The 121896-nt window shown below is 41.6% G+C and overlaps 2 protein-coding genes across 9 annotated transcripts; one reads left to right on the forward strand and one right to left on the reverse strand.

Annotated features, from left to right (window-relative positions):
• Positions 1-10564: 10564 nt before the first annotated feature.
• TMEM255B (transmembrane protein 255B) lies at positions 10565-75008 on the forward strand. Of its 7 annotated transcripts, XR_009962405.1 has the most exons (11): positions 10566-10669; positions 12957-13010; positions 17502-17644; positions 22251-22313; positions 39849-39938; positions 58473-58553; positions 62329-62414; positions 65406-65565; positions 70905-71051; positions 71164-71330; positions 74302-74425. XR_009962405.1 is itself a non-coding variant. In XM_062606882.1 (10 exons), exons 1-10 carry the CDS (start codon positions 10618-10620, stop codon positions 74467-74469), a joined length of 1044 nt encoding a protein of 347 aa, XP_062462866.1. In that variant the 5' UTR covers positions 10566-10617; the 3' UTR covers positions 74470-75008. The 7 variants fall into 7 exon arrangements, 6 of the variants coding, with proteins under 6 accessions (XP_062462867.1, XP_062462866.1, XP_062462869.1 ...); XM_062606882.1 differs by lacking the exon at positions 71164-71330 and having other exon boundaries at positions 74302-75008; XM_062606883.1 differs by lacking the exons at positions 12957-13010; positions 71164-71330 and having other exon boundaries at positions 10565-10669; positions 74302-75008.
• Positions 75009-79594: 4586 nt separating this feature from the next.
• GAS6 (growth arrest specific 6) lies at positions 79595-119509 on the reverse strand. Of its 2 annotated transcripts, none has more exons than XM_062607033.1 (15): positions 119092-119509; positions 118508-118674; positions 105890-105914; positions 105046-105108; positions 101118-101240; positions 99456-99575; positions 97202-97327; positions 94525-94646; positions 93673-93791; positions 93087-93276; positions 87872-88036; positions 86196-86364; positions 84398-84570; positions 83467-83695; positions 79595-80183 (listed from the first exon to the last, which is right to left on the reverse strand). In XM_062607033.1, exons 1-15 carry the CDS (start codon positions 119159-119161, stop codon positions 80032-80034), a joined length of 2013 nt encoding a protein of 670 aa, XP_062463017.1. In that variant the 5' UTR covers positions 119162-119509; the 3' UTR covers positions 79595-80031. The 2 variants fall into 2 exon arrangements, with proteins under 2 accessions (XP_062463017.1, XP_062463016.1); XM_062607032.1 differs by lacking the exon at positions 79595-80183 and adding an exon at positions 80190-81679 and having other exon boundaries at positions 119092-119239.
• Between the last annotated feature and the right edge of the window lie 2387 nt (positions 119510-121896).

Raw genomic sequence — 121896 nt, forward strand, 5'->3', positions numbered from 1 at the left:
CTTAAAACTTAAAATCTCAACATGCAACAAAGGCAGGACTGAAGGCTTTGTGCAAGTTAAAACAGAGATTCCCACCTTTATAACTGATCTCCCAACAGATAGCCCAGCTCCTAAAACTGATGTATTATTGCACATTGAAAAGCAGTTTTAAATAACAGTCGGAGAAGTCAGAAACTTATAGTTAGCTTCTCACTCTGGGTCTGGTACCTCTGGAGGGCAGATGGGTACAGAGTCATGTGAAAACTGTCAGCAGTGTTGTTTTTTAAGTATCTTTGCAAAGAAGTACCTACATCAAGTTTTCTACCATGGTGTGGTATATATCTTGTACCCTTTAGGTACTGCTTGGAGGTGGTATGTGTTCTGAATGGCCTGTCTAAATCCTTCAGGCCTTTACCATATAGCAGTTGTTCAGGCAACAGAATAATCTTTATTACTGCACTTCTATTAGTTCTTTCTCTGTATCTTAGGAAAATACAAGCTTATAAGCTTAGAGGACTCAATCCTGCACTTACTGTGTGCAAAGGGCATTTATGTGTTTTAAAGACCCTTTGAAGCTCACAGGCCAGTCTGAAGTCAGAATTTGGCTGTGGGTTTGTAAGATCTGTCTGCTTCACAGTTGGACCACAGTAGAGGTGCTGAGGGTGCCCATAGAAGCCAAAAGGATGAATTGCAGGCCAGGATATTAATCAGATGTCTTCTATGTTGCTGCATCACCATTTTCATTATCTCTTTCAATGGCTTCATTGTTAACAACAATTATTTTTTAAAAAACACTTTCAGATGTGACCTGGAAAAAAAGAAAAAAGGAAATCAAGATGTTACAGAACTGTGCTAAGAGGTATTTTCCGGTTTATCTACTGGAAGTTTCACAGAAGATGAGAAAATGCAGCTAAGCATAAAGACATGGTGTTGACATGGCACTTGTGACTTCTTTATAATAACTGGATAATATCAAGGTTGATCTTGGAAAAGGAAGGAGAGGTGAATATTAGCATAAATAAATACTCAATATTGTATTTTTGTTGGAAGTAGCCAGCACCTTTTTAAAAAATTCCTTGTAATATTTGAATAACACATTCATTGAGAAAAACACAGGCGTTTGAAGATTATGAAAAATTAGGTTTATTACAGTTTCATTTATCTTATCAACATAAATGAATGCTCAGTTTGCAGATAACTGATCACAGTCTCATAGATCCCCAAGAAAAAAGGCCAGGAATTTGTGAATCATCTGTTGCTGTTGCATCTATGTGGAACTGTGTGGATGCTGTGGTTAAATGGAGCAACCTGAAAAATAGTGCCTAGATCAGAATCTGGAAAGGAACTGTAAGAGACCTTGTGGAAGCAAACCTGTAACAACTACTTACCACCTTAGCTCTACAACTGTTCAAATGAACAGTGATGCAAGTGGACAAAATTAACGTAATATCAGATGTAAACCATCATTCATAGTCTGTGAGGCAAAAGAATGGCCTCATTTATCAAGGTGTCTGTTTACTATGAACATTGAACTCATCTCTAAATATAACTTATTTTTTCTTCTAAAAGCCTATGAAATGAAGAATGATGCTGGGCTTCATTTTCACATTTACCTCCATAGGTGTTTCAGTGAATGCTGCCTACAGAAGCTGATTTCTCCTCTCACACTACTTTTTCCCCACCATTTTTTTTGCTGTCACCGAATAAGTGCATGACAGGGAGACCATTTTCCTGCTCTCATTCTAGTTGTCTTACCTACCTGCTTTCATCTGTGCATAGGCAATGAGCATGTTTCTGGTTTTGCTATCCACGGTTGTAGCTTGTACTGTCTTCAGTGCCTGCAGTTCAGGAGCCCGAAAAACTTCTTGAGTAACTGCATTTTGTCATCTTTTTAAGTGCTTCCCTGGGCTGTCACACTTCAGATCCCCTGTACCACTGCCAGCATCAGCAGGGCTTTCTTCCAGGGTAGCAGGCAGCTCTGCATGAAGGAGAACAAGAAAGACAGAAGAGCTTTGATTTTGTCCTACTCCTGAAGCACCCTCTTCACCTCTGCACAACTCCTTGCCTCCTGCAATTTAAAGGCTCTGCCTGTGGGGGACCACAGACAGGAAAGACAGAGGTTTAGTACCAGGGATGCAATCCTTGCAAATACCAGCCTGACACATGGTTGTTTTATCCAGCCTCAACATTTATTCATGGCTTGAATCTTTTCAGCCTACAGAGATTTCTTGGGTTCTTCTGGGTGTTGTCCTTCACTGGGGAAAACACTGTGTCAAGGCACAAGAATTCTGCTGCTTAAGAGACAGCTTTGAGGTCAGGAGAAATGTCTATGACTGACAACTGATGGAAACATTAGGACAGGAGAAACCTAAAAGTGATGTGTGCTTCCTAGACTGAGCTTATTGCTAACATTAGCATCAGAATATGGTGAATTCACAGAACACTTTGTTTGGTCAATGAGGTTGGAGGGAAAAAGGACAACATGTAATGCATTCCCCTTAACCACTATGCACATGAGAGCCTCAAAGCTGAAAAACACAGGGGGGTGGAGGCTAGTAAAACACAATTTAAAATCTCAAAATCTAGTTTTCTTCTATACACTTCTTCCTTTGTGAAACACTTTGGGCTGTAGTGGCTCTGCATCTTTTGTCTTCTACTTGGATGTCTAAATCATGGCAGCAAGCCATAGTCCATCTCTTGACAGTTACACCTTCCCAGAAGGAATTTATGGTCCACCAGCTACTTTTAATGCTTTTTCCCTTATTACCAATTTGATATTTTACAAAACAAAGTGCCTGGAAGACTCTAAACTACTGCTGAAAGTGTTTTGGCCCTGAGGGTAGAGATGAATTTTAAAACCTGTCACCTTTCTTTATTTCAACCCTATATCTCCTTTTTATCTCTCCAAGCAGCCCATGTCACCACATGCACCATTAATTCTGGTACTTTCAAATCAAGTAGAAGAAATAAACCAGGCTGTAACCCTACCTTTGTGCTACCATAATGAACCAAGCTAGGAATTTGGAAGATAAAGTGCTGACATTTTAACTTTTAATTGAAGAATTTCTTCCCCACAGAGCTATCAACAGTGAATGGAGCATCATCCTCCTTTTTAAAATTAAAGACCAAGTTCCTCAGCTGTTTTTGAACCAGCATAGGCACAGCTACAAGTGGGATGGTGTAAAGGCGACCCCTTCTAGGGCTGAAAGGTGCAGCTGGCCTAAAGCAGTGGCCACTAGTGAGCTAGTGCTAGCTAGTGAGACTTGGTGGAGAGCCACCTCAACTCTGACACCACGAACTCAATTGCTGCTTGCACATCCTGCGTTCTCTACAGCTAAATGTGATTTACCCTGTTCACTGCCTTATTCTGCCAAGTAGCCAGGAATACTTATTTATCCAGCGTCACACAACATCCTGCAGGAGGACCTAGCCTTTAAGCCAGGTTTTATGGCCTTCCTTCTGTTACACCTTCAGATGTTTATGGAATCCTAAACACAAGCTTTTAAGAATTGGCAAGGTGCTTCTCTCCTGGGTGAAATAAATGTTGCAGTTGTGATATTTTCAATGGCTGTGAGCATTGTAAAACTGATGAGACACTGTACTACAGTAAGAGCCCATGGTCTTATCTCTCTTTAAACACCAGGGTGGTTCCTAAGGAATATTTTGAGAGGGAGAAAGAGACCTGCCCTATATTACTGGGACACCCCTCCATGGCTGGTGCACTGGCACCCTTGTCTCTGTTCACCTTCTTCTTCCGCTCTCTTCTTCCAGTTGAGCCACTTTACTGTACCACTCACCAACACATTTTTGATGCAGGAGAAATGACAGTGCATGTCAGAATATTATTCTAATTTCGTATTTTATTATCCAGAGTTCCTGAAGAGTACTGTAAGCTATTTAAGGAGTACATCAGTAAAACAATTAGAAGATCAGTCTGACAAATGTTGCCATAGATTACAACTCTCGAGGGGGTTCTCTGTGGAATTTGGCTGTTGACTCTCCTCAATTTCCATTAAGCTGCAAAATAGCCTGTCAAGGGAAAGGAAGAAAACCTCATGACTAAGACTTTAAAACTGAACTGAGCAAAGCTGGTCAGCATACACTGAAGAAACAACATTGCCTGGGAAGAGAGGGGTGCAAAGAGCTCCCTCCTCACTGAGACTGTTACACATTGTCCTTGACTTCAACAGTGTCTACTAGAGCAGATATGAAGGGCATCTGACTAAATTAGGCAGCAACTGATGTGAGGAAAGGTACAGGATGCCTCCCTTATTTCTGGGCTTTACAAAAAATTATAATTTGAATGGCTAGTATAATTCACTGTGCTACCAAAGGAATTTCTGAAGATGCCTTCAGTTGGGCAAAATAACCAAACTTTATGTTTACTACTTAGCAGTGTAACTGAAATTATGCCTGGTATAAAAATATCATTACCACATCTGTATTTCAGGTTGATAGCATATTTTTGAAATTCAAGCTCCATTTTCCACAGGAGTTTCCTCATGCATTCCAAAACCTGATGACCTGTTCTTGTTTGGACTAGTATAAATAACTCTGTATATACAGTTTTTCCTATGTAAAAATTGATGTAACAGTTCACAACACAAATAAGGGTTGTTTTTTTTTCGTTCAGTCACACTACTGATGTGTTATTGTTGATGCATTTCAATGCACCTTTATTAATAATCTTGCAGAGGAACACATACAGTTTATATAAACTTAGGCTCTATCAGTGTAAGAATATTTCAAAATAAAAATAAACTCTTTTTTTTACTTTAGTTTTCAGAGTTGTTTTTTTCTTTTTCTTCAATAAAAAGGCTTTCTGTTGTGCAGTCTGCATTGTAACACTAGCTAATTCCTACCAATACAAATTTCCTGACAAAGGTCAGGTATATTATTTCTGTATGTCTCAGTCGTTGACCTAGGTCTAAATGAAGAAAGTCACATTAATCTATCAAAGGAAGAGTTCAATTTTCAGTGAGTTTGTTTCTATATTGGAAGGCACTTGAAAAAGCAGACATTCTCATGCTTTACTGAGACTATGGTTACTGTTCCATGAAGTAAGGTTAAGATACAGTGACTTCATTTAGTTGTTATAGATTTATGCAAATCCTAAGCAAGTTTTATTTTTGTAATAGCACATTCACATCATGGGTTGTACATCTTCTGATATTTCATATCTTCATAGCCTGTGTTAAGGGAGACATAATAGGACTCTGAATACTTTATATCTGACATATTTATTTTTCATACCTGTCTCCAAGCTTCTGCTGAAGACTTTCATCTCTGCCTTTTGGTTACCCCTTGCATTTTGTTTTGTCTTCCTTTCTGAAATCCTTTGAAAGCAATAAATTCTTTTCTTTCACTGAATGACAAGATTTTCCTGAAGGAAACAGCATTGCCATCAGCCCAGCTAAAATAACACTTATCAGTCTTCAGTAAAGTCAAGCCCATTTCTCACAATACAGCTGGCTTGACATAGTTATCAGCTATACCACAAAAATTATCTCCAGAGCATCATACATAGGACTTATTATTATCTAACTTTATTAAGAGATAAGTAACATGATGACTTTTGATATCATGTAGCAATTGTGGGGTCTTGTAAGGGCATTGTGCATTTCCACAGATGTCTTCTCCTAAATGTACCTGACATTTAACTTGACTTTTAGCTTGCTCTTTTCAGTTTGCTTCTTGCTCCTCCTGGGGTGTCCCACTTCTTCACATGGCACACAGGTACCCATGGAGCTCCTTGTCACAACATGTTGAGACTACTTAAAGTCTGCAGAGTTAAAAAACTGACCACACAAATTAATGGGTGAAAAGCCTACTGAAGTCCATTAAAGACTTTAAACCTGACCTTAACAAATATGTACCCGTGTGCTATTAATTTCTCTTGGATGCCTCTGAGCAGTGGTATGTATCTTCTCCTGTCCCCTTTTAAGCTGGCAGACAGTGTCTTTTAAATCTTCTGCTAACAAAACCACACCACAGCTTGGAAACTGGCTGGCATCAGGAAGAAGAATTTTTGAAGTGAATTGTCCAGCAATTGTCTTTTAATAGCCAAATAGTCAGTGGCCATTAACCTCAACCTCATGACTACTCTTGTTCCTGTCACTTCCTGCATGATTTCCTTATACGGCCCAGCTGAACTAAGGCAATGTATTCCTAGGGGATTGTACCAGTAACCATGCCAATAAATACTGTTTATAAATTATGAACAAAGGAAATCTAATTACCTCATTGTCATGACCTTGCGTGACTGGGCAAGCTTGCTCAGTTCTATTAAGAATCCCAAGCTTAGGCTCAGCAATGACTGGCTTATCTTTCTGTTGGGGGTTCAAATACTGGGAGAAGAAGACCCAAACTTTCTGAGGAATACAAAAGCAGTCCAAATACTATGGTGAAGAGTTAAGAGTATGGGGGCCATATAAGCTGCTTCACACTGACAGTCTCTGTGACTGCATCTCTGAGCCTGGCTGTGAGAAACAAACCCCTGCTGAGAGCAGGTGCCATGGAGGAGGGCTGGAAAGAATGGGGTTTTTGCTTTGAATTTTACTAAAACCAAACAACCTACCTTCCCCCAAAGACAACATCACTACCACTGAAAACCCACAATGGATGCCCAAAAGAGGTTGCTGAGAAAATAACTCTTGCAAGGGAATGAAACCAATATAGCAGGACTTAGTGCCAGATCAGACCCGTCTACAGAAAGACAGTGTAAATGACAATATAATAGAAGGGGTGAAAAAAGTAACTGGGGAGTCACACCTATCAATGGTCCTGGAAGACGAAGTGCTGAGGTCCTACCATTGCCTGGTACATTGTCACTGGTGGCCTTGGGGTATAAAGTATATTAAATTTGCTTAGGACATAATGTTGGGAGAAACCGTTGAGTAACTTGGAATACATATGCTGGTAGACAGACGTAGAATTCAAAATAACTGAATATTGCTCAGCCACTGGGCATCACCCTTTAAGAAAGATGTGGCCCACGCAGAGTACGATGACACAGTGACTAGAGGGAAGCCATGGGAATATCCACTAGCCCAGAAAACACAGCCTTTGAGGAAAGACCAAAGAGATTGGTCTTGTTTAAAACAAAGAAGAAAAGATTTCAGGGACACACAGGATACAAATTTCACATGTGACCAACCTCAGCTCCAAGGCATTCACCACCATAATGGTGACCTGTAGGACAAAATACAAAACCCTTCAAAGCTGCAGTGTGCCCTAGGAAAGGAACAAGAGAGATTAAAAGGGCATCATGGAGGCCTTAAAGCCCAGTGCTGACAGGGTACTTTTCAGGTGAGAATACAAAGATTATCCTGACAAATACGACATGTTCCATGCAACACTCAAATTAGAAGAACTCTTTTAACAGTCTTGTCAGCCTAACTTAGAGTGTGGGGACTCCCGGCCACAAATCTAGCAAATGATTTAATTTTGACATATAAGCAAGGTACATGAGACAGGCATCTGAGAAGCAAAGACCTCAAAAATATTAAGAAAATTTAGATTCAAGTTACGCATCAAAATGGTGAAAAAAAAACCCTTGTGGTTTTAGAGAAAATAAAAAACATAAATATAAAATGAAGTTCTACCAGACTTACAATGCATTGAGCTAATTAACAAATATTAAATAATGCATCCTAGAACACACCTGTTCAGCAGTCTGCGTTGGCATTGTGCAAGCACTGCCTGTGATACACAGATCCCTCCTCAATGACACTGAACTGAGAAGACTCCAAAGTTACAATAAAAAAACCTCACTGTTAGTTTTTAAGTGTGTAAGCTCCACCTTAACCCGTTTCTAACATGCTAGTATGCTCCTGTTCCTGTAGTAGTAGCAATGTCTACCAGCTTTGTGATGGTTACACACTTCATAACCAGACATACACTGCTTAAACACAACACCACTGGTGATGTTGCCTCCAGGCTGGTCCCTGAGGTACACCTCAGCCTGCCTCATTCGGTATCTTGGCTTCCCTATATCAATCTCCACACCTGATGGTGATCCATACTTGCAGCTGTCTGCTCCATGTTAAGTCATTTTCTCTGAAGGACTCTATTAAATGTGTAGCATAATCCAGACAGATTTGCTTCACTGCACTGCTTTTGCTCAGGAATCACTTACCTTGTCAAAGATCTTGATAGTCTGACATGATCTAGCTTTGATGAACCACACTGTAGTTGAATCCATTTTTCATTTACCTCTAAAACTTTCCACAGTTAAATAAATGGGGCAAGGAGCTGCTGTTCCACTTACTCCCTCTGCCTTTTGAAGACAGGTTGCCTGCTCTCCGGTAATAGTGTTTTGCCTCCAACATGACTGATTCATTGAAAACTTTGCTCAGGACTTAAAAGATAGCTCCTAATTCTTTCAACATTTGGGGTGCAATTTTCCTGGGCCTGACATAAGAAACATAGTAAGTTACGCTTCCACTTCACATCTGCTAAGGTCATCCTCACTTGCTTTAGGTACTCTGCCAATACACTCATATAAATACTCCCTTTACTGAAAAATGAGGCAATGTATTCATTCAAGATTTGGAGCAGCCTCAATCTTCACCCCATCTCTGGCATTTATCTTCCTTCTTTGAATTATTATAACTTATATAGTTGAAGAATTCTACCAGTTATCCTTTTCTTTGCCACAATTGGCTTGGCTATATTTTTAACCATTCTTTCTCTCTGGTTCTGCAGTTTCTGACCCTGCAAAGTGCGGCTTTCTTTTCCCATAGGTTTACTCTGTACTTTAATATCCTCTTTCAGGTAGCTACTTATCCACTACGTCTACAGTTGTTCTTGACCTATTCTAATGTCTTTTTAGGGGATGAAAGTGCGATGCAGGTTTTTTCATTTTGGATTTAAGGTAAATCCTTGATTTTTCAACATCCAAATGCTTGAGGTTTTAGGTCCAGGCAGCCTCACCAGTCATTTTTCCATAGTTTCTTAATGCTTACCCTCTGATATCCAGGACTGTAGGACCAGATCTATTTTTTGCTCTACTGAAATCTGCAGTAAAAAACATGAGTCATACATCAAAGGTTATTTTCTATAATAAAATTATTTTTTAAAGGGCTTACAACTTCCTTTTTGTTTACTGAAAAGAATTCCAGAGCAGTTTCCCTTTGTCCTGTTATGTCTGTTTGTGGCTGCTGGTAGAAAAAAGTTATTGCCCATCACACCCAAGAATACATGCTGCACATGGTATTTGTTTTCCAAATGGTTTGAGGAACTAAAAGTCTTCCTCAGCCCTCCCTGCTATTTAGTGTTGATGGAAATCTCTATCCATAGCCATCCCTGAACCTGAGACTCTATACCAGATTTTGAGGCTTTTTTAGCGTACCTATTGATGGTCACTTTTGAATAAATGTTTTATTTGTACCATCACCTTGTCTGTATTCTCAATCTACTATGTAATTAAATTATATTAATACTTAGTAATTAATAGTACAAATACTACCTCCATTTTCATTTGTCTCTTCAACCCCTCTAGGTTAAGGATACAAAGAGAAAAAAGTGTCTTTGCGCTTGGCCTCACATCCTGGCTTACTTTGCTTCATAAACTAGAGCTGGTATCGAAGATAGTGGTCTCTTACCATTTTCTACCATCCTACCAATCTTACCATTTTCTGGGGAAATCAGCCAAAGACTGAAAAAAATATAATGAAAGTGAAACACATACACATGTATCCACTTGCAGGTTTGAGCAATAGAGAAATAAGAATGTTAAATAACAGCTGTATTTGTTGCAAGTGGGACAGCACACTGTAGTGTACACGAAGTGCTTGGCAGCCTATCAAAAACAGTGTCCACAAAAAAATGTTCTTCTGTTCTTTGTATGGGGAAGCCTGCAAAGGGAGCAGTAGGCACCAAACCAGCATAGCTGTTGGCTGTTTCTTCTTGGTTGTTCCCAGACTCTCTCAGACAGAAGTCACATATCCAGGCAGTTGGTAGCACTAGCAGCTCTAGGGTAGCAGCAAGACAAGTGGCAGGATCTGCTGTGGGAATGAAAACTGAGACAGGAGAGAGAAATAGTGAGGTTGAGAAATTGATAGACACCACACAAGAAAAACAATGGCCCTACAGAATCTCCTGAGTATTGATACTGCCTGTCATAGCCCATGCATTCCATAACCTACGTCTCTGAGATGCCCGGTTTTGTTACTAATTTTATTAATATTTCTGGTTGTGGTAGTATTTTACTTCTGATTGGTATTGATTTTTTTTTTTTTAAAAGGAGGAAGCGGAAAGCTGAAAGGAAAGCTTCATCTCCACCAGGTGACAGATTGGTCCCCTGCCACAGGTCAAGAACAGATCAAGAAGCGAAACCAAACCTGGGACACAGGTGGAACGTAAAATGAATTAAGCTATTGATCACTGGGCGATTTATGACCTGGGCTGTGCTCCTCCGGCCCCCCACCAGCCCAAAGGTCAGCCTGGAGATGATCGGACAAGCAGAACGAGCTGCTGGTCCGGCGCCACGAAGCGATCGTAGCCGCAGGCAGCGCCGCTCGCCCCGCCCCGGCCCCCGCTGAGCTCCCCCGCTGGGCGGAACCGCCGGCAGCCCTCACCCCGCGGCCAGCACCGGCCGTGGTGAGGAGCGCAGCGGCGCGGAGGTGCCCGCGGAGGATGATGGCGCCGCAGCCCGCCGCCGCGGTGTCGGGTCCGCTGGACCCTACAGGTGAGTCCCGACACCTGCCCCGCGGCAACTTCCCTGCCCCGCTGAGGGCGTGAGCACCGGGGACGCGGCGGGAGAGCGGAAGCCGGCTGCAGGGGGCCGGCGGGCGAGGCTGGAGGGGAGCAGTGGCTTCACCCGCCCCGGGCGGCGAAGCTGCCGCGGGTCCGGCTACCGGGCTGGAAAGGCGCAAGCGGGGACTCTGCCCGGGCTGTGTCCCCAGAGGGAAACACTGGGGGATTTCAGCCCGAGATTGCTGGTGCGGGTCGTGCTGTCTCTCTGACTCTCACTCACTGCGGTGTTTTCAAACACCAGTTCTCTGGAGCTGTCTGCCGCGCTTTATGAGCTGCTGTGCTGATGGTTTAACGATAGATAGTACGAATAACAGAAAAATTAATGTGAGAGATGCCCTTATGCGCTGGGTAAGAAAGGGCAGGTGCTGTGCTGGAGCAGGTGGCAGTGTGAGCAGGGTGCGGAGCTGGCTGGGGCAGGCACGGGCCGTAGCGGGGCTGTAGCCTTTCGGTGGGTTCTCATCCGGCTTGGGTTTCTTTCCTCCTGCTTGTACTAATGTAGTGGTTTGCTGCTGAAGTGGTGTGCTGGTTATATTTACAGTGTACGTCCAGGAAAATAAAGACATGCGCAAAAGAAAGGACAAGTATTTCATTTTTTCCACTGAAATTCGTTAAAGTTGAAAAATACAAAGCTTATTGATAGGAATTACTCTGTGTAGTGTTTGGAAGGATAAACACAGACTTTGCTATGTACCCAAGTATCTTAACAGCCAGTTAAGATAACGCATTAGGTCTTACCTTTTTCGCTTCCAAGTTTAAGAAAAAGAAATATTGGTGTTGAAGATGTAGCAGTGGAAGATATGCTTTTAAAATGTAATCAGCAGAAAAAGAAGAATCTGTACTCCAGCTTTAAACTAGTAATTAGCTGCTCTTTCAATTATTTATTGGTGAAACAACTGCTGCCGAAGCAATGAAGTCATAGTGGCACTCCACAGTATCACTTACTATGGCTACACTACATCATATAGCAAGGTTTGGGGAAATGTTTTTTTGTTTCCTTGTGTTTTTTTTTAATGGAGGTGAAAGAGCACAGTAGTGTTTCCTGTGGTCTTGAATGTGTAACACACTCATAGATTCTTCATCAACAAATTCATAATAAAGATAAGACATGGGCCTGATAAAACCTGTGATCTTGTGGCTTGAAACAAATGCTGTTGCATCTGGTGTAATTAGTTCAGCACTCTGGACAAGTCAGGCATTTAATCAGAAAAGGGAAAGCAGTCACCACCAGCAGGTATGAATATCTCTTTCAAGTATCTCAGTCCATCACATTTAATTTTGGGCGCAATGTAAAATTAATTAAATCTTGATGCTATAAGCCATTTTTGAAAATACTCAATGAAAACTGTAGCTGAGAGAGGTGGCACTGAAGTGAGCACTGCAGCAATTAGAAGTTATTAATTTAGCTCCAAAGATCTTCCCTTAAGTATTTTTCTCGATAGCAGCAAAGATAGTTTTTGTACTACACTCCTCTGTTTATAGTGAATTACAGCTGAAATTATCTTATATATGGTTAATGCCACTCCTTGAAACACGTTAATATTTTTAAATAATATTCATTAGGTAATAAAAATGCACTGTGCTTTCTGCTACAAAAGTTTCCTCCCTCTTCTCATATTAGGATGCTAATACACATTGGGCTGGGGCACGTATTTGAAATAAGTGTTTCCATTTAGATCACCTTAACTACATCAAAGAGGAAGGTATGAAACTGTGTGGTGCTAATATTCAGCAAATGTGATTGTGATCCCCGCAAATTGCTACATCCTGCAGCGATTCTTTCCTTGCCAAACAACATTCCACACTTTTTAACAGACTTTATGATGTCTAAAGCTGGATTTTAAAAGGAGTGGTGAAATTAGCAAAGCATAGTTGCCTTGGTCTAATTGCAGACCTTTGTTGGTTTGCTTTTATTTAAATTGCAGGCCATATGCAAGTTCTTCTCCAAGGCTGAGAGATGCTCTTTCACTCTATTCTTTCTTTCCCTTGACCCCTGGATGCATTCCATGCCATGTTTCATCATTAACTTGTTCATTCACCCTTTGCTTTGTTCAAATCAGGCCCTACCATTCATCATTAAATCCACCACTTTGCTTTTTACCAGCAGTGTGATCTGTCCCCTCCCCACAAAACCATTCATTTTCCGTAGTCTTCTTACAAATTGAATTTATCCCCCAGCTGTCGCGAACAGAGCATTGTAAATATAATTTTGTTTCCTGCAGCTGATGAGCGAGCACGAGATTTTGCTGAGTCCAGCAGAACTTGGTCTTCAGCAGGTATTTTTTTTCTTTTTTACTCTCTGGAGGGTGATCTCAGTTTCTCTCCTCATGTGCCTTTCTGTCCCAGGGAGGCAGCAGTCTGGTGTCTCCTTGTTCTGACAGTGTTCTCTTTCTTTTCTCTGGGGAAGCAGGGCTGAGTGGCTTGAGCAGGTACTTTGCCTGACAAAAGCAAAGCAGAGAGTGTTTCTGTGACTGTTCCTTTTCATGCGCAATTTAAGTCTATGCTAGGCAGAGCACAAGCCAGTGATGTGGAAGCAACATTACCTCTCTAATTTATCTCCCAATTTTTACTGTAGTGCCCGTTGCTACAGCATCCAAACTCAGTTAATACTTTACTGACCAAAACTGCTGAAGAATATTGCCAATAGAAAGTGATAACATGTTCACACCCTCTGTTGACCTCAGCCTCAAGCTAATGCTAATAAGGATATGGCAAGAAGGTTTCTTCCTACATGCTTGATTTTTGGTATGCTAGAGATAAGAATTTGAAGCTATAACTAAACTGGATCAAGGTCCAAGCTAGAAGTTTATAATGTTCATCCTGAATCATTGTTAAAGAAGTTAAAGGGCATAAATGTCAAAATTATTCAGAAGCACACTTCAGTATTGAAAAATTGGAAAGTCAATAGCCTGCATTAACTGTTGCCTGCATTACAGGAGCATCAGCCTACAGGAAGGAAATTCAGCCTAGAAATACTGACAGCAACATTTCCTCTGTTCTTAATTTAACTGCTATTCTTGTGTATGGTCAGCCTTTGGTCCAAGCCCTGTCACAGGTAGTGTCAGGGAAGAAGGTTGAGCCAGCCCCCCTGTCTGTGCTGTCGACAGGGCTCCTGAGGCAATAGTCTAGCATTGGGTTTTGGATGGGAAGTGTATTAAAAACAAATCCAAAAAGCTGCATGGCAACTGCTACAAACATCAGTAAACAAAGACTCGACATATCTTGGGAGCCAACACAACAAAAATAGCAGAAGGAAGCTAATAGTAGGAACACTTTGCAACTGTAGCCTTTTTCAGCTGATTTACAAATATTCTTTAGGCCTCACAATATACTGGTGATGTATGTACATGTAATTATACACAGTTTGATATACAGCAAAGATTTTTATTGATGTGACTAAGGAAAGTCTGACAGCTAGAGCAGAAATCAATTTAGTCCCAATTTCTAACCATCTTCTCGAGAATACGGCAATCCTTGAGAACAAGATCTTGCGTCTGCTCCAGAAGGAGCCTTTTCTATGCTCCTGCCTGTAAGTTCTCTCTCCTAAGGGTGGAGTTTATAGCTAACTACATGTAGCTATGAGTTTCCAAACTGGAGTGTGAAAAAGAAGAGATGCGGTTGGATGTTTGCCTCTGATTTGAGATGCAGGTGGTAAAACATTGCTGAATGTAAGGACTGAAGGGTATCACATATATAAGTGCCTTCTGGCATGGGTAAATTTCAAAGTCAAAATGTAGTTCAGTCAAAAAAAAAAATTACCCTATAAATAATGACGTTCTTTTCTGGTTTAGCTCACTAAATCCACATCTGATTTACTCCAATTACATACCAAGAACATGCTTTTTCTAAGATAATTTGAAGCAAACTCAGTCTGGGCAGTCAGACTCATGTCTTTCTTTTCTGCATATCATTACTAATAATCAAAACTCTGGAGGACAGGTTGCACCCTTAGTCTATCTCCATGCAATCTGGTTAACCTTTTCCAGTACGGGTGTTAATTTGAGAAAGATGTGGAGGCTTAGCTCCTCAAGCACTTTTTATAAAAACATTCAGTGGTTTCAGAAACACTTGACTGAGAATCATCTGTCCCATTGGCTTTCAGAAGGTTTGTGTTCCTACTTCCCTTTAGAGTATGCCTACACTGCAGTTACAGTTTCATAAGAGAGGATATGATCATACATACCCAAGCCACCTTTAGCCTAACCTTGATTATCATAAAACCATAGAGTCTTAGAATAATTAGAGTGGGAAGGTTCCTCAGAAAGTTGCTCAAAGCAGGGTTGGCTATGTAGTCAGACCAGATTTCTTGGGGCTTTTTTGATTGATCAAGGATGGAGACAGCACAACCTCTTTGGGCTCCCTGTTCCAATGCTCGACTGTCCTAATGTTGATTTTTAATTTTTTTTCTCCTCCTATAACCAGTCTGAAGTTCTTTGTATTTCAGTTTATGTCACTGTCTTCTGTCTTCCTGCTGTGCACTACTATGAAAAGCCTGAGTTTGTACTTCTGACAACCATCTCTGGTAGCGCAAACAAAAGCCCTGTCATCTCCAGGCTGAGCAAACCCTGTTCCTTCAGCCTCTTGTCATACAAGGAGTGCACCAGCCCTGATCTTTTCTGGGGTCCTCTGTTGAATTCGCTTTACTTAATTTCCCTCTGAACTCAGCAGTCCAGCTAGTTTTTCAATCATGTGCTTGTCCACCCATCCAGGCCATGATATCCCAACTGGTTTATGAGATGTTATGGGATACCACATTAAAAACATGACTAGATTTAAAATAAAAGACATCCATGGCTCCACAAGTCCAGTCATTTTGTCATAGCAGGGTTGATCAGACATGATTTGGCTCTAGTAAATCCATGGTGATTGTTGTCAGTCACCTTTTCCTTATGTGCCCAGAAATACCTTACAAGAGGATTTGCTCCTTAGTTTTGGTTCCAGCTTCCAAGGATCCAAAGTGAGGTTGATGGGCTTGTAATTCCCCAAAACATCATTTGGGCCTTTTTTAAAGATGGGTAGAGCATTTGCCTTTCTTCAGTTATTGGGGATTTTTGGATCTCCATGAATTTTTCAAAGATGATAGTGTGGCAAGGGCATCAGATTTTACTTTAAATTTGGTAAATATATTGAATGAATCATTTTAGGCTTTGGGAAGGGCAACTGACCTGTGGAGTTACAAGTCTGAAGTTTGCTTTCCCCTCTTGGCCATGTGAACTGGCTTCTTTGAAAGGGCTGCCTTTAATCCCATACACTTGATGAAGAATTCATTGATAATGATGATCCTCTCTGTTTCCATGTCCCCAGTGACTTTCCATGGATTAACAGGGAATTGGCAGAGGCAGACAGCTGGGGCACAGGCTAGAGGGGAGATATCTGGAAAGTCTTATGGATTATTTCTTGATCTTCAGGTGGAAGACTTTGTACATTACTTTGTACATAAGCTCAACATATGATATTTTTTCTTCAGCAAGGATGCTTGCATTTCACACTGAAAGACTGGTTGTTCTACTGGGGAGATGTCAACAAATAGAGATTTTTCTTATAAATGCATTTATTAATTGAAACGACTTGAGTTCATTTGCAAATATCACTAATTTAGCCTGCCTTTTGAACTGTAACCAAGTTACCTGACTTTAAACTCAAGTGATTCATTGCAAATGGTTTCTGCTTGCAGAAACACAATGCTGACCCACACAAGGCTGCCTTCCCCTTTCACCTATTGCTCCCTGGTGAGGGCTGTTGCCTCCAGTATTCAGTGCAGCACCACAGCCTCTGCCTCATCCTGAGATCTCCCCTCAGCTTCATGAGGCCACAAAGGGGAGAGACATTGCCCCTGTCCTCTTGTGTTCTTTCTGGAGCTCCATGCTGCCCAGTTACAGCCTGGGGTGGGATGGTATCCCATGGCCCAGCGCTCCAGAGATGATCCTGCACACTCATGCCTTGCCATTCAAAGCAAAAACACCAGAAAGGGGGACCATGGTTTGAATCATTGGGTGCCTGTTGTTAGTTAGGGTCACGTAGCATAGAATCACAGAATGTTTTTGGGTTGGAGGAGACTTTAAACCTCATCCAGTTCCAACCCCCCTGCCATGGGCAGGGACAACTTCTGCTAGACCAGGTTGCTCAAAGCCCTGTCCAGCCTGGTGTCGAATACTGCCAAGATTCACTTTTGGATATCTGAATCCAAATCCCACTGATACTGAATGTATTTCACTAAGCAGCTACTGGTTTACAAAGGTAATCCCATGTATCACTCCCTGGTCAAATTTGTTACAGCTTTGCTTCAGAGATTGGCTTGCTTACTTCAGTGAATAGGGAGATCACATTTGTTTTCATGATACTGTGATCTTGTCTAAAATACAAATTTTTATGTTCTGTCCAGGTAGAGTCACATTGGCGCTTCATGTAGGTAACCATCTAGGGCCTGCAGGATCTGACTTACGGATGTGAGCAATACTTAATTATAAATGTTGCTGAAGATAAGGTGTAATTATCATTGTCACTGACTTTCAGTTCAGCGTAATAAAAACTTTTCCTGTGCATGTACTCGATGCGTGTGCGTTAAGCTATGCTGAGCTCTATCTAACTCTGTGTTTTTTAATTCCTTCTGTGGTCTGCCAGCAATTTTCCTTAGTGGGAGAACAAAAGCGGGTTACCAACAGAAAAGATTAAAAAAGAAAATCTTTTGATATTTTATATTTATTCTGCCATGATCACAATGAAAAGCTGCTTTTTTTTTTTTTTTTTTTGTTCCCCACCTCCTACAGGACAATTTGCAAAAAGGAAGAAGACTTCGCTTTGGTTCACAGTCTCTCTGCTGGTAGTGTCTGTTTTCATACTGACCATAGGTCTGGCAGCTACTACAAGAACTGAAAACATTACTGTGGGAGGCTACTATCCAGGCATCGTTGTGAGTACAGAAACTTATTTTAGATTATTAGGTACAGAGATAACAGGTAATAATTCAGAGAAATTATTATCAGCTAGATATGGGAAGATCTGATAAAAAAAAAAAAAAACAAAACAACAACCAAACAAAAAACCTCAACCCTGAACAGTCCTGCTGCATTTCACAGGAGAGATGTGTGTCTTTGTTTTGATCTCTTTCTAGCGTGTGTGATAAGGTAGGGAGGTAAAGTCTGTTCTTTTGAAGTGCCAGAGGGGGGAAGGCTGTTAGGGGGCAGAAGGGGAGCAAGGCTGCACTGCACAGCAGTATGTTTGGTACAGGATTCCATGTGAGAACCTGTGCTTGACTTCCCACTGGTCTCTATTGGGTGTGTAAGTGACTGGACAGGAGGCATGGGATAAATTCAAACAACCTTTTAGAGGTTTACTGTTTCGATTGCAGAAAGATCCACTCTGCTCTCTTGTCCATGTGCCCAGAATTCTGCTGGGTCTATCACAGGGAAAGCTCTGTGGATGGGCATGTGGAAACTTCTCCCTGTAGCCTGCCTAACATCCTCTTGTGCAGTCTTACTGCCAGTCCTCTTGTACAAGATCCTCTTTCAAAATCCTTAGGCTTGTTTTTGCCTTGGGAGCTGGCCATTTAAACAAGTTCCTGCACTGGGCCCAAGATTTGAGTTGCGTCTACTTTGCCCTGTGGTGCTTCTATGACTTCTGGTGAGGTCTAGCCCTGTCAGACTCTTGTCAGTTCAACCCCCATGGCCCATTCTGATCTCAGAACAAGGGATTGGTCATATCCAAAAGCATGGAAACCCCTGGAGTCAAAACCCTCAACATTTTAAATACCTGGGCAGTGATGTGAAAAAGAGGGTATGAGCAGCAAATTAAGAAAGGCCCATCTGCATCATCTGGTCTCCTCAAGCTAGCCAGGAGGCAGAGGGTGCAAGGTGAAGAAAGAAATTTGTGTAGTTAGGCACCTGCTTACGTACGTGACTTCACAACTACCGAAAACGTGTTGTAAGGTACTGTTATTTTTTGTTCTCTCTGGAATGAAATGCCCAGAGAAGATGGATATGTATCTTTTAATACTGTGTATACATTTTTGCATTCCCGTTAATAACTGGTGAGTTGCAACTGTTCCTCTTGAGCAAGTCCTCTTCTATCTTAATGTCATGTTAGAACTGTTCCTCCTAAGCAAGTTCTCTTATATGTTAGTGTCATGCTGAGAATAGGTCTTTCAGAAAGATAATTTTGGAATAATGATCTATAAGGAGTCGTGTTTTAAAAATAGAACAAAAAGTAGCTCCAAGAATAAAACCTTGAAAGAATGAATTTTCCTTTCATTAAGCTAAAATAGATTAATTTGAATTAAAATCTTTTAGAAGACTGTATTACCTGCATTTGTTCCCTAGAAAGAAGTTCGATTTTTGAGCTGTTGCCTTTAATAAGCTTAATAGGTAATAAACCCACGTGCACAGACCAAGTTATTTCAGCATTTAGCTTCTTTTAGGAATAATGAAATGTCATTAATAACCAGATAGAATAGCTAGAATTTATCAGAATGCTTTGAAAACAAAACCTTTTCTTAATCATTTTCCCCCTCAAAAGATTGTGAGGGCTAAATAATTTTCGTAGAATTCAGACTGTTTTGTGCACATAAGGGGTTATTGAAGTAACTGAGAAAGGGTGATGGGTATTGTCAGTTTAAAACTTCATAAATCCACTAAATACCATAAACCTTTAGCAGGAGTTAAAGGTGCTATGCAGACCTTGCATGCTATCTTGCCAAAAGCCTTGTCAGAAGTGTCTGACCGCACTGCTGCATTCGTGCCTCATTGCATGTGGTCTCCAATGCAGCATTGGCAGATGGACCATGGGATGACCTCTCCTTTGCCAGTCAGCAGTCAGCCCCCGATGAGCTGACCCTCAAAAGGTGCTTCTCTTTTCTGGTGACAGCAGGGGGAGCTTAGGAAACCAAGATAGAGCTTATCATGCACTTTCAGATACCTGAAGCTTTGGCGAGAATGCGACACTACATATTTAACTACTGGGCTCAAAGAAAGGAAAGATTATGAGGTCAGACTGTTAATTACAGTGGAAAATAAGATCTATTTCTCATGGAATCCAGTAGCAAAATATCAGCTTCAGGGGTGGCAGGTGAGATCTAAATCACCACTGACCTTAGGTAAAGGATCTTTGTCTTAGAACCCATGCAGAATTAGGATTTACCTTGCAAAGCCCTACGTAGGTGAATAAGACTATCCACTTGCATAGATTTACTTGCATTTAGAAGCATTTGCAGAGCAGGGCTGCAGGGCTAAGTCCATAATATAATTTGGCCTTCTGCTTAGTTCCCACTGGCTTCAAGAAATTAAGTTAGGTGCCTTAATTTCTTTGCATATGTGGTCACTTGTCATTTGTTTTGGAAAAAGCATTTTTATAAATACATCTTTATAGTGCTAGGTATTATCTGCATTTATGCATCTAAAGTAATTGAACATAAAATATTTCTGTGTGTAGACGAGTTAGTGTAATGTTCCACTTTGGAAAGTGTCTATTTAGATTATTGCTTGATCATTTGTTTAGGTTTAGGAATGTCTTTGTGGAATGGACTGCAAAGCCACACAGAGCTGGAGCTTCTTCAGCCTCACTTCCTTATAAATATTGTTTATATTTTAATGTCACTTCTCTATGACTACTGCTTGTATTATTTTCATTTGCTACTTTTGTAATGCTTCAACCAGTCCAGTCCCAGTCACCATACTGATCTGGACTCCTATTCCCAACCCAAATAGCCTATTGTCTAAACAGACAAAAAAAGGAATGCATATGACTCTAAACCAATCTCAGCAATGCCATGGCTTACATTGTGATCTCTGTGGTTCTGTTTCTTCTGATTTAATTGTCATTGTTTAGAATTTTCTCATTTTTTCTTCACATAGATAATATTACTCCGTTCTGTGTCCCCTGCGTCAGCCATAAATGGGGCTTTATGGATTGCTCCCACTGGCATGAGAAATGGGGCTTAGAACCAGGTGTCATTTTGATGTAGTTATCTAAATTTACAAAGTTGCTGTCCCCTGAACAAAGTGTCCTTGTTCACAGTTCCAAGTGTCTCTTATTCAGCTGTCAGCATGAATATTCTTGCTCACTCTTTCAAAGTCTCTGCTTTTAGTCCTTGTGCCTCCCTTTCACATAAATCTTCCCAAAGCACTCAAGAGCAGCTCTCTTTCCTTACATTTGCTTTCTTGAGAGGGTGTGATGGATTCCTGTTGTGATACTGAGCGAGTAAAGTGCTTCCAGGGGATGTGCTTTCTGCTGTGAGCAGTTGTGCATAACAGCAAGGAGTTACCGGCATTGCTTAAACCCTTGGCTGGGACATGTTGTCCTTAAAAACTTAACTTGTGCTTGGAGGAAAGGCTCTGAACCATATTCAGGGATCTCATTCCAGAAAGGACCTTAGGTTCCTTAGCAGAAATGTTGTGCCCTGTCCATGGGTAGGTTGGGTGGGAGCTGAGGAAGTGAGTCTGGGAATGTCAGCCCTAGTGAAGAGCACAGCAAGGAGTGTGGCAGTGAAGTGAGGTTGATACTGCAGTGACTGCAGGGCAGCTTGTGGCCAGGCAAGTCAATGGAAAAAGCCTGTTGACACCTGTGCTCCTGGTGCAGCTGTTTCTGAGTCTGTGGCCAGTCACATCTCAGGTGTGTGGCACCAGGAAGACCCTTTTTCTCCAAGCCCACATGAGCCTAGTGGGAGTGCTGACTGCAGGAAAGTCTGACGAAAGGCTGGTCTTGTCTGTTGCCACTGTACCTCATGTTAACCATGAATCCAAGGAGTTTCTACCTCTTCCAGCTTTCATGGGCCCATCATAAGGAGGGGACTTTTTCTGCCAGCATGGTGTTGAAGCAGTACTTGCAGGAACAGCAAGGCCAGCTTACTCCAGCATCCCTTCCTTTCCTCTCTCCTGTGGCTGTTGGTGCTGCAGCTGTCCCATGCTGAAACTAACTGTACTGGTCATTTTGCCATTGTCGTGAGGACTTTTGCTGGAATATGTGATAGTGTTTAGTCATTAAAGTCAAATAAAAATAGTCCTAAGGGTTTGAACTTGGGTTACCTGCATGACAGAAGCATGTAAATTTTTTGAGGAAAACTCTTTGCCTGCAGTTGCCTAAAGCTTTGCAATTTTCCAAAATAATGATATATGGGCTAAACGTAAGTGTTCTTTTCTCTCACTTTGCTTAATTTTTAAAAAGAGCTTAAAACTATGTGACTGTGGTTAGCAGTAGACAGGTTATAGAGGCATATGTCTCTGCAGGCTTCTGTTTAGTTCACGGAATCATAGAATAGTTAAAGTCAGAAAGGACTATAAGATCCTCTAGTTCCAACCCCGCTGCCATGGGCATGACAAGTTTTGCTCTGAATTAAAGAGCTGCAGTTGTGGTCATTCCCCATTACACTATATGATTTATGTCCAGCAGTAACTTCCACCCATTCCCTTGACTCACCCAAGTTATCCCATCTGTATGATACATCAGCTCAGATATCAATGTAATGCATTTGTATCTTGACCAAATAAGCTGACCTTGTGTTTCTGTTGGTTTTGTTCTTGCCTTAGCTTGGCTTTGGATCTTTCCTAGGGATCGTTGGCATCTACCTGGTAGAGAACAGGCGACAAATAGTAAGTAACAGCCCTTTTCAGTTTCTTTTTTTTTCATTTCAGAATGTCTTGAAAAGCACAAAAAGCAGGGATTTCCCGTTGAGTTAAAACTGCTGTATCTGACTTAAAATGTTAGTTATTTGTTTCACCATTTCTGAGAAGTTTCAGAGAAGTATGAGTTGCCCAGTGACTCCATCTGTACAAGGCAAGGGATGGTCTGACTGCTGACAGAAGCAGCCTGCTCTTTTTTACTGAAGTACTCTGCTGCTGGTTTAGTGAGGTGAATCAACCAGGTAGGATTAGCTGTGTGACAGAGCTTGGCCAGGACCATGTAGCTGGGAGAAAGATGGGGAGGGAGACACAGTGCACAGGTCATGTCAGTTTGGGCAGGAACAAGCCCAACACAATCATATCAACAGTAACAGGTGATCTCTTCCTGTGCTCTTTTAAGTCAGGAACACTCCTGAAACTGTATGTGTTAAAAAGAATTAAAAACCTGAGAGCTCTGTCGGTCAAGATTCCTTGCCTAGGTCAGACATGATCTGACAATGCTGTGTAATTTGTATTTAGATTTAGCTTGGCTTTGCAAACCTCTTGGTTTTATTTATGTGAGGAAGTCAGTCTCATGATTTCCGGTATTCTTCTTCATGAATGCAGCCTTGTTCTCACTATTTGTAGGCAGAATTCTTTCATAATACCACTTTTTTTTTGCATTGCCTTTAAGTTTCAGTGATGTATTAGCAAGTATTCCCCACTTCTAGCATTTGTTTCTAGCTGGGTTTCCCAAAGAAATGATATTAAAAAAGCCATGATGTTTGTGTCTTTCTCTGTTCCCTCTTCTACTTTTTTGAATGTGTTGACCAGTGTCAGGTGAGTTCAGCAGGGAGGCAGAGTCTTCAAAGGTGTGCAGTTCCTTCCAGTTTCATGAAAAGTCATAGGTGGGTAAAGGAGAGAATTATAAATTAGTTGCCATATGGTGATAAAGGCTGCAATGTCAGCTCACCTCTCATTAAACACTAGAGAATCCAAATGGGACATGACCTGTGAGACAAAAATCTGCATCAGGCCAGGCCTCATTAATTTTGCTACTGACAAAAGAGCTTACTTGATTTTAGGAATTATTGCCTCTGATGTCTGCATCAGAGACAAGGATGAACACCAGGTTTTAAGTTGCAGACCCAGTGGTGGGCAGATGAAAATAGCTTTGTTTTCCACATTAGTCATGCTACTTTACTAACAGGCATAACATTTGAAGGTTGTTTTATCTTTCAGCTTTCCTCTACTCAGCTTTAGTTTACTATCACTTCTGTCCTTAGCAGAAAGTAAAATGACTGAAAAACACATAAGGTGGGTAAGCAGTGGTTAAGCTGTGTAATACTCAATATTTTGTGTCATTTACACAAGGACTGTGGAGAAATATGTGCCTGGTATGTTTGGTATTAGTGCCTGTTTGCACTTCCCAGCATGAAACAAGGAAAACTTCTTCCTTTTAATTACACGTAGTGATGATCTGACTGTTGAAAGATTGAGTTTCTAGGGAACAGACCAAGAAAATAACTAGAAAGTTTAATTGTGTGTCTTGCCTTGAGTACTATCCACAGTGGGCTAAGCCTTTTAACGCTGTCTTTGCAGAGGCTGAGCTGCTTGTTCTTAAAAGTTACAGAAATGAGATTGTAAGGGTTTATGTCATACTGAACTGAGGGCAGTAATTATTCCCTGCGGTGTAACTTGGTATATTTGCTTGAAAGGGTTTAGGGCAGCTTTACAAATTTGCAGCCATCAATAAGATTGTAAAGATTTATACAAGCACAGAAATGGGAATATTGTAGTCCTGTAACTAAAAATTCTATGCACTGCAGCAGGACAAAAGAGGGTGGGAAGGAAAGGAAATTGTTTATTCAGTTGCTTCTATCTTAATGTGACTTTCTTTGAATAGTTACTGCAGCATAGTTTGAGTTTAACCCAGTGTAGCTCTGACAATTATTTGGCTTTTTCTTTTTTTCCTTTTTTTTTTTTTTTAATTGCAAATGAATGTAGATTCGATTGCACTGGAAAAAAGATCTATTTTAAATTGACCTTTTCTTCTGTAAATCTATTTATCTTTTTTGTCTTGAAGTTCTATTTCCTTGTGACCTGTCCTCTATAAGTCCAGATATGTTCATGGGTGATGATATGCAAAGTGCAATATCAAATATATAATGACTAGCAGAGCTAGTACAGCAAAACCCCAGCACTCAATAAAAGCAGGCACATGCTTTGGGAAAGAATGAAAGCACAGTTAGGCAGAATGGACAATGTTCTGTTCTTAAAACACAACATTAATAATATTGCACCTCTTTGACCTCATTCTTGGAATCCTAGGGCCCACAGTGGAAGTTCAATGCGCTGACCAAGGTATAACCCTTAATTCAAAGGAACTGCTGCTTGCAGAAGCAGGCTCTGCCTCATTGACCAGCATGATTTCACTTCAGCTCTTAGCATTTGTGCTTGGCTCTGCTATGCAAAACTTGGCACCAGAAGAACAAAATTTCCCCTTGATTAATGATTTGCACTGATTTGGGATGTTTTTAACTGGCAAACACCAAAAATTGAAGAATGATATGTTGCTGTCCCTTTTTGCCTCTCTGTTCCCTGCAAAGCAGCTCATGGATCGAAGAACAGAGTATATATGTTGTTTTGCTGCAAAAGCACGCTTAGTGCTGGATGGGTGGAAAATGTGATACTGCTCAAATCAAATAGATTTTATTGTAAAACATGGAGTGTCCTTGCTTGTTTCCTTGCTTGCCATCTCTTTATGTTACAGTAAAAAGTATTTCCAATTAGAAAATGAGATGCTGAAGAAAATTAGATGACTATAAAGGGGACAGAGAGGACAGGGATGGGTTAGAGAAGCAGAAGTGACCCCTCAAGAGGTATGAGTTAGCTCAAACCTCAGTACAATTTAGGCTGAAGACAGTGGTCTGCAAAAGGTCTGAGACCTGAATTCATCCGTTGCTGAGTCTTACTTGTTTTTTCTTCATGCTAAGACACAGCTAATTTTCTTTCTGACATGTCTAGGAGATACTAGGATAAAAATCTGCTGCTTAACTGGCTCAAACTGCTCCTTGACTTGTTTAGAGAAATGACTGTCATGATTTTAGCGGAAGAGACACTGCTTCTGACAAAAGCAGAATTTGAAGACATGAGCAAAGTTAAAACATGGAGCTCTGCACACAAACAGAAAAGGCAAAGCTATTTCTTCAGAATTCTCAAGGGATGCTAAGTCTACATGCCTAAGTATGCTTGCTTCCTGATCTCTGTCAACAATAATTGGATTTCAAATTAAGTGCTGAAAACCAGCTATAGCAGAAGTTGGAGAAACAAAGCAGTAATTTTCCCTCCTGTTTTTAATAGTAGACTTCCCTGACAGTGCATGTTCTCCTGTCCTATGTTGAGACATATGTGAGGTAGTATTTCAGTATTATCTCTGATTAGTTTCTTGCCACTAGACTTTCATCTGTTTCCGAAGAAAAGCCTTGTTTTTAAAGGAGTTACATGTGTGAGCCAGTTTTCAGAAAAGCCAAACCTATTTCTCTTTTCATAATTGAAAATCTTGTAAATAGATTATGTCCATCATAAAAAGCCCAATGGACATTTTGTGTAAAGATAGTTCTTATTAATATGTACACCAAAAAAGTATACTGATATATATATATATATATACCTGTTCAAACTGTGTGCTTCATCTACTTCTCTAGGCAAATCAAACATCTGGAAGAAACTGAGTTTACTGCAGATTTTGATCAGAGATGCTAATTGCTGATGGATTCCATATTGCATATTAAGCTAATTAAAGCAGCTTGTTCACATAGAGAGAAAAAACATTGAAATTCTGTAGATCTCCTGAGACTATCTTTGATGTTCTTGCACAAATAAATGATAGAAGTCTTTACTGTAGTGCTGGGGACATGCAGATAAAGTAAAGGCAATCTTTGTCATTACCAAGGTAATGGTATTTCTCCCCTGAATTCAAGTGTCTGAGAAAGTCAACATCACTTCTTTTTTTCCAATGATTATCTTTTGTGTGCTCATATTTCATATAGTTCAGGGGAAAAACGGCACTGATGTAAAAATGAAAATAGCAGAACAAATGAGCAGTCATCCTTGTCTTTTTTAACACCTTTAACATCATTAAAATTGAAAAGACCTGCTACTATATTTTCAGTCATAAATGTGTGCTAGATTTTGTGGTGTGATCTAACTGCGTATGTCAGAAACAGACAAGGAGATTTATATAAAGATAATTAGTAGGTTGACACACATGCTTAACTGAGGTTAAGATTGGCCCTTGTTTGGGTATTTTCCTTCCTTTCAAAATACAACAGAATCTTATTAGCTGGTGTGATCAAGCAGCTTATTCTTTGAAAGTACCTTCCTGGTCTCTTATTCCTACCTCTTAGACCTCTGTAATGAGATGCCCTTTGGAGACATTTTGTTCTCTCATTAGGTTCTGGAGGGAGCCTTGAAGGGTGATTTAGACTAGACTCTGGAGTTTCAGATAGCTAAAGTGTAGTAAGGAGAATCCTGTGTAAAGTGGTTATTGTATTGTTCTTCTTTAATAGTTAGGATATTATAAAAGAGATCATACTATAACTCTCTCTGGTTGTGAGTTTAGAGCAGAGCAGCCTATGTGTAGACTGTCTAGTCTCCTTTTGCGCTGTAAACATGGTGCAGTCTTCAGAATTAGCTGCCTCATTTGGCAGGAGTCAGCTTTATGATCTCTTTTAATCCTTTTGGGGAAGGATTTTAAATGCAGTCTACCCATGGTATGGCTGGGAATTCTGAGTTATTCCTTGTAATGCAGGACAGCATTCAGCAAAACTCAGAGGTAGAAGTAAGATAAATAACTGGAGACATTTTGAAGGCTCAGTTATTTCAGCTGAAGAGGAGGAGGACAGGTGTATGTCTGTGGGTGTGAAAACACCATCCAAAGTGAAGGCAAGTGAAATTAAAAGAAGAAAGTTTTATGCACAATAAAAATGTTAACGGTTGAAAAGTTTGCTTTATTTAATTATTTTACTTGGTATAATACTATGAGAGACATTTTACTCTTATTAGCATTACATATTCCATGAATGTAGGACTGAGTAAAATATTTTGGAATTTCTTTTATGCAGTTCTTTGATCTTGTGGATTTAAAGTGAGGATTTTCAATTTATAATAAATATGAATATCCACTGACACAGAGAAGTCTTCCTTTCTCCTCTTCCCTCCTTTCCTCCTTCCTCTATCTTGCAGATTCCTCCTTTCCCTTCTTTGCCCCAGCCAAAACCAGTTTCTACTGGATTAGTGAGTTAAAAGATTCATAGCCAAGTGAGAGTGGGGCTGCATGGCTGAGAGAGGAGTCTGTGGGAGGAGGGAATAAGACTTATCTCTTTTGCTAGGAATAAAGTGTTATATCAACTCACTATGCCATGAAACCATTGTCTAAATGCTGTCAGTGAGTTAAATGCCTGAAGTATAATTTTCCCCAGAGTGTCTTGAGGACTTTAAAGTTCAGGGACTCAAAGACAAAAATAAATGCTCTCACTGTGTGAGTTACCAAAGGAAGTCTGGGGGATATTTCAGCTCCTGTCTGCCTCGTTCTTTATGGATCAGTATTTCATGTCACATATCTACAGGTCTATGCTTTCAGGTTTTAACAGTGCAGATTCATCACCTAGTCATGCAAATATATATATGTAAATATTATAATACATAAATGTACTATGACATAACCATGGGTATACAACATGTAATATATGCTCACACAGACACATATATGTGCTTACAGCTGTCATGAGCTGGTAAATAACCTGGCATAATGACAAAAACATCTATGCCACTATGCCATTCACACTGTACTGTATTGTGCAAAGTGCATTTTGCAGTCCTTATAGGTGTGTCTGTCAGGATGGTTTAGTTAGTAAAGCTGTGATGGGAAATACAGTCATGTCTGTAGTGTTCTTTCTATTCCATTGTCAGGGCTGTGTCTTTTTGACATACCTAGAGCGATGCCACCAAGTTCATTAAGCTGTAGCCCTAGCACAGTAGCTCTTTCCCTCTCATGCAATGCTATGCTGGTCTATTGGTTGTACCAGTCCCAGGTCTTACCCAGCCCAGGTTCCTCAGCCTGTGACCCAACACAGCATTAGCTCAGTCTTGGATGAGAAACTACCATGTTTTCACTGTCATCACTGCTAGAAAGAAATGGAAAATTTATTACAAAGGGAAAAAAATAGGACAGAGAGTTTGACTCCTATTTGGACAGCTTTCTTGGCAAGCAGAATGGTTTTGTTGGTTTTTGGTTTTTTGCTTCTGGAAGCTTAAATCCTGTAGAAACAGAAGGTTTATATGTGTGTGTGTGTATATATGAAAACACTCATGCACCAGCACAGCTTATTTTTGACACTCCATTTTTTTAAAGGCTGACACTGTTCTTTTGAGTCCGAGACTAGAGCCACAGATTCAATTTAAGTAAGTCCTCTATCATAGTAAGTGGAAGTCTTTTGGGATGTGGTTCCTTTAAGATTTGTGTTTGGAAACAGCACACAGAATTAAGGGCATAATAGGACATTTTTCAACTGCCAGTTTGTTTTCTTGTGCTGTTTATGTAATGAAAGCATTACTGTCACAAGGCTGAAAAAAAAGTAAACTTTATGACCATGAAACGTGTTTGTGGAACAATAAAGAAATTGACTACTCTTCCTAGCAAGAGGAATAGGGGATAGAAAGCATTGGTAAGGAATTTAGGATGAGTGCTCGTGTGTGTCTGGTGGAGAAGGTGAAGCGAGGATTGTCCTATAAAAGGACAGGCAGTTTTGATCCTCTTGTTGAAGAGTTTGATCAAGTTAGACAGATGAGTATCCCTGTTGGCCAGATACAGTCTTCCAGACTCTGCAGGTAGAGCTTCACTACATGAAAGTTTGCAATTTAATGGTAATGTGTTTCTGATAAAGAGCATGTGTTTTTGTGTCTTGAGGAACCAGTGCAGTCAATGCAACCTGAAAGAGGATTTGTAAAGACAATAACAGACTTTGGTGTAAAAAAGGTTCCTGCTGCTGAAGCAGTCAGCCGCAATAGTCTTGATCTATGTCAGTTCCACCATTTTTTTACCAGGAAGCATAAACTTCTATGACACATTGTATGCTATTTATTTCTGTTTATTGTTCTCATACTGCTCTGAACAGCTACCTCTCAGTGATGAAATGATCTTGTTCCATTTTCATCAATAAAAGATGGATCCTTATAATGTCAGAACTGCTGATCAGTGCATCTAGATTTATGTTTCACTTTTGTCTGCTTTCCTTTTAATGCTGTATTTAGTTTTTTCATCCTGACTATTTGATATCCTTAAATCCATAATCTTTTTTAACCGTTCTTAGATAAGTGCTTTTGTTGACGTTTGCAAGAGGGAATTTTTACTAGTTTAAAGTGCCTACTGGGCTAAGGCTTGTCTAGGATGCTTCCAAGACCATTAGCATTTCTCCAGCTGTTAAATCCAGCTGATTTTATTTTATTTTATTTTTATGGATAACATCACTCTCAGTCTTCATCAAATCCCAGGCACCCTTCTCTCCTTCCACATTACTCCCTTCCCTTCCTTGCAAATCCCTGTCAGATGACTGAAGGAAAGTTCTGAAGTGAGAAAGCACAAATTGGCACATCCAACATCAAGGGAGTGAGAGAAGTGTTGACAAGATGTTAGTTTTGGCACCACTGATACTTCTTCATCTATGGTCCCTCTATAGCCAGTGGAAAAAAGATACCATCAGAAGCTAATTCATACCGTTCTACTGTGGTATAGAAGGTATCTGGAAGTGTCTGGAAGTCCATTGACTACAGAGGAGCACAAATAACCACCTGAGACAAAGACTTATTTTTTTTTAAGTATCTGGAGTTATGTATGATTAAATCTACCCCTTAAGAGAATTTCCTTATCAGCTTCACCATATACAAATCACCACAATTGGTACCACCCAGTAGCCTGGATAAGAAGTACTGCTTCACTTTGGATGGAGCACTACAACATTCCTGTTTCAGAAATACATACTGGGGCATGCATAATTTTGTCTCAAAAGTCATCTGGAATCAGTTCATGTGATTTACCATGGAGTATGGAAACACACCTCTATGAATTAAAAAGCTAAAACCCATATAGATTTAAAAAAGATGAATGAAAAATTACATTGCCAAAAGACAGCCCTTGAAACAAAGTGAAAAACTGGGGGTGCCAACTCTGATTCTGAAAGTAACTTTGGAATAGGGTGACAAGGACTTGTGAAATATGGAGAAGATGGCCCAGGGGCAGTGGTGCCTGTGAAAACACAGTATACCTGAAATGCCCTGGGGAAACTCAATGTTCCTCTACCTAGCAGTAAGAAGCTGAAACAGGGGAAAGGGATTTGATCATATAACTAGTGCCCTATTTAATGGGTTGAAAGAAAAGTAGAGCAGCTATTTAAACAAATCTCTTTAAAAGCAGCTAAAACATGGGTAGAACAGAACATATATATTGCACCTGCTTGAACTTGAGAGGCCCAGTAATTAGAGCTGTGGTGTCAGCTTAGACAAGGGAGAAAATACAGCAGTACTGGTTGAAACATCTGAGTGAAGCTGAGATTTCCTTCTAGCGTTGCTGCTAGAAGGAAATCAGTAACTGTGGTATATTGTTACTGGGATATGAACGGGGGTGCTCAGATGCTGTGGGGGCTTAAAAGAACACCAGTGGTGAAACTAACCCTGCCCCAGGAAAGATGCCTTCTCTTTCTAGTCGTGGGGAATGTGAACCAAGTACAGTTCAGTGTTTCTGCCAGCTGTTTTAGTAACATCTGCTGTGGTCCAGTGACTGGAACTCTTAAAGACTCTTCCAAACTCCCAGGAGACCTAATAGTGTGTCACAGGTGGTGACATTTTTAACTGAGTCAAAACAAGCATTTACTCATCAGTGAATGAATTATATAAATTTAGTATGTGTTCATTTATGCATATCTCAAATTTATTCTGATTGCAGTCTAACTGTGGCTCCAGTTTGGAAGCTTAAGTGCACAGAAACTGCTTGATATAGGTTATTTCCTTCAGTAGATTGGTCATTCTAGTAAAAATTTGCTTATAAAAAAATGTTAAATAATTTCCTGGCTGTTTTAGGTCTGGTTTTGTAGCTGATATTAGATTATGAGAGAAGAAAGAATATATTAATCAGGTAACCCTTCTCAATAACTTTGTTTCAAGTTTCATAATAGCTATTGGTTTAATTCCCACCATGCTTTCATTGCTTTAAGATAAAAATACAGGAAAATTAATCTTTACTTCATATAGCAACTTTCACAGAAACTACATCTTCAAATGCTTCAGCAGGTTAGAAAGAAAGACAAATTACAGAAAGAGTAGTGCAAAGTGGATTGGTATAAATTATGGATTAATGCTCAAGGCAGCATTTCTAGAGGGTCAAATCAACTTCAACTGAAAGACCTAGACAAGGGAACTGTCAGAGTTAACATGTGGTTTTTATTTGGATAATAGAATGTTAAGGAAAAAATTTTCCATGCCACTTTTCTAGATAACTGGAGTTGCAATAGAGTTAAGTCGCTGCACTCAATATCTGTGAGGACAGTACAGTCACTGCTAGCTGACAGGGAGAGGGAGAGGAGGAGAGATACTTTAGTGTGGATGGCTGTGGAAGCTTTTTGAGGAGCTTAAAAACAAGGGTACTAAGGAGTAGTTTTGAACCATGGGCTTTCATCCACTAAAGAGAAATGGGAAGCAAAGATGGCCATGTGAGCCATCTCCTGTTGTGGGACCCAGCACACCCATCATGCAACCCTAGGCGTGTGTCGATGTGATCAGATGCTAATTTCCCCCATCTCCATAACTGACTGTCACAGCAAATGGCACAAATAAAGTTCCAAATAACTCAGTAAGTCTATTTATCTGACCAGTGATGAAACAGTCCATGTCCTGAAGATCTCCATGTGTGCCTGGAGGAGCTGGAGCAAGCAGACTCAGAACCCGTGCTCCCTTTCTTGTCTTAACTGTGCTGCATAAGCCCTCTTAGGCTGGAAGAGAGCTGGGACCATTAAGTCTCCCTGTTGCACATTTTCTGTTCATGGGCACTTCTTCAGTCCCTTGCCCTTGTGAATAGCTTAACTGATGAATTAGCTGCAAAAGTTGAGCATCAGCACCACTGGAAGAGGAGGAAGCAATATGCATTAACTATGCCTACATATGATATAAATTAACTGTACCTAAGGCATAACAAAAGATATTGCAAATTCTGCCTTTTATCATTCTGCCCTTCAGGATGTGGGGCAAGAGAAGAAGAGAAATTTTCTGAATGAAAATACCACCCTTGTTTTGAAAGTGGATTTGATCTTGTTCTTTCTCCTTGGCATAATAATTGATACCTCTCATGGTTTCTGTGTTCTTTCCCAACATTTGTGTATCTAATTCTGCCTTTTTATGCATGTGAGGTTGCTTAAATTTCCCATGAGACCTCTTCCCTGCTTGTGTTACACCAACTGTCCTTTTCATGTTGCTATTTTTCCTAATTATCCCTGACACAATATTGGAAAAGAGCAGCCTTCATCACAGGCAGTACACCAAAAGTCTCCTTGACCACAAAGAGCAAAATAACCCCAGTCCATATAATTTATTCATTATAGCTAAGACCTAGCTTTTACTTTGATAATCCCTAGGAGTGCAAAGAATGTGAAATAGGTGAGACAACCTAACAGTTGCTGCCAGCACTTCTAGCTCCTTCCCTTCTGTCTTGGCCACATGGACTCACCCTCTCTTTTGCGCTGGGTCTAGCGCTTGTCTCTTTAAAGTTGCTAGATCTAACTTATTTGGTAGAACAGATAGTTTTCTGCCTAGTGAGTGAATTGCACTGGCTTGCTGTGTACTTGGGCAAACACAGGAACTGGTATGCAGGGATGCAGCCCTTGGGGAGAGGGATCAAGAGAGAGGGCTGGACAGCAGGGAAGCAAACTAACGACAGGAGGGCAAGGTGCCATTTCAGATGGCAGCAAGCAGTCACATAGGCTCAGCTCTGTGCCCTGAAGTGCTTTTAACAACAGCGAGAGGGAAGAAAATCTGAGTCAAAGATCTGTGTTGTTGCTGATAATATTCAAAAACATGTAACTGGACCTGCTGAATTCAACAGTGATGATACTGTGGAAAGGCTTTAGATTTCTAACTTGGTCACTTGATCTAAGCACAAGACTTGAGCTGAACACCTGACAGCATCATGTGTGTACTGTCTCTGTGTGAAGACCTTCCTGGTAATACAGGTATCTCCCATGGGCATTGGCTACATTATTAGGTAGTCATTAGGTGTATTACAGTCAGAAGCAAGTTACATGTTTACGCATGGGATCCCAGTCCCAGTCCTTGTCTTCCCAAGCTGTACCAAAGCCAGTGTTCTTAAAACAGGAGACATTTTGCACTTATATTTCTTCCCTCCTTCACCTAGAAGCCAGTCTAGGACACAGTTCTTCAGGCCTAGGCTGGGCAGTCATAGAAGTCTTTCATCATTACGAATTTGTGCCATTGTAACTAGTACTATGACTGGAATTGGCATTAATGAGTAAAGAATGTGACATAATCCTATCTCCTGCGGTGCGACAACAGAGCTGCAGTTACAGCAGTGCTATTACTGAAGAACTAACATTTGGAAAGAATAAGTTGGCAGGCCATATATTGTGAGGCATATTAGCTGGTGTAGTGAGAAACCCCGTAATTAGCCCAGTTGTGAAAATCTATGTAGTAGAAACCTTACCTGAGCTGAATTTTCATCACAGCAGCAGAACTACAGTCCCAAGGGCAGGGAAAATAAGTGACCACTGTGGGAGATGGTCACTCTCCACACAGGAGAGGGCTTTACAAAGTAGAGAAAATTAACTCACAATTAAAAGTACTTTTATAGCATCCCACCTCACAAGACAGGCAGTGCTTAGTTGATAACAACATCTGGAATGCAGTGCAATGACTTTATATGTGTTAATGTTGCAGGCCGTTAATCTACAGCCCTGCTGAGGTGCCATGGTAACAGATGCAGCTCCTGGCTGAGATTGTGCCAAGGGTGGAAAATTCATTCTCGGTTTTGGATTTGTGATGTACTTTTTGTAAACTTCTGCTCTCACAGCTTCATCCCCAGCGTACTGGAAAACTACAGCAGATTTATTTAAGCCTATTTTAAGTTCTGAACTTGGAGACATAGGGTTGTCAAATCAGTAGAAAGGCACACAGAATTAAACTGGTGTTTGGAGAATGTAATATAAGGGGCAGCCTACAACAAACTGCTCCATGAATTTCTTTTCCAAATATGTTTACTTGAACCTATGTGGGGATAAAAGGGCTTTACAAACCTGTGGCATAACATTTACACAGCCTTTTGCAAAGCCTTCATTTTCCGGAGCCAAAGGTATTGGATGACAGTGTTTCTCAATTTACTTTGATAAGGGTAATCGTGATTCTTCCTCTGTCTCGAAAAAAATCCCAGATTTGATGAAGAGCACAATACTTGGAGACATTGGAGGCTGTGCAATGCAAAAGTAGCCATTTAGCATGAGCTAAGTGAGTCTGTTAGATATAATGTAATTTGCATCTGATACTGAAGTGATTTCGAGAACAAAAATCCCTCTGTTTTCCAAAGTCTTAGAGCTACTGAGTCTAAATCAGGAGAATGAGGCATCTTACACAGCATCTGGTGCTGAAAATGGCTGTCATTATCTGAGCAGTTGTGCCTCTTGACTGAGAGCAGGTAAGGGCTAAATTAGAGCTATGAGGAAGCCAGATATGTGTGAGAATGTAGACCAGGAGCCTAGAGAGCTTGAGAGAGGAGTTTCGCAGCGATGCTGGAAACAGCCAGGGAGGTACCAGCCTGTAGCGAGCGGGTGCTTATCTTGGGGAGCAATGTGATTTTCTGTGTCTGCTGGTAAACACTGGCTGCATGTCTCCGTGTGTCACAGAGCAGGGACAGTGACAGCAGCGTGTGATGCAGCCCGCAGAGTACCCGGGGACCTGTGGTGTGGTGGTTACGTGAGAGCATGGCTGGAGCCAGGGTGGCTGTGTCATTGGATTGGGTCTGTGGCCAGCTCTTGGCTCCAAAACCACTAATGGGAATCACTGTGGGAGATGGTTGTTGCCAAGTACCCGTGCCAGCTGTATTTTTGACAGCTGAAGTGTGTCCAGGACCAGCTTTTCCTGGCCACAGGGTGCCCCCTGGCTCTGTTGCCCTCAGCAGGCTCACTTGCATAGGGAAGGTGGCACAGTGCAGCCAGCGGTGCTGTATGCCTGTTGAAGGACAAGAGTTTGTCTGAGGCAGGTGGATTCTGCAATAAAATGCATGCGTTTTCTGAAAGAAGGAGTATGCAAGAATTTAAGATTCCATGCTTTCACTAGTGTCCTGGGTTCAGCAGTAGCAGTCATTTTTCCCCTTCTTGGTAGCTGGTGCAGTGCAATGTTTTGACTTTCAGCTCGGGAACAGAGCTGATAACAAGCGATGTTTTGGTTTGGCCAAGGACTTTGTGGGCCTCATGCTCTGCCAGGGAGGAGGGGGAGCCAGGAGGAAGCAGAGACAGGACACCTGACCCAAACTGACCAAAGAGGTATTCCATACCACAGCACGTCATGCCCAGGATGTAACGGGGAGTTAGCCGGAAGGGCTGGGAGACTGCAGGGTTGGAGGAGGTATCGGTCAGAGCTTGGTCGGGCTGGGGGGGCGAGTTATCGGTCGGCTGGTGGTGAGATGATGTATTCTCTTCCCTTGTTATTTCCTTTATCATTATTATCATTGGTGGTAGCAGTAGTGATTTGTGTTATACCTTAGTTACTAAACTGTTCTTATCTCAACCTGTGGGAGTTGCATTCTTTTCGATTTTCCTCTCCGTCCCTCCGAGAGCAGGGGGAGGGCAAGAAAAGGGGGGGAAGTGAGCGAACGAATTACCTGACTGGGTTTAAACCACGACAACTAGTTTTTCATTTTTTAGTGTTTTCATAGTTCTGTGACAGGTAACAACTCTTCAGTTAATACTGTGTGGAAAAGTCTCTCATTCCAAGTGTTATTTCCTCTCCCTTTTGTTAAAACACCTCTGTTGGACAACTGGGTTTTGGGTTTATTTTGATAGGCCCACACAGTACAGTTTTCAGTGTTTGTTAAATGGCTTTGTGGTGCCCTTGTGAATAGCCGAATTATTATATTCTGTACCAGAACCAGGAGTAAATGTGTTCTGTTAGTGTAGGCTGCAGAGAAGCCTGGCTGCACAGCAATGAAATGGCAAAAGCAAAACAATTTCTTGAATAACTGTTAAATATATTGTTATAAACAATGAATAATGTTCCTAACAAACCATAGTGCTATTAAAAATGGAGATGAGATGATGTGATGGATCCATTTTTTTTAAGTGCTGTTTCTTTTACCAGTCAACAAAAATCGTCTATATTTAAATGAACTGCATGGCTTTTCTTTCCTGACAGTGCTAGGCTCATGAACTCACAACTCCAGCAATCACCTACCACTCAGGAAAAATAGCTTTTGAATTTACAACAGCTCTTCATTTGGCTGTCTTGGCTGCAATTTGAAGAAGTAATTAATTCTGTACTTTGTTTACGTGTTTCTCAGATTCTCAATAAGCAGTGGGAGGTTTGAGAGAGAATATAAATCTGTAATTTTATTTTAAGGATTTTTTTGTTGTTGTTCTTATATTATTACTCCTTCTATCATTTGAATATATGTATAAAGTTATTTAAGTCCTAAGAACCTCTGAATGTCACATTCTTCCACTTCAGCATTGTAATAAATATTACTTCAGTCAAGAAATTATCTTCTCAGTTTCAAAGGGACTACTCACTGAAGTAGTTGCTTATAGGCATGGATAAGAGCAGCAGACTGGCTGAATGGGTAAATGATCACCAATGACTGAGGAGTGCAATGCCAACTCCATTGTTCCTGTCTATCTAATGCTACAATTTACTGTGCACCTTTATATGTGATCTCTTATAGCACCATGGTAAAACTGAAAGGCCAGGTATCCATTAGGTGATTTAAGCTATCTCCATGAGTGGAAAACGTTGGTTTGGGGATTGTAGATCATCAATAAATTGCTCATGTGTGAAATGAAAAGCCACCTTGGGGTCAGCTTCCAGTAAATTCATCCTGAACTCAGGCTATTTGGAAACACCTGGCTGTGCTCACTAATTACCTGATTGACAGCTATGACTTGAAAAACAAGATAGAAGTGTCAGACAGTAATGACTTAATCTGAACTTTTAAACACTGACACTTCTTCCAGTAAAGAGATCAGGGTCTGTAGCAAATGCAGCTGCCACAGGGCTGCACATCCCTCTGGTCTGCAGTGACAATAGCTCTCTGTACAAGAAGCTCACAGTCTTCTTGATCTGATGAGTTGCATGCTAAGATCTTTAGATGTGACCCGCCATAGTGGAGAGCCAAGGGATAGTGGAGGTTAAGGGGTGATGCAGCCAACTCTGCTTTCTTACGATTTCTGCCTCCTTGCGGCAGGACGGAGCTGGCTGCAAGGGGCCTGCTGCGGTGACCAGCCAGTACCATCAGGCTCAGCCACTTCTGTGTGCCCCTTTCCTCCCCGTGCTGAGGATTCTGATTACACAGCAGTCCCTGTGGCGGTGCTGGCTCGCCTCTGATTACATGATCTGAGAGCCATGGGCTACTGAGAGACTAAGAGAGTGTATCAGAAAGCATTTGTGATTCTTCTGCTTTTAAGTGGTACTTTTTGCTGATTTACTGAGAGCTCTTATTTCTAGATGTGTGACATTGCTTTGACCTGTGTGCCCATAAGCTATGGGTTTATATAGCTGTAATTTCTTACTTGCCCAATATACATTTTTTGGCAACACTCGTGTCCCCTGTTGATGCTATTGACATTGTACTGTTCCAAGGTTAACATAAGCTAAAAAGTCCATTTTTCAAGTGGGTTTGTGATGCCTTACAGATTTTACACATGTGAGAACAGTACTTAGGTAATGCAGATATGGATTCTATACAGGCAGAGCAATATGTGGACTGTAATTTCGGTAATTATACCTGAGCATTTCTGAAATACATGTTATGAAGGAGTGAAAATAACGAAGAGGTCCCAAGTTTGTAACTGAAACCTGGTCCATGTGCTCTATCAAGTGTGAATGCTGCTCTGTCAGTTTTCAAGGAAATTTTTTTTTACCTGTTGCAGTTATTGACTATAAATTAATACTGTTGTATATTAAAATTAACCTATCATATAGATTACTTTGAAGGGTTCCTCTTTTGACTTTGAGAAATGCCAGACATGAAAGCTGTACATTACATTAAAAACCTAGCCAGAAGGTGTGTGCTAGATTCACCTTCTATCCTGCAATTACCCACTCTTCCAAACTCAAGGTGCAGAGTCCTCCGAGTCACAAAAAACCTTTAATCTGAGAGAGGAAGGACTGACAGCATCTCTCCCGCATCTGATGGCACTGGGGCTAATGAGCCCAAGGAGAGCATCTTGCTTAGGCATACACGGGGCTTCTCCTTCAGGACTTAGTTCATCTCACCTTGCTCACACCACTGCATCCTTCAGACATGCCCTCAAAACAAGCCAGTGTCATCTCAAGTGTGGGTGCTAGCTGCACACTGGTCTCTGATAGAGATGTGTACCAGTGCTCAGCCTTTTTGAGTCCTATTGCTCTTTTCAGAGTGAATTGGGCAGTAAGCTTGCCATAGCTGGGGTTCTGCTAGCCCTTCAGTTGCAGCTAGAGCTGCAGCTGTAGTCATCCTCACAGATAAAGGGAGCATGGCTAGCAGTAGGCTCAGCATGCCCAACCTGCACAGCCTTTTTCCCCAAGCTTCCCATCCCACCATCACTTTGTTGTGCTATTGGCAGTCCTGTTGATAAAGAATTAATAATCCTTTATGAATGAAGCAGCTTGGGAGGTAGAATGTGGCCTGAAGTTGTGGCTGGTAGGCTAAAAAAGGCAGTATGACATCTGTGCTGCATCTGGGACACGTACCGAGTCCTGCTGTGCTCTGCCCTGCCCACGCTGAGACTGAGGGGGCAGCTGGGAGCCAATTTTGTTGTGGCATAAGTTACCATAAGCTATATGGGACGACAGAAGCTTTCTGAAAGTTGATGGGCTACTTACTAACTTCCTTCATCTGCATGTATGAAGTAGTACCACCGTCATAAGGCTGTAGAAATTGATGTGAGCCAAAAGCAGTATGGCTTTTCACCCTGTGGACACCACTGCTGTTTATTAAATAAGTTGATTTAAAAGAAATCACCATTGAATTTAAAAACTCTTACAGCTGACATGTTTTTCTCTAGAAAGATGTAGGCTTTTCTAGTACACTTGATGGTATGTCAACTCAGCATCAAGAATTTCTGCCCTTTTCCTTGTGCATGACTGGCATCCTGCCACACTGATCTTTAGTGTATTACAGCAGGGGGAACTGTTGTTTAAGAATACTAGACAAATAAGTGTAATCGTTTTACTTAAAGAAATATATCGAGAACATTACTCAATCTGTTTTTCTCTTCTCAGTTAGTAGCCTCCATCGTGTTTATCAGCTTTGGCGTGGTAGCAGCATTCTGTTGTGCAGTAGTTGATGGAGTATTTGCAGCACGACACATAGTAAGTACAACAATTTTCTGCCACCTTCCATTTTTGATTGCTTATGTCATTTTTAGCAGGAAAGCATTTCCTTTTTGTTTATGTCTCGCAGTATGTTAGGTTTTTTGATAGTTCTCCTATCCTTGGAAATCATCAGGAAAGCCCATCATGCCAATACCTAGACATGGTGCCAGCTGCTTACTCATATCTTAGGGAGTTCCAAATGTAGAAGTGATGCAAAATGATGTAATGACAAGTGTGATAAATGCATATCTACTTAGGAAAGGGAAGATTTTTCAGCCACCAGCAGCATTTGTTCCCTTTTGCACAAAGGCTTTGAGGGCATGGTAAGCATTTGGAACCACCAGATGGTGATGAGCACCAGAAGTCTGGATGAGATCTTTAGAGGGAAGTGGATTGCAACAGCACAAAGAGAACATCTTGTTGGAGCAAACACAGCAAGAGGAAGTGGCAGGCTTTGATTAGACATGACATGAAGGGGTCACTGAGTGACAAACAACCCAAAATTCACTATCTGCCTGCCTTCAAGAGGTGGGTGGTTCACTTAACCAGATTGGTTCACTTAACCAGAGTATTTCCAGTGTGTCTTCAAAATCAGCCTTCATTCTTCCACCAAGCCTATTGCCATCTCTTATTCAAAAGGACATTTGTAGGCTTTCACAGTACTGCAGTTGCAGCAGGGTTACTAGTAGTTCATTACTGTCTGTGAGCGCCTAGGAGTCTTTCTCATGACCTTCTTGTGTAAGCACTAGACAAACATAGAATAAAGTTGATTTTGTTTTTATTTTGGCTCACAGATTTCAAATTAAAATATTAGGCAAAAAGAATAAATAGAAGTACAAGACAGACTGGATTGTGGGGTCATTTGAATATGCCAGTTTACATATTAGATATGTGTTGTTTGATGTTCTATCTTTTGTGATAGAATACTTTAAAATCAGTCTAAACCCAATCTTTTAATTGAGCTTTGATTTCCAAAGGCACCAGAAAATAATTAGTTATATGTTTTAATAGACACTATAACTCAGATGTAGTGTGCTACATAATACAGCAAGTATGATGGTGTGTGATCCCCTCACTGCTACAAAATATCACGGGCCTGTTTGCCTTTCTGCTTTATGTTCATTGAGGGGCAGCATAACACCACTGGCATCAGTAGAGCTCTACTTAATCTTCTGTTAGCAAATGCATCAGAATATAAGGTTTTGGATTAAAGCTGTAAAGTGATTTCTTTTTTATTATTGAGGAGGACTCTAAGCCTAATGTGGGCTTCAGAACCTCACTGCATTTGAAATGAAGGAATAATATTGGTATAAACAACAGAGCTGTACAATAAGAGCATGAATAAACACTCTGGATTGTAACGATGTATTGTGCTATACAGACACTGCATGATGCTCAGGTGGCCTGCTTCCGCTTGGATTTGCCCTGCTCTGGATGACACCTGGTATAACTTTGTCTCTTGTTGCTGCTTTGGCCACCTCCTTTGGGGAATAACTGCTCAAGAATTGGAGTAAAGTATCCTCCATTCAGGGAAAGGACAAACTCCTGGCATGTCAGAAAGGGGTCCAGGTCTGCACTAAAGCCCTAAAGTTTTCATGAGGAGGAACTGGGCAGCATTCACTTTTCTGTATCCAGTGTCAGGATGCTGATAGCAAGGCTCCAGGTCCCTTTTCTCCTGAAGGGAGAAGTACTAGCTGAAGACAAGCAGGCTTCGATCCAACAACAAATGCAGCATTCTTCACATCGATTTGGAATAAGAAATGTCCCCTGTTTTTCATTTTATTTTTAACTTCGTCTGAGTTGGGAGGGATGTGAAGAGGACAAATCACATTACTATAGATTTTTCTTAGTGTGTGCCAGCTGTGGAATGGAGACCATTACTGTTGCACATTTTCTCCTGCTCTTGTAAAACTGTGGATAGCATAATGAAATACATTTTCTGTTTTATTTTCTTCCTGAGGAGGTATAAAATTGACAAAAAGTCTCCTAGGAAAGGGATGTATTTCAGAAAAGAGGTATTTAAATTATATAAGGCTAATTTTAAAACACTGTGCTTATAGAAAGCTCTGGAGCACACCACTTACAAAATGAAGAAAACTAAGGGAAAAGTAGCCTGATTTAAGATAGCAGTAGCTTATTTAAAATATAATGTGTGGATGTAATTTATTATTTAAAGTTAATTTCTTCATTGGTCCCTTCAGCTGCAGCTTCCACCTTAAAACAACAACAACAACAAAAACCCCCAAACTAATTAAAAAAAAAACAACAAACAACAACGAAACAACAAAAGCAAAACACAAACCAAAAACCCAACAGAATCAAATGAAACAAATCAAAGTTGGAATTACTGCGCAGTGATGTTATTCCAGAAAAATATGGTGGTCACAGGAATCCATTAACTGCATTTGTGTTTGCTTGAAACTTTTTTGTTATTTAGCAGATGAGAATAGCCCAGTTGTGCAGCAGCTAATGGAGATAATTCAACAGCCTCCTCTCACCATGCAGAGAGACCCCCTATCCCATTTCACATACACATTATCTGAAGTACTGACTACCCTCCTATTCATGTCTGTAAGCCTCTATCCATGACCACTGCCATGTGATCCTTAGCTTTGTAGTTATCCTCCAGGCAGAACATAAAATAGCTAGCAGCAAGAAATCCAGATATGAAGTGAGGAAATTGCCTGAAAGATCTTCCTGAGAAGGTTAGGAAGAGGTCAGGTAGCAAAAGCCTGGAACAAATGCTTTGTATCATCTTTCTGCATGCTCAGCTGGAACCATGGAACATTGGTACTGACATATGGCCAGTTACATTTTCCTGAAGTATGGGATAAAAAGAGAGTTGGGCTTAGGCAGGGGAAGTCCTCTCAGCTTGACTCTAAGAGCTGCTTTTTGATCTTGTTGAGTGGAATTCACAGACCACATCCAGACAGATTTATTAGAGGGGGTCCAATAAAAAGAAAAAGCAAAGCTGAAGAGCTTGGCTTAATGCCAGTGGGAGCACCAGAAGATACAGCAATAAAATTGCACCTCAGCCAAGAACTGCAGCAGGGGTACCCAGCAACTTCAGTGACAGTCACTGCATTTTAGCACAGGGTGACTTCATGAGACTATGGCATGTAACACAGCTTAATATCACACCCCAAAGCCTTGCACACTTCAGGCCAGATGTCCTAAAAAGCCATTTGATGATGTTATGAGCAAGCCTGTTGGTCTTGTCTTTGAAGAAGAAAACAAATAGCTGTATTCCTGTCTAAGGAATAATCCTAAATTGTAACCTTTATGACTGGTAATAGAAAACACAAGTCAAATAAGTAATTTCTCCTTGCAATTCAGTTAACTACCTTCTCTAGAGAAGAACTTTCTTGATACTTCTACACAAGACAGAATTACAGCTAATTGCTTTAAGTTTCATTTCCATCCTGTACGACTCATTAATATAGTAGCATGGCATAGCATGTGCCACAAAAGGTTTTAGTGTTTGGTGTCATAGCAGAGTGAGCGCTAAGCATTTATAACTGAAAACTAGCACTAGTTTAGGAGTGATTTTTGTATTGATGGTTTCCCAAAGTGGAAAATGTTTTATTGATGAACTTTTTAAATACAAAGCTTGCAAGCAGTGCATTTTGAAGCCAATGGTCAAGTATCCCACAGTTCTGATACTAGCATTAGGTCTTGCATCTGACACTAAGATGGGAAGCACAGACTACATTCCTACAGTACTAATTAATTACAGGGGAGTTTTAATTCTTTTTTTATTAATTTAATTTAAGGGCTGGAGAACACTTGCAACCATTTTATGCCAATCTGCCAAGATTTCCCTTTTGTACTATCAGATGAGCACAGTCAGGTAGCAGTTATCTTTACACATCCAAGCACAGCTGAGTATACTTTGAACTGAAGGACCAATACTCTTCTTTGAACATCACAACCCAGATGGTAGAAGAGCTCCTCATGCTGGACAGGTCTCCAGCCTGACTAAGAGCCCTGGAATGAGTAACAGATATCTGCAGATGCCTAATGCTTCCAGCCACATCAGAACTTGGAAGCTCTGTGTTGCTATCTGCCCTGGCACACACTCAGCCCAAACCACCTCCTTTCAGGTGAAGATCTGCTCTGCAGTAACCACAGTTATATTGACGCTATTGTAAATTATTGTGGTTTTGCCAGGGGAACTTTCCCAGGCCAAAGGAGGGGTTTTCAGATGCCTTTTTTTTTTTTTTCATGCTAGCATTTCCTGATGCATAAGGAGCAGAGCAGAGCAAAAGCACATCCTGGCTCTAGTATGGAGCCCCTGTGTTTTAGAAAGTAGCAAGTCTGAGGAAGGATGAAAAATCAATGTGGTGAAAAATGTGAGCATAATCTTCCAGAGAGATATTGTAGCTAACTGAACTAACATAACCCATGAGTGACTGGCCAGTAGTGTCTAATAGCAAGATGACGCTGAAGTACCTAACAGGTATTTTGTAAGGTATTAGTCTGCTTGCTATGGAATAAACTCAAGCATCAGCCCTCTGTCTACTGGTTAGCTGCCACTTCAGCTCACTTTCAGAGCACCCCTAACTCTTTCTAAAACAAATCTTAACAAGAGGGATAACACTGAGCTGTGTCAGTGTGAGCAGTGTGAATGGGACCATGTGGCCTCAGGACTAGAGATTGGTCTCTGGCTTTTATTGGCCAATATAGGCATTGACTGTGGGATCATTGCTAGGTTCCTGACTCCAGCTCTGGTGTTTCTTTGTGCTTTGCAAAGGATATTACCAGCTTGGAAGGCGTTCAGAGAAGAAAAATCTGAAATTTGGGGTGACAGCTTTTAGCAGCAAGACTCAGAAGTTTGATTTATTTGTTTATCAAAGAAAAGGTTGAGAGGTGGATTGATCTTAGTGTCTCTAAGGTATCTACATAATCAAAGGTTATCTGATACCAGAGGGCTTTTAGTCTCTCACAAAAAAACACAAATGCAGTGAATTGAAGTCAGTGCTAAACAGACTCAAACCATGAAGTAGACACAGTCTTGACAATAACGAATTACAAGAACAGCTTTGTTAAGGACATGGATAGTTCCCTGTCACTGAAATGTTTAAATTCCAGACTTCTTTTGCATGATCTCATGAAGTTTATTCAGAAGTTATGAACTCGATGCAGATGTCTTGGAGTGAAATTATTTATCCTGTATTACCTGGAAGGTCATTCTAGAGCAGGGTCTTCAAAGAAGGGTTCTGTGAACTATTTTTATGGTCAGGTAGAAACTCTATTACCTCTTGTCAGCAGGTCTGTGTGGTGCCAGGACCTCCTCCCTACTGCAAAATGATTAGGGGTTCACAGATTAAAACCAGTTGAAAACCATTTATAAAGATTCGTGATTCAGGTTTGCTGGTTTTTAAACCTACAAAGAAAATACAATATTTAACATGAGCATAACTAAAATAATGCCTCTACTAAAAACACTATACCTCAGATATTGGTAACACACAAGACAGCCCAATGATGAATATATTGGATGCATCAAAGGTCTTGTCAGTGAATCAGTCATCTCACTAATGTTTTCTGGGCTAGAATGCAGAGACAGGGGAGGGCTTCAGGGTAGTTTCCTCACAGATCTGCAGTGTGATACTCTGTTTCTGAACAGGTAAGTACTATGCAAACAGCGTGAATATATTGACCTCAGAGAGGAGCTGGTATGGTGCTTTAGTTTGGTTGCCAGGTATTTCATTTTTTTTCATTGAAATTCCTTTTGGGTTTAGCCAATTGCAAATTCTTTAAAATCCCTTTTTTTTCCCCCTGCTGTGACTTGTTTTCCTGGGGGAAAAGGGTTGGTATTCTGCCAACCAAACAAATGCCTAAACCAGTAGGCAGCACACACATTGTGTTTGGATGCCAAAGAGCAATTCACTTGATGGAAACTACAGAGAGGGATTCTCCTTTCCTTTCCCAGCAGCATGTCTCTGTATCTACCACATGGTCTCCTGTTGTTGAGGAGCCCCAGGACACAGGCAGAGATAAGGCTGTCTCAGGCAGTCCCGGCTCTTCATCTGCATCGCTGTGTAGGACAAAAGCCTGCACTGCTGGGAAAAACAAGTATTAGTTCAGCCTTCCCTAGCCCAGTGACACAAGCATTGGTTCATTGGCTTCCCTCACTGAGATGCAACGGCCCACATTGAGATCCCTCTTCAGCGTCATTATTTTGGTCATTCAAGCTGCAGTAATCCACCTTTGAGGTAAAAATTCCCTGAAGATGCATTAAGGGACATTTTACTACAATTGCATGCATAGGAGGGAGGAAAAATACTCTGTTGTTTTAAATTAGGTGTTTGCCTCTGGAAAACATTAAGTGAATGACCCACAAGTTTGAGCATATGAAAGCTAGTGGCTAAGTAACACCGACATTTAATTACACAGTCCTGTCTCACAGAGAGCAGAATGTCAGTGCACAACAAATTCTAGGTAGGTTCAGTAAAATAATAAAAAAAAAAAAGGCAGAATTTTTAGTGTACTGGGGTAATAGCAAATCCGGCTCTTCCAATTTCTTTGTCTCCAAAAATTAAATCTTTTCTTTTTTTTAGCTTTGCTTCCATTTTAATTAGATAGGTGTGAACTCCACTGAGTATATTGTAAATCAAATCCAGAGATATGGAGGGGAATCCTACACATTTTACTAAGACTAATAATTATATTATTAATAATGACATTAATAACACATTTGACATTATACATATGACATTAATAACATTAATAATCATATTATTAATGTGATAAATAACATGAAAGGTGACAAAGTCTGCAGGATTTGATCCATGTTTAAAATGACATTGGTGTTCTAGTTTCCATAGGTCTTTTGCATTTGTAAATAGATTACAGTCTTCTATAATCTGCATCTCTTTCCATAGATTATAGTCTTCTGCATCTGTGTGACTCCTATACATCCAAAACTCAGTAGTTGGGGGAATTTATTTAGCAATGTAGCACAGCAGCTTGGATCATGGGAGATTTACTGTCTACTTCCATCTTTAACCGTACTTTACAAAGCACTATCCATGATGGAATTTATGCAAAGCATACGAAGCAAGTTAATTACAGTTTTATCCTAAGAAAGGTGAGTACCTTGGGCAAAGGGCTTGCAGTCTGCTTCTTTCCTCTGATGTGCTGCCAGCATAAGATAATTTCCTTGATTGTTTCCTATTCTCAGAAATGTTTCTAGATTATCAACAGATGTTTCTGTTCCGTGAAAAAATTTCAAAGCGGGTACACAGATACATAGAAGAGGGAGTAATCACCTGCAGACTACAGACTACAGCAAAAATGCTTAGCAGTTTTTTCCCATCATTTCTCAAAGGAAAACCAGTGCTTTGATTTGCCCTGTGCAGAAACTAGTGGAGTGAAGGAAAGGAAAAGAAAAGGTGCTGTTCATTTACATGGATCTAAATAAGCAAAGCACATATAAGTTCTTACATTCTACTAGAGTAAAAATTTAGGGTATTTAAGTATGCTGCATTTTACCCTAGCAAAAGATTTCAAAAAAGGCAGAGGTATTATTTGTTTCATCTTTAAGGAGAAACCATCATTATTATTTAGGACAGGGAATTGCTTGAAAGAGTCCAGCGCAGAGCTACAAAGATGATTAAGGGCATGGAACATCTCCCTTATGAGGAGAGGCTGAGGGAGCTGAGTCTCTTTAGCTTGGAGAAGGGGAGACTGAGGGGTGACCTCATCAGTGTTTACAAATATGTAAAGGGTGTCAGGATGATGGAGCTAGGTTTTTTTCAGTGATGTCCAGTGACAGGACAAGGGGCAATGGGTGTAAACTGGAGCATAGGAGGTTCCATGTGAACATCAGGAAAAATTTCTTTACTGTGAGAGTGACAAAGCACTGGAACAGGTTGCCCAGGGGGGTTGTGGAGTCTCCTATATTGGAGATATTCAAGGCCCGCCTGGACAAGTTCCTGTGTGATGTACTCTAGGTTACCCTGCTCTTGCAGGGGGGTTGGACTAGATGATCTTTTGAGGTCCCTTCCAACCCTTAGGATTCTGTGATTGTGAATAATAATATCACATAGCAGGAATTTCTGTCTCTGATGATTATTCAGTTGCAAATAATGTCCATGTTCCCAGGTACTGAATAGTTTTGACTGATAAGCATTTATGGCTTTATTAAGAGCCTATTAACATGTGTTCACCAGATAGATTATGAAGGTTCACACTTGTAATATATTTAGTCTGATGAGGAATTACAAGTTTAAAAAAAATGTTTTTAAGATATTGTAGTTTATTTTCGTTTACTGAACCTACCTAGAATTTTGTGATGTGTATACCTTGGTGCACTTCTCTCCACACTCCCAGCCAGCAGTATATCAAGTGGCTTTTTTGCCTCTGGAGTACTGAACACTATGTATTTTAACAACTCTGATCTTCAGAAATGCACATGAGCTTCAAAATGACAAGCTAGCGGAGATGGGGAAAAGCTGAGCAGGGAAGTACCTGAGCAGCCAGGGTATGCATGAATCATCTCACTAATTGTTTAGACTATCTTAATTTTATAACTCATGTCTTCCTTGGGGCTACTCTCATGACTTTTTACTCTTAGTATCTGGGGCCTAGTCCTACAGTCCTTCCATTTGGGTGAGTTCTGTCAGCCTAGCTTCCAGTGGGCTGTGATGTGTGTCGGTAAGCTTTCATGGCAAATTGCTGGGCATAAACACTGACCTTCTGTGTGTTTTCTGCTCAATACCATAAACATTTTAGACATTGAGTTGTTATTACATTACTTAGATCTTAATGGGTCATTGTGTGTGCCATGCCCTGAAAATTAAAATCAACACTGCAACATTAATTAAGCCTCTAGTATTTTATCTGTATATGTAGATACTCAGTATAGGTATATATACATATAGTTCAAATGGATGCATGTAATGCAGCCTCTTTTCCTTCTCTTTAATGTAAAATTAATACAAAAGAGTAAAATGTAAACACCCTACATTTCAGTCAACAGGATATTCAGTATTTCAGATGTGTAAAGGCTAGTTTCTTGCAAAATGGCATTTCTTGCAGTAGCATGCTTACAGACTTCCATGTTTCTTACATATTCTGGTAGCATTAAAGCAAAAGGGAGGAGATGGGTTGTATTTCATGTATTTGAGTTATATTACCAGAAGCAGAATAAACAGTTCTTGCATTCTTGTGGAAAAGTTAATTACTCACATGGCACAACATAATTATAATCAAGACAGAGCAATCAGTTCAGAAAACAAACCCTATAATCAAGGTAATGTAATCAAAGTAAGTAATCATCTGTAACAAGCAATTAAATATCAAAATGCATCAAGCAATAACTAAAATTACAGCCTTGAATAATATCAGCTAATTGCATCATTAGAAACTTGTATAAAAACCAATGGCAAATCTAAGTTTTTAACTACACAAAACAGCTGTTGCAGGTTTCATAGGAAGATCTACAGCCTCATCCTGAAAGACATTAGCTTGCAAAACTTGACTGAAGAAAAGCAGTTATATTCCAGTTCCAAGATTTGCCAGAGGTCTGGGTTGTTAAGGTGGGAGCAGGCTTCCTCATTGGAGCCTTGTGTGGCTCCCCTGTACAGCCAGAGCAACCGCTTCTGATGACATACTGGTTTGCAGCACAGCAGCACCTGAGCAGACAGGCATTCAGTCAGTCAGCAGCTCTTGCACGCACCTCTTTTCTCCCTGCTAACTTAAGCCTCCATCGGCTAAAGGCACCAGGGCTGCTGAACCTCCATGGGGATGTGCAGGGCAGTCAGCTGCTATTTCTTCTACTTGTTCCACTGCACTGTATATGCTGGAGAAGGCTGATGGCCATGTCTTCCTGCCTTCCTGCCAGCACGAGTGTGCACAAAAGTCATTGAAAGAAAAAAACACTGTTTGAAGATGATTTAACCACTCCTAGTAGAACTGCATCCATATGAGACAGACCTGTCTGTACACATCATAGAATCACAGAATCAACCGGGTTGGAAAAAAACCTTCAACATCATTGTCTAGCAATGGGGCAGCTCCAGCATCTGGGGGCTTTTCATTTGACTGTGGCGGTACTACGAGCCCACGAATCTCCCCCACATAAAGGAGAGTGAGACTGAGGCTACCACTACAAAATATTTTAAATAGAAGAAAAATCAATGAGGAAATACGAAGTGAGATAGATCCATGTATGTGTGTTTGTTAGCCATGACTGTATACAGATACTCTAAGTACTTGCTGGTTTGAAAGACCTGAAATTAATATCTACTGCTCCCAAGCATTAAGAGGATTCCATAGGATCTAGGCTTTCAAATTAAATACAGATCTTAAAAAGAAGCCCTGGAAAGCCCGGTGTGAAGTAAAGCTGGTTTGTGGCATTTAAGCCACACCAACTGCTTTTCCTATTTTCAGCACTGGAGTTGGTTAATTTCAGCAGAGCAGACAAGACAGGCAATGGTCCCTAGGCTAGAGCCTAGCATTTCCTGAAGAAGATTAGCTCTTAAATTCATGCAGGGCAGATGGAGAAGCACAAGAAGGAATAAGTGCTGCCTGCAGTCTAGAGTGAAATGTTCAGCATTGCTCTCATGGCATGACCTCCCCCAAAGCACACAGACAAATACTGTCGGGACTGCCTTCTAAGTACTTAAACAAAACTGGGAAGGTATAATTTGCACCAGGGGATTGCTAATGTGTGGTAGTTATGATATGAGTGCGGCATGGACAGAAACATCCTGTCTCTCTGTCTCACTCTATATCACTTTGAAGGATTTGTTCAGCTGTACATTTGGGAACCCTTGACGGGGCAATGCATGCAGGAACTGAATCAGCACACACTAGCCAAGTCTGCAGCTTAAGTAAGTCAAAAGAATATGTGAAAACCTAATTCTAGGACTTAAGGTTTCTTAATATAGTTTGCTAATTATCAGCTAAATTCTGAAAAAAATGGGAAAAAAAGAAAAAAGAAAAAAGTGGAAACATTCTGTTTTTGAAGGTCCAGTCCATGGCAGCCCTTGGCAGCAGCATAATCTCAGGGCTAGGCTGCTGTGCAGCCATAGGACTGTGGGAGTCCAGAAGTGGCTTGCTCTTTATTTTTTAGCACTCACTCCTTCACATCCAATCCAGCGCGCAATGTGCACTCCCCCTTCAGCCCAGGACTTCCTGTGTTGTTAGTCAAGGTGATGCTTCCAAGAGGACAAAACACAGAAGAAAAAGTAGGAAGCAAACACTGGTATCACAGGGGAGGAAAAATGCAGAAATGCAGAAATGGAAAGACTTGGAGGCCCACTTGATGAAGTAAAACTAAGCTGACATTTGGATTCAAAAACTGATGATGAGCTTGGTGCAAATGAGAGAAAAGCTGTTAATAACTAGAAAAGACTCTCTTGGTGCATGGCAGGAATTATCATAGAATCATAGAATCATTTAGGTTGGAAAAGACCTTTAAGATCATAAAGTCTAACTGTAAATTTAACACTGTCAAGTCCACCAGTACAGTTCATTTTATTCTCATAAATGTACTTTCCCAACTTCCTTAATTTCAAATAAAATTCAGATTATCTTTTTTTTTTTTTTTAATAATTCCTGTCTTTCAGGCATCTCTCCATAGTATTCAGGACTTTATTTTCTTGTATCTGGATTTCCTTTCAAGTTTTGTAGCGACCACAGCATTCCAGGTTGCTGTCAGACAAATGCTTACAGCCAGTTTATTATGTGTTCTGAGTTTCCTAGTGAATGAGAGAGACGGAGATGCAGTGGCTGGTTCAAGTAAAAGTCTCTTCAGCATCCCTGGCACAGACTAAAAGAGCACATCTGCTCAATCAAGTGCAAGTAAAGGCAAGGATCTGGTGTCTGGCGCTCCCGTAAGAGCAGCCCCTGACGTTGAAGGATGAGAAGAGAAACCCACTGAGCCCCATGGTGGTGGTGGGCAGCCCCAGGGCACTGGCCTGTCCAAAGAGGCACCTTTTTCTGTGGGAGCCATCCTGCCCAGAGGTTCCTGCAGTTGAGCAATGACCCCTCTAATCCCAGCTGCTCACTGAAATGCAAAAGTTATGAAAATAATGGCATTACTTAACAGAAATAAATTTCAGTGAGGCAAATGAGCAGTGGTGATTTAAAAACTATCAGTAAACTATGGGTACAAAAATCTAACATCTTGTGAATTATGGGTAAGGCATTCTGGTGGTTTGCCAGGAGGTTGAAAGTTCTTTGTCAAGCAGACGAGGAGATACAAGTCTGTAAGGAGCCAGCCAGTTTAAAATGGTTGTTGTAGTTAGTTTATTTTCTTTTCCATCAGTAATGTGTGTTCAGTATTTGGAAATCTGGAATTGGATAGCTCTGGGGGATATTATTGCTGTTCTTTTCTCAAAATAGTGAAATGATGCGAGATAAATTGATATCTGAAATCCTCTTCTGCTCCAGAAATTGACGTCTGAAAACTGAATGACACGTTTAGCTGCCAATGAGTGAAAGCCCCAAACAGAGTGAAAGCCCCCAAAAACTGCCAAAGAACCTCACTGTTGTTTCTGATTCCAGAAGATATTTTGTGTGGGAGATACAAGGCTGGGGAGCAAACAGAAGTATGATGTTTCATTTCTTAAAGCTGATACCCCCTCACTGCAGTATTGAGGATACTGACTGTACCTTAGGCTCAGATGTTCCTTAATATCTTTCTTGTCGCAGCTGATATGGAAGGAAGCTCTTAATAAAATTCTGAAAATCCACTTTTTGGGGTTTTGGGCTGTTTTTTGTTTTTGAGTGAAGGAACAAAGATGTCTGTATTAATCACTCTTGTGAATCCCTGGGATCTCCTAGGACTTCCTCAGGAGAGGTCATCTCATTGAGAATGTTGTTGGAAAGGGCTGAGAAACAGCTCTTGGTCAGAGAGACAGGAATGACAAAAGGTCTGTAGCATTTCCCCTCAGTATTTGTACAGGGTAGGATGCAATCAGCTTTAGCTCAGGTCCCCAGACAGTGATCCAGTCTGCTTGCTTTCACAGACTCCTAATATGCTGGCACTTTCTTTCACGAGATGCTTCTGTCTCTGGTCTGAAAGCTCTTGGGGTCTGTATGCTCCCACGTGCCATGTGGTCTCAGAAGTCCAGTGTGAAGCAGACACAGATACCTGTGCTCCACCTAGCCCTCCAGAAAAGCATAAAAGCTAGTTGCTAATAACATCTGTCTGTTCGTGTTTGCATGCCTGCTTTCAGAAGGCCTGATCTTGAAGGGAGTGATAATCTCTAGAGCACCCAGGTGTTGGCACAAGGCTGAGCTGGCACTGAAGGGTTATGTTCTAGTTTACTTTTAGGATTAAACTTGAAAAATATTGGCCTTTCATTCTCCAATTTGTTGCTAGCTATGCTGTAGATGAAAGGGACCTACAACTACACTGTAGGAAGAAAAAGAAAAAATGAGAAACTTCAAGTTAATGAGACACTTAAAAATTAGTCTGGTTTTGGACTCTTCAATTTCATCTATATTCCTCATGTACCCAGGACTGTTCTGTGGTCCCCAGGCCAGCTGGCATGGTGAAGTCCATGCCCTTAAAGTCTCTTAGAGTCACAGGCAGTATGGCAGCATCCGGATTACTCACTGGGAATGGTTCCTGGCCCACGCAAAATTCTAAGCCATGCCCAGGAATGATTTTGGAAGAGTGATAGTTTACCCTGGCCAAACCCATCACAGGCACAGTTCTAACAATTTAATGGGCTAGATGATCGAGTTTCAGGCCTGGGAACATTCCCTGGCACTGATTAATCAACAATTCTGTCAATGCAGTCATGGAAGCTAAGACTAAATAAATACTGTAATTGGAAAAAAATAGCACTCACTATATAATTATTTCAATAAATTATTAGCCATGTTTTGTGTCTGTAAAGTATGGCAAAAAAAAATCAGTCAATACAAGTTATGGTACCTCTCAGTTTTCAGAAAGTGGACTTAACACATAATGGAGATGGAACTTTCTCTATGTTATCCAAAATATATGTGTTCTCCAAGGAAACAAAAACTGGAATAGAAAAATCTGCTTTCCATACCTCAGTTAAGAGCCATACAACCTCCTCCTCGCAGACATTGTATCAAATCCACCAAAGATACTGTTGAAAGAATACTTTCCTTACACAAATGATACATTGCAATGCTCCCACCATCAAAGAGAATGTGGGTTTTTTGTTGTATGCTCTTAAAATAAAGCAACCAAACAAACCAAAACTCTCTGTATTTGGACCAAATCTTCTCCTCCTTGGCAGAAGAAAGCCTTCCCTCTTAGCTGCCTGTTCATCACTCCCAGGTTCTAATATATATGCAAGGACAATATCGAAATTGGAAGAACAGGGAGAGCTATGGTTTGCTCTCCTGGGTTCAAGGCTGAGCCATTATGATTTGACTGAAATTAAGAAGAATTACTGAGTGTCCAGGTTTCTTTTTGACACCTCTGAAGAATTTCTAAACTTAAACTGAGGGTAGTCTGACTGTATCTGCCCATTATTCACACAGTCTCATACGTAAACATGTAAGAAATCGTCTTTTCTAGTGCTGAGAAGGATTGAATAAAACTCATCCATTTTTCCTTTACACCATTAAAGAAACCTAAGCATGCAACTATTTTTTATATGGAATTCTCCCTGTTTTTGACAGCCTGCTGGTGTTTGTCCTCTTCATATATCAACAGAGCTCTAATCAACAGATCTTTACCACTGGCCTGTTTCCAGTTAAAGAGAGTTTCTCAAAGAAGCAGAGAAGAGGAATGCATCGTTTTTCTATATTAATATATTACTATTACATTAGTAGTGCAGTGAGAGGTATTGCATAGCTCTGTTCCAATAACAATGTTTGAGGAAGTTCCTGATATCAAAGGATATCAAATTAGTTAAACAGAACATTGTTGCTATAAAGCAACTCTTAATAGATGAAATATATATACTTACATATATCATATTTAAATTAGCTCTGTCTCTACCAGTATTGCTTTAACCTGTAGAATCAAGTAGAATCAAGGACTTGTAAGTATCCTATATTCATACACAGTCTGCAGTGAGCAATGTGAAAATATAAAGTATTTTATGAACAGTCTGTCAGGAATACTTGTATAGCTTTGAAGTATGTCTCACTTGCCTTTGTTATTAGAGAGGCCTATAAAATCCAATGGGCATTAATGCAGTATGACTCTCTGTTGGATAATTTTAAAACACTTTTTAGTGTCTCTCTAGTATTTTATTCATATAAACACCTTAGTAGACAGACACACCACAGCACTTCTGTGGCATTAAAATCTAATTCAAATGGAAGCTTTTACAAAGGCAACCTTTCAGCATTCCCAGTGTACCTCTACTTAAAAGCAGTGTGCTTTAGGTTTTGAGTTCTGTGGGTGCCTGAATAAAGTCGGTGTTATCTAATTTTTGTTATTTTTATGCACTCAGTCATCATTCATTTATTTTCTGTGGGGACTTCCTTTTTATGTCTGAGTTATATCAGGAACTCCTTGTTCATCACTGCAGGCATCCGTCTGCCTTTGATCGATTTCCTGTTAGGCTGGATGAACTGTTTGCAAGTTTGGAGAAGGTAATCCTTGAATATCAACCAGCTCTTCTGGACCTTGCTGCTTTTCAGGATTATCCCATGGGATTCTTCCAAGCAGATCACTGAATAGGCCAGAGTCTCCTTTCCTGAAGTCCAGGGCTGGAATTCTGCTTTTTCCCCTGCTCCCTCCTCTCCAGATTCTGAACTGCAGCATGTCATTCTCAGGGGCAGGGGTGCCCCTGAAACATCCCTGAGCAATCCTTCCTGTTCGTACATATGAGGTCCAGCAGAGCTCCTCTCTCCTCATCAGCTCCTTGATCACCTATGTTAAGAAGTGGTTGTTAATGCACTGCAGAACCCTCCTGGGTTACTTGAGTCCTGCTGTGTTGTCCCTCCAGCAGATACATTGGCTTCACTCAGATACTGGGGTAAAGTCCTTTACTACTCTTTGGTAATTAAAGTACTCTGCATGAGCAGAGTCTCCAGTTGTCTAAAGGAGCCTCATCTACTTTTTCACGATTGGGCAGTCTATAGCAGACACCCACCACAATGTTACCCCTCCTGGTCTGGCCTCTAATACTGACATATAAGCTCTCAGCTGGCCTCTCATATGTCCCTAAGCAGATCTGCATGTATTCTTGCTGGTTTCTTTCATAAAGAGCAACTCTTCTTTCTTGTCCTTCCTAAAAAGCCTGTACCGATCCATAGCAGCACTCCAGTCCTGTGAGCTATCTTACCATGTTTCTGTGATCCCAGTGAGATCATTGCCTTGTGACTGCACACAGAACCTCAAACTGACTGTTCTCAAACTGACTGCCATGTGTTTAGTGTACAGATACTTCAAGGAGTGCTAAGCATCCTAGAAAAGGGATGAGAGCTTTCCTTGTGCTGTCCTGTCAGTGTTTCCTTATTCATGTACATACATCTGAAGTGGGCTCTATGTAGCCTGTTATATTGATTATAAGATTTATTTTGTCCACATCACCCTGTTCACTTATCTCATTGGTCAGCTACTTCCTCACTTGATTGTTGTTCCTCATCTCCCATCTTGTTGTTCCTAAGTGAAAGTTCCTGTTGCCAAATGACTAGACTGCAGGCAAAAATGCTATTCCCCTGATTAATCAGGTGGATTCCACATCTTCGAAGAAGTCCTTGATCATGAAAGATATTGTCATAAAAGCCAAATTCCTGTAGCTGACACCGGATGCACAGCCACTTCTTAATCCACTGGATCTGCCCACTCCTCAAGCTGTTTCTCCTCACCAGCCAGATTGAGAACACCACTTGAGCTCCATGCACTTGAGCATTGCCCCTTTCCAGGATCCTCCTATATCTGAAACTTGCTACTGTTGTGAATAAGATGGACAGAAGTTTTTCATGGATTTGCTTCTCATGGCAGAAAAAGCCACTTTTAGTAATCACTCCCCTTCTCTCCCATTTCATCCCCATGCAACAGATGAAATCAAGGTTGAAATACGATGCTCTGTGAAAGGAGAGCACCTTTCACTGATACTGTGCTCCCTGGGCTAGCAGAGGAACTACAATCCTGTTAGTCCTCCCAACCAGATCTGTCCCTGGAAATCGTGGCTAAAGGCTGATGCTTTCCCAGGCCTATGGAAGAATGTTGTCCTAGTTCAGGACATGGCATACTGTTTGTATAGTATTTGCTTTTCCTCTAGAGAAAAAAAAATTACTGAAGACTTTTTACACTTGTGTAATATAAATAAATATTTTTGGGTGCAGCGAGCTAACCTTTCCCTAACCCTTGGGAGTTGGTGTCCAAACTTGCTTGGGTTTGTCAGAGTAATCAGAAAGGCAAAAAAACTGATGGATAAGCCTTGTTCATTGACCTGTCTGCTTTCCTGCATAGCTCTGCATTTTAACTGATTATGTACTTTGGGTCAGCAGATTTATACAGTTCACACTTCATTATTCAACAAGCATAGAATACTCAGAAGTGATCTTAAGCAGTGCAGTGCAATTGCTGGGTGAGTCATAAAGCTTTTAAATGCAGTGAAAGTTATTCAGCACAGATTTCTGCTAACAACTTAAGTAGCCTTTTGCTTGTAAGTTAGCATGTAAGAGGGGATGGCAAATAGTGGGTTCCATCACCTCTCTTGGAAGTGGTCTGACTGACAATATATAGGGGAGCACCTCAGTGCTTTTTAAAGCACAGATCAGGACTAGATAAGTGACAGAAAGACAAAAAAAAAAACTTTAATTTTTTTTCCAACATAAGTCATTCCCACATTTTGCTTTGGGGTAGACATCTGATCACAGAGGACTCTTCAGTTGTGAAATATGGTCTAGTCCTGAAACTGACTGAGATGTGCACCCTCTAGCCTTCAAAGTGGCCATTTGCCATGTTCAGAAACACACATCTTCCATCTGGACAAGGAGATTTCATTGTGTTCTTTTATATCAGCTTGTGGGAGCTGTTACAAGCAAAATATGAAATGTGAACAGTGAGTGCATTTTTTGCAGTAAGCATAAATGGAAAATAAGGCAAAATCTTCCCCTTTATGCGTTCATTTCTTCATTATTCTTTGTTTTGCTTTGGGGAGTTGAATTGTATGTAGTAGGTGGAATGCTTTAAAGAATTAACTATTTTACTTTGTTTTCAGTATGGGCATTGTTGATATACTTTGAAAATAAAGACCCAAAGTAATCCCTTGCATTAGGTAAGAAACTGTACCAGGAAAAAGAGCAACTGGACCATTCTCATAGAGCAGTACTATTTGACATCAAGCAAGAAAGTGGTTAAATGCCAGGGGTGATGTCTTCTTAAAAGAGGTGACTGGTACAGAGAAGAATAAATGGTACTCACATGCAGAGTGAGGAAGGAAACCCTGACGAGAGCCATTCTGGAAAGAAAACCAACGTTGGGGGTGTGTTTGCTACTTATCCAAGTGTATGCATTGGCTTCAGCTCCACAGCACTGTAAGCATCTGGCGTGGAGACATGGGATATGGTGCCTTCACACTTCCTCTAGACTGAATACGTTTTTGGCTGTTTTTCTCTTTACAGGAACCCAGACCTTTGTATAACAAAAGGTGCCAGTTTTATTCAAGTGGAATAGGATTCCTATATGACGCCTACCAGACAGAGGTAAACAAACTCACCTCATCATATGTTCGTTTCTGCTGTGCTTTAAGGGGAGGAGGAATGCAGGTGTTTGAGAGCATGTCTGTGCATTTAGGTCAAGGGTTGATAGAAACCATACAGGTTTTACTGTTTTTTCTCCCACAAATGACTCCCCACTTGTTCAAGCCTCTGATGATTGCAAATCATTACAATCAGTGGGATTTTAACTCATCATCAGTGTTTCTATCCAGTACATTACTCTGGGACTGGAATGAATTTCCTAGTCCATCAATACTGTCTGGAATGTATCTGTCACATTGGCATCTTTCTCTAAGGATATTTTTGTAGCCTTCTTGTGGAATAGGAAATATCTAAATGAATCCATTTGCATTGTCCAGAAGACTTCATATCTTTTCTGTATTTATCCAGCACAGGCCAAGAATGTCAGCGGTGTGAATGCAGCTTTTTTCTTATTATATCAGTGACATTAACATGGTCAGAAAATAGCCCATACCCAAGTGGCTAGCCTCCTGAGAAGTCCAGATTTAGTTTCTTTTGCTATATTTCATTTTGTTATTGTGGTAAATTGGTGGGAGTGTAAAGAAAATCAAGTAGGGCGGGACTGAGAACAGCTAAACAGCGGTATAACTTACAAGAAGCCAGATGTCCTTCATCACCATTCCTCCCCTGCCTAAGAAAAAGTGTATGGGGAATGTTACTGTTAATAATTCTAGACATCTTAGCAAAGTATATTACCAGGTTAAGAAGCTAATAATCCTTAAATCTTGCTGCTAGGGCATCCCATTGTTGATTGCACAAAATGTATGAGAAAAATATTTCACTGACCTCCTTGCCTAAAGACCTATCCAGGCAAACTTACAATGCACGACAACACCCTTTCCTGTAATCTCTTCTAAAGTGTGCCTGCACATACAGACATGGCCTGAGAAATGCGTCTGATTCCTGTAAGAAGCATGTAGCTGGCATCACACTGACCACAAATGACTCCCTGCAGATGACCCCAGCCTTGGGGTTCTGGCCAGACAGGTTTCCCCAGCTCTGCAGATTCTGGGTATGTCTGAAAATGGGGCACCCACAGCTCAGTGCTCTCTTCTGGCAAAACCCCCATGTCTTTTAAAAGTGTAGTTAGTTTGCAATAACATTCTTGTCTGGTTGTCTGCTGATCTAGACTCAGCATGTGCTAATTCAGAATTAATGATCTGTGCCATTTGAACTTGGAGTTTGCTTTTCCAAAGTTAGCCAGCTAGTGAGCAGGGGACATGCTCTGCATGCCAGGCAGACACCTAATTAGGAAGGCAGATTGTTTACTGAGTGCAGGTTTCCTTTGGGTTGCCATCTGTAGCATGTGAGTGGCCTCCAGCTCATGTAGTCTGCCTGTGTTGGTTCTTCAATTTCCTCAAAGCAGAAAGAATTTGATTTTCTAGCAATTGCCATGCGGTAAGAACATCTCTTCTGTTGGTGCTGAGAGGATAGACAGGCAAAAAAAAGCTAAGTGCCTGGTCACTAAAATGAAATAATAGGTCTTGACATGCACAATACCCACAGATGGCCTGTTTCCACCACCCTTGTGCACACCACACAGTAGTTTGTTTATTTTGGTTTACTCACTGTTCTGCTAAAAAGGAGTGTCTTGCTCTTTGCATGTTTAAAAATGCAATGATAAAAATAGACAACTACAGTAACTTCTTCAGCCGAGAAGCAAGCAAAAAACATGTGTAAGGTCTGCCGTTTTCAGTCTTTTGTACTTCTAGCCTTCTACAGTATAAAGGAGCAAACTGGCCTTCTAAATGCTCAGAGAGGGAAAACTACTTTGATTTCCTATCAGAAGTGGTCCCCAAAGATATGCATCGGAATAAACCACCTTTTTAGCAGCCCACTCCATCTTATGAAGCCCTCTACTCTCAATCATACATATGTAATGGGAAAAAGGTATTTTAACTTATGCAGGTCCTAGGCCAATTTGACCACATACAGGGGGTCAAAACCAAAGTCTTAAGTTCCCCTCAATCCAAAACCACCAGGGCATTCCAACAAAATAGCTGTGGTAGCAAATGCATTGCTACACTCTGCTCCAGGATTAGTTTTCAATCTGCTTTGAGAAGGAGCCAGGTGTGACGTTTCAGTCACTTCTGAGCAGGATCTTGAGTAAGCCTACCCTGTCGTTGATAGTAGATACTCCTCTTCTGCAGTAAATTGCAGCTTAGGCTGAGGACGGCTGTGGATGAATGTGACTTCAGACTGACAAGCCCTCATGTGAAACCCCAGTAAGTTCAGACACAACAGAACAAGGCTGATGAAACAAGGTCCTATCTCAGGGTGAGATATTCTTGTGACAAGTGCAGTAGGTCTGTACCAAGCCATAAACTCCATTTCTGGACTGCAACCTAGACTGAGACCATCCTTTTATAACCAAACTTCCATTTTGGGTTAGAAGAGCTCATTTGTATGAGACACTAACCACAGGTGCAGCCTTGCCCTGGGCAGCAAAACAATCCGAAGGCATCATTTTGACTTTAGCTTCGTCACCTGACTTACACTGCTCAAGCAAATTCTGCTAAGGACAAGTGTGGCAAGGACGAGACAAGCTACAAGATGACCTTTCTTTGGTGCTGAGTGTATGTGTTTAAGGCTTTTCTTTTGTTGGGAACAAACACATGAGGAGCAGAAACTCATCAACAGTGGCAGTTTATGTTCATGGCTAAGCAGAACTGTCTGACAGAAGCTTTTCAAAAGCAGGCATGTATTTGTAAGCATGCTCCTTTTACTTTTTCATTACAAGGAATTTTCCATTCAATCATGCATTTTATTTGTATTTTACGAACAAAATACTTCTCAGTGGTTACAGTACATTTTTTCTATCAAAATAAAAACTATAGGAAGAATGTCTTTTCTGACCTGTTACCTTTTAAAACATGGCAGTTTTCCAGGATTTCAAAGTCAATAAGCTAAAAACATCATGGGAAAAAAAAAAAAAAGGTTTACACATAAAATATTTCAATTGGTCTGGAGTGCAAAACAAAATTGATTCATGCTTGCCATACTTAAGAAGTCATTAAGATAATTTCTTGTCTGGATGGAGAGTGGGCTACCTGTGCCTGCCTTTGTTGTTCTAACATCTGTCCATCCCTGCAATTCCTGCTCACACAAACACACCTTTTCAGTTTTCTGCTCAAGAGCCTACAGTAAATGGTACTTATTTGCTGAAGTACTCAGATCTTTTCTAAGCAGTTTTGTTTATGGAGACTGTTCTTACTGTTGTTCCTAATTCTTTCCTTCTACTGAAAGGACAGAGCTCCCACTTAACTGGGAGCTGTTCAGATAAATTGGCCATTTCTTTGCCTGTTCCCCCACTATAATAGAGTGGCACTCTTGCCGACTTCAGTAGCTTGCTTTGGTGTATCTCCCAAGACCCAGGTCCCTGTGTCACAGCCAAAAGGGATCTGTATCTCACAGCTGCAGACTCTGGGGCTCAGCAAAACAGCACCAGGCAGCTCAACAAAGAGTTTGAGAACTCCGGCAGCCCTGGCTGCAGATCGTTGCTGGACCCTCTGGGCTCCATAGTGCAAATGCCTGGGCTGATGTCCCAGATGAAACTTCTGGGAGCTCAGAGAGGTCCTTCTGCCCTGCCGTCATGGATTTTGGAATCTCAGGATCTGCCTGCACAACAGGACTGCAGCTACTGCACACCTCATACTGCAGTAGCTGCTTCTTTGTGGTCAGCAGCTTGATTCACATAATACTGAAACACTGAGGATAAAAGTCTCTTTTCTTTTGGCAGGTGACATGTTATACCTTAAACAGCAGGTGCCAGCTGAAAGTAAAGAGTAACACATGCTACTGCTGTGACCTGTACAACTGTGAGAAGTAAGTATCTGTGTGCAGACAATCGCCTCCAAAAAATCCTTGATTGTTTGTCCCTCTTAAATGATTGTGGCAGGTGCCCTTAGGGCTGGAGAAGGGACTTGTATGCTGAGCAATCCAGTTCCTCTGAGACTGGGGTCCTGATGCTAGCAGAGAAGAAGTCAGGGGTTGAGTATTAGTGTTGGTGTTATTTCAGTTTCTTTTTCTTTAAATATGTCCATAAGTTCTTTGCTGTGTGATCAAAATTAACCATTTAGTCATAGCCCTGTCAAGATTTACTGTTGATCTTACAATGCAATTTCCCCATTAGATTTAATAATTTTTTTTTTTCTTTTCTCCAACCAAACTGGGGGAAAAAAATAAGAACATAGGTGTCCATAAGCAGAGACCATGTTGTAGGTATGTGGAGAGCTCTTTTGTTAGCTCTGTAGGCATGGGATTTTGCTAAATTATCATAGGTTAGATAGAGAGGGTCTTGTGTTTTCTGAAGCTGTTCATTTGATTTCGTCATTGCCAAAGCATGACCTGTCAGAAGATAAGAAAGGAAATGTCTGGACATGCTTATGAAGATCAGGTGAAGGTTAGCACAGGGCTGGCAAGCAATGATTTAACAGGAGTAAAAAAGGTGGTAAGGAAAAACTACATCACAGCAAAGTGCAAGGGTTTATGATGTGAAAGACAGATGAAATGAACTCGCACAACTGACTGGCCACCTGGAACATAGAAATTCCAACTGCAAGCAGCTATAGACAAGAAACTGAAGAGAATTTCCCAGAGTAGATCTGCCTGACTCATCCTCTGTGCACCTCAGTAACATCTTACCATGCATTCTCATGCAACCTCTGCAACCCTCTACAGTGCACCCACAGCCACTCTTCTTTCTTTCCCTCTATGTATTTCTCACCTTTCTTCCTTCCTGCATCTCCTGTTTTTTTTTTGTTTTCCCTCCTTTTCACATGTTACCAGCCCTGAATAAGCCCTGTCCTCTGTAAGTCTTGGCTAGCATGCTGCCAGACATGAACATTTTAAGTGTATGGCAATAAGGCTGGCACAGTGAGGCTTACACACAAGCCCCGCCTCAACAAGAGAAGCACAATGAAATCTGGTACAAGAGGGAAATCATCTATGCATGCGTATGTCTCATGCACGCATATGTCTCATGCACATAAACAACATAGTGAGTGCAGGACAATGGAATGGATTAAAATCCACTATGAAAAGACTAGAGTCTTTTGCTTGTGTAAGAATGCTAAATCTGGACATGATGGAGATATACAAAACAAATGAAATGGGAAAGGTAGAGTATGTACGACATTGGTACCTTTTCTGTGATAGACAAATGATGGAATATCATAGTTGCAATGCAGTATGTTTACACTGAGAATGCTTTCTTCCATGGCACACAACTAACTGCTGTATGTTAACACTGAATTGAAAAGCTCAACTCAATACAGAAAAGAACAGGGATCTTAAAGGGGTAAAACCATTCAGAGTTATCAAATAAAGTGACTGAAACTGTTGCTTAAAACATAAGGTGAGAAGGGGACATCAGGAATACTCCTCCTCCAGAGGTAAGTTCTTAGTACCATTTTTCTAGCACACTGGTTTTGTTTGAAACACCTGAGACTGATCACTGCTGTGACAGTATTGGATGATATAATTAAACATGCCATTGTCAACAATCCACAGTGGGCAGCAAGACCTTATGGCACTGGCATAGGCAAATCCAGAGTAAAGAAGCAGTCACACTACTCCACAGTCCTGGCAATTCCAGTTCATAGGACAGCTAGAGAGAAGTAGGAGACACAGTCACACAAAGTGACTTGGTGTCACCCATGCAACAGATCAGTACACAGGAAGGATCACAAGTTGGATTTCCTCAGACTCATGGCAGCTGAAGCTACAGGCTCCATGATGAGCCTATTTAGTTAAGGTCGGCTCATCATAGGGCCCAAGTGAATTCAACAGTAGCAGATTCACCATGCCAGAACCATGCCCCAAAACAATTGACTGGACATTTCCAGGAACTACTGTGCTTGGCTTGTTTTTTCCCAGAAATGTTATTACAGGTTTCTCCACGTGCTACCTTCCTATACAGAGCTTTCCCTAACCACCATCTCCACTGATGCCCCATGCACTGTGGATGGAGGAGCAGAAGAGTGAGCACAAACTGCTCACTTCTGTTTTCCCCATGATCTGATGTCAAGTTCCTAACAGTGCAAAATCTTGGCATTTAAAAAAATCTTTCCAACTCAGATGGCTGCTCTGGGAGCCCATTAGTGGGATAGCATTAAGGCAAGTATTGGAAAGAGCTGCAGGAAACTGTGGTTTCAAATTTTGCAGTCGTATACTTCTGACTTTCGTCAAGACAGTGAAGATTAACTTCACAACATGCCTGATTTACAGTAATCAGTGCAGTGTAGAAATATAAGCAAGAAAGATTTCTGGATAGTACAATCCATAGTGTAAGTGCACGTTTTTATACTGTACCATATTGCATCTGTTAATTTGGAACCACAGACACCATAAACAAATGTAGCCAGCTGGCAAAATCTCCCTTCCTGTGGTTGAATTAATGCTTAAGTGACTTGCCTTCCTCAGTTCCAGAGATGCCAGCAAATTTCCAGGTGAGCTGGGGGAAAAAAAGCAATGCTAAGCATGCTTTAGCTGGTAGCTAAATGGCAAGGGCAGCATCCATATGCCAGGGCTGTGCTTGTGTTCAGAGACCCTAAGCAAAAAAAAAAGAGTCCCTGCTGGTATATCACATCTATCAGCCAAGCTAGCATTAGTATTAGTTGGACTCCTTTAATGCTGGCATTAGGAGAGCCAAATTTTTGTCTACAGTAGAGCTTTCTCCAGTTCATCTGAGCAGTGTTTGGTGGGAGCATGGAGGAACTACTCCACCAAAGGGGAAAGTAAGCAGGAGAGATTCAGATCCTATGGTGTTCTGCATTACATCAAAACCATTCCAATGATGCCTGTATTCCTTTTCAGTTCAGAGCAGTCCTCCAGCTACTATGAATTTCTCGGTGTGAGCAGCTGCCAGGACGTGGTTCACCTGTACAGGCTGCTGTGGTCCTCCACAGTCCTCAACATCATCGGGTTGTTCCTGGGGATTATTACGGCAGCCATTCTTGGGGCATTTAAAGACATGGTAAGGCCAACAGCCTTTTGCCTTATGTGGGGACTTGTGTGCTCATTGATGTTATCAAATGGGTTAAAACCAAGGAAGTGTAACTGCACAAAGGAGGCAATTTAAACATGCTTCCTGTGTGATCTGGGATTCTGGAGTAATATCTTTAGGCTAAGCTGTTGCCAGCTGCTCACAGCTAAGTAGGTCAAGCCTGGTCAATTACATGAATGGAAGAGAAAAGACAGGTGTCTGTGTGAACAGACGCTGGCGGTTCACTTAGCAGCATCTATTTTTCTTTCTAATTCAGAACTGAATGTGTGGGCCAGCACGGAATTTGAGGATACAAGTCTGTAGCTGACACGCAAAACTCAAGTCCTAGGTGTGACTATTTAACCTCATGTAGTTCTTTTCCTAAGAACAAGGAATAACTCTGAAGTACCACTCAAGTTCTTATTTAAACAGTCATATTTAGGTCACATTAACCTAAGGAATGGCACCCTCTAACTGCTCCCTGTGGTACACCACCATCTTACTAGCTGATGTGCACCACTGCATTCAGAAGAGGCTGTGTGCTGGGAGGGATTCTGTAATACATTGACTCATCTGCTTAGATTTTCTGATATGTTAAAATGGTGAAAGTAGCTGTTCTTGGGATTATCAATGTCAGTTTGCTAAAGCAGTGCCCAAAGACCAACCAAGTAGCTCATGATTTACTAGGCACTTGGAAGAGTAGATGGTCCCTGCCCAAACAGCTTCCAAACTAAACAGGCAGAGACATGGGGATGGGGGTGAAATGCAGAAGCCAAAGGGGGGTGTGAAAGCAGCACAGGTCATTTTAGATTCATAGTATTTCTGGTAACTATTCCAGGGGGAACATAAAGACAGGTGAAAGGAAAGAAGAGAAGGATGGAGCAGGAAAGAGAAAGCAAGAGAGATGGGTGAGATGTACACTGGGGGGGCAAACTAGAAGGAAGGAGCTGCTCAGAGCTGGCAGCCAGTGAGCCAAGGCTCTGCTCTGACCACCCAATGTCCCTTAGCAAGCATGTCCATGCTATCTACAATGTGTTGGGTGCTTAAAACTACAGATCAGGGCCATATGAATTAATTGAAATTCACCTTTCTTAAGAGTCGCAAAATGTTTGCTCTCTAGCTTAAGGCAAATAAGCACACTGAGCCTTCACACATAAGAAATGTGCAGCTGAACTGTCCTTTATGTGAGGTGACTCTTGCAAGGAGTTGATAACAAATTGGAGCAAACCAGCAAAGAGTTGTGGCTGCCTGATGGACAGGAGTGGAAGCACCATTCCCAGATTAATTCATCCCCTCCCTAGATTAATTCATCCCCTCCCTGTGAGAGGAGCAATGGCAGAAGGGGAGCAGAAACAACCACAGTGGGAAACATGGGGAAGGGCAGCTACATGAGGAGGGGAAGGCAGGCATCATTTACACAAAATCCTTGGTAAAGGACTGCACTTCTCCAGTGCTGCTAAGTACTTTCCCCTGCCTAGCAGATGGGTGCAAATATCTCCACCAAGGGTACCTGAGGGAATTGATAGTGCTCCCCTGAGATGGCAAAGGGTGCAGAGAACCAACCTGAGTCTAACCTATCTTGCACAAAGAGAGGCTTATGTGGGATTTGGGTTGATGCTTTGTAGCAGGGTGAGCTCCAGGCCAGGCCCACCTCTGGCACAGGGGCCGTGACTGTACTGCTTGTGCCAGGGATACCAAGCCAAGGAGACATTCCTGGGAGAACTGGGGTCTCCATGACCTGGCACATTCCCTTGCTAAGAGTCAAAGCCTGTGTCGTGGTCTGGGTCCTCTAGCTGGGTGGCATAACGCTGTGCAAGGAAATAGCAGCAACACTGGATGTGCAGCTTCCCCCAAAGCTCTGCTGGACAGTCTGTGGGGCTCCAGCCAAAAACCTGACCTGAATAAGCTGTTTAACGTCTTCTCTGCAGTGGGAGCAGAAAAAAAGCCCTCACTAGCTTAAAGGAAAGATGAGTTTGTGTCAGCTACCTTAGCACAGGAGCCATGCTGATTGTGGAAGTCTTATACTAAAGCAGCAATCCAAAATGCAATGACTGCTCCTTCTTCCTGCCTGTGCTTTTTCAGGGTCTTTTTGAGTGATGTACCAGGGCTGGTTTGCTCATCTGCTGCTCACTTTTGTTACTAAAGGAGTAATGCTTGGAGGAAGACAGGGACCAAGAAAACATTAAGGAGAAGAGGGAGAGAAAGGGTCATGAGACTGAAATACAAAAAGCTACAACTTCAGAGTATGTGGGAGAAAGATTTTCTTTCTTTCGGGATGTCATCTTCCCACAGAAATGCTCACTGGCATTTTGCAGGGAGAGCTGCAAAGCCCACTCTGAAACACCTCAGGGCATTGCTCCAAGGTTGACTTCCAGAAAACACAGGGCCAGGCTTAGTAGTCAAACAAAAAAACCCATCATGTTTGTCTCTGGGGAATGTTGGCAGCCAAAACATGTTACAAAGGGGAGAGTTTGCAAAACAGCTCTGTTGCCTCTAAACCCATCGTATTTCCTGGAAAGAAAAAAAAATAAAGTGTTGTTTTGGTTATTGCGGGTTTTATTCCTTGTGACAAATTCCTTGCAGACCCTGGCACGCTCCCCATACTGCCTGCCAGAGGGAACTGCTGGCTCAGTGAGAAACATTTCAGGCTCCCCTGGCCCCCAGGGTGCCAGCTCTCAGTGGCCCCTGTCTCCTCTGTGGGGCTGCCCACTGTGATCTGATGGGTGTTGGGGAACTGCAGTGTTTACAATGGTACCCTCCTTTTCAGATCTACAGTGTGCTTGGACATAGAATAGTGGCTAGGCAGTTACCTTTAATAAAAAGCAGATTACCATATAATGTAAATGGAAGTATGCACTTGGAATAACCAAAATGGTAAAACACCATGATTATTTCTTACAGAAGACAGAGGTAAAGAAATGCATGGGGAACTCCACTTACTGGTACTAAGAGTTAATCTACTTCCCTGCCCCAGTATTCATCTGGTGACTTGTAGATGTTTTGCTGACACACCTTGCCAAGGAATCTGCCTGCCGTGGGTTTAGGGTTGCATCAGTCAGAGCTACTGATGGTCCTGGGGGGAGGTTGATGCCTTTTTCAGTTAGCCTCCTTCTCGAAGTCCTCAAGGGAATCTAAACAGATTAAACATCATTCCCTTATCCCTCTCCTCATCCCTGCTCTAAAAAATGAAAAGAAAATGAACCCCCAATTGCTGAGCTACGTGTCATGTGTTCATGTCTTAGCATCATGCAACTACAGGTGCAGTCTGACATTCAAAGTGGTTGTAGCTCAGAAATAAACGCTTTGGCAGGGCTGTGTCAGATCAGTGAGCTGACCTGCCTTGCTCTGCAGTGCACAGCACAGCACAAAGTGGGCAGCAGCTCAGCCCCTCTGGCCTCAGCCTGGTTTCCCCATGCTCAAAGTGCTGCCAGCGCTCTCTGGCCAGTTCATGGCTCCTTATCTCTTTGACTTGGGTGGTGTTTCAGTTTAAAATGCCTCCACCTACCCTTGTATTTTATGTGACTGATTTAACACAGTGTCATTACTGGAACACTTGATAAAAGCATCTAATCAGCTTCAATACCTGCAAATCATTGCTGGCTCCAGGCTGAGGCCAGATAACCTGATAATAAGGTGCTTTAATCAGCAGATTTGGGGCATCTTCTAGGAATGTTGTATAGTTCATCCTTAGCAATTAGAGAGTTGCTGCTGTGTATGCAGATAACATAAGAGGGTTGAGAGAGGTTCCTGGGGGGACAGCAGCACCCAAACCAGAAAGATGGTGACAGATGCCAAACAGACATCTGTGTTTCACACTGGTTGACACTGGTCAAACCAAATGTTTCTTACTGTGTTTATGTCCATAGCAAGAGGGATCTGATCACACCAGGGCCTCACTTGCCTGAAGACGGTAATGCTCTGAGTGCGAGTTCAGCCCCAGCTGGGATGGGCCATGTTGCTGACCCGAAACCTTTGGGGCTGAGGCAAACCCATTAGCTGCCTCTCACTACTCTGTTCTGAAACACCATGTCCCTTTCTTTCTTCCCACCCTGCAGGGTTGGTAGAAAGGAGGTGTTTTGAGCTGGGTACCTTGAAAATGACAGACTTGCCTTCTCACATAAAATAGGCTCTCTGCTTTTGACCCCAGCCTTTCTCTGCACTAGCTCCTGGGGGGCTAAGTTTCTCCAGAGACCTAAAGCCTAGATTGTCAGGTAACCTCATGTGGTACATCAGTGACCTCAATGATGTTTTCCATGCACAAACACAATTAATATAACTCTTTCTCAATCACAGAGATATCTCACACTATCTCCAGAGGATACAGTGGTTTATGTCTCTCACTGAAAAATATGACAGGAAATGCCAAAAAGAAGAAGAAAAAAATAAAAATAAAAATCCTGGCTGCTGCTTTTAGCACTTGTCTGGCAAACACCATATTTTATTATTCAGTAAAAAGAAAATTCCATGCTCTCACATGTAGAGGAATCTGCTAATAAAAACAAAGGAGAGTAAAGAAACCACTGGATTTGTCTCTCTTTGCAAAGCAAAAAGACATGAAAATCTTTCACAGAGGGCTCTATTGTTCTTCACAAATGGTAACGTAGCACAGGGAGTTAGGGTTTGATACAAGCCCCCTTTCCCATTCAGCTTTTCTCTTTTCTCCCCAGGTTGTATTAGCAGGTTTAATATGAGCTATAACTTCTTCCTGCAAACCTAATATCACATTGTAGTCAAGTGACATGCCAATAAAGCCAAGATATGATGAAGGATTTTATGAAGTACAAATGAGATATGCACATGGTGGGATGATAATGGACAGCCAGCAGCAAACTCTATTTCACAACAGAGGGAGCTGTGAAAGCAGAGCAGGTGGCCTGGAAATCGTTGCAGATCTGTGTAGGAAAGCACAGAGAAAATATACGAGGGCATCAGGCAGTTGTTGTTGGAAAGGGTCTGCAGCAAATAGTGAAGGACTGAATGTTTGGTGCTGGAGTGAATAAGAGAGGTGGTCAAAGCTGTATGCTGTGCTCTTCAGGGTGTCTTAGGTCTGGAGTACTGCCAGTGCTTCCATAACTGGTGCTTGGGAAGCACCAGCAGTCTTTTTCCAAGGAAAAAAGATTAAAATAGCTGTGTATTTCTGGTCAGAAAATTCACTCCAGATACACCTCCCTCTCATTCTGTCTGCTCCTTGGGTTTGTTTTTTTTTGTAATACCAGTACTGTGTCTGAAAACAAAGTTGTTAAATTGCCTAGTTGCTGGTGTTAGGACTTTTTCCTGCTCCAGCCCCCTCTGCACTGTGCTGATATCTTCTTGTCTTCTGTGCTCAACAGGTACCTCTGTCCCAGATTGCTTTCAGTGCTACTGCACCTCCTCCTCAGATCCTGTACAATCCTGCCCAGCAGATCCTGACATACGCTGGGTTCTGTCCTTCTGCAGCAACTATATCTACATATCCATCCTACCCACTGCCTCTTCAGGTACAGTACAAAATGGCATCCTTCTTACTCCATCAGAGAAGCATAAGCTGCTACTCAGTACAGACTCTGCAGTGATAGATCTTGTCCTTGCCTCATTTCAAACTCTCAGGAGCCATGATGATGATGATCCACACCAGTGAACTGTTAGCATGCTCCTGGCATGGGTTTGGCCCAGAGCATCTAACAGTCTCCCAGCAACACACAAAAAGGGGTCAGAAGATGGCAAAAGCAATGGACCATTCCCAGTAGACAGTGTGCATACAGACTGTATGGTAACAGGTGATAATAGGAATGCATTTGACAAGGATTTAACCAGTATTTCTTTTGTTTACTATGGCATGTGCTAACAAAAGCCCAGCATACTGTTCTTGTGGTAAAGGTTCAGCTGTAGGGATGCGATGTGTACTGTGCCAGTTGGGTTCACAGCCAGAGAACAGTCCTTGGCATGTCTTATTAACATAAATGGGGCCAGATGCTTTTGGAGACCACGGGTTGAGAGGAAAAATAGAGCACTTCTTTTTGTTTGCTTTTAGTTAAAAGCTGTGCTGTTCTGCAGAGTTCAGTTAGCACGTAGCCAAGAGCAGAGAGAGAAGGGGATAGAAACAAATGAAAGAAAACAATTAAGTTGAAAAGATGCATATAAGTAGTCATGAGGATCAATTGTAACTGTTCAGCCCTGTGTCCACTGAGAAACTGAAATGTTTCCAGTATCACATTTACCCCAAATTCTTAACTGCGTTCCAAAATAAACACAGTTCTTCATCTAGATTTCTACTTATTCTAAAAACTGTGTCCAGCTATTTTTTCTCACCTTCAAAACATTCAGAGGCAGGCACCACCAGCTGTCCCCATGCCAGGAGAGGTTAGCAAGAAGCACTGGGCTCCAGAAGGGAATGCATTTAATCCTTTTTGTGGGGTGGGGAGAAGGAGGGAGCAAGCTGCCTTCCTGCATGTATGAGCTCATTACATTGTAGTTTGGAGAGAAATAATTTCTGCATCAATATATAAGTTAAAAAAAAATCAAAATAAACTTACTCAGAGCCAGAAATGGTGAATGTTAGAAGTAGGCCTGATGAAGAACAGCCAGAACCTTAATCATCATTTGCTTCCATTACTTGCAAGCTGAGTGCTCCAAGTAGAGCCCAGCTCCTAGATTCAAATCTTCACAAGCCCTACTCAGTTGGTCCTAGTCCTTAAGGCAACTACAGGCCCTAGGGCTTGAATTCATTTGCCTAAATGCAGGGGCTGTTGGCATGTATGCATCTAGTGATGCCTGATAGTGAGATCAGGTAGTTACCTGATTTGTGAGTTAATGAAGTAAAGCTGTTAGCAATTAATTACCGACTAACAACTGGAGTTTGAACCCTTCCCTCAACCAGAGGAAATCTACAGCCATAGTTCCTTCTCCTGGGGATACATCCGGCCTCAGATTAGTCTGGCATGCAACACACCTAGCACGAGTGCTGCTCTGCTCGCAAGGGCTGAAGCTCCGTTAGCTCAAAGGCTATAAACCTGAGTTCACCTGTGGCTCCCACAGTGCGCAGATTATTCCAGGTCCTCTGCTGAATCCAATGTCTCACTGAATAAACGTTTTTTGGAGAGGAAAAGTCTTATAAAGAATCACAACCTGAGGTGGTGGTAAATGCTCCTCTGTTCACCTCATGCTTCCTTGTCTACAAGCTGAAATCAGTCAAGTTTGGAAAAGAAAGGGTGATAACAGAAATGCATTTGACAAGGATTTAACCAGCATTTCTTTTGTTTACCATGGCATGTGCTAACAAAATCATTCATCCCTTACTAGTGCAGTTCAGTCACTACTAGTCTTGCTAACAGGCTTGCCAACTAGTCAGGTAAATGATTAGCTGTGCAGGGACTGGTAGTGATGACAGCAGTAAGGGTTGTTGTGCCAGTCATTCCTGCCAGAGAACTCATTACAGAAGCTATTCCAGGCAGACAGATGGAAACAGTGGCTGCAGTTTGAGGGAGTAGGGAAGCAACAACTCCAAAATAAATAAATAAATAAATAAATAAATAAATAAAAACAAAAAACAACAAAAAAAGCCAAACCACCCAAAAATGCAACAACTGGAGCTGATCTATCTAATGGGCTCGTCGGTATATCTGCGCCGCCTCCTGGAGAGTTAAAGGGCACAATCAGCCTTCCTGTCAGGACATCCCCATTCTCACTCACCAGTCACCCTGTGGTATAAATGCAGGCCAGCATTCTCCTCTCCTGCTCACCTGGAGCCCAATGAAGAAGCTGTGCATCATGGCATAGGGTCTGCTGGCCCTGGGCAGCTTTGAGATGCCATTGTCCAAGTGCCAACCCTTATACTGGCTTCTAGATGGTGAATTTTAATTTTTATATATATATTTTTTTTTAGCAGCAGGGAGCATTTGCCAGGATTTTTCATTTCCCTGAAAAAGATCTATGACTGCTATTGTTTTGGTTTGTTTTTTTAAATTCTGGGCAATTTAGGCCTGAACCTGAGGAAAGCTGAGCATAGCTCTTCTGGTGAAGCCCATGGACTGGCACGTGCTGTCATATGAGAGGAAGAGCAAAATCCTGACCCTCTTGAAATCAGTGACAAAACTTGGTTTAAAGTAGTGTTAGGTTTTTATCCAGATCATTAGTCCCCATGTGCATCCTTTTGTTTTAACAAACTGCTTATTCCTGAACATAGGCTGCTTCCTAAGCTCTATTTTTCATGACTCTTTCAGCCAAAGCCCCATTACAGCTGAGACAGCCAGAGCAAAAGACCTACAGGGAGACCCACCTCTAAAATTTTCTTTTACAAGGAGTCTGCATTTGGCGCAGGAATAAGACCTTGCTTTTATGCAAGTATTATAGCTGAGATTAATTACCTCTGAGATAACTGAAATTTCACAGTGATGCCTGAAAACAAGCAGCTACATGTAACCTAATCAGCCAGTCAGGTGCAGTGCCTCACCCAGGGAGCCAGAGCATCTTTTCCTGCAGAAATTCCTGTTCTGCTCTAGTGCCTAGCTGTCTGTGCAATGTCTATTAAAAAAGACTTGGGTTACAGATGGAATCTGTGTTTCACTCGACACTATCGTTGCTATACTTAAGCTATACTTTAAAACTGAAGTGAGTGTTGTGCTGCAGTGCATGAGAAATTTAATCATGGGGCTTATTATATAACACTTACATGGCAAACTCTCCACACAGAGCTGTAAATGGGGTTGTAATCCTTTACTGAAGAAGGTGTTTTTCTTTGTCTATATGCAGCCCACCAGCAATTTTCCAGGAACATCATCTACTGACATTTCTTTATCAGAAGAAACTCAGCCTCCATCTCAGTCCAGCTCCAGCTATGGTCTTCCCCCCAATGCTCCAGCCCTCTACACACCGACTTACTTGTTGCCTGGAGAAAAGCCTCCACCATATGCACCATAGAATAAAGAATTTGTTTTAGGTAGCTGATAGGCTTTTATTTGATTTTTAAGAAACTTCTGGAAACTCTGCTGTACAGGCACTTGACCTCCCAGGGAACCCACCACAGAGTGTGTTACAGCCACTCTGCTTTTACCCACGTCTCACTGTGAGCAGAGCAGAAACCTGGAAACCTAAGGGCAGGCAGGCACATCACAACAGGATGATCAGTCACCACCCACTTTGCCTGCAGTCAAATGCAGTGTTGCTTCCTGGCATGAAATGTTTCCTTCTCAGTACACTGCAGAATAACTTTTCTTCAAGGGGAGAAATTAAGATACTCTCTGGATACACATTCTGCTTTCTTAAACCAATATAGAGGGGTTTAGCCTGTGTTGTCTGAGTGGGTAGTCGGGTGCTCTCTGAGGCAATCATTTCGAGTAGGAAGAGACCAGGTTTTTGTTTGCTTGTAGTATTTGTTTAATAACCCTTTTTGGTGAAAGTGTTGTACTAATAAAGAACTGTGGCAATTATTTTCCAATAAAATTGACTGTGTATATTTATATTGAACCTGATACTGTGTATATTTGTAAGGGCAGGAAAACAAGAGAGGAAAAAGTACCAAATAGTTTCAAGTTTCAGACAGAAAGAACTTTGGGCCAGTCCAGCTGCGTAGTCGTGTGCTAAAGGTGCAGTTTCCAGAGAGTTATTTTAAGCTGCACATTAGTGTTTGATTTAATTCCTTTCTAGTCAAAATAGGAACCAAACCAACTCTATGTTAAACCTCAGTTATTTATTCGTAAACTGATCAAGACCTGATCCAGGTGTTTTACAATGACTGAAATAGAACATATGGAGGGTCAGAATTCCTTCCTCTTTTTTTTACATTTTCTCCTATAGTGTAGAGACAAAACCACATTGACATGGCTAAGCAGCAATACCTGTGGCAGTGCCATTGACAGAACAAAGTCTTGTCCCTGCTGCTTGCACCCTGCCCCTTCACTGTGCATCACACAGTGAAGTTAGCTGGGCTCCCTCTTAGCACACAGCTGTTGTGTTTTGGGGCAGGAGTGGCTACACCAGCAGGAAAATCCATCAGACTGCTGCATCTCTTCACTGCATTTTGCTCCTGCAGGAAGGGTGGTGGTGATGCTTGCTATATAGTTCTTACAGTCTAGACAACAATGAAGCCATAGAAATTTCCTGAAAGACCAAAGAGCAGAGCAGGGAAAGAAAGTTATTTCTCATTAACTTTCTAAGCGTCTGCTTCATATTATGAAAATATTAAAAACCCCTATATAAACAAAACCAACTTACTTGTTTCTTTTGAGAAGAAGTGACACCATCAGACCAGCTGAAAGTAGAACTAAGAGTCCTTCGACATAATACTTTCCACCTTTCAAGAAATTTCTGTTAATTTAGGTGCTGTACCTCTACGTATAGCAAGCAGATTCAGTACTAATATACATGAGATTAAAGGTTAATTTGTATGGACCATAAAAGCCATATTTTATTCATTAAGAAGGTTTTTCTGAGATGCACAATTTTAGGCCAGTGGTATTAATTAACATCAGGGCCAAGGTGCCCTACGTGTATTGTTGATAAAGGTGAGTTATATGAACCTGGTTGAGAGAAATGGAAGTCAGAAAGGAGACCATTATTTTTCTTTTTCTTTTAAACATCAATTTAACACATCCTTGTGCAAATGCATACTGTGAAGAGCACAGTCACCCTGGCCTTTATGTAATTGGAACTACACGGTTTACTTGCTAGGAATGCTAACAGGGGAACCACCTGGGTTCATTTTGGTGTCTCAAAGCCCAGAACTTACTTGCTCCCTTTGAGCTGAGCACCTAGCCTGGTAACAGAACACAAAGGAAACCAGTGTTTGCCTTGGGTTGGAGCACAGTGACTGAGAAGGAACAAAGGAATGCTTATCACTTTCTTCTTTTCAATGGTCTATAGAAGCAGCTACCTCTTCTTCCAGCATGGTCTGCTGCAGAGTATCAAAAAAAATCCAGCTTGACACAAAATAACATCCCTTTTCTGTTTTTGTCCAATTTACAAATTCTGGCTTTCTCTTATAAACCACATTTTGGGTCAGGGTACATTTTAGTCTATGCAAATTATCTTCACATACATGCATATAAATACAAAGTCCTGGAGAAATTTTTGCTCTGAATTTGATTGATTTAGAAAATGGAGTTGCAGTCTTGTTCACATAACATTACATCTGAAACTGCAAAGTACCATACTCTACCACAGTATTCATGTTTCCAGGATCCAAAATAATTCTGGCCTCATAAATAGTGCCACTAACACAAAGGTCAGACATGTTTGTGATTCATTTATGCCACATGGTAGGTTTTTTTTGGAACTACCCCAGAAATTAGACAAAATTATCAGCCACAAGACTATTTTGCTAACATGCTTCCTTTGAAAAGAACAAAGTGAAGCAGGGTTTGTTTCATTTACTTGCTTTAAAAAATAGGCGTCTTCTAAGTTTGTACTGTTTTCTTTAGAGCTACTCCAAGTTAAAAAGATGGAAGATTGTCACCGTGTAACCCCAGCCAGCAGCTCAGGCCCACACAGCCACTTGCTCACTACCCTCTGGTGGGATGAGTGAAGAATCAGAAAAGTGAGAAAACTCAGGGGTTGAGATAAAGAAAGTTTAACAGGGAAAGCTGAAGTCGTGCATGTGAACAAAGGAAAACAAGGAATTCATTCACTATTGCCCATCAGCAGGCAGGGGTTCAGCCATCTCCAGGACAGGGCTCTATCCCATGTGATGGTTACTTGAGAAGACAAACACCACGACCCCAAACGTTCCCCTTCCTTCCTTTTCCCCAGCTGTATATGCTGAGCATGATGCCATGTGGTCTGGGATATCCCTCTGGTCAGCTGGGGTCACCTGTCCCGGCTGTGTCCTCCCCTAACCTCTTGTGCACCCGCAGCCTGCTCACTGGTGGGGTGAGAGGCAGAAAAGGCCTCGACTCTGTTGTAAGCACTGCTCAGCAGTACCTGAAACATCCCTGTGTTACCAACACTGTTTACAAAATTCAGCCCTGTACTAGCTACTATGAAGAAAATTAACACTATCCCAGGGAAAACCAGCACAGGGATATATTTTGGTAAAGGACTAAAATAACCATAGACAAACACATTGAAAACAAAACACTGCAGTGTGGAAGTGCTATTAACCACATCATCTTCAGGATTCCCAGCTCTCACTGGAGATGCTAAACTAATGCTGCTTGGGTTCTCTATCATATCACAAGTGATCAAGAGCCATCAACTCTAAAAGAAAGCACTCTCAGGAATAATGTGGTTTCCCTTGCTCAATTAAAAAGAAGCAAAAACATAGAACTACTTAGAGTCATAGAATAGTTAGGGTTGGAAAGGACCTTAAGATCTAGTTCCAACCCACCTGCCATGGGCAAGGACACCTCACACTAAACCATCTCACCCAAGGCTCTATCCAACCTGGCCTTGAACACCGCCAGGGATGGAACATTCACAACCTCCCTGGGCAACCCATTCCAGTGCCTCACCACCCTCACAGGAAAGAATTTCCTCCTTAGATCCAATCTAAACTTCCCCTGTTTAAGTTTGAACCCGTTACTCCTTGTCCTATCACTGCAGTCCCTAATGAAGAGTCCATCCCCAGCATCCTTATAGGCCCCCTTCAGATACTGGAAGGCTGCCATGAGGTCTCCACGCAGCCTTCTCTTCTCCAGGCTGAACAGCCCCAACTTCCTCAGCCTGTCTTCATACAGGAGGTGCTTCAGTCCCCTGATCATCCTCGTGGCCCTCCTCTGGACTTGTTCCAACAGCTCCATGTCCTTTTTATGTTGAGGACACCAGAACTGCACACAATACTCCAGGTGAGGTCCCACGAGAGCAGAGTAGAGGGGCAGGATCACAGTAAGTTACTACTGTCTAGTGAGCAACTATCCTTTCATCTGGTCACACCTGAGTGTAAACAGTCCTTTGACATGTCCTTCTGTAAGTGTAAACAAATTGAAAGTGGTAAAGCTCTGATCTTTTCTGCTTTACTGCATTACTGCTGACAGATTTGCTCACAATACAGAGCTATGATGTCATGCTGGCTAATGGCTAATAGAGTATCATCCTCTTCTCTGGTAAATAAAGCAGGGATCCTTACCAGGAATATGTTTGGAATAGTCAACCCCCTCTTCCATCCTTTCCTCTGGGACACATATGTCCATAGCTTGGTCACAGATGATGTCACACATTTGGATTATTAAGGTAATCTGTCATCTCTGTATTTGATGAGGCAGAACATGATGTAGAATGACCAGGAAAAATTTATAAAGGACCTTGTAGAATTAGACCTTTTCTATGTTAACCCTCTGAAGCATGGGATAAACTTATCGACCTAGTATTCAAATTCCCAACACAGCATATGCCCATCTGCCTCAGCTCATTGATCTGATGCAAGACAAGGAGCAAACAAAGCAAGACTTAAGGGATTCAAAGCAGGCTAGGCAAATCTTACCCCAGCTTCACAAGGATAGCTTCAAATGTGAATGCACTTTATGACTCTACAACCTCTCCTGAGTAAACCCCCATGCATTTTCTCACCATACTGCAGTCTGGCCTGGCTAACTCTCACGCACTCAAGCCCCTCTGCTCCCACTAGGTTCACAGTGAATGAGCCAACCTAAAAGTTGAGCAGCAAAAATATGTCATCACCAGATAATATTCTCCAATTCTTGACACCTCATCATTTGCTTCAGCAGTTATTGACACAAAAGTCATATGGCTTTCAATTTATTGAGTCTTTTCTACTAATTGTTTCCTGATGGCACAACTCTGTTTTCCATTTTCTGTTGACCAAGAGTTTTTCTACAGGTCGCAGCTGGGTCTTCTATCTATGGTACCAGAAAGAGGCAGTAAGCAATATAGCCTCTTTCTTGCTCAATAAGCAAAATAGCAGTAAGAACAGCAGCAACCATTTGCTCTCCAGCCCAGTAGTCATTAGAAGATACTTAATACTGACACAAACACAAAAAGACCCCACCTCCAAACAAAAACCCATAACCAACCACCCACTGTAATCTCCACATCAGACACAGCCTGAGTCATTATGTCCAAATAACAGAATACAGAATAATCTCAGTACAGATATATTAAAAACTTGTATGCAAATATTTTATTCTCTCATATTTTGCAAATCAGAAAGCAGTGTTTATTAATAAAAAATAATACAGAATTATTATTTTTCTTCCAGTCCACACTCATATATTACCAGGTTTTCCACATTACAGATAAAACTGTCTCTTACAGACTAAAGATAACATTCACTTTCGGCATATTCTGTACTTTTGACTTATTTAACATTAGTCTTCCGAACTATTTACAAATATATTACAACCTTTAAACCTCAAAGCAAAGGAGTATTTCAATAATCAATCTGACACAAGGATCAGTAGCTCCTACATAACTTCAGTGTTTAAGAGAAACTATACACGCAGTGCGGTAGGTCAGAATAATTTATATCTTTAAAAAAAAAGAAAAGCATTGAAAGTTTCTGAATATAAAACTTCCGCATTGTAGTGGTACCTACTGACCCGCCTCGACTGGAGGACAAGAATGTGAGGTGATGTCACTGTGCTTGTAGAGAGCCTCGTCTAAGTCCAGTGCCTTGTTGCTCAGCTTGACGGTCATGCAGCCGTGGTAGGATGCAGTGACCGGAGTGGAAGTGACAGGAACACCTGTATGAAAGGGAAGACACGCATCTCTGATGGCTGCTTTTGAATAAATACCTGCCCTACCCATGCTCAGGTGACTGTCACTTGAATGGTTTCAAGCTCTCCTCCACTCTGGGATTTCTACTTCCCCGCCGTCCCTCTCACTAAAAGGCAAGAGCACATTGCCAGACGTGTGGAAATGTCATCTGCTGTCGTGCTCAAAAGCCCTTCTCCCAGGATGAAGCCTTCCGCAGCTGCTCTGTGTCTCTGTAAGTCCTCTAGTCCTGATAAAACTATGTGCTGCACTGCAGCAAGGCTTCACTCCAGTTGCACACTCTGTTCCCCATGCTTTCTGTCGTCTCGATGTTTCTCCCCCCTCCATCTCTGGGTCCTTTTCTTTGTCATCAGTGCAGTTGTTATATCTTCTCCTAATCCTCTCTCTATCTCTCCAAAATACCTGCCAGAAAATTATTGGAAGAACTTCATGACAGGAAGGCTTTTCCCTCTACCACTCAGCAGACTCATCTTTACTGCGATTATGCTGTGTATCAGCACAAGGAGGTTTCTCGCATTCATCAGAAAGGTGCTGGAATACATCAGTTGAGTTGGTAAGACTAATGAGACTAATTTTTGCTAAAGAGATCCACCAGTGACATACTTTTAATCAGTTTACCCAAGGCAGAAAAACAAATAGGAAGGAAGACATTAAATACAATCCAACAGACTAGAGGAAATTAGTAAATCTTATTACCAACTCCTGTAATGTCATATTCACATTGAATTTAAAGAAATAAAAAACCCCACACAGTAACATAGTAACATGAAAATTTACAAGAACTGTGTCCTCTACCCTTCCCCAAAGGTTATTAGTTTATTTACAACCCAAACCCAACCCAATCAAGCTGGTTGTGCAATGGAAACCAATGAACATCTCAAAGGTTATTTAACTTCACAGTGATGCAGGTAGCTAAGTAAACCCCTTATCTTTACCCTGAAGCAAGGACAACTGGAACAATAGATTGTCCTATTGACCTGAGATTGTGTGCAATTTAAAGGGCTCTGCTGCGAGACATGCAGGGCCAAGTTTGAAGCTGATGTGATCGAACACAGCTCAGGCAGACCCTAGGACTGAGTGAGAGAATGAAAATTGCGTGGGATCCATAAGCCACAAATACTACACATGTTCCAGCTTGATGGCTGAAAAGTACCATTGCTTGGTAGCTGCTTAAACTAGTCATTTCAGCCATTTCTTATTCCTCCCCTTTTACCAAATTTCATCTGTGAAGTCTGCTTAGGAGAAGGGGACATCTCTGTTAGAGTACTCGCATGAATGTAAACTCAATTTTGACTCAGAAGAAGTTGAAGTGTTGGCTTGAACACTAACCTAAGGAATCATGCAGATTGCTGTTACATGTGTGGGCTTTCAGAAGGATATGTAAGATACTACCAAAAATAATTAAAAGAAAAAAGACTCAGAAGCCTTTTTTACAGGCTCCTTCCCCCAGTGGTATAAATATTACCTGGAAAAACACCTATGCATCATAGAAATTATAGAATTTAGGATTTACCAGAACTGAAAATACCATAGAAAAGGTAATAAATGCCTATACATTCCCTCTTCTCTCTTAAAACTCTAAATTATTTCTTCCACATCTGCAGTATTGCCTGTACTTAAGATGGGACACAGTCTATCTTTCTTTATTTGTGGCAAATGGAATAAAGACATTAAGTGTGACCACTATAGTTTGTTTTTGCCACAGGGTACAGGAGCAGGAAAAAGCCAAAACCAACGTAATGTTTTCAAAATCTCAGTAAGGCAAACTCACTTAGATTTGACCATTTGGTACAGTTATTTAACCCAGAGTGATGGATCCAACCAAAGTGCTGAAATATTTATTTGTTTGGCAAGTTACAAGGTTTCTTGATGCAAGTGCTGGGTTCCTCTCAATGACAAAAGCAGACCACAGGCAGAAATTCCTGTTGCTGAGCAGAACAGTTTGAAAGGGGGCAGTAGCTAAGCCTACAGAAGTCAGCTATGATATCCTGCACCTAGTACTGGCTAATTAAAACCTGTGCTTCACCCAGCAAAGTTAGACTGAGCCAGCCACAGAGAACTTGGAACAGTGATGCAGTGGAACTGTCTTCTGAGCTGTGAAAGTATCCGCTGTGCACATGAGAGCTATTTGAAAGCAAGCAGGTGACCTCTCTTGCTTGTGCAACGGCCAGCTCAGACAATTCAATCTGACATAGGAAAATGCCACATTTGAGGATTCAGCCTTGCTCCTGCCAGTGTGTGAACATCCCAGAGTGTGTGGCCTCCCCCTTTTAGGTGTGACTAGATGCCACTTACATTATTGGCATGAATGCTCTGTAAACTCTTGTTCATGGTGGGAAAGTCACGCCATGTGTCGAAGCACACATGGCACCTCAGCCACACTTTTCCAGCCTGGCTGCTTCAGTGCCTACCAAGAGACCAAAACTGCTGCCTCTCCCTTGCTTGGGCAAGTAGGGGCAAAATTTTGCTTAGCTGCTTTCGACAAAATAGGATGTACTGCTGTTCATCAGAGATGCAAATGTTCCCGTAATTGCGCTTCTCAGCAGCAGGGACTGATAAACCAGTTCACCCAGAAGAAGAGACAAACCCCCACACTTGCCCAAAATTCATGATTCAGATGAAAGTTTGATCTTCCAACTTCAGAACAGAAGAGCAAACAGACCTCTCCCAAGAAGCCCTGTTGCTGCTGAAGCTATAAGTGGTGGTAGCCCTTTGGTTGTGGCTCTACATACCCTCTCATGAGAGGAAATCTGTTAATTGTGCAGTGCTGTGATCAGTTCAAAGAGAACATCATCCAGGGAGAATCACCACACTGGGCTTCCCAGGTTTCACTCAAAACAATGTGAGGCCCTAGTACTCTCCACAGGGAGCACTCACACATGTTCATTACATTATTGAAGCACTGCAGGAGCCTGTGATCTAGCTCCTATGAGTTTTATCAGGTTTAGGATAATGAACCTACTTACAACTATTCTTCAGATAAACTATTCCTATTGCTGACCAAGCAAAACCTCCTCTTTCTGTTTTGGCTTCAGATGTTCACAGAAGGACACCCTCATTCAAGGAAAAAAGATAATTGCCAAGTGCACCCTCACACCTCTTAAGAACACGTGACTGAACTGCAAAGCTTACCCAAGCAAAAAGAGAGAAGGAGGCTCCCAGCTCGAATAAATTGAGACAGTTCTCCTGACTGCCAGCCTCAGCAAGGTGGGTTGGGAGTTGGTAGTCCAAACTACAAACCTGGATGCTCACCTGGCAATCCTCCCAAGTATGTCTTCACTGTTGATTGCAAAGAGTTCTCCAAGATGGATAGACTATCCTCTAACTCAGAGATGCTTAGTTCACCCTCTCCTGCTATCCCATCTACCCTCAGGGATAAGTGATCTTTCTTGATGAAGATGTCCACAGAGTGTTCCTTCTTATCACAAAGATTTATTGCCAGTCTGGACACAACTGTATTCTCCAAGGCCACAATGATATACTGGACAGCAGGCAAAAGAAATAAAAAGAAGCAGTGAGCAGAAATATACCTAGCCATGCATATCCAAGACGAGGATGGCCCCACTGTGGCCTTGTTTACAAAGATTTTGCAGAGCCACTAGAAAATTAGTCTTATTAATATTGCTGATTGTGTTCTGAACTCACTTGTACAGATGAAAAAAAACAATGTTCCAGTGGGACTGTTAAGACATAACCAGCTGTCTTCTCAGAAAGAATTCTTAGTGGGTCTTACAATATGTTATATTGTTCTGGAACCAAATACACTAGAGCTGCTGAACTACAAATGAAAAGTTGGCTCGGGTTTTTGTGAACTCATTTCTTGTTTGCACTTGTCTAATGCCAGAATCTAGCCCTTTATTATGAATACCATTAAATTAGTAGCTTCAGCACTCCATCGTAACTGGCCTGTCACAGTACCTGGAGTGACACCTAAAGCCTGTCTCTTGGAAATTTTGGGACTGTTACTGATTTTGGAGCTCTGGATGAGCTCCAGAGAATGGAATTTCTATGCTTATGGCATTAAACAGCTCTGTGCCAGAAAAACATAACAAAATATGCCTGCATGCAAGAGACCAGTTCCACCCAAGAGACCTAGACCACATTTGCAACTGACAGCTGTTTTTTGAAAATGACTTTTGGATGCAACAAGGAACCCTCTCTAGAAAAATGCTTACGTCTGTACCTGTTGTTTCAGTTTCTTTGTGGAGTGATAGTCAACCAGAGCCAGCGATAAAGGGACAGATGCTTCTTCTGTAACAAGAGCGAACAGCACACCCGTGTCTGTTGCTGGTTGAATCACAGCATTTACTTCTATTTCCCAACTTGTCTTGGTTTCATTTCCTGAAATCGGTTGCACTGCAGAAAAAGAAATGTGTAGCATGACAAACAACTCAAATGGGTAGAATGTGCAGTTTCTGCTTGGAGAGGAGGATAGATGGATGAGCATATGGAGGGATGGCCACATTTATCTTACTTAAAAAATAAATAAATAAATAAATTCCAAAGCACCTGAACATAAAATCAGAGAAGAAAATGGCATCGGTTTCCTCTTGTTACGTTCTGCATTCTGCTACCTTTCGGAATGTCAAAAGACAAGGTTAAGCTCTTTTAATACAACAAGAGATTCAAAATCCCATGGCTGTCAATCCAACAAGTTCAAAGATAGGCTAAAAGATAGGGCACCCAATTTTTTTAATTGTTCTTGACTGTCCAAATATCAATGAGGGATCTAAGTACAAATCTGACACAGAGGAAGCAAAGTGGAAAAGGATATAGGCCCACTACACTGATTATGTACCTAATCAGCTCCTGATCACAAACTCCTCAGAAGCTAAACATGGAATGTTCTATCTCATCCTGCTGAACTCTGAATTAAACTTTCTGGCATCCTTCTTGCTGCTGCAGTGCCCTTGTAATTTAAAGGGTGATGCTCACTACAAAGTAAGAGTTCAGTCCTGCTTCTGCAACCTCCCTTCAATGAAGTATTAGCTTTGCTCATTCACCACGTCTTGAAATACAAAACAATAAGTTCTTTATAAAGCTCACCATTACAAAGCCCCAAATAGAGGATTGTGATTGTAGAAACAAAAATATGAAAATGCAGGTGCTGAGGCCTCATTTCTGCTGAGCGCTGTCATCTGCGCTTTAGATGCTGCCTCGTCTTTACTTTGTAGCTTTTGAATCCATGTGTTAAATGAGATGACAAACACCTGATACTCCCTAATTTACAATGGCACAGCAGAAAAATCCACATAATGATGCACAGAAGGCTTCTGCACAGGAGAATTTACACACCGAACTAAAATAGATGGTTGGCATTTGTACAAGTTTCAAAACAGTGACAGCTGATTGCACATATAAACAAACAGAATAATCTAGAACAAAGAAAAGGTGCTTTTCGGAGTGCTTTCTGAGTATGGCCAAGTTTGGTTTGAAACTTGTTATTACTATATCTAGGCCAATTTTATTCAGCTTCTATCAGGGATATGCCTAGCGTTTGTCCCAGGTGTAACTAATACCACACAATGATTAAAAGTGAATCCAATCTTAGACATTTTGCTACAGGCAATAATGATTTTCTGTCCATCAGAAATTCAAGATACAGCACTATAGCTTGCAGCCCTCCCTCTCTAGCAGAAAATAGTGAATAGGGCTGGAACCACGTGCACTGCTGACAGAGATGTGAAGGCCCTAATGTTAAGGATGAGCTGGAACCAGCCTGGGTATGAAATGCATTACTGGAGCTTCACAGAGAGAACCTAATCCATGCTAGGCATACTCGTACTGGCTCTAGCCATCATTCGTAGGTTGTCCTTTGCTATGAAACACAAGTTTAGCTATTACTCTCCATCCACAGCTGCCAGTCTTTTCTGCATTGATCAACACTGAGTCTAATATACATGTAAGTTTTAAACTACTTATTAACCAAATACGGTTAATGGCAGAACAATAGGTCAGAAATAAAAATATAACGTACTTACCGTAAGTAAGATTAAACACAGCAAAACCTCGGCCAGGATAGAAAGACCCTCGTCCTGCTACAGAAAAGCACTGCATCTTTTCATTCATCTTTATGGTCTCTAGGATAGTGAAGTCCTCCCCATTCAGCCAGTTCCATGCCTGCATGCAACCATCCAGCCGAGGGTTTATCTAGGAAGACAAAGCAGTACACCATACCTCAAACTACTGTTCAGTGAAGAATAAGTGATTTTGGGTGCAGAGGAATACTGAACAGCAGAAATCATTTTGATGTGTTATGCTCATGCATAACAATTGGAGGCAATCCCATTGCTGCAAACACAAGCAAGTAAGTGGTCAGCATTTCCCAGGAAACTCCCGAGCTCAGCTTGTCTCCACAGGTCAGAAGGGCACTAGTTAATGTAGGTGCTGATTTCATTGTATTGGTTCTGCTAGCTCCTCTACATGATGCACATCATTAGGTGATTTACTTCTAAAACTCTGTGGCCAAAGCTATGTAACTCCTGTAATTTTGCATTGTGAATGCTGGAGGCTAACTTGAAGTTAAAAAAACCCAGTCCTTTGTGTCACTGCAAACAGCCTTCATGACACACAAGATGTTGGACCTGATCACAGGATAAGTTGTTGGCTTCTGGCTTAAGGGAGGGGTGCTTGAGCCACAAGACATGTACATCACTTCATACACACTTGTTCCTTACAGCTTCTAGTTATGTTATCCTGTACCAAATGCCAGCATTAAAATGTGAGACAGTATGTAAAGAGAAGGCTCCTTGGAAAGTGTCTAAATCAGGACCATGACTGCCAACTAACTGAAGCAGAGAGAGAATTAAGTGCATGAGCCAGGATAAAAACCTCAGGAGTTTTTTGGCTCCCAATCCCATATGCAGACCACACCCCAATTTTAATGTTTCAGACAAGCAGTGGCCCTGAATGACTTCTTGTGAGGAACAGGAGCCTTCCTCAGCTGCTGCACTCCCAGTCACAGAGCCACAAGCTTGTCACCTCATTTAGAAATAACAAGATGCCAATTTGGGTTTCAAGGTGCCAACTCCGTGTGTGGTGGACATTCAAAGCAGCCTGAGCAGCAGCTATTTCAGAAACACAGCAATCATCCAATCTCACCCAAAGAGGGCCTTAGCTTTTATTCATATGCCCTGTCTCCTTGAATTAGGAGGAAATAAAAGAAAGTAGGCTTTTGTTTCTCCTTGGGTCTTACTAAACTGAAACAGCAAATCCAAGCAGCAAACCTGCGGTACAATATACGTGAAGCACAAACGTTGATCACAACACAGAAAGTGCTCCAGCATTGTTTCCAGACTTAGTGGGTACAGTGGTACCCTCACACAGCTGTGTGTCCACTGACCACCCCAGCGCCACTCAGGGTTTCCAAGCCAGCATGACCACTGGTAATTTTGTCATGTGCTCCAGTTTTGTACGTCTTAATTCTTCAGGCAATGGGTGAGATACATCTCACCCAAACTTAATAAAAAAAACACGAGTCTCACCTTTGCTACTTCCTTAGGCTCCCTCTATAGTCAATGGAGACAAAGTTGTATCCAGAAGGTGATAATTCCACCTGTTTCAGGGCAGGCTGAACTGCTATCAGGAAGGACCTGCATTACCCCAAGAGAAGATGAAATCAAGCCCTTCAGGAGTGCAAAACAAGTGCTGTACTTACCGGTAGAATAAGGTCCTTTGTTTTGAAAGGAATGCCTCCTACTGTCAAATTCAGCTGATACAGCCCTTTTTCTAGAGTAAACAGATCCCCTGAGACAGCTATTTTCATAACTGCATCCCTGTTGACCTTTATAACCAAACTTCTTTCGAGTTCTTCAACAGAGATCTGAAAAAGTAAAATTGCAAATAGAATAATTCAGTATAAAAAAGATGTTAATATCTGCATCCTCAACTAAAGGACAGACAGCACCAGTGAAATCCCCAAGATGGAGAAACATTTTCTGTCCCCAAGCCTCTTTGTCTACCTTTAAAGTTACATCCCGCATTGATATGTAAATCTTTACTCTAGAAAGCAAAGGGTTGCTGTAATGGTGAAGACAGCCCAGCTACTTCAAAACAGCCGCACAAAAATATGAGAGGATTAACTACATGACATTTGGAGGCTGCTTTACACAAAATGTAAATGCAATAAGGAATTATTAATGAGAATCCTCCTATTGCAAATGCATGTGAAAGGAAAAGCTGGAAAGACAGATATCTTTTATTGGATCAGTGGAAGAGAATGCAGAAGCCTTCCAGCCACAGTCTTTGAATATTAACCTCTGAAAAAAGAATGACAGAAGATGTCATTTTTGAGAGAGTAATAAGAATGTGTAATAGGCAATAATTTTTCTCTCAAAAGGTCACTGTAAGTTTTAGTTCCCCATCTCTAACAGCTACTTCCAGGAAGATCCCATCACCACTGAAATTTCAACAAAGAGAAAATCATCATTTTAATTATGACCAGGCTGCACAGAGAAGCACTATAAAGCAGTCAGCTCGGCAATGGGTGAGGAGATGAAGCACAAAGCTGACATACAGCAAGCTGCTAAACAGCAACATGGATTCTGCTGCCTTGGGACCTGGGTCCTGCTACTGACAGGGTATTCTGTGGCTCTAGCAGAAGACAGCCCTTTTCTTCCTGTAGAGAAGAAGAAAGGAGTGCACCTCTGCTATAACATAATCTTCAGCACAGCACTCCTTCCCACCTACTCACTCTTCACCTGTACAGCTCTGTTCCCTAGGACACCCAGATGCTGCCTCCATCAGTGAGCCACTGTATGGAACCAAGTGTCTACTTGAGTGGCTGTTTAGATTTGTTCTTTCCTCTCTCTGCTAGTAGGCCATGTCATGAGCATATCGTTCTCTTTGCATTTTGAGAGCAGCTGTCCCCAAACTGTTTTTATCAATCAGCCATGCTGAGCTCTCACTCTGTGGCTGTAACAAAGGATGGCAGGGTTGAGCAGGTTTATACCTGGATACTCTGTCTGGACTGCAGTCTTCAGTAATGAAGATTAAGTGAATTGGGTAGTTGAAAAGATTATTCAAACTGTCAAACATTTTCTTCTCCTGTGCATTCTAGTACCATCTGGTTTACACTGCTAAAACACCGTTTACACCTGGCATGTTGCTCTCTGCTGTATCCTACAGGACATGAATTTATTTGTCTGAAGCTTGCTTGTTTAAGTGGCAACTACACCTCACATGGAGTCACACAGGTCAGTCTCAAACAGGCTTTTTTTGGGTATTGGCAGGCTGTTCTCTCAGTGGGTGAGAACAGAAGACCACAGGTCCTGGCAGCCACAGCCCAGCTACACTGGCTATCTCACTTGGATGTCTCTCGTCAGTGGCACTGTCACCACTGCCCTAATCACTGGCGTATGGAGTGCCACAAGGAGCTGGCACAGCCCATCTCCCTGCTCATTGCACAGATCTTGGGCAGTGGTGGAGCAAACAGGAATGGGGAAAAGCTGGCTCCAGCAATGCCCATACTGTGCTTGTCTGTGAAGAAATCCTGCAACTTTCAGGCCCCCCAAAATTCACTAAAATTTTATTAGATTGTATAGAAAGTAGTAACATGGAAATTTTAACAAATTAGGCCAAGCTCTTAGCTGCTTCTGATCATCAATATAAACAAACCCAAACCAGTGGAAACTTCCATAGGAGAAGGGGTTAATCCCTATGGAAACTCTAAACTCATTCTGGTTTAGGAAACTGCATTCTGTCTGCTTCACACTGCCCTCTGGCAATTTCAGCTTGGGTTCCTTATATCCAATTATATTTAATTGCTGGTGCACCACCATGACATACAAACCAAATGGGGAAGCAGTTCGGTAGTTAACAGGTTGCTCTAATTCCCTCCTTTTGTTGTAAGGAGAAGCCTGCCACAGTGCACTTGGGGAAATCCACACAAGTTCTTGTAGCTAAGGGTTCCCATATGGTTAGCCATAAGGGCAGATAGCTCTTTGTCTTTTGGATTCATGCCCTGGATAAGTCAGCACACCATCCTGTCTTCTCCTTGCTGAAAGGCAAGTGGGAAGCACTGAAAAGGGATGGGACTAGCAGCAGCCACAGGGTTAATCCCAAATATGAATCTGTTGCTGATTGCTTAACCTTCAATTCTGACATTTAGCAGTGCAGGTAAGTTACTATTTTTGCTAACCATACTGTCCTCAGAGCAGTACTAAACTAACCATTGAAAATAAGACAAAACGGTGACTTTTTTGGAAATGCAAAACAAACAGAAGGCCAACGCTGCATTCTCTGCTATTGTGAGTTCATATGTACCACTTCACCCAGCTGGATTACACATGAATAACTACATTACAAGTTTTTCCCAAGGCTTGCTTGTTTCTGTTTTCAATGCTGGGAATGATCATTTTAAAATAGATTAGGAAGGATCAACATCAGAGAGACTACCAAGGTAGAAATATTGGCCTGAAGTTTTGCAAATGCCTTCATCTTTCTGTAAAAGTACACAACTTTTGCTCAAAAGACCAAAAAACGTACACTGCTGGTGTTTTTTTCTCATGTTTTACTTTTAGATAGCTATTGTTTTTTTCATCTGCTGAAAGTTAAATAGTAAAATTACTATTTTCTCACAACTGTTACAAAGTTGTCCCAAGTATCCAAACTCCATTGTTCCAGGTCTAACCAAAACTAAGTATTTAATCCTGTGCATACTGAAGTCCAGACTAAAATTCACAAACTGCATTTGAGTCTGGACTGTGACCTCTAAAGGTTCTTGGGGTTGTGCTTCATGAAAGGTGAGGCTGAAAAGTACGCACAAGTCTATACTGAAAATGAAATGTGTGGCTACATGTTTTATAAACAGAGACAGGTAAAAAAGAGCAACCCCTCCCCACAGGATTTCCCAAATTAAAAGCCATACTGGACAGAGGAAAAAGGAAAAATGAGGGAGGGGGCAAAATGGAGACTGGTGGATCGCTCAGCTGTATAGATTAAATGGCATTTAGAGACAGGGGTGACCCTGGATTTTAAGCAGAAGGAAACAAAGTACCTGCAGGACAGAGTCAAGGGATAAGAAACTAGAACAGAGAAAGGAGAAATCACCCCAGCAAGAAAGAAAGCACCCCAGCAATGCAAGCAGCAACCCAAGTCTCTGAGGTGAGTCAACCATGAAGTCAAGAGATGAAAGATTCCTTCTGCCTGCTGCATTCCTCTGTGGGTAAATCCTTCTGCCTTTGGCCAGCATCAGACACAGCATTAACAGCATTAACTCAGAGTGCACTGCTGCAAGAACTCAGCCAGGCAATTTCTTCATTAGGATAGTACCTATGGATAAAAGCCCTGATACTGATGGCTGAGAGAAGACCAATAATTCTTGCCTACTTTTATCACACTGCCTTCTCTCCCTGCAGAAAGCAAGCACAGCCTTTGTTTACCCCATTACTCCTATGTGTTCGAACATTTTTTGTGTTTCTTGATTAAAAAAAAATACATTTCAGCTGTCTCCTCAAAACTAACATTGGAAAGTTTGTAATTACATCATAATGAGGTCTGGCACTTAGCAAGTATGTTATGCTCCCATGTTAAACGGTTTACCTTGGTAACGACTGTTTTTTGTGACTCCCAAGTCACCCCAGTGTCATCAGTGCTGCTTCTCACAATTTTCATCTCCATCCTCTCTGTGCAGGCAATCAGAATTGCCATATTTCAAATCAGCAGAACAAATCTTACAACAAATTCAGTAAGAAGTGGCTTGAGGCTATTCCTGCCTGTAAAGATCCAGCATGTCATACATTTTATCTACAGCTTTGCTGAATCTTTATAGCTCTCCATTTGAAATCTAAATTTGTTTCACTGACAGCAAAGGAACTGAATTAAACATCACCTCGTTTGCTGAAAACATTACCAAATGTCAGTAGTTGACAGTGAATTCACTCAACGACTTCTTTACTTATTCATTAGAAACAAAATTTTCCCACCTTGCTCTTTTCCTTAATGCATAATTCTGATTATTTTTATTTTTTTTTTACACAGAAAATTCTTCAGTTACCAGGATCTGTATTTGTCTCTCATGTGAGTTTACTCAGAATTTCCCACCCATTCCCCAAGATGCACATCAATTTAAAAGTCAAAAGATCTAATTTAATTAAGTAAAACGAAAGGAAAGGAAAAGGCAGAACTGAAGAGGCATATATAAATTGCAAGTATCTACTGTAGTTCATACTACAGGATGCTTTTCATGATCCTGTCACAAATGGTAGTACCCATGATGCTTCCAGAATCACCAGGAAATGTTCTGTGAGAGTGTCAAAGAGCATGAATCCTTACAAGCTCCAAGATGCACAGCATCTTGAGATTGCTCGAATTGTGTTATTAGTAAATAGAGAGGTTCTAATAGACCTCAAATTTCCCTAACAAGGGAAATAGTCTATTTTGTGTATAAACAAGCCAAAAGACTTTAAAAAAGGATAGGGTAGGTTAAGAGACTTGCCAAGTCTGAGCCCTGTGACTAAACAAACAAACAGATGAATAAACAAAAGCAATCATATAAACACCCTTTGAAACTTCCTTAAAATAACAGCTGGAGTTCCTTCCCTCTTACTCTCTTTCAACCCTCACCGGAAGGCATCTTCTCAAACTCATGTGAAGTCAGCTGAGCACTGCTGTGTCTCAAAGTCACTGTGTCTACTATGGTTGTGCAAATTAGTGATGCAATCTAGCTTATAATGCATATAAAGTGTAATTCAATTTATTAAGAAAAATATCCCACTCTCGCCTTCAAATGTATAATGTACTGGCATGCATTGAATGGATAGGCATGTTGGAAAAGCATCTCCTCAAGAATACACAAGGTCTAGCTGCACTTCACAGAGCCCCTCAAGAACAAGCCAAGAAAGGATAAGATGTCAGCAGTGGTCTGGACTCACCGTTTGCCACATGCCATGGTTGATAACTGGTCCACTGCTGGTCACGCGGCCTATCCCATTGTATTTCAGCTGCAGTTCTAGCCGTCCTTTGCGCAAAGCCAACACTACCCATGTGCTGTCTTGATGGCCTCCAGCAAAGAAAAGGATACCTTCAGGATCAAAGGTTCTAAAGTCGAACTCAGCCACAAGTCTGACCGCACAGGTGCCAAGAAATAAATTAGTTATGCAGAGTTCAAAAACCACAAAATACTTTCCATACAGATAGCATCAACTCTAGCAGTTACAAAGCTCTGTTAAAACACACTAGCTTTTAATGCACTCCTGAAAGACTTAAGTTGTGAAGTCAGGTTTTAAAATAGCGTCAACAATAAAGAATACATTACTATACTTCGGCAATTATCCTAGGAGTTCTGTGGTCAAGGCTGCCTTTCTCAATTACTAGTTTGGGTAATGTTTTGCCTTACAGGACTCCATAATCCAAACAAATAACGATGATGACAGGACTAATTGTTACTGTAACAACTTAACTCCATTGCACGCATTAAGCCAGATGGTGCATTTGACTGTCATTCTAAATTGTCCTCACCTCGTCAGTTGTTTCCTTTTGAAGCGCAGCCTGATGACAGGAGCGCCGCTGAACATCCTCCCCAGGTACATAGATTTAGCACTTTTTCCAGCAGCAAATGGCACACATGGTATTATGTTCTATAATCAAAACATATTTTTGAGTTTTCTCCTCACACAGCAGAAACAGAATCACAGAGTATGCCTCCTCTTTTTTTCTCATTCAGTTGCTATTCACATAGTAGGTTAGGGCATCTTAATGTTTATATTCTCAATGTACAGTTGTTTTGGCACTGAGAACATTTCCTCTTTCCTTCCCTCCTCCCCCCTATCTGCCTTGGAGGAATGTTTTCCTGCTGCAAAATGAAATCATACTCATAAGGTACAGCACAAAGTTTCTACTGCAGCATCATGCCCGCCACAAAACATATGCTAAGAAGTTGCTGTTGGTTGTTTACTGCAGAGGCAGCTTGTGCCACTGAAGCCCATCCACCCCAAATGCTTGGAGGAGAAAAACATTAAGAGCCAAGTGTTGGTCCATAACTTACACCATCCCCCCTGAGACCTTCACACTGTCCTACTGGGTCTAAATCAGAAAAGCTTGTGCAGCCATAGCAAAACAGAGGGTGACACAGCTATCACTGGCATGTTCTTTCTGGAACGGGGACAGGAGGAGACTGAGAAGAGAGACTTTCAGAAGGAAATTTCTTTTCAGGAGAACTACTGTCACCAGTTCACATGACTTTGCCAATATGATACTCTCCTGCTGGTCACTCAGCTTAGATGGCTTTGGTCCAGAGCTTCATCAGTTATTCTTAACTGCAATGTAAAATAAAGGGCTGTTCTGCAGTTACAGCAATGAAGACCAACATACCTCACAGGTATTCATGTCCTGGGAAAGTTTTACTCCCCCTCTGCCATCACAATGACAGGTATAACTTCCTGGCAAGTTGACACAGGTCTGTTCACAGAGCTTCTCTTCACATTCATTTATATCTACACAAAACCAGAAAGTAAGAGAGGAGAAAACACCGAGTTTGTCTAAACATGAATCATCTGAGTGAAAAAAAACACATTATCAGTGCTGTTTTGTAGCACCTGTCATTTGAGCATGGCCAAGTGCTCTGTAGCCAGTACTTACCCTGTGCTGCATCTTTATAGGAGGGAAGGGTTAGAATTAGCATCTGCACGAATTTGTTTTCACAGACAGATTCCAGCTGCCCAAATATACACAGCAAGCCAGTGGGAAGGCTGGAAGCAGAGCAACTCCTTGTCTGCTGCTGCAGAGCCCTGGCCTCTTAACTTCTAGACAAAACCTCCTCCCTTCATGCCCTTCATGCCCCTTCTGGTATGCCTGCGCTGACTGGTTCCTGCTCCTTCAACTCAGGTTCAACTTAAGGACTGCTTGCTTCATTGCTACTCAGCAGCTGGATCCTCAACAAAGTAAAAGCTGAATTTCTCATTCATTATTTTCTCTTTTTTTTTTTTCCTTATTTTTTTGTGTTTGGTTTGTTTTTATCCTCTCACAAACAAATGTAGGAAAACAAATCGTGATGGCCCACAGGGATCTCTTCAGGCAGAGATAAACACTTACAGGCCGGTAGGGCTGGGTGGCTTGTAATTCAAGTCATTATATTAACTTAGACAAAAGGCAGGGAACAGTGCTAGTTTTGGAACACTTTCAAAACTTACTCGGTTGAGAAAGCTTGCAGGCAGTGTAGCCAGCAGAACTGTGCATGGTTCCAATGCATATTAAAGTCCTAGTTCAGTGTAATATCACAAGACGGGTTTTGAAAGAACAACAGCTACAGCTCTGTACCTTTTCTTGTCCTACAAAGAGAGACAGCAACATGCACAGAAGCTTCTGAGCTTCTACCAGATCTTGTACTTGTCATATATTCAAGAAACCTCAGTACTCTGGCTCATACAGCTGGATTCAAGTCATCAAAAATGACTGTAAACTCAATGAACTCAAGGATATATGTTTTCAAGAAGGGGAAAATGGATGACCCAGGGAATTACAGACCAGTCAGTCTCACCTCTGTGCCTGGCAAAATCTTGGAGCAGATTCTCCTGGATGGCATGCTAAGGCACATGAAAATCAACAAGGTGCTTGGTGACAGCCAGCATGGCTTCACTAAGGGGAAATCCTGCCTGACCAATTTGGTGGCCTTCTATGATGGGGCTACAGAACTGATGGACAGGGGTAGAGCAGTTGATGTCATCTACCTGGACTTGTGTAAAGCGTTCGACACCATCCCACACGATATCCTTGTCTCTAAATTGGAGAGACATCAATTTGATGGATGGACCACTTGGTGGATAAAGAACTGGCTGGATGACCGCATGCAAAGAGCTGTGGTCAATGGCTCAATGTGCAGCTGGAGACCAGTAACAAGTGGTGTTCCTCAGGGATCGGTGTTGGGACCGGTCTTGTTCAACATCTTTGTCACTGACATGGACAGTGGGATTGAGTGCGCCCTCAGCAAGTTTCCCAATGACACCAAGCTGTGTGGTTCGGTTGATAGGCTGGAGGGAAGGAATGCCATCCAGAGGGACCTTGACACACTTGTGAGGTGGGCTGATGCCAACCTCATGAAGTTTAACCATGCCAAGTGCAAGGTCCTACAACTGGGTCGGAGCAATCCCAGGCACAGCTACAGGTTGGTCAGAGAAGAGATTCAGAGCAGCCCTGCAGAGAAGGACTTGGGGGTGTTGGTTGATGAGAAAATGAACATGAGCTGGCTTCAGTGTGCGCTTGCAGCCCAGAAAGCCAACTGTATCCTGGGCTTCATCAAAAGGAGCGTGACCAGCAGGTCGAAGGAGGTGATCCTGCCCCCCTACTCTGCTCTTGTGAGACCTCACCTGGAGTACTGTGTGCAGTTCTGGTGTCCTCAACATAAAAAGGACATGGAACTGTTGGAACAAGTCCAGAGGAGGGCCACGAGGATGATCAGGGGACTGGAGCACCTCCCATATGAAGAGAGGCTGAGAAAGTTGGGGCTGTTCAGCCTGGAGAAGAGAAGGCTGCGTGGAGACCTCATAGCAGCCTTCCAGTATCTGAAAAAGGCATAGAGGGATGCTGGGGAGGACTCTTCATTAGGGACTGTATTGACAGGACAAGGGGTAACGGGTTCAAACTTAAACAGGGGAAGTTTAGATTGGATATAAGAAGGAAATTCTTTCCTGTTAGGGTGGTGAGGCACTGGAATGGGTTGCCCAGGGAGGTTGTGAATGCTCCATCCCTGGCAGTGTTCAAGACCAGGTTGGACAAGGCCTTGGGTGATATGATTTAGCGTAAGGTGTCCCTGCCCACGGCAGGGGGGTTGGAACTAGATGATCTTAAGGTCCTTTCCAACCCTAACTATTCTATGATTCTATGATGACTGCAAACTGCAAACTTACAGCTACAGAAAGGGAACAGAAGACCAGTGTGTAAGCAAGATTTTTGTTATGAAAAGCTTTTACTGAAGTCTGAAATTAAATTTCTGGGGTCTTAGAGCTTTGAATCATGCAATAAATGCTAACATGGTGTTATTTTATGACCTTACCTTGACAAGTCTTTTTCACATCATCATACTTGTAGCCTTCATCACAAAGACATTCGTATGAACTTATTAAATTTTTACAATGAGCTTCTCCACAGATGTCTGCTGATGCTGTGCATTCATCTATGTCTGCAAAACAAGCAATTAAACAACATGACTTCAGAAGAGTGTAATCACTTCGTGTTCCCACACTGGAGTGGGCTTAGGGTCAAGAGAGCCCTTTGTTATTTTGGTAACTAAAAAAGACAGTATCTTTAAGACTACCTTTAGGGTTACCTAGCTATAGGAAGTGACTTGAGGCTTTCAAAACTAGTTGGTCTTTCTTTCTTTAAGCCATTAACCACTACTTGAAAAATCAATGCAAAGCAAGCCAGGAGAATAGCTGTAAAACAGAACAACTCCCACAAAACCAAAAAGCCCCACTCCATTCAGGGGCAGAAAACAGAGATTGAAAAAGCTGCAAACAGAAAAAAAAGCAGGAACCGAGGAACAGCAAGTATGCATTTTACCTAAACACAGAAGGAACATGCAGCCTGTGGAGCATCAGAGATTTCTCTTCTCCTTCCTCAGACAGGCAAACAGTAATTTTTCATGTATTCACAAAACTAAGGTCTAAATCTTCTGATCTGTAGTGGCAAAGGGGAATTGAAGCAGCCCAATTTGTCAGAGAACAAGTCATGATCTTAAGGTCCCTTCCAACCCTAACTGTTCTATGATTCTATGTCTGAGAGATGTTGTGGGCTTTCACCATGAAGGCAGGCAGTAGGATGGAACTGGAGGACGATAAAAACAAATACGTGTTTTTCTAACATTTTAACTAATACCCAGCAAAATCCTGGTGTTGACAAAACATATGCAGTGTACTGAGAGTTTAATATTTACTTTTGCTTTCCCGGACATGTTAAAACTACAATTACATGTTCCATGCATGAGTGAACTGGCCGATGGTAGTCTATTTAGTATGCTATGCAACGTAGTCTAAAAATCAACAGACAAAACTTAACTTTTTGGTATGTGCACATAATGACAGGAATAAATGTGAAAGAAAACTGAAATGCAATGATAAATCTCAGCTAGCATTAACCACAGCTGACAGTAACCTCACAAACAGAGGGTCACATGCTGAAGCTGCAGAATGCTTATACACTATGTTCACAGTGCTCTAGTAGACTAGGGTATTATACAAATATATATACATATAAAACCAAATGTAATTATGAGCCCACTCTCTGTCCACCTGCCCATGCCAACTGGCACCAGAGGACAATTCAAAAGTGGGGCTGGCTCTTCTAAGTAGCTGCTGCCATTAGAAAGGAATATCATGTAATCTACAGAGTTGTCACTTTTCACAGTGGAAGTGACAGAAATAAAATAAATAAAATTTATTTATGTAAAGTGACAGAAATAAAATCCTGATTTGTGTGTTTTTGCTGGTAGCATTAACGATGTTGTTCAGATCAGGTATGTAAACTGTGTACAAGTGTGTCATCACATCCATCTATAGAAGGTACATACACAGACTTGCCTGTTTCTTCATGAGATGCACATACCTTTAACAGCCATCTGTGATCATTAACGAGTCTGCCTCAGCATGCTGTTTCTTAACACTTTTAAAATCTCAGTTGCTCAAGTTTTGGTTATGTAAATTCATTCTGCAATTTCAATCAAATACTTCAGATCCTCACTTTCTGTTCTCAGCTGCTAGGTAAAATAGCTGCCAACCTTCACTAGGGCCTTTCTACAGCTATTAATATTCACTTGCAGTGAATTTATCCATCTGCACTATCTGAATTCATTAGCTGCTGCATATATCCAAATTTAGAAAGTAAAATAAGAAACATACAGAAGAAAAACAAATGGCCTGTATACTACAACAGCATGAGACTGGAAAAAATCATAACAACGCATTTGGCTAGCCCCTCTCTCAATGTCAGGATGAGTACCGATTGGCTAAACCAACTTAGCACAATCCAAGCCACAAATCCTCTGTGAATCACGCCTGTGTTATGATATTGGCAAGTAGCATGGTGTGAGCATGGTGTGACTGCTGACAAGCCCAGGCATGTAGCATTGGCTGGAGCACCCAGCTAAGAGGAGCTACCAGCAAGTCTCTGGTAGCTGGGGTAGGGACTAGAACAGGGCTGCTCAGTGCTACCCAGCTCTCAGAAATGAGAGTCACAAGTCACTAAGCATCAAATGAGAGTCACAAGTCACTAAGCATCCACTGAAGCAAACTGAGAGGCCCATCAAAGCTTACCTTCACAGGTTTTGCTGTCTTTAAGAGTGTAACCACTGAGGCATGAACAACGGTAGCTGCCAAGCTTGTTGAGGCAGAGCTGGTTACAGCCACCATTCTGTGTTCTGCATTCATCAATATCTACATCAAAAAAAAGTGTCACAGTCAGCTTTTCACCTCTGTAAATCATCTGCAGGGTGAGAATGGGATAGGTGTTGGGGAAGAGAAAGACCAAAGAAGAAACACTGTTACAGCTGCAACATGATGGTTACAAAAAGCACAGAGATTTCATTCAAACACTTCAAGAAAGTTAGCTTCAAGTTCATTTAACAAAAAAAAAGACCGAAGGAATTGTAGTTGAGTATCTCCTTCACAGCTCTAAGAATGCAGAAGAGTATCGTCAGTCACTGTTTAGAAAAGCAAGCTAATTATAACTAATGTATTTTGTATCATAACTTAACTTTTAAAATTATACTCTGACCAATAAGTTCAGGATGAAAGCTTTAAATAAAACAAGAACACTAAATCCTTACTACTACAGAACTCATGAGAAGACAAAAAACTTCAAGTTCACAGCTATTGAGCACTGTCACCTAAACCATGCTCCAGAGAAATTCACAGCAAAAGCCTGTTGGATCCAGAAGAGCCTGTATTACACCACTAATCTGCCTTACCTGCTCATTATATCCTGCTTGTATATGGACTCAGGAGATAGCTGATGGGTAGAACAACACATTTCATGCCATTTTATAAGAAAAAAAAAGGGGATATGTTTCAGAATAATCAGCTGCTGAGCTCTCAAAGCTGACTGTATACTGATCAGCCAACTGTCTCAAATGCTTAAATATACTGCTTGTGAGGGATCCTATCATCTCCCCACAATATTTACATCAGAAGGAAAGGCTTTGACTCTCCTGCTGTTTTCGTTGCCACAGTTCTGGACTGGCTGAATGTGATTTCTGGCAATAACTTCATATTGGAAGGCAGAAAAGCAGTGGCCCTAACAGGAAACCCTGCAGGCAGAGAATTAAAAAGGAACCAGAAAACAAAGGGAGGGAAGATAACTTCAGTATTTCATAAGAGAATAGAGAAAATCCCTCTGGGGGCCGGGAACTTCTTGCACAAATAGTTTCTGCCTGAACATTCTCTTAGGAGGTGGTCCAAATACACACTGGAATTAAGTGGATGTGGAATAAGGTCCTATTAGCAAGGAGGCTTTAGCAGATTACTTTCACTGGTTTGTGTATCATCAGACTCAGACCCCAACTTGACTGCTGAAAGTCACTATTCCCATTGCAGGCATGCCAGAAAGGAAGATGGGCCAGCTTCTCTGTCTCTGCAGTCTGTGATCTGTCACATCAGGATTCACAGCAGCAGCTGTTGTAGTTTTGCTTGAAAAGCCACTACAACTCTACTTCTGCTGTCTCTTTCAGAGGGGTGACACAGAAAGTGGAAGCATAACTTCTTAGGGTACCTTGCCAAGACCAAGCTGAGTTCTATTAATGTCTAAAAATGTTGATGTGAAAGAGTTACCTGATTCACAGACAATAAAAACATGAGCAGCATGCAATCCAGGTTCAGTTCTGTGACTTTCAAATTGCGCAGTATCAGTGACCATTTGAGAAAATCACAAAACCCAATACATGTTTGTTACAAGTATAAAAGATAATGAAACCCAATTACCTTTTTCACATGTTTTTCCCTGCCAGCCATGCTTGCATTCACAATAGAAGTCCCCCTTGAGATCTTCGCATTTGACAGTCCCCTCTTTGTGACAAGGATCAGGAGAACACTGGTTTGGCAAATCTGATTTATATAAGGAATAAAAAACACAAGTAAACAAAATGAGAACAATACATTGAAGTTACTAACAACTGGGTGTTTTACTCTCATTAAAAGTCAGGAAGCTTAAACAGTAATGGGGAATTACTACCAGAAATACACCTGGCAAAACGAGAAGCTAATTCTTAGTGCTCACATGCTGAACAAGCTGTGCCAGGAATTTTGTAGAGCACATACAGTGGAATTCATTTCATTGCAAAAGGGAATGAGCTACCACCCTGTATCTGAGGGGCACACCCTGAAAGAAGCAACTCAAAGTAGCTTGTTTTTAAGAAAGTTAATTTCACACTCCCTACTTTGAAGAAAATACAAAGCAGGTAGCAACTAAAGTAATAAGTGCTCAAGATAGGATGAGTTTGCTTTTAAATTACTCCCAGTAGTTCAACTGAGGATCTTACCAGGGCTGATAGATTTATGGCTAGCAAAGGTTTATACCTGAAATTTTTGTCAGAGCTGTCCAATTCAGGCTTTTTTTATTGCGTAGAATGAGAATAAAAAAAAGGAAAGACCAATGTGTTAACAGCATAAGAATGGCAAACCACTAATCCAGTTTACAGACACCACACTGGATTTTCTCCATAGAAAAGCAGCAAGAGGATGGTCACCATACTTTGGGGAGGACTGGAGGAACAAATATCAAATTATCAAGTAACTGTTCAACAAACGGACATCACTTTTCCAAATTTACCTACCCACCTAGCTATAAAACACCCAGGGACAGTGCTTGGCAGAGATAGCTAAAGGAAGCGTAAGGGAATACCCTTGTCCCAACAAAAAGGAGGCCAGTCCACACAAAAGAAAACACAGCTACATGGGCTGTCTGAACATACACCTGCCAGAATACCTCCCAATACATCACTGCCCAGACAATACACTGCTGGAGGTGGAGAAGTCGGGGAAGGACAGGGAAGGTTAAGGCAGAGTAAGCTGTAATCAGCATTTTTCCTAGACAGACCAAAATTTGTATACTGTAAACAGAATGGTTTAGGTATAGTAAGCCAAGTTTGGAAGCAGCACAATCTAAGCCTCCCAGACATGGCAGTGTTTTCAAAGTCACATGATAAGCAAAACAAGTCAATAGGGTTATGCATGACTTATCTGGTATATCCTCAAGATTCTGATTCTTTCTCTCAAACTGGATTTTGATGTGCCTTGCAGAGCCAGATGGAAGTAATGATGCCCAGGTGAATACCACTCTATCACAACCCACGGTGAAGGGCAGGAACAACCTCAGACATTTCTATCACAACAACACTGTGCCAGTAGTTTGCTCCTCTTATCATGAGAGCTTGAGAACATGAGGCACAGGCTTATACTCTCCTGGTGGCTTCATAGTTGTGTAATTTTGCCAGATTCACAGAAGTTGCTCCTGATTTAAATCACCACAAGAGAAAATGAAGCTTTTGTTTCCATTAATTTATGAGACAGATTTTAAAAGTAATGAAGAGCATGACCTTTTAATGTGTTTTGAGCTATTTCTCATAGCACATATATATATAGCTCGTAAGTGTGGACAGAATAGAACTACCAGTTCCATTTTTGAAGTCTATGGAAAGAAGGCTTTACCTAAGTACACAGCTTGCTGCTTCCAGTTCATTACTCTGTGCTGCCAATTTACTTTTTGATATTCACAAAATAGTGCAAATTAAAACTTCATCAGGAAAATGATAGGTTGTGAAGGTTATGGCACTCACTATTAAAAAGCAGACACTCATGACCTAACAAAAATCCCATTGTGCTTTTTAAGGTCACATGCAGCTTCATTTAAAAAAAAAATCTGTGGAATTTTCCAGACAAATCCTTAATTCCTGGCTGACAACCTTGCAGATCCGCAGACAAAAGTACAGGTACCTGTGCGTAAGGTAAGCATCTATCTGCAAAGCAGTTGTCATAAATTCTCATTGCAGTAAGTAGAGATCTAGTCAGTACAACAAACAAAGTCCATAGAATGATTCAGCTCTTCCCAGAGTAGACACAGTTTGGTCAATGGAATCCCCCTAGGTTAACTCCCCACTGATTGTGATGGGAATACTGCTCATGTAGGTACCCATGCTGGAAACACCTGCATCTACCTCTCTGAATCCAGAGCTGAATCCTACTCGTAGCCCTGATCTAAAGATCTTATGAAACTGAGAATCCTCAAATACTCTGCTAAGCTATCTAATTACTGTCACAGTTAAAATTTCTATCCTATTTCTAGTATAAACTAGTCTAGTTGATCATCCTCCAGCCTTAGATTGTGCAATGTCTTTGCAATGCCAGATTAAAAGAGCCTTCCACTACCCTATTTTGAGAGGAGAAAAGCTGTTAAGAGACAAAATTTAAATGTGTCTTGTGGGCACAGCTTCACATAGCTACAGACCCTTTTGGCAGCATCTGTGAAGAATTAAGAGGCACATTGGAACTGGCCAAGCACAAAGCCTGTCATTCTTCCAAGTGTGTCTCGGGCTCCTTCTCCATTACTTCTCCCATGAATTGACAATGGCTAGCCAAAACTCAGCCATTTTAATACTTTAATGAGAGAAAACATTATAATTTTATTTCCAAACTAGTGCATCTGCAAAGGGCAAAAATCCCTAAAAACAATTATTTAGTTTTCATTTTTTCATCACTATCATTTAGACTTACATTTCTAAAACATTGATTAGCTGTTTGGAGCAAGTGTTCCCAGCTGATAATGTCATTTTCAGCAGAAACTCCTGCCTCTTCACTGTGCCACACACATGAACAAAAGGAAGCATTTAGTCTTACGTTCCACTTTGAACTACCTGGCATACCACAGCTGACATGACTACCATAGATTTTAGAATTCTCAAAGGACTCGAACATCTGTAAGTGTTCTGCACTATATGAGGGCAAGTCTTCACATACCACTTACAAACCTTGGAATTCACTCTTCAAAAACTGCTGTAATGAAGTTTATAAACATGAGAGGTTGAGTAAATCCGGATGCTCCTTTGGCAGCACTGGGACAAAGACATGACTAATCAAGATTGTTCACAATGAAGACTGAACCACAGGGGTAAAAATGAAAATAAATGAACACATGTGATTTACTCCCCATGTGAACCGATCTGCTCCCAGAACATTTTTAGAACTTTTATGCAGCTTTATACCTTTAGGACTGCTAAGCTTCAAGAGGGAACTGGGAAGGTATTAGAACTGTTCATTACATTCTGATCTCTAGTGTTAGCGGCGAACAAATATACCCCTTTCCCCTCTACAAAGATAACAGTTTGACTTCCAAATTGATTTGAACTTGTAAAGGTTGCGGTATTTAAAGCACAGTCACGTGATGCCTGAAACCAATATCCTTGTAAAGAAGCCTGACACAAGCCTGTGTTTGATTTAAAGATTTTTTTAAGGTTTCCTAACAGGGGTAAGCTATTAAGGTTCCTATAACAGGGGTACTATTTAAGAGGAAAGACAATGAAAGGCCAAGCATAGGGTATAACATTATGGTAAATCCTATTTTTCATCCCTCTTGCTTTTCAGTTTATTCAGACCTTGGGAAACTGGTGGGAAAGAAATGTTGTGCATCATAAAATACCGAAGCACTGAAACACAGCAGTGAGGTGGTGACAGGTTATAAAAAGGAAAAGATCTTTTTTGCTGCTCATATAGGAAAAGTGATGCGGAGTCTCATGCCTACAGAATAGGAAGATCACTACTAAAATACTATCAAAAATGGAGATGGCTGAGCTGGTCCCACTCCTTCAGGTAGAATGAAAGAATATTTAACTACAAGATGCAAAACAAAAGTGCTTACTATGAACGCATGTAAGGAAATCAGGACTCCTTGTATACGGCGACCCATATTTCTGAATACAAGCTGAAGAACAGAAAATGAAATTATTATTATTATAATGATGACATGGCAGCTGTTCAAAGTGTGTCAAATGATACCTGACCTGCTGATTCATTGAGCAAGGATTTGGAGGATGGAGGAAAAATCGATGCAATTTTATTATCTCCCAGATGCCTTAAAATTCTCAAGTTCACTAAAATATTTTAGCTCGGGTGTACAGTACAGTTCTAAGCCATCTGAAAAGGATGATCACTTAACCAGATGCTACTATGATTCTAAAAGCATGTTAGTAGCTCATCAAATTTGACCAACTAAATCTCTTAAAAAATCTAAAAAGCACATGGAGTTTTCTCAAACTGTCAGCATTTGTGATCGTAAGTACTACATATTAAAGGCAAATAAAAACCAGTATGGTGCCATGACTATGATACAGTCAGTAGAGTAAGCCAACGGTTTAATAAGTAAAGGCATGTTTTTATTTTTAAGATAAGGAGATTAGTTAATAGCTGACTTAAAAAGGGAAGACAGAAGAGCTAAAATTATCTACTAAGATATAAATGCAACATCAACATTTTAACATGCAGAAAACACATAAGGATCTCTGTATGCAAATCTATACATAAGTAAAACACACCTCAAAATCACATAAGGAGCTTACAGTCTATCTTAAAAGTTATCAAAGCATGTTTATTGCAATCAGATTTCCATCACTTTCCTTAGCAGAGACTTCAGCTGTGACAAGCTCCAGTGTTAGGCACCAGATACCAGCACTGCCATAAAAGTGCAAGTGAAAGCTCCAACTCACCCAAGTATTTCGGGTAAAAATATTCCTGTAGGAGAAAAAACAAAACAAAAATAAAGATTTGTTTAATAATATTTGCTTTTCTCATCACACTTATTTAAGAGCTGCTGTTAGTTTGGTGGTCTTCACGTGGTAGTCATTTAACAAGGCCCAAACACCAACAATTTCTTTTTATTCAGAGCCAGAAGCAGCACAGTATCACATATGCATTTTGTCTTTTGAAAAGGAAAGGAACACTAGCTCCAGTCTCCACGTATTTTTTTGACGACGGCTGACCTGGTAAGTGGCAGAGCATGAAGCCACTTGCCCACTATCCAAGAGGCAACAATGCTGATGATGGCATAAGGTAGGGGAAGGAAGAGGAATCTAGAGATAAAACCACAGTGGGAAAGTATGTTTAGTCACTCAGTGCCTCCTTGGATGCACTCTGCTGATGCAGAACACAGGCAGCATGCTAACACTACAACCACTAAAATAAACGGTACTATTTGCTCTTACAACAAGCATCCTACAACTCTAGCAGGACCCATTGCCATACTGCCCACTCCATCACATCGTGGAGATAGATGGTCTGCTCACATCAGGGAATAATGGAAATTTGCAAGTGAAGGGAAATGATATTCATTAATCTCAAATTAGACTGAAAAAGGCATTCCCACTCCTCTTATGGTACACGACCATGCGTTGCTCTTCCTTACCTTGTGTCAACAAAGCGTAGCTGTACAAGGAGAGCAACAGTTTGCTGCTAGGATATGGATTTAACTTTGCACGTTAGAAAAATATTCAGCTTGGTGAGGCCTTGCCAGTGGCACGATTGCTTGCACCAACACAGAACAACAGCAGGAAAACACAGCCGTGCTGTATGGAAGGGTGGGAGACAGGCCTGAGCTGATCGTTAAACTGCATTCTTAAAAAAAATACAAAAATTCATGGCCAGGAAACAGCATTTCTTTCCAACTTCACTTCATACCAGGTCTTGTAATGCATAAACACTAGTTCAAGTGCTGTTAAAATTGTCATTGGGGCATGCAGTGAGGGAAAACTTATGGATTCTATCAGTGTTTATGCCTTTTTTCCTTAAAATGAACCATTTCTCAGCTAATTGTGAAAGCATAATTCTCTTTCCTACAACATGAGGAAATTTCCTATACTGCTATCTGCAGTGAGACTGGGACAGTAAATACCCTGTATTCGACAAAATTAATTTGGTCTATACCATGTGCAAGATAAGAAACTATTTTATCTTCTCCTCTTATTACGGGTGTTTGGATAAGCTCAGGCATATATACAGGCATGTACACACAACAGAAACAGCACACACCGTGATTCAATTTGACCCAGATTGTCTAATGCAATCAATTGCATTGCTGTCATTCACCAGAAAAAGCAATTGCTTCTGGCAAATACGCTCCAGTTATTGAAATGTACCATGTAAATATTCAGCCTAAATCATGAAAGCATCAAGAAAGAAGTAGTTTACACTTACTCTGATATTCAGTTCTGGTTAAGCTCTGTAGTATGTATCTCTTGGGTTAACAAACTGAGTGAGGAGCTCAGACCTCATTATGAGCCCCTCTCCCTCTTTTATTTTTTAGGTTTATTTTCAGAAAAGACAAGTAAAAAAAAAAATACAGTCAAAATAAATGTAAATCTAAGCAGTCCAAGTACTTAGATGGGTGCCCAGCTGTGCTACAGCCACAAACTGAACTTCAGCCAGTACTCAGGGAGAAAAAGCAGCATGTGATGAAATACTCCAAACATGTTTCTTACTGTTTCCTCTTTATTCAATACACGACACAAAAATGCTCAGACGTGTTTAACCACCAGCAGGATAATCCAGGCACTGGCAAGAACAACTTTTTCTGCACTGACAAGAAATAGAAGCTTTCATATTCATGGCCACCAGCCTAATTGGTTGAAGTCAGTGATGGCTTCATTTTTCACTTGACCTCTGATGAATGAGTTGAGTGCTAGAAAAGTTGCACAGAGTTTACTTTTGAATGAAATATTATGGTAACTAGTTATTTTCATTGCACAAATAACCTTCCAAATGCAAACTGACTGTATATTGATTCAAAGACAGTTGATCGGCAGAAAAGTGAAATTCCAAAACACTGTACCACCACAAGCTTCATTTCACAAGATACATAACAGAGGCAAGTGATTTAAGCAGGAGGCTATTAATAGAAATTTAACCCAAATCTACTTGCTGATCAGAAGCACTTCTCCGGGTCTACAGTTCCTGCTGATAATACCACTCTAAAGTAATGTAACATCATCACAGGTTCTAACATCACTTATTCTTGCTTGATTAACTTTTCAGTTTTCTCCATAATTAGTTTTCCTTACAAGAGGTGTCTAGAAATACAGTGACAATGTATTTCCATTCAGGCAAAAGATGGAACAAAAAAAATCACCACAGAATTATACTGACTGTTAAATTTTCAGCTTGGACTCTAGTAAAAAAGTCAACATTTAAATGTTGTCAGCCCTTCCTCTTTGGATTTGCTTTCCTAATTAGTGCTTAAAATAAAAGCAGAAGCAATGGGCTTTTTAAATAAAAAGCTATAAACAAATACATGTTGGACATAAACATCCTCTGTATAAGCTGCTGTATAGACATTGACCTCACCAAGCTTTCTATCCAATCTGTCCAGTAGCAATGTCCCAGTGCATGCAAGAGGAAGACAATACCCTGCACTTCAATGAAGTGGAAAGGACGGCAGGAGGCCAGTCCCCCCAGGCAGGTGATGACTTGCTTATTTCAGCTCACTCTGAGGACCCTTCCCTTGCTGTCCAGGTGACAGACCCGTGCTTTACCAGGAAAGATTTAAGCCCTACTGCCTGTGCCCCTTTCACATGAACACATCTACATGCTAGAAGCAAGGCTTTCAATGCATTAAACACAATTAGTGGTTTCCACAACTGTAGCACAAAATCTAAGAGTCCATGCTTTTATTCCAGGGTAGAGTGATACCAAACACTTCTTCATGAGGTTAAGAAGTTCCTCTCCAACCTACATCCAGAATTTGTTTCTACCTTTATAACAGTCATGCAACACTTAGTAGGAATGTCTAAAATGAAAAGAGAGCAGAAATTTAAAAATATCCTCATAAAAATCCAACCCAAACACCCCCAAAACTCCAGGATGTTCATTTTTACTTGTTTTTTCTTCCAAATATTAATGGTTGCAGTGAAATAGTGAAGAACAGTTTGTATGGAGCTACCCCCACAATACCCTGCACTGAAACAGCTGAGGAGAACAGCAAAGTGAAGGTAACAATTCCAAAGAGAGCTGTGAAGTTGAAGGGACAGAAGTACCTATATCAGTTTCCCTGCCAAAGGAAACCTACAGAGTGACAGGGTCACCATCTGTTTTCAGCTCCACGGCCAAACTCTCTCTTAGAGGTAAAATACAGAAGTTTGTAAAGTTATACTGAATATGCATTAGTCCTGCTTCATTTTTAAAGAAGGTGGAAGAACACCAAATCAGAACAGCCGTTAACATGACTCACTGTATAAAAATAGCCCTTCTGAAAACATAACAATGACCCTGTCTACACCAGGAAAATGTGCTCACTGTGACTTAAAGTAATTGACAACATTGGAAAACTCAGCCAAAAGGGCCTGCCAACTGTTTCTGTCTGTTTTGCCTGAGGACTAGGTCAGGTAAGCCTGATCAGCACTGAAATCTAATCAAGGTCATGTTTGAGCTGTAGTGTCAGCACATAAAAGATGTAGTTTACAGAAGGACAGTTCATGTTCCTTGGTAATGGGCTCTTAGTGGCCCTACTTGAGGAGGGGTGTTGAACCAGATGGCCTCCAGAGATGCCTGCCAGCCTCAACCACTCTGTGATTCTGTGACTGCAGCACTGCTAACACTGGAGGATCTCCCAGACTTGTTAGCACTGGTAATTTTTAAAAAGCACTTTCTTAGTTACCTAGTTACCTCTTAGAGAGCAGCAACAACTCCCACATCATGCCCTTTTCTTATTTCCACATAATGACTCTCCCTTTTCCTCTTTCCTTCAGGGCTGAATGTTTGTCTTGGGCATGGCCAGACCTCCTTGTTTATAAATGTACTTCGTGTTTCCACACTGTGGTCCTGCACTATCCTTGCAAAGAAACAGCCGCTACCAACCATAATTTGCTATAACATAGTGTTTGACAGCTGTTTAACTGTTATCACCTGAGAATGCAAATCTCAGTAATGCTTAAGAGCTCTCTGCATTTTTTGAAACTCAGCCCTAGGCTTTTGATGCATGGCAAACTTGATGCTGGCTAACGAGGCCTTCCTCCCATACAATGCAATTAAGCAGTCCTGCAATTCAGATGATACGTAGGTAGAACCTACAGTTCTAGAAGTTATGCTCAAATCAATGCCATGCTACTTGAACAAACTTTCCTTCTCATTGTGAGGACAACTACACTCAGCCAGGTTGCTTCCTATTTTGTTTTGGCCCCATCTGCCCTCTCCATGCAATGCACTGAGAGAACTTCTCTCCACAATTTGGCAAGTGAGGCTTTAAAGAAGCAAGCAGGTCAGGGTACACTACAAAAGCACCCTCAGATTCTCATCTCTTACTACCGAAGTTGTAGATGCTTAGGGTAGTTTTAGATTTAGTGGCCGTTTGTAAAGTATCCACGCTGTCCAGCTATTCTGGCACACAAAGACTGTGACTGCCCCTTCCACCATCTCTCCAGACAAGAAGCATTCAAGATCACCCTCTCCAGCATCCCCCATTTCATAGAGAGTAGGCATTTCTGCAGAATCCTGAAAGCTCGATAAAAAAGCATCTATTGTCACAGTTTCCCTTGCCCTGTTCTGAGGGGCAGGACTATTTCCCACCAGCTTACTGAGGTGCCACTTCAGCAGATGCTGCTCTGCAATAACAAAAAACCCCACCAATGATCACAATGCACAATTACAGGAAAAAAAGTAATAAAAGGAAAAAATAAAAAAAAAGTTCCTGCATGTCCCAGCTGACAAAACCACAGGTACTTTACATTTGTAAAGACGTAGGAGGGGCAGAGAGATGATTTCTATATGTGGCCTGAGGTTTGATTGTAAAGTAGTGATGTGAAATGGATGTAACTGGTTCCAAGGTCCAACTGATTCCAAATATTCCAACCAAAATAATTTATAGAGTCATTCCAATGAGTTGGTTGCATGTGCTTTTAAGTTATTCTTCATGCAATCCAATCCCAAATGCCTTGAGGTTTCCTCCACTGCTTCAGAATTATAGAATCATAGAATAGTTAGGGTTGGAAAGGCTACTTTCCCTCCAGCTGTATTAATGTGCAATTTGAAAAGAAGATCTCAGTTTAATAACAGATCTTCACTCAGTGTTGCTTGTTTGAATCCTTATTTGTAGCAATAGTTACAATATTTTCGTGTGGTTAAACTAAGACTCACTTAGAAACTTCAGTCAAATTAGGCAAAACAGCATAAGTAAAAGGCCCTTCAACATCCTATATGGTGTCATTACTCTGCACTCATTTATGCCGTATTTAAAACAGAACAGATTATATATCCTATCCAACATGATTTAAATGTTCGTGATCTCTCTTAGAGGCTCTGTAACATTTTATACATGGAAGTGAAGAAATACTGCATTTTTCCCCTTGCAGCAACCTAATTTTATTTTCTTAAATGTTTCTTAAGATTTTGCTTAGCTGCAGAGGTTGCAACTCACACTACCAGCCCTCGTCCACTTTAAGTAATTGCTGCATTTGGCCTCAGACGGGACAGGCAAGCGAGGTATAGGGAAGTGACACCTGAGACAATACTAGATCCTTGTGACAGAATCTGATCTCATACTTCCCTATTCATTATTTTAATAACTAAGTAACTTTTGCTCATCTGTTCCGGTCCTAAATGTTTTCTGGAAGTGAACCAGGACTGCCTGTTCCAGGAATCAGCTAAATGTGGTGGTTCTCCAGATGAACAAGATTTTGTACAGTGCAAGCATGACCCATTCTCCTTTTACTTCTTCACTTACGCACCCTTTTGTTCTGGTAGGTGTGCAGAGTGAAGACAACAGCAGCACTTGTCCCCCTCCCTGAGTATCCTCCTTACTTTCCAACTTTGCTTTTCCTCTAGGTGTCACTCAAAAGAACAGGAAGAAAACCCAAAAGAATAAATAAGGATACTTCCCCACAGTCATGTGCACGTGTGGAAAGCCTCTAGGACAGCAGGTCGCAACAAAACAGTGATGAAGACAGAGATACAGAAGGGAGACTTGATGAAAAACTTTGATCAGATTCTCCAAGGCTTGGTTGTTCATTGGCTTGAGAATTTTTCTCTCCAGACTACTCTTCTTTAGATCGGTTACTCACAGTGGTCCATGCAGTTGCACAAATTGCTGTGCAATAAGGACGAACAGAACAGGCAAGGGAGTTGCTTACTCTGACTACATCAGCTGAGCTCTCAGACATGAAATCAAAGCCTGAAAAATAATGTGAGGGGAGGAGAAGTAAACCCTCTCCTCAGTCTCTTACCTGATTCTTAGGCAGCTGCATTCCTCAAAAAAGAACTGCCTTACCTTAACTTCATCTGTTTTTCCATTACCATTTCTTGATCCAAAACTGTATAATCCCCCCGCTTCCATTTACCATTTTTTGCATCTTTTTCCATTCTATCTTAAACAGCTCCTCAGTGTAATTTTAGCCACTTTTGTCTTCTCTTGTTCCTTCCGTCCTGATGCACAAGGGGATTAGCACATAGCACTTTCATGATGTGTTGTCTCAGTATTTCCAGGTTTATTCTGAACTTCTGGGTTTAACCCACATGAGTGGAAACAGATGAAGATCAAGTAGGCATGAGTCCAGCAAAGCTAATGGAGCTGTGTCTGCTTTGACAAACAGCAAGCTTTGTTCACCATTCTCAATAACTTTTGATAAAGCAGCATTTAGGTAATAAATGCTTTCTAAAGCAGGCAGGAATACGTTTGTCACCCTCCTGCTACTGAACTCCATCACCACAAATGCTGTGTCTGTACTGCCAAGTAGATACATGCATCCTGCTCCACAGTCCCAACCTGTTTGCCTTCCAGATCAGTTAAACCCACTGGATTTTGGTACAATATTCTCCCGTCCTGTGTTTCCCTTATAAGAAACTACAGGGAGAAGAAAGAAAGGGAATGGAGAACATCTGGTCGACACGCAGATTTCTTCACAAGATCCTCCTTCTCTCCTGCAATACATTCCTGGGCAAAAGTCTAACCTCCCTATATATTCTTTTTCAAAATCTATTAAGTAGGTACCAATGTGCCTGGGAATCCATTCTTCCATATACTGAATCCCAGCAGGCTAAAGCACTAGCACAGAGCTTTCCAGTAACTTCTTCCCTCTCTCAGATGAATTCTGCACCGACAAGAAAAGATACAGCAATTTATACCAGCTATAAATCTAGTCCTTCTTCCACACTTTCAAAATGCCATAACAAGTCAGCATATTGAGAAGAATTTTCACAACAGATAAAACTAGATTTTTGCCTGATTCTAGAGAGGAATAATCTATACAGGGATGATGACATCTGTATTTAAAGATGGTATCAGTATTTTTCATGTCTAGACTACACAACACTCACTAAATTAGTCCAAGAAATTTTACACTCCTTAACATTCCCGGTAACTCCTCTCCTCCCCCTACATGCCTTCATACTTTTCTCATTAGTATTTACAAGTGTGTATTTACCTTGCTATTCTTAGGAATAAGACCTAAATATTGTCTGCCAAGCACCCCTCCTAAAGGATCAAAGTTTGGATGACTCTAGTCTATGCATGCAGCTTGTCTGTGTTATCATGACCCTATCACATAGTGGAACAAATAAAGAAATAAAACCAATGAACCACTAACATTATGAAAGCCAACCAAACTGGCCATTATCACACCCTGAACATTGTTTCATCTGCATTTCGGCTTGTCCCTAACCCAGCCTAGCAGAAAGAATGCTGACACTGCTGGATGCTTTGTTAGGATCAGTAATTTTCAAGACATAACTGAAAAAAGCCCTGAAAAGCCTTGTCTGGTCTCACTGCCACTCTTGCCACTAAGTGGGAAACTGGACTAGATGGGTGGACTAGAGACCTCTTCAGTCCCCTTAAAGTTACTCTGTGATTCTCTGCCAGTATTTTATGTACAGCCATAGATTTTAACAGCAGCTTAGATGCAAGTCCCTCGAGAAGCATGAGAACTTTTCATGTCCCTGCATGTCAATTGGATGTTTATTCTGCATGCATGCGAAAACCAGCTAGCTCTCCAAGGTACTCTATTGAGGGACAAACCCATAAACAGTAACCACAGGCAGCCAGGCTGACCTACATCAGATTTTTCTGGTGGGCCTTTCAAAGCATACAGCATGGCAAATCTAATAGTGACCTGCAGGAAGACCACTAATTTTTCAACAATAACAACAGCAAGCAAGATGTGCAGTGACAAATGCTGTACTGATAATACTGTGATACCAGATTACAAGAGGCTGCATTTGAATGTGTTTCCTATGCTGAGCCTTTCAAAACAGAGAAACTGCTTACACATTTTGCTGTATTTACTCTTCAGCGAAATCAGCGTTTCCAAGAACACCATTAACTACGCTCCCTTCTGCCCCTTGGATGACCACATTTTTAGAACAGGCCAGTGAAATTCCAGGGCAGTTTATCAGTCAGTTAATAAGCTGTAATACCTTGACTGCATACCAAGGTTAAATATTTCTGCAGTACTGCTTTTTATAAGGCCCCATCAACATTTCAAGTAAGATAACATTCTTATCTCTATCGCAAAGATATTTTGCAACTTCATCTCATCTATCACACCTAGCATATCTTTATAATAGATCACATTTAGAAACAGTCCTCATACCTCCCATGAACATGTCTTCCACCCTTATTTTTTCACAACGTATTATTTTTCCATGTTTCTGTTTGGTACCTCAATCTAGCAAAACGGGAACCATCCCAGAATTCTGCTGTAATATCTAAGGATGTTATAATCAACGTCATGAAAAAGATATAGATAGGCTGCAGGAGTCATTAACCCAGGCTCACACTTGTTTTTACCATGTATAGTCATACAAATGGCACAGACTGGGTTTTGTTCTGCCCCCTAAAAAAAAAGAAAACAATATAAAAACCTTTCAATTGATCTTCCTTCCTCCAGTCTGGGTGAGCTGATATTTATATTTTCCGTAACATAAAAGACAAAAGCTGCACTGGCCTGCAAATGAATGACTATTTAGCCCTGCCTAATACACTATTCTTAGCAGTTGATGTAAGTAATCACACATGTGGCAACACCCGCATTCAGGTTTCAGAGAATGTGTATCTCCTGCTGACTGCCTGCAGATGTTGCTTTGGAAAGCTATTCACTGAAACAATGGAAGGCATGCAAAAAAGGGTATTATGATATATATATATAATATATATATGTGTGTATATACATATATATATATGCACCACAAGCTACACTACAGCCTTTCTTCATCTGTCTGATTGAATCAGTTAATGCACTTTCCTATCACATCTTTAGGTTACAGGTCTTGAAATTAGGCCTGCAAATTCTCTTCACACAACCATAACAGAGTTAAGAATGGCAAGGTTTTTAATGAAGACTCATACATTTCCTTCACATTAGATCACCTAATGGAGGGAAAGGGAAGAGAAACAATACTTGTGCTCATATGGCAAGCCTTTCTTCGGGTCAGAGAAACGACAAGCTATTAATGAATCTCAAATTAACCTTCAGTTGTCAAGGCTGCAAGACTATTGCTTCCATGGGACAGAAAACAGCCAAATGCCTACATTCATGCTCACTTTATGCTTTAAAGCATAAAAGGTGGGAGATACAGCAGCACAGATGAGCAGTGCACTGATGTGCTCCTCATAGCTTGCCTACGACAAGGTTATCCACACGGCTCAGCACAGTGCAAAAAGTAGCTGTAGCTGTTTCTGCTATGACCTAAGTAGTTACTCCATGTGACCAAGCTCAGAAGGCAGAAACAAAAGTTTCAGCCTTCCTAAACTACACGGAATCACAATAAAAACTCCTCTTTTTACCAGCATGGACCAGCTGCAGCCTGACAACACGCTGAAGCGTGACTGCAGTAACTGTAATTCCTCAAACTGCAAGGCATTGTTTATCAACAGTTTTCATCTTCCCTGAGTCAAGTCTGTCTCAGCTAGCTCCCTTCTTCTGTCAGTCACCAGGATACAACATCCTGGTTGTAGCCCATATGGCATCAGTGAAATGACAGCATTTAAATGCTTCCTAGCATTTAAAAAACACTTCCATTACCTCAGGCGTGCCTTAATACTCAAAGCCACAGATACCACCAGAGGAGCAGTCACCTAAGACTTACAAAGCACTGGAGGTTTCCAGTGTGCAGAGTGATAACAGCCTACACACGTGAACTCTGCCACCGTGCACTAGAAAACTGCTACTGAACAGCAGCTGCTGCCTTCATGCCACATACTTATTGCAGAATGGATAGGAAGGGCCGTAAAACCCCCCGATAGGCAGCACACTTGCTTCCCCGTCAAATTGAAGCAAAGTAACAGCAACGAGTAGGACATACTGCACGTAATAAGCATGCTCACAGCTCTTGGGAGGTGTGTGTCTCAGAAAAGGTAGGCTCTTATGTCACTGCAGACCTAAAAGTATTATAAAATACAGTACTTTGGGGCAGAAGTGCATGTAAAATAAGCAAGGGGGCACAGACACTAGAAGCTCATCTAGCCTTAGTGATATTTCTTCAGAGGTCTTCAGAACTAGAGAGAGACCTAGCAGTAGTAACAAAACAAATGCACCCAAAAAAATCAAAATCATTTGCAATGACAGAAAATTTGCATTGTCCTGCAAAGCACACTTAAATGCATGACTGGATCTTAGACAATTTATATTACACGTTAAAAAAAATGTAAACCAAAGTGATTTCACTGCTTTCATTACAGTAGGAGAGCTATATATTTTTTCCAATATACAAAATAAGTACTTAATACTGCTAAAGACTCCTGACACATTTACAGAGTCTACCACCCTCTAAACTGATCTATCCATGCATTGCCTTTGGCTGATTTCATGGCCAGAAGTGCGTTAGCAAAACCAGTGACCTCAGATCACCTTTTTTCCAGACTAATACAAAATAGTATTTGGGATACTTTTTCCTGCATTCACTACTATATGGTGAATATTTATACTGAGCTTAAAATTATGTTATTGAACATGAATATGGAAATCGCTGTGCCAGCTATTCTCACCACATTACAATTACCCATACTCTGTATTAGCTCAGTTTTAGAGGACAAAAGCAAACACTGCTGCATGCAGATGCACGCGTCCACATAAGAGGTGTACCATTAAACACTGCCTAGGCAAGTGCTCTGCATTAAGCTCTGAATTAAAGATTGTCAAAAACAAAAGCCAGCATCACAATGTTTTTGCTGTACTTACTACTGCCTTGTGACAGCAAGCTACTGCTCTGTATATCCAGCACTGAGCCTGCTAATGAAGCACACATGTCAAGACTTGTCTGACTGAAGCATAAAAAATCTCCTCAGTCCCTCCCTTGCCTGTGGTGTGTCTCTGTGTACACACGCACTCACAAACTCTGTCCTATCTTCTCCCTAGAGCATCATACTGCTAATAGGAACATGCTGTGCAATACCAAGCTTCAGTCTGAACACCAAGAAAATCCACTTCCCACTGCTAAATCAATGCCAGATAATCTCTGTAACGAGAACAGCCTATCCAAAACAGTGTAGAGAGGAGGTGTAAAATAATTGGAAGAGTAAGCCAAGCTTAATTAAGCAACACAAATGCAACCGCATGCTGCCCGAAGTGAAAAGAAGACTGAAGTGAAAGTCAGCCTGGAGAAGGCTGGAAAAAGTCAGCTCTGTGTCCAGTGTGCAGGCTGTAAATGTGAATTCACACTTAGTGTTAGATGTGCAGCAGCACCATGTTCTTGTACATGTGCTCTCCTGCTGCTGCAGTGGTATGTCATGAACCTACTGATTCCAAAATGCTGACCAAGCTGAATATGGCCCAAAAGGATTACAGTGTGTTTATGACATACTTCTGAGAAACCCCTATTCTGACATATGACACAACATTAAGGGGATTTCAAATACAGCTGAGATGGGAGGCTTAAGAAAAGAGGGATGGGTAAGGTGTCCAGACAGAGAAGCCACTGCATTATGTTGCACTGGTCTTGCTACATGGACTCGCACCATGGGCGAACAGGGACCTTCCATTCTCTGGAGAGCAGTCATACAGCAGGTGCCAGGCTGGGCTGCTCACCCAGACCATCCTCATGGAAGCATTTTTAACCCTAACCAGACAGAACTGACACAGCCCTTGCACAGGCTGGGTGCTAGTTATGCTGGGTGACTTCCAGTCATTCACCTAATGGTTCCAGTTCCTCCTTCTCCTCCTTTTCCTCCTCCTCCTCCTCCCAATGGCTTCACCAGCTGTGCAGGCAGCTGGCACCCAGCCACAGATGGATGGAGGCATGAAAGGATGGAGTGATGGAGGGATAGAAGGATCGAGGCATGGAAGGATCGATGGTGGGAGGGAGGGCAGAGCGGACAACCCACCCCAGTCTTCGCGGCGGCTCTGCGTCCTTACCGTCTCGGGGTCGTTCTCAAACACCTCCCGGGCCTCCTCCTTGCTGCAGTGCTCCTCCACGCACTCCCTCTCCAGGTGCCCCTGCTTGGTCTCCTCGAAGATCTGGTAGGCTCGCCGATGCCTCTGCCTCAGGAACTGGGCAGCCTCCGGGGCGCGCAGCAGCACGGCTGGGCCGCCGGTCGCCGGGGGTGTGCAGAGGACGAAGAGGAGGAGAGGAGCAGGAGGAAGGAGAGGCAGCAGTGAACAGCTGAGCCTGCCCGGCCGCCTTGGTACCTCCGTCCCCGCACACCAAGCCGCTCCGCCGGGAGCAGCAAGCACACCCCCTTCCCGCCCGGGGGTCGCTTCGGTGTCGCTCCGGCCCCTCACACTGGCGACCCCGCAGCCGCACCGGCATTCCCTGCTGCTACAGCCGCCGCCTTCCCGCCTGCCGCAACCGTGAAGCTGTTCATCCGCCCCTCAGCACAAACACCGCAGCCCCAGCACCTCCCCAGCCCGCTCTCACACACACACACACGGCGGTGGGGGATGCTCGGGATGCGGCGTGTGCCGCAGGGACGGTTCCCACCCCCTCCCGCGGTACTCACTCTGCGAGGAGTCTGCCGCCAGCAGCACGAGCAGCAGGGCGGCCCCGAGGGGCGCCGAGGGATGCGGCATGGTGCGGCGGCGGCTGGGGCCGGGCCGAGCCGAGCCGAGCCGGGCTGGGCCGGGCCGGGCCGGGCCGGGCCGGGCGCTGGAGGAGCGGATCGGAGTCGAGGGGGGCGGGCGGGCGGCGGCGCGGCTGGGGAGCGCGCTGCTACTGCGGGAGCGCGGCGCCGGGGAGCCCAGCAGGGGAGCCGGGGAGCCGCTCGCCCGTCCTACCCAATCGCTCGCCAAGTCACCGCCACCCAGGGACACACCTCGCGGCGGGGAAGCGCGGCCCCGCGTACCTGCCCGGCCCCCGGGCAAGGCCGTGCTGAGCTGCGGGGCGGAATGCGAGCAGCGGGGCTGATGGGAGGGCAGCCAGCCCCGGGGAGCTGGCGGGAAGGCGGCTGGCTCCCGTACTGCCGGGCTCCTCGCTACAGAGGCAGAAGCTGGCGCTAAACCCAACCCAGTGCTGCCTTACGGGAGAAGCTTGGGTCAGGCTGAGAGAGTTGGGGTTGCTCATCCTGGAGACGAGAAGGCTCCGGGGAGACCTTAGAGCAGCCTTCCAGTACCTAAAGGGGACCTACAAGAAATCTGGAGAGGGACTTTTTGCAAGGGCATGTAGTGACAGCACAAGGAGGAATGGCTTTAAACTGACAGAGGGGAGACTTAGATTAGACATTAGGAAGACATTATTTGCTATGAGGGTGGTGAGACACTGGCACAGGTTGCCCAGAGAAGTTGTGGCTGCCCTATCCCTGGAAGGCCCCCAGGATGGGGCTTGGAGCAACCTGGTCTAGTAGAAGGTGTCTCTCCTCGTGGCAGGGGGGTTGGAACTAGGTGATCTTTAAGGTCCCTTCCAGCCCAAACCATTCCGTGATTCTCCCCACACCCCAATGCATATATTTTTCACAACTAAATTTTCAGTTTATTCCAGTATTTTAGGGTAAAATCCTCTGGAAAGATATGGATGTAGTTTACACTAATATGTTGCAAGCCAGCCTTTACCATCCCTTGTCCATGTGTACATGTCAGGACACGTCCAATGTAGAAACCCTGTTAGCTGTTACCCAGGCCTGTATGGTCAGAGCTGCATGTAGACTGCCCATTGCTACCCCTGCTACCTGTACTGCCCTGTGCTGGGTGTGACAGGTAACTCCAGTAACGCCAACTCTATACATTTGTCAAGAAAGCTTTAATGGCATAAGAAAGTTGATGTGACCTCTCATCAAGTCAATTTAGCTCACTAAGTCAACAGAAAAATATTTATTTTTCCTAAAAGTCTTCTGAAATACTCAATTGCCCGTTTAGGATTTGGCTGTTCGTACAGATTTTGTATTATCTGCCAACTGTCCTCATGGTATTCAGCTTCTCCTTAAAATTTCTGAAGATGATGAACAGCAGAAATTTTTGTGGGTTCTGGGAACAGCTTTATTGTGTGATCTAGCGATGAATTTCCTTTCTTTTAGACATTTGTTTTATCCTTTTCCTTTCATTCTCCATGAATACACTTTGAGAGCCTATGGTGAAAGACCAGGTCAGAAGTTTTCTGAAATCCAGGTATGTCATCAGAACCATCTTATCTATATTAAAAAAAAAAAAAAAAACAAGAAAAAAGATTACTTCTTGAAACTGTAATGGGCTTGCAAAACATGGCATCCTACTTGATACGTAGCGCTGATTCTTCTCCAATATGTATTCAGTTTACTAATTCTATTCTTTATTATAGTTTCCAGTAAGTTGCCTGGCACAGACATCAAACACTGATTTGGGTGAGCCCAGAAATCCTTTTAACAGTCACATTTTCCACCTTCCCTTCTTCTGGCACTGCATGTAGTATTTAAGGCAGATTTAAGTGATGAGTTGCATAAAGCAAGTCTCATTTTCTTCAGAATTCATGGCTTTATACCATCTGATCTTAGCTATCACAGTGAGGTCTTACAGAATATAACAAAAAAAAAAAAAGACAGGAAAATTAATTCAGGAAACAGTAAAACAACGTTATATGAACTACTTGTACTCTCAGCATGTCCCACTCTAGGCTCCCTTTTGACTTTAAAATAATCTAGGTACAGAGATTTCCAGGTGTAAATCTGAACCTGTAGGATTAGATCCCATTGGTTTATAGACACTAATCAGAAACATGCAGCAAGTTTTGAAAGAAGTGATCAAAAATAACAAAGGTAGCAATTGCCTTTCAGTGTAAACCAGTGCATAGTATGTAGCTGAGCTGCAGAAGTGTAGTGGAAGAAGATGTAACTGAGCAAAGTTCTTTTAGGTTCCTGCAACTAATTACATTTGTAGGTACGAAACTGTAGAATGAAACTAAAATGTATTAAAAAGAGTAAATAGGCCTCACAGCTTCATAGTTGAAGGTACTGAGTAATGGAGAAGAGGAAGGGATTCCAAATTGTGCCTTTCCTTCCTTCCAACCACCATTCCTTCATCAAAGGGCAGTACCGGGGATTGTTCTTGCTGAATTTGAAGGACCAGCTTTTCCATGTATTTGTAATGTACTTGTTTGACGTCAAGGAAAAATTGATTAGACTTATGTCCTACAGTTTGTCCCACAGTGCCAAAAGTATCTCAGGTTTTAGGGAGCAGTGGCTGTTTCACATATTCATTCCATGTTCATCTCTTACCATTTTTCCTTCAAAAGTGCTTCAAAGACTACTTTTTTTCTTTTATTTACAAGGAGGGAGGAGTAAAAGGATGTGAGATTACGTCAGGATATTTAAAATATTAAATGACTGTGGACAGCAGCATAC

This window comes from Pezoporus occidentalis, unplaced genomic scaffold (genome assembly GCF_034315485.1).
Source record: "Pezoporus occidentalis ecotype Australia unplaced genomic scaffold, CSIRO_AGI_Poc_V1 ctg99, whole genome shotgun sequence".
NCBI classification, from domain to species: Eukaryota; Metazoa; Chordata; class Aves; order Psittaciformes; family Psittacidae; genus Pezoporus; species Pezoporus occidentalis.

Coding starts and splice junctions, on each gene's coding strand:
- TMEM255B (XM_062606882.1), top strand. CDS start 10,618: ATGATGGCGCCGCAGCCCGCCGCCGCGGTGTCGGGTCCGCTGGACCCT. Junction 10,670..12,956: donor GGGTCCGCTGGACCCTACAG/GTGAGTCCCGAC, acceptor TGTTTCCTGCAG/CTGATGAGCGAGCACGAGAT. Junction 62,415..65,405: donor GACCTGTACAACTGTGAGAA/GTAAGTATCTGT, acceptor ATTCCTTTTCAG/TTCAGAGCAGTCCTCCAGCT.
- GAS6 (XM_062607033.1), bottom strand. CDS start 119,161: ATGCCGCATCCCTCGGCGCCCCTCGGGGCCGCCCTGCTGCTCGTGCTG. Junction 93,277..93,672: donor AAAAGGAAACAACTGACGAG/GTGAGGACAATT, acceptor CTGTGCGGTCAG/ACTTGTGGCTGAGTTCGACT. Junction 83,696..84,397: donor CAAAGAAACTGAAACAACAG/GTACAGACGTAA, acceptor CCTGCTGTCCAG/TATATCATTGTGGCCTTGGA.